A 144179-nucleotide genomic window follows, 5' to 3' on the forward strand; every position below is an offset into this window, starting at 1 on the left:
ATGAGAAGAACAACTAACAACAACTAACTTAATAACTAACCACAGCTCGTTTTTACCTTGTTTGCTTTACATTATCATAAGCTGACTTCTAGAGCTTTCCAACAATATATAATAGTCCATACTTTGCTTCAGATTAGAAGGCCCAAAACTGGTGTCCAACGCCAGCTACCTGCTCCCTTCTAGGCGTCCAGCACCCAAAGAGCAGAGACCAATGTACAAACGCCCAGAGAGAACCCCCAGCTGGCGTTCCACACCAAAAGAGCCTCATAGAACCAAGAGCCTCATAGAACGTGGATCTCATCGAAGCTCATCCCAAACACTCACCAAGTGGGTTTCAGAAGTGAATTTTAGCACTAAATAGACTATTTTACCTTTACTAGTCATTTGTTTAGTATTTAAAGTGTATTTTACAGACCTCTTAGAGAGGATGACGCATACTGTTTAGCCTATTTTTGTTTTACATTGTATTTTCCTTTTAGTATGAGTTTCTAAACCTCCTAGATTAAGGGGAGGAGCCCTGCTGAATCCTATAAATTAATAAAAGTACTACTGTTTCTCTTCGATCCGTGTTTGATTGATTCTAAAAGTAATTCATCTTGGTGAATAGGATGATCTCTAACCAATTAGCTCTGTTCATCACATTAAGATGAACGTGCCTGACAAATGGCTGCGTCTACTTGGGTCAGAATGCATCTTTCACCGGACAAAGACGACCAACAGCTTGAATATACATCTTTCAAATGGTTAATCCACGACTTCGTTGGGGACTTCTCGAGACATCAGTTCAGCCGATTTCCAGGGAGATTAGGGTCTCTGTGGTAGAGGCTAGAACCCAAAGATGCAACATTCTCTGATCCGGAAGATCCGACCTTGTTTGTGGCGTTTTGAGTAGGATCATAAAGGAGAATGGACTGTACGCGCTTTACCTTCAAGTTGAGATGGATCCACACTAAGCCTGGGGTTCAGATTCGGAGGAGTATTGGCAGCTGCTCAAACTAGTGTCAATCACATACAGTCTGCCATTGAAGAAATCACTTACAAGCAAAGAAAGTAGTAGTACCAGAGTTAATTCAGAAAGACAAAGCAATTCCAACTCTCAACTCTATTCCTATCATTTAATCCAATTGGTTTTATCCCTTTCATATATTACTCTTACAACTCTATATATGACATATAATCATTCAAAGTTTATCCAACAACCTTCTGATTCTGCCTAACAAAGACATGCAAGATAACCATAGCTTGCTTTAAACCACAATCCTCGTGGGATCGACCCTGAATTGCTCAGGTATTACTTGGATGACTCAATACACTTACTGGTAGTACCTGTACAGAAGTGTGGGGTTTGCATACACGCACCAATTTCTCTTAATAGAATTCTCCTAATTATGTATTATTCATATTTATGCAACATAAACACCTCAAAATATATAAAAGAAATTCCTAGTAAATAAAATTTCTTTTCTCTTTAGAATCTCAGTACAACATATTATGATGTAACCAAACTAATAAAGAATTTCAAATCTAATGATAAATAGGATTGATATATGGGATATGGCAATGAAAAATTGATAAGTGACCTCGTAAAGATAACATCTTCAACCACATCGTAGAATGCCAAGCAATCTTGTCCAAGCCTAATAGTGTATTTCCCTTTGCTGCCTCATTGTGAGCCTTCAAATCTTCCTGCATCAGAATCACATAACACCTCACAAATCAAAACCGTTAAAATTGGAATTTTATCTTGAAATATCAAGGATTCCCACATTCTTTGGGTGCGAAGAAGCCATGAAAATTAATTCAAAAAAATAACAACAAGCAATTAGCAAAAGTAAAATGAAACAGAGCAGAACACAGCAACATGCTTAAATCGACACAGCAATGTGCTTGAATAGACAGAGTTAAATTTTGAAGGGCAAAGATCCATAAAGTGAAAGCCTCAGGTGGCTAGCGTTTGGCTTATAGAAACTCATAATAAACCCATCAGAATAAACTCAAAAATAGAATAACATCATAATAAACCAAGAATTGAAAGCCATAAACCAAGAACCCAAATTAAATGTTATTACTTGAAATATCTTCATATGAAACTGAGATTTGTTGATCAGAGACAGAAACTGTGACGAAGAGGAGGCGATAAAGACGCAAAAGACCAACAAGGAAGAGACGAAAGGGCGCAACGAGCCTGCAAGGAAGAGACGACGAGACTGGAGTCGGGAATGTCGAGGCTGGAGGTTGAGGATAGAGGCTAGAAAAACTGACAGAAAGTTAAAACTGGGTCAACGAAGATGGGGATTGAGATATAGGATAGATAGTGACTGGAGAAGAAGAGAGGGAGGATAGGGCAGGGAAAAGTGACGAGAATGGTTTTGCAGTTTTGCGAAAATGAGAATTTAATTTGGCGGAATGTAAAAAAAAAAAGAGAAAAGAGTGAAATTAGTGAAGAGTTTTAGAGTAATAAGATTTTAATTTCGGGAGTTTTGTAACTCCTGTTATTTGAGATTAAAATTTGCTGTAAATTAAGAACTAAAAGTACGGAAGCAAAAATCTAGTTCTCTTAACTAATTTGACTGTCGCTAGTTTTTTTTTTTTTTTTGCAGCGGTTTTTGGTAACCACCACAAAATTCTTATTATTATCTATTAGAATTTTTGTAGTAAATTATTTAACAATATTTTTTAATTTAAAAAAAATTATCAAAATATAAAAAATATTATTTTAATTTTAACAATATTTGGATAATCACCATAGCTATCATAACTATAAGTTTCATAAATATTATTTTATAAAAAAATATATTTTTTTTGGATAATTATTAACTATAAAATAGACTCTGAAAATCATTATTTTATAGAAAAAATATTGGTGAGAACCTTCGTACGTAGTGCTTAGGAAATGAGTATATGCTCCACGTATTAATGAATCATCACCGTGCATGAATGTGTTAGGGAATGGATAATGAAATGATAGCTACATACTTTACTTCAGCTCCTACCATCAGTGTTAAAAGTTGCCACACAAATCCTGATTTATTGAACCACAATCGACAGAATCAATTCTGACAATTTTTAACTAATGCCTTTTGTACATATGTTTAATTTGAATTATATATGCCAGTATACTCTATACAGAAATTATTGTTTCTAGAATAATAAATAATCGTATCACAACGATGAAAAGGGATAGTAGAATTATTAGTTCATTGTAGTATATTAATTCTGTGCGATTTGTTTCAATGAGTAATAAGACGACACATTCATTGTATCAGAATTATTTGTTCATTGTACATGAAAAAAGCAAACCAAAAAAAAAAAAGTTTTAAGAAATGGAAAAAATTAAAAAATAAAAATTATAAAAGTATTTTTAGGTACCTAAACATAGGTACAATTTAATTTCTCTTTAAATATAATGAATAAATACGCTTTTTTGTTCTTTTATACGGTGAAGGAGCTCCTTAATTTCTTCTCTAACACAAATCAAAGTGCGATGCATGTGTGTAGTATATTTTTAACAAGAATCTCACTAGAAAGAGAATAAAAAATCTTGATAATGTGTATAATAGACTAATTATTTAATTTAATTAAAATAAATAATAAAAATTTTTTTATAAATTATTTTAAATTAAAAAATTCTTATTTAATTATTTCATATTAAATTTTAAATTTTAAATTTTAAATTTCAAAATTTTTAATTTTAAATTTTAAATTTTTAAAAAATCTAATTAATTATTTTAAAAAAATAACCATCCAAAATTTTAATTTATCAAAATATTTCACTCTAATATTCTCTTCTTTTTCAACCGACGGCCACCCCCACTTTCATCAATGATCATCCCACTCTACCTTTGCTGCTTGACTTGCGACATACCACTCACTTTTAGTAAAATAACCATCCACTTAAGAATAAAAATAATCATCTGCTTACTTAATAAATTGAACATCCAATATATTTTAATTATATATAACTAAACCCAATTCAGTCAAAATAATCATCCACATAAAATTTAAAATAACCATCTGCATACCTAATAAAATGACCATCCTAAAATTGGCCATTAAAATAGAAGAAAAAGCAGATGAATAAATAGAAGAAACAACTATAATCATCTAACAATTTAATTTTTATTAAAAAAAGAAAAAATGTATAATTTAACACATGAATTTTATGATTTGATGTAACCATAAAATAAAAAAATAAAAACAAAAGGAAAAAAAGCTTGAACAGATGAGGAGAAGACAACGATGGTAGGTGTGAAGGGGCCGTAACACCAATGCGACCGTGAGCCGTCCAACGGTCATGCCTTCAACTGGCTGACGAAGGAGGTAGGAGCCAGGCGTACGCAGGGCGCACACACCGTACAGGTTACTGGCGCAGAGACAAGCCGATGCCGAAAGACGAGCGCGTGCAATGGGTGAGCGGTGCAGGACCAGGGCCGACCGAAGCAGCTGCTGCCAGTGGGAAAAGACGCACGCGAAGGAAGTTGGGCGCTGCAGTTCTGATCGGCGCAGATGAAGGCTTCAAGTCACGCGGCGCCGCGACAGTGGATGTTGAGGGCTACAGCGGCTGGTGTCTGTAGCGGCGCGGCAGATGAGAGAGGATGGAGAGAGAGAGGAAGAGGGAGACCTGTTGGAGGTGTTCGTGACTGTTTGAAAACCTTATTTGTTTTGTATTTGAAATTCTTATTTGTTTTGTATTTAAAATTGGAAATAATTTTGTAATTAATTAATTTAATTATCATTTAATGTTAATTTCAAAAATATCCTAATTGTACACATTATACACTAATTACATTGGCTCCTCATATTTTTTTAACAAAAATACTATTTTTACACTAAAATCAGCCATTAAAATCAGTCACGAATGTATTTGTATATAAATATATGTGTGGTTTAATTTATTTTTAATGTGTATTTATATTCTAACATATATTTTATACTGATGACTAATTTTATTTAGTGGCTGATTTTAGTATACACGTAGTATAATCCTATTTTTAATTAAGCTCATTTTTAGTGAAAATTAATAGTAGAAAAATTATACAAAATAACATAATCTTGAAGAGTAATTTTTCGTGCCCTTACGCAAAACGAAGGAGGTATTCGATATGCATTATTACATCCAAATAATTTCACGCCGTATAATTTTGATAAAATACTCTCTTTGATCCTAAATGATTGTCTAATTATCTTACGCATATAGAATAAAAATTATTAGAAATATCCGTTTGTTTTTTTTTTTTGGTTTCCCACGGTATCCCCCAACCCGACAGGTCAAGGACTAATCCGTCGCGGTACTGAGCTCCATTTAAGGGTTTGCCGCTGGCCAATGGGTTGCTGCATGCACAAGGCGGGATTCGAACCCCCGACACTTGCTTAAGCGGACTAGTGAGCTAACCACTAGACCAACCCAACTTGGTTTGAAATATCCGTTTGTTAATAATATATATTGAGCGTACAAAATTACCGTTATTAATTTTCTTATTATTTATTTACTCTGGTTACTTACATTTTCTCTCTTATTCATTTAATATAGGATTATTAATGAACAAATAATTAATATTACTTAATTTTTATAATTTAATCATTATTTATAACAAAATAAAATTTTATAAATTGAACACTTATTTGAGATTCAAAGAAAAAAACCTTTTACTTCTACTTCTAATAAGGTTCATATATGAATAAGTACATATGTTTAAAGTTTATGTAATATATGTTACAATTATTATTTGAATTGATTGATTGAATTCATAAATATGATCTTCTATCTCTACCACCTTTGCTCCTTTTTTTTTTTTGGTTTATCGAAAGTTCTCTGCCACTTTATTCTTGCTAAATTGTCGTGTTGTGTGGAAATCACGTCAATTTTACATGTCATTCAAAAAAGGAATCGTGGTATATCATGTTTACATGAAGAAATTGAAAAGAATTTACTTATATTGAAATCAATCAGTTTGCTTAAAGTTGGCATTTCATTTTACTTTTATTGTATTTCATTTTTTAACCACCGATGAATTATTCATTTATATACCGTTATGAATAATATCAAAATATTTTTTGATATGTACCTACAGAAAATACAAGAACATGTATCTGATAAATATGTCTGCATGACTCATCAAAAACTTATTATATAATTCTTTCCAATTTTCATAGATTTTAACAATTACTCTCTGTTTTACAGAACTTATATACTAATGATCGAGTTTGTATATTTTTATCATTGTAAAGATTGCTTGAACTATGACTTTAAAGTCAAACCAACGATAATTATACCCATTGATGTTTACAAACAAGAATAAGAGCCGTTGCAAGCTTTAAAAATAATTTTTGTGAGCTTTTAACTAAAAGAAAAATAGTAGTATTAATGTTTGATACAATTTTTAAAATTAAATTACAGCTTTTTAAAAAGCTATTTAGAAGTTTATAGAGAAGTTAAAAAAAATGACTTCTCTCGTAATACTATTATTTTTATCATATTTTTATAAAATAAGTACTTTTAGAATTAAAAATACAAATACAAAATAACTTATTTATAAGCTACTTCTAATATATTCATTTATTGTTTAAACTATTTTTTCAAAAGTAGCTTAATTAAAATGTTTACCAGGTTTAAGGACTATTAAATTGCTTGACGAGTTATTCAAACTGTAATTGACTCGAATTTTAACGAATTATTTCAAATTGACTTAATTAGCTATTTTAATTTAGAATAAAATATTATTTTTGGCACTATTATTTGAGTTAAGCCCTAATTTTATTCTTAACATTTTAAACGTCTTAATTTTTATTTTATATGTTTTATTTTATTTTATTTTATTCTTTTGCTCCAAATTATCTTTTTTTTTTCAAAAATGCCTATTTCTCCATTATAAATTTCTTTTAGTAATTGTAATTATATATAATGGTCATAGTGGTCATAGTATTTGAGAATAAAAATAATAAAATAATATAAAAAAGTAAAGAAGCTAAGATATATAATAATAAAAAAAGATATTTTTAAAAGAAAAAATTTAATTATGACAAAAAATTTAAATAAAACGAAATAAATTAAAATATTAAGAATAAAAATAAAATGCTTCAAACGTTAAAAAATAAATTAGAAGTTAATAATCTAAGCGTTTGAAAAATAATACAATACTTTTCTCTTTATTTTAAGGGGCAAGAAATCCTTCAGTTCTGGATACGCATTATTAGTATACACACGGCATGCAACCATTTTAATTAAGGGGACCAAGGCTTCATTATATATGGCGAAAATTAATTTTTTCCATATACTAATTTTCCATATATACACATTGGCAAGGCTTATGAGATCGATGTCATCACACTAATATCCTGAACTGCTGCTTAATATCTATGGTACAATGTAACATGCATATATGGAAGAATTATCCTAGGTACGAAGATTCTGCCATCTAAGTAATGCATGTTGCCTAATCTATTCCTTTAATAGAAGAAAAATATGCCACCGAAAGTACAAAAAATGGGTGTCAGATAAAATTTTTACACAGTATTATTAGTTTTGATAAACGATTCCTTAATGCCTCGTCATGTGGCACCAACATTGATGCATAAATAAATTGATGGTTGTATGAAATTAAAAGAATATAGATTCAACGATTTTTATTTAACTATATTTATTTTTAAAATTTTGATCAAACTTTATTTGTTATTTATCTTTTTTTGTTAAACATTGATTCAAATTATAATACAGAAGTTATTTTTAAGTCCCCTCTTCATTTGCTTTCTTCTTCCTTCTTTAATAACTTTCTTTTACATAAACAACTTTTAATTATATAAAATTTATGTTTCACTAGATTATTTGAATGATAGGATATTTGTGTTTTTAATTTCAACTCTTCCTTAGCTTTTTAGCATTATTAATTTACTTAATTTGTGTAATTACTTAGAATTTTCTTTTATATTTTCTGAAAAAAAATAATCATTTGTACCATAAATTTTGTAAATAATAAAAGTATCCATCAATCAAGAAAACTAATATTATACTCATAAAAGATGGATTTCATACTTCCATAAGACAAAAATATCAAAATTTTAATTTTTGTTGACTTTTTAATAAAATTCCTAAATTACTCCTACATTTTATCTTTAACCTCGACTCTACATCATCTCTTCTTTCTCAAATTCTAAGGTTGAGCTTCGACAGTTCTGGGCAGCCACATAAAACAAGCTGTCTTTGGGCATATACTCAATAATGAAGAACTTCTTCTCCTTACGGTAATGAACAACCAAAAGCCTCAATATATATTCTTATGCTTCATCTCAGCATCAAACACATCTCTTACCATTTGGTTCATATCTCTCACCCTCTTCACCACCGACGACAGCACGTTCGTTATTGCCGCCTTGTACGCCGACCGCAGCCCTCCGTTTCCTAGCACCTCCGTCGATGCCTTCATCAAATCTTGCAGCCCAAACATCCCTTTCTTGTCGTTCACCATTACAAAGTCCCCCATTCCCCCTTCCCCGCGCCCCTTCTCTGTTTGAATCTCGTCTCTTCGCTATCCCCATCCCCACCCCTGCCATCGACTCCTCTTCCTCCGGCATCCTGTAACCATTTGTGCTCGCCACGTGAATGTCCAACATCAAATCGACACTGTTTATTCTCCCCATCAACCTAAATTCATCGTTCTTCCGTCGTGCCTTTACGAACAGAAACATAAGCGCTGCCACTGCCGTCAGAAGCTCTACCTTGAGATTTGGAGAAGAACAGATGGTGTGGAGTTGACGTTAAAGATAAAGGATGGGATAATTTGAGAATTTTATAAAAAAATAACAAAAAATTAAAGTTTGGATAATTTTGTCCCAGAAAACCTATCTCTCATGAATATAACATTAATTTTTTTGTTTGAAAAATACTTTTGTAAGCATTTGCAAAGTTCATGGATACAAATAGTTATTTTTTCTATATTTCAATAAATATGCTAATCTTTTTTTCGCATCTTCACATATCAAGGCTTGATCAGCTGATCCCAACCAATACTTGAATATGAATCCCAACCAATACTTGAATATGAATGGGGTCATTTAATAGAAAGTCTAAAACAATATTTGTTTATCAAAAGATTTTGAGTCTAATAATTAGCATGTTATTTATGTGTAAGCAATTACGTTATTAATGAAAATATGCAATGAACAATGTGTAATTTAGTAATGCTATAGAATTAGCAGATTTTATCATTTTAGACCATCAGTTAGTTAGTATTAATTTTTTTGTATATTAGTCTAAACAAAACCCAAATGTAACATAGCATTAAATGCTAAATGTTGGCTAAAGTTTGTTAGAATATGCTCGTCTTTAAGATTTTTTTTCACAAAAGTTGATAGTGTTATAGAACCTGATATATCTTTTTGCCTTTATATGGTATACGACGAAAAGGGGGCACTGAAGATAATAATAGACATAGATCACATGAAATTACGAGAAAAGACAATCTCAGTAAAAGAAGTTAAGTATAGAAGGCCAATGAAGAAGAAGGAGAGAAGAGGGTATGTCGAAGAAAGAGCACGAAAGGCTGATGAGATTAAGCAGGCTCAACGTGGGGACATAGTAGTTATGCCTGCAGGTGGGGGAGTGACGATAAAGAATACGTCGGATAAGGGCCCAAATGGTAATGGATGGACAAAGAAGGTTGAAGTAACAGTTGCAGAAGAGAATATGGGTTGGCTAGCAAGGAGTTTAGTCAGGGGGATGACCACAACCATAGATTTCAATGCTCTAAAAAGGCAGTTAGTAAGAATCTGCTTCAAGTTGTTCAAGTCCGGGAATTAAGAGCTTATAAGGCACTATTAATTTTTGACACCATGAAGCATGCGGAGGAGTGTTATACCTTCAAAATGAATAGCCTTTTGCAATTTTTTCATACTGTTTGGAGATGAAAATAATCAAAATAAAGTGAGACTAGAAGAGTATGGCTAGAATGCTTCGGAGTGTCGCTGCATGTATGGTCCGCAGAAACGTTCAAAACGATAGGGGGACATTGGGGGGAAGTAGTACAGTGTGATGAAGTGACAGAATCAAATTTATTATTCAGCTCTAGAAAAATTCAAATTGATACTTGTGTGTTTGATGTTATTAGTGAATGGATCCACAAAATAGTTGGTACTAATGAGTTTGATGTTTTGTGAAGGAGGTGAGACGTGAGATATATAGAGCAGAGAACATTATGGTATATGAAAATTTGCAAATGATGAAGGTCAACCATGATGCAAGTGATAGAGAAAGAAAGACGCCGACATCGATGTTTGATCTGGCGAATGAATTGGTGGAGGCAAGGCTAAGGGATCACGGTGAAAATAAGGGTAGAACAATAATTCATGACATGTTTTTGAATGACTGGAATCAGAAGCATTTATTTTCGTTTAAGAAAAAGCTGTAACTGACTTAAATGTATTAAAGGAAATTGATTGAGGCAAGGATTATGGGGATTATGAATTTATTATGGAAGGGGACTCGGAAAGGACTTTGTCACAAGGAAATTTAAATTTGGGTGGAGGGATACATGTGGGTGATATTAGAGCTGAAAGAACATTTTTGGCGGGCCATTGTATTCACAAAGAAAGTGAAAATAAAAGAGATAGGGGTGGCATGGGCAGTTTGGGCCTTCACGGTATTAGGCTAACAATTGACCATAGCCAACATAAATCTTTCGAAGGAAGAATGAGTCTTGAAGGATGGGTTTATGCTGAGGCCGGTCGGACTGGTGCTCCACGGATTGAAGTTGGACCCCCTGATGAAGAAAGGAGCCACGTTAGTTGCTCTTCAAGGGGCAGCTCCTGTGCGTCTTTGGAACTTGCGCAGCCGATGATGACTCATTTACGGGTAGAGGCTAGTAGAGTCTCGAACCAGAATAGTGTCGGCCATGGAAGAGACGACGACGAGCCACTTGCGGGACAGACGGCGGCGGATGCAAGCGGTGTGATACCTGTGCAGCTGAGGAGGATTGCTTCACGAATAGCACCTGGTGGCCCAATCTTGAACAACGTTGGTGATGGAAAACATGTTGCGGGTCAGACTACGGTGGCGACGAGCAATGTGATAGAGATAGAAAAGATGGTAATGGTTGAAGAAGAGTGCCATGGTGAAACTAATGTGCCATTTAATAACAGGAAGAATATGAACTCAAATCCAGTAGAGGCAAGAGGCGAAGAAGGGGAGATAATACGAGAGACAGTGACAACTTACATGGAACAATGTGTCAATGGTAAAGAGTGTGACAATGAGAAGGCTGGATGCAGAACTAACCAAAAGCTTCAAAATGTGATGGATGAGGAAAGGCTGAAGCGGGAGGAATAGATGAAGGAAAATAGGAAGACTTGGGAGCTAGCAGTGGAATTAGGTGTAGTTATACATAGTGAAGGAAAGGATATCATGGCAATACTTCAAGTTTAGAACGAAGAAATTACAAATAGAAGGAGGTTGGCGAAACAAAAAGAAAAAGTGAGAAGAAGCAGGCCTAAGAACTGCAACAAGGTATGTAAAAATATATTTAAATAATTTATAGTTGTTGGAATATTAGGGGGTTAGGAGGTGATAAAAAGATGAGAATGATAAAAGAATTGAAAAAGAATTGTAGTTTGAACATGTTAAGGTTGATAGAAACTAAGCAACAAGTGTTGACTAAATTTGATGTAATACGTATTTGGAGAAATGGTATGGTGGGTTGGGAATATGTAGAATATGTAGGTGCTTCTGGAGGTTTACTATTAATGTGAGATGATACATTGTTTAAAGTAAGTAATTGTTATAAAGGGAAACGTTGGCTGTGTGTGGAGGGATTGATGACAAATAATAATTTTGTTTGTGCGTTTTGCTTGGTGTATGGAGCATAATGGGAGAGCAGACAAACTTGTGATGTGGGAGGAGTTGAGTTATATTGTGAGGTTGTGTCAGGTGCCTTTTTGCTTCATGCGGGACTTCAATGAAATAATGCAAGTGGAGAAAAGGAAAGGAGCAAGTAGGTTACCGGTGTCTGCGAAAGAGTTTAAGTTTTGAGTACAGGATATGTAGTTGATGGACCTCCCTCTTAATGACCATAAGTTCACATGGTTCAGGGGTCGACAGTGTAGCCGCATTGATAGGGTCCTGGTCAGTGTTGATTGAATTGAAGCATTTCCGAATACTCGCCTGAGAGGTAGACCCCGAGTGCTATTGGATCACTGTCCGTTGATTGTGGAAGATACACTGGTGAAGGGAGGCCCAAGACCATTTAGAAGTTTAGATGCATGGTTTACACATGAAGGTTTTCTAAGGATGGTGAAAGAGGAATGGAAAAATTTAAGGGACGATCAATTCACTAGCAAGTTGAAGGCGCTGATGATAACTTTGAGAATATGGCATAGAGACAACTTCGGTGATATGAATAATTGAATAAAGAGGTTTGAGGATGAGATAAAAAAAGATTGATGATATAGTAAGTGTTGGCGCATATGATGATACAATACAGGCTAGACGCAAAGCCTTGGTGAGATGCTGTGAGAAATAGTATATTTGGAAGGAAATTCATTGAAAGTAGATGTCTTGATCTCGGCATGCAAGGGATATGGATAAGAATACTAGATACTTTCATCAAGTAGCCTCGGCTAGAAGGAGGAACAACATAATTGATGTGCTTTTATTGCATGGGAGGTTGGTTTAGAATTAGTCTAGAATAAAGGTTGCGATTAGAGGGTTCTATCAAGATTTGTATTGGCAGAAATATGCTCCATTGATTGGGTTTCGGGAAGGATTAATGATGAAGATAGATGGAGAAGAGGCTACAGCATTGGAAGTAATACCCTCTGCTGAGGAAATTAAAGAGGCTATTTAGGATTGTGAGTCAACAAAAGCTGCAGGTAATGACGGATATAACATGAACTTTATTAAAAAGTGCTGGGATGAGATTGGTCATGAATTCACTGCAGCTGTATTAGGTTTTTTTTTCAAAGTGCCAAATTACCAACAGATGCGAATGTAACTTGGGTGGCGTTAGCTCCAAAGTTTGTGGGTGCCAAGGAGATCAAGAACCTTAGGCCTATTAGCATGGTTGGATGTCTGTACAAGGTGATATCGAAGGTATTGGTCAAAAGAATGAGTTCAGTGATGCCAAGATTAGTGGGAGAGACACAGAGTGCTTTTGTGAAGGGACGGAAAATACATGACGGTGCTCTCATTGCTTGTGAAACAGTTCAGTGGCTGAGGATGAGCAAGAAGAAGGCGGCAATTATAAAGCTAGATTTTTAAAATGCATATAACAGGGTCAGGTGGAGCTTTGTGGATATTGTGTTACAAAAGATGGGTTTCGGTCATAGATGGAAAGCATAGGTGAAGGAATGTGTAAGTATAGCCTCTATGGTGGTTCTGATTAATGGGTCACCATCCAAGTAGTTCAAGATGGAGAGAGGTCTAAGATAAGGATATCCTCTATTTCCATTCTTGTTTGTTCTTGTGGTTGATGGGTTGCATAGGATAGTGGAAGAGGCAGTCAGAAATGGGCGTATATTTTCACTGTTGGTTGGGAGGGATAACATAAAACTGTCACACCTACAGTTTATGGATGACACTATTTTATTTTTCCCACCAAAGACTGAGACAATCTTGAATTATAAGAGGCTCCTACGATGTTTTGAACTCATGTCTGGCCTAAATAGCAACTTTGACAAATCAAATTTGATCTCAGTCAATTGTGAGCAGGAGTGCGTGACGAATATGTGTGGGATATTAGGATGTACGGAAGCGGTTCTACTAGTAAGGTACTTGGAAATCTCCTTAGAAGAAAATCCTTGACTAGTGAAGACATGGAAACCGATTATAGATAAGGTGGAAGAGAAGTACAATCTTTGGAAAGCAAAGGTACTTAACAAAGCTGGAAAGCTAGTTCTTATCAAGTCTGTGCTTAATAGCTTGTCAGTCTACTATCTTAACTTATATAAGATTCCAAAAGGGGTGGCAGAGAAGTTGATTGCGTTGTGGAGTTTTTTATCGAGTAAATAGGATGGAAATAATGGTATTTCTCTTGTAAAATGGGAATTGGTACAAGCGTAAAAAAAGCTAGGGGGTTTGGGAGTGGGGGATACGGTGATTAGGAATACAGCTTCTGTTTAAGTGGTGGTGGCTTTTTCCAAAGGAGGATTGTCCGTTGTGAAAGAAGATTATATGTTCTTGTAATAGTTTAAATCCAAATATAATGTTAGTAAATCAGTCACTACCTTTAAGAGGTGGTCCGTAGAAAGATATCTATCAATTGAATTTTAAAGAGAAACATGTCAAAGACAAGATAATTAGTAGGCTATCTATGGAAATAGGGGACGGAAGGAGAACTCATTTTTGGGAAGATAATTGGTTACAAGGTGGACCATTGAAAGGGAGTTTTCTGAGGCTTTTCACTGTTCCAAACCAGCAAAGATCTTTTATAGGGGATTGTGAGTTTTGGGATGGATTAGAGTGGATATGGAACTTCCCTTAAAGGAGAGACTTGTTTCAATGGGAGTTGGCACTTGTTAACCAACTTCATGAAAGGTTAAGGCTAGTTAAATTATCAACTGGTAGAGAGAAAAAAGTGGTGTGAAAATTTGATAAAAAAATGTACTTTTTCTACTAACTCTTTCGTGCAGGTGTTGCAAACAGAAACTATTTCGGAGGAAGTCACAAGTTACAGTTTTACTAGTTCAATTTGGAGAGGCTTGGTTCCGCCAAGAATTGAGCTCTTTGCATGGTTTGTTTTAATAGGAAGGGTGAATATCAAAGAGAGATTGAGTAGATTAGGCGTCATTCATCAAAGTGATAATACCTTTGTTCTGTGTAAAAAAGATATAGAATTTATTCATCATATGTTCCTTTGCTGTGAGTTTACTTGGCAAGTGTGGTACATGATAACTCCCAATTTTATGGTTTATCTTGTGTTAATTTTGGTGGGTTTCATCAATATTTTTCTCACTTATTCATATAAATTGCATGCTTTTATGATTTCTTCCTAATTATGCTTCATAGTTCAAAACATGTTTCTTTGACCTTAAAAATGCTAAATTTTAATCCTCTCTTATTACTATTCGATGCCGTGATGAGTTTGTTAAGTGATTTCAGGATCTATAGGGCAAGAATGGCTTAGAGGATGGAAAGGAAGCATGCAAAAATAGAAGGAACACGAAAAATAGAAGTTGTGCAAGGCTGGTTCCCACGCGCATGCGTGACCTTCCGCGTACGCGTGACAATTGCGAAATTCATCTGACGCGCACGCGTAACCCATGGGTACACGTGCCTTGTGAAGAGTTCAAACGATGTGCATGCGTGACGTTCAGCATGTGACTCATTTATAGAAAACGTGGCTGACGATTTTTGAGCTGCTCTAGGCCCAACTAACCCATTTCTGATGCTATTGAACCCAAGGATTGGAGGGTGATGAGACAAGTAGTCATAGAATATGTTTTTATCATGTTTTAGGAGAGAATTCTAGAGAGAAAACCTCTCTATTCTCTCTAGAATTTAGGATTTCTTACTTCAATTTCTTTTTTGATTTAGATTTTAATCTTGTTTTAATTTAGTTTTCTTTACTTTTTATTGTTCTAGTACCTTAATTTATCTCACTTCTCTTGTTAATTCTTTTGTGTTGCCAATTTTAGTTTATGAACTATCTTGTTAACTTCAATTCCCTTTTAATGCAATTATATATTTTCATGTCTTTTGATATTTGCTTTAGTTGCTATTATTGATCCCTTGCTTGGGTTGTTATGATTTTTATTAATTCTTGCATTGTATGATTTTTGCCTTTATTGCCTACCATGTGTTTGACAAATTATTTTCATTAATTATGGAGTAGTTTTCTACACTCTTGGCCTAGACTAAGGGAATTGAGTGACCTTGAGTCATTGGGTCTAATTGGATTGGTAATTTGGAAACCCTTGTTGGTCAATTTGATACACATTAACACTAGCCTACTACTAAGTTAATTAGTAGTTAGGTTGGACTTATAGGTTGATGTTGATCAAGCCTATTTGACATACTTCAAGCATAGAAGTGGACTTGATGGGATTGGTTCTTCATAGTTGTCAATATATGATTATTAGACAAGGATAGTGATCTCAATTCCTATGCCTTAGCCAAGAGTTCTTTTGCATCTCATATTTGAAAACCTAAAATTTTAATTACTTATTTCTGGCTTTAGTTAATTTTAGTTGTTTAGTTAGCTCTAGAATAGAATTAGATTTATATATTGTCTTATTAAGTTGCCATTTACTTTCTTGTTATTTACATTTCTTGTCAATTGCTACCTCACCCCCGAAACCCTTCATTGCCAATAATTGAGTACTTGATTGCAATTCCTAGGGAGAACGACCCGGGATTAATACTCCCAGTTATTTTGATTTGTATTGTGACAACCTTTTAAACTTTGATTGAGGGTTAATTATTGGTTTGGACTATACTTGCAACGAAATTCCTTTGAGAAATTCTAAACCGATGATAATTTCTTATATCAGTGCACTTGGTTGATATACTTTGATAGAGCTTGGGCTGTTTTGGGTACGATCAAAGAACTATTTGAGAGTTGGACAGGAGAACCTGACAGAAAAGTTGAGCAGGATAAATGGTTGGTTGGATTCTTTGAAGTAATTTGGAATATTTGGAAGGAACGAAATGCGAGAATATTCAAGAATGAAGAAGGTAGTGTTGAGGACATTAAATTGAGTTTGGTGTTGAGCTACAAAGAGTGGTCTAGTGCTGATCTATGTAGTTGTTGATGGCAATGCTGGAGAAGACAATGGATTAGTAGTTTTGTATTTCTTTTATTTTTACTTTGTTTGCTTGTGTCTTGTTTCTTTGTGTTGCTCCACTTTAGTGTGTTGAGTTGTTCTTTGTTAAAAAAAACTCACCTTCTGTTGTTAGCTTTTAGAATCCCGACTACCCCCAAATCTGAAATCCCTAACCCTTCTCATTCTCCCTCTTTTCAATTTTTGTCTCTGCTGCCAGCTTGTCGCCCACCTTCTAGTCTGCCCCGCATCACTGTTGTGGTGTCGCCGACGTCGTTGGCTCGCTATCTCCTGACCTGCCTTGCTCGCTTGCACGCTTGCTCCTTGTTTCTGCATTCACTTTGTCTCCCGTCAGTTACTGGCTCGTCGCTCCATCATCGTCTCTCGTGGTCTCGCACTCTTGCCGATGGCCCACTCCATCTGTCCATCATCAATTCATCATCTCTGAGTGTCTCGCCACTTCGTCATTATCATCTCTGCTGATCTGCTTCTGCGTCTCTGACTCTCTCGCCTCTCTAGTAAGAATTTAATTTTATCTTATTTAGAAATAAGAATTTGATTTTGATAAAAATTGTGTGAAATTGTAAATTGTGATTTATGTTTGAATAATTGAATAATTATTGTGATTCTGTGAAACTGTGAATTTGATGCTGTTTAAATAATTAGATGACACTAGATGGGGTTCACACTATGGAATTATACTTAGATTAATTTTTTTTATTTCCTTCCGTGATCAATATTCTTAAATATGTTGAGAAAGATGAAAATAATTCAGAACAAAGTGCTAAAGCATGTCATTTATTAAATATTGTTCAATCTGTTGAATTCATTTTCAACTTGTACTTGATGAAAAATATCTTGGGAGTTACTAATAAGTTATCTCAAGCATTACAAATGAATGATCAAGACAATGTATATGTTATGGCGTTGGTTAAAGTGTCTAAGCAACAGTTGCAAAATATAAGAGATGATGGTTGGTCTCTTTTACTTGACGAAGTCTCATTATTTTATGACAAACATAATATTACTGTTCCAAAAATGGATGATATATTTATGTCACAAGGAATATCAAGACGCAAAGTTCAAAAGATCTCAAATTTGCATCATTTTTAAATTGAGATATTCTATCAAGTAGTTGATAGACAACTTCAAGAATTCAATAATCGTTTTACAGAGGTAAATACTAAATTGCTTCTTTGCATAATTTGTCTTAATCCAAGACACTCATTTTTTTCATTTAATAAGGAGAAGTTGATCCAGTTAGCTCAATTCTATCCAGTAGAATTTTCTTCCACTCAACTTTTGGCATTTGATAATGAACTTGAGAACTTCATATTAGATGTGTGTTCTGATGATTAATTCTCGGACTTAAATAAGATTGGTGGTGCTCTTTCTTAGAAATTGATCGAGACTCGAAAAATAGTATTCATCCATGAGTGTTTCCTTTTTGAAGTTAGCTTTAGTTTTGTCCATAGCAACTGCATCAATTAAAAGAACTTTCTCTACTATGAACATCATAAAGAGTCGGCTTCGTAACTCTACGGGAGATGAATTTTTAAATAATTATTTAGTGACATATATAAAAAAATATTTAATTATATTGACAATGAATCTTTTTCAAAATATGAAACCAAAAAAATAAAATTTTAAATTATTATTTTAAATTATTATTTTATTATTTTGATTTGTTGATCAAATCATTTGAAGAGTAATTATATTTTATAATATAATAGTATAATTATAAAAATTATTATTATATTATGTATATTTTGTCTCCAATAAATTTTTTTTAAATTTATCACGAAATCCCCCTTATACTATCTTAATTTGTCCTGAATTTTGATTAGATGTATTTTATTAAATAAAATATTATCTTTGAAAAAAATATTACGCATAAACATAGACAAAATTATTATTATTATTATTATTATTATTATTATTATTATTATATGAACCATTACTCTCGTTGTAATACACAAATTTTGTTTTCTAAGATACACTATTTTTTGTCTTTCCCTTTTATTCTAACTAAACACTTCTATGTCCTTGTCTTTGTAAATAAACGTTGCCTTAATTACCTAAATTTGACTAATTTGAGCATTCTATGATGCTTTTAAGTGACGTATTGGTGCATTCCGCTAGGCATGTACGTGAGATACTTTCACATTGTAAACAAAAGAGGAGATGCTTAGTAATGAAAGTGGGGGAGAGCTTTTAGTTATCCTCAATTAGTGGAAATCAAGCTGGTCTAATTAGAGCACACCTTCGTGTGCTAGCAAATTATTTAGCCAATAAGTCTCACTTTAAATAAAACAAAATGACACGAGCAATTCTTAAGTTAGCTTAGTTTATAGGAAACCATCACATTATTAATAAGTCGCATTTCTACATATATATAAAAAATGCCTTGATTGTTTATTAGTGTACCTCTTGTTCTCAAAATGGTTTTTGCTTCTAAATTATTGTGACAAACTTTATTCAGTTTCCTCCAAAAATGAAAAAAAGCATGTTCATCTTCTACATGTATTCTCAATTTTCCAACGTGTGCCCAGTGCCCACTTCATCAAAACCACTTTAAAATTCATTCCCACCATTTTTTTCAAAATCTTCATGAATCACGAGAACATGTCTGGCCAAGAAGTGATCATAACCAACGGCGGTTCGGTTACTTTTCCGGTGAAACCTTTGCCGTTGTAACATGCCTAAATCCTCAAGTGGAGAGAGAGAAACATAGGATCGTAGTACATTATAGAATGTGCTCAAGAGAATCAGTACCATAAACATCATTCAAATACTTTTTCTTTTATCTTCTTTCTTTTCTCCCTCAAACCACTTATAAATAACGCCATCTTAACTCCATTTCGAACTCACCATCCAACAACATAAACAACAATACTTCTCTCTCTCTCTCTCTCTCTCTCTCTCTCTCTCTCTCTCTCTCTCTCTCTCTCTCTCTCCCCGATTAACGCTCCAAAGAACAAAAATGGTGAAGTTCTCTAAGCAGTTTGAAGGGCAACTCATTCCAGAATGGAAAGAAGTTTTTGTTGATTATCGGCAACTCAAGAAGGACCTAAAAAATATTCAATTCCTTAATAATAACAACAGCAACGACACCAAGAACCAAAATAGTTCTGTGCCTAATTCCATTATTTCATCACTAAGAAACTACTCTCCATTTGGCCATCACCAAAATGGAGAGCACGTACCACCAATTCAAGTAAAAAAAATCTTTCCATTCAAAAGCTTAAAAGAAGTACAATTTGTTCGTTACAGTCGTCATATAATTTTGGATGAATGTTAGAGAAAACCTTAATTTGATTTTCCTTTTTCAGGTCCATAGGAGACTTGGTTCGTCGTACGACACCGAATTGCTAGAGCAATTTGCCGAAACCGGTGTTATTAAGGAATTCTTTGCTTGTTTGGATCAGCAGCTAAACAAGGTGAACAAATTCTATAGAACAAAGGAGAATGAGTTCATGGAGAGAGGGACTTCTTTGAGAAAACAAATGGACATTCTAATTCAGCTCAAATTTGCATTCCAAGATCAACAAGGTTCCATAGATAAAGAGTATCATTCCATCTCATGCACATTTTCCAATGGTAACATAATAGCACTTTTCTTCATTCAAAATCTTGAGAACTCAACATCATTAACATGGAAATTTACGAAGAAATACCATGATTGATATAACATTTTTTGACAACTCAATATCTTTGACACATTCATGCACAGTTATGTGGACTTTTTATTGTGAAATATTTGCCTTTTGATGAATCAATTTTGAATTTATTACAAGATAAACAATATAATTACTTCAAAATTTTACTGAATTTTGTATTCAACACCTCCATCACTAATGAAAATATGTGATTATAAAACACTAATCTGTCCTCTGGCTTTCGCTTCAGAGGAGGACTCTGTTAGGAACAGAGAAGATCCCGAAGAAGAAACAGAGGAAATTAGCACAGATGAGATTCAGTTTTCTGATTCTTATCGCACAGACGAAGTTGGAGAGCCGACGCAGGTGAAGAGAGAAGAAAAACTCAGAACACTCTCCGGCCGTGTTATTGATTACCAAGGGAAGAATCTCAGGATAAACATTCCTTTGACAACTCCATTGCGAACCTTCTCGACCATAACTTACCTTGTCCGGGAAGATTTGATTAACCAGTCAAGGAAATTCAGCATAGGAGCTGGCAAGGTTCATATTAACCAAACAAAGTTGCGCCACTCTGAAAAGATGATCAAACGAGGTTTCATTGAACTCTATAAAGGACTAGAATATCTCAAACTTTACAGGTATAAGATATTTCATTCTTTTCTTCACAAAATCTTAGAAGCATAACAGTTAAACCAGAACATGCACTCATACAGTTTTTTTTCCCATTTTATTGTTTAGGAACTTGAACATGCTTGCATTTATGAAGATTTTGAAGAAGTTTGACAAGGTAAAACGAACTAAAGATTGATGCCAAAAATCAAGTTTCAATTACACATTTGCCAAGTGTTAACACAAAGCAAATTATCAATGTTTCGCAGGTCACTTCAAAGCAAGTTCTTCCGATCTATCTCAAAGTAGTTGAAAGCTCCTATTTCAATAGCTCTGACAAGGTAAATTACAAGCACAAGTTAAAATTTTCGGCTAACTAAAAATATCTAACTTCAACTCTATCAAACTTTGATGAAATCCATGTATCATACGATGTTGTTAAATCATGTTATGGTGTTTGCCACCAGCAAAAGTTTCAGGCTTTCTCCGACAGTCGCAAGTGGCCAATAATAATCCTACAATTCATATCTGCACCATAAAAATTTAGATATGCTTGTCTCTTAGCACTTTCACTAGAGAATTCAACTATGGTGGAGCTAGCTTTGTTTTGCTTATGAGTTTAAGAAAATGACAGGTGATTAAGCTGTCTGATGAAGTAGAGGAACTGTTCGTCAGGAATTTCGCCGGAGATGATCGAAAGAAGGCCACAAAGTACCTCAGGCCGAGCCACCGGCATAAAGAATCTCATTCTGTAACTTTCTTCATTGGTGAGTTAAAACTTTACTTCATTTCAACATTTTTTAAAGATGTTTTCTGTTTTGGTACTCCACTTAGTAGAATAAGACTTTCTCATTGTTGTCGTGGAGGAGTGCTAGGGCCAGCAACTTTTATGTTTTGTAACCATCAATTGGCCATCAATAGTATTTTTAATGGTGTGAGATTACATCTAATAGTGAGAGATCACTTACTTTTCATTTGATGGTTAAGTGCTGGCCACAAAAACACAAAAATTGCTGGCCCCTAAACTTTTCCATCAAGAAAAACAGAATATGGACCCTCAAATCCACTAAGCTGAGAAAATAATTTGATGGATTTATAGTACAGGTCCCATGCTACCTTATATTTTATCCAAAATTCTAAACCATACATAACCGTATCAAGAATGAACCTCAAAAGGCCCCTCACTAACCTATTGAGTAGCACTACAATGTTTCTTTACCTACGAAGCACAAGCACTTTGTTAAACTTTTGTATCAGCGTGACTGACATATTTTGAATATTGACACTCAGCACTCATCACGTGTTTATTAAGTCAACCGTTGTAGTCAGTATTCCCATATATCTCCCCAAAAATTATATTCAAGTTCCCCACTCACTATAATATTTTTTTTGGCAATGGTTCCTCCCCCTTTTTTTTTTGTATTTCCACATTCACAACACTATTTGGTGCAATTGTGCAATTACTGTGCTCAACCTAGCTTCTGAGTTTTGGCTATATGTTTTCTTCTTGTAACACACATATTGATTACATTACAAAGATAACAAAACCATTAGAAATAAGAAGAAACAACCAAACATGACGTTCTATGTTTATTCAATTGAGGAATTTAATGATGAACCCATGCAAAATTGCCTAACTTTTCTAGCAGAAATTATGTAAGAGCTACAGCTAATGTTGCTTTCTAATAAATATGGTGACTTATGGTCTCTCAAATGAAATCAGGACTATTTGGTGGATGCTTCTTGGCACTTTTAACTGGATATGTTGTAATGGCTCATCTTAGTGGCCTATATAAACCACAACAGGATTCACTTTACATGGAAACAGTCTATCCTGTACTTGGGTAAGAAAACCTACTTAGCACATGATATGTTATTTTAAGCTAAAAACTCACGTGCGGTTGTTTTGATGTGAAATTGATAATTAAAAATTAATTAGATTATTTGACATATTTAACTAAATTCTTATCTAATGAGCTTTAATTATCAATTTTGCTTGAAAACAAATGCAGGGGAATTTCCACTTTATGTTAATTGCACCCAAGGTAAAACGTAATTTGAACCTACAACTTTGATTTAGTTCATGTGCGGTTTACTTTCTAAACGTTTAAGTGTGCAATGTGCCGCTTTATCATTATCAAATGGTAAAACCATTAAGGTAGTGTTTGGTGGAGAGACAGATACCGAAAGACTGAGACTGAGAGACAGAGACAAAGAGATAGAGACTGAAATAAGTTTTAGTATTCTGTTTGGTGCTAAATGAGAGACAAAAATTGAAACAAGAATAAAACTCTAATTTAATTTGCACAACGGATAAAATTGGAATTAATTAATTAAAATGAGAATATTTTAGGTATAAAATGTTATTAAAGTTTCAGTCTCTGTTTCTAAAAATATCAGTCCCCTGTGTCCCTACATTTTGGAGGCATTGAAATACTGAAATTTTGGAGACAGAGACAGAAATTTTAGTACCAGTCTCTGAGCCAATAAACATGATACTGTGTCTTAGTCTCTTTGTCTCTGTCCCAATACTGCAAAACAAACGGTACCTTAATGCTTTTACTCATTTATTCTTTCAAAATTATATGTTCTAGTCATACAATTATTCCTTAATCGAGGGTGATTTTGGAAAAAAAAAATTTGCAAATGTTCTTTTTGCACCATTTGATAAATTAAGATATCAAATTACACATTTTATTACGAGTTTAAGAAGTAACTTGTACACTAGTCATAAATTGTGTTTCTTTAAATAGTAGCATACTACTTGTGAACATAAATTGTTAAGTTGCTTTCTTGCGCCTTGTTTGTGCAGCTTGTTTAGCCTTATATTTCTACATTTCTTTCTTTATGGATGCAACATTGTGGCATGGAGAAAGACTCGTATAAACTACAGCTTCATATTCGAACTGGTTCCTACCAAGGAGCTAACGTACAGAGATATATTCTTGGTTTGTACAATGGCTATGACCATTGTAGTTGGGACAATGTTACTTCATTTGACTCTTCTAACAAAAGGCTATTCTTATGCCCAACTTCAACATATTCCAGGGCTTCTTATACTGGTAATTTCAATAAATTATATATCCCATCCTAGTCGATATGAAAAATAACAAAAATCAACAAATAATCTATCAAACTTGTGATGTGCTTTATTCTCAGGTAATGCGATGCTAGAAACTGAAATTTTTGTGAATAGTAAAGATTATTTCGTTTAAAAATTCTCTGGGTGTGTTACTGCTGAGAAGTTAGAACAAATCATATTTTATGTTAGGAAAAGTAGATGGAACTAACTAATAATCAGCCAAGAATGGAACAACATAATTAATTATAATTAGTTTTATTAATTTATAATTTAATTTGTTTGTTAAATTATTGTTGACCACGTTCAAAACATGAGGGAAGATACGTTAGTGTTAGGAGATAATCACGGAACAGATCCTTTTATCATTCATTAGTTGGTTCTATATAATTAATTATGTTTTATTAATGCGTAACACATGAAACATAAAAATCATATCCAAAACCATCCAATTTACAAGAAAAAGAAACATCCGTATGCCTATCAGTAGCAACATCTGATTAGAGTCACCGGTGCTTCTGGTTTACCAGTTGGCTAATTCTTGGCTTATATAGAGTTGGTTCCTAGCATTGTTGTTTGGATTTGGATTCTCTAAAGTTTGAATTTCACTTTAGAGAGTAAAGTGTCTCACCATTAATTTCATAGATGGGACCAAAAATAAATATGAAAGAGAAATTATTCAAGGGTAGAACATCACACTTTACTTTACTCTCTAAAGTGAAATTCAAACTGTAGAGAACCTAAATCCTTGTTGTTTATGTTATCATCCGTTTGTTACATGACACATTATTTATTCGACTTATTTTTATTAAAATAAAATATGTTAAAATTTATGAGAAAAGCAAGTAATAACTAATAATTACCGTCTTAATCTTATTTTAATGAATATGTAGATCTAATAATATGGCATTTTCCGTAATAAATGAATAAGAAACAAAATTATAATTTAATAAAAAATAATAAGAACTTTGTGTCAGCTATAATTTTAAGTTTTAACCCTTTTTTTTTTCTTTTCACTACATGTGCAGGTGTTCTTACTAATGCTACTTTGCCCCTTCAACGTTATTTACCGATCAACCCGTTACCGTTTTCTTTGTACTATAAGAAACATAATTTTTTCACCACTTTACAAGGTAGGTTTCCGTGGTCTTAACTCTTAATTCTAGGGTAAAATATTTTTTTTTCTTGAAATTTAGTAAAAATTTTAAAATTATTTTTAAATTTTATTTTGTTTTAATTTTGTTTCAAAAAATTTTTATTTATACCAAATATACTGAGAACTAATTTTTTAAAAAATTTATGATTAATTCAGCAACACAAATTTTCAAAAACAACATTTAATACAAACAATAGATATTATTATCATACATTATTACTAAATTGATATTAAATTTTTTGAAAATTTAGCTCTCAATAATATATTTGATGTAAATAAAAAAAATTTAGAATAAAATTAAAAAAATAAAATAAAATATTTTAAAATTTTTTGACAAATTTTAAAGACAAAAAAATATAATTTATTAGTCTAATTCTAATATCATATCGTATCATATCATCATCAAGTATCATACACCACACAAAATTTTGGGAAGAGAAAAACAATGTTCAATAATAACTGGCTTCTCTCTTGTCCCTTCAGGTTGCCATGCAAGATTTTTTCGTGGCAGATCAACTTTGTAGTCAGGTATTATTATTATTATTATTATTATTATTATTATTATTATTATTATTATTATTAGATTTAGAAGAAAAAAGAAATCCTTAATGTTTGGAATTTGTTAATTGTTATTTCATTACTTTAACTTTTATAGGTGCCAATGCTGAGGAACCTCGAGTATGTGGCATGTTACTATATAAGTGGGAGTTACAAAACTCTAGACTATGGATACTGCACGAGGGAAAATTACTATAAAGACCTTGCTTATGCAGTGTCGTTTCTACCCTATTATTGGAGGGCTATGCAGGTAAATTACTTAGCTTTCATTCTGCTTTAAGCTTTCTTGAAGAAGCATATTCTCAAATCCACTACTTATCGCCGGTACTTATTGAATACTTGTTTGTAACTTATAATATTTTTAATTAGTAACAATAATATTAATAATAAACAAATAGTTATTTAAATTAAAAAAATAGTTTCCATAAAATATGAAATCGTGTAGTTAAACATTTGATCTGCTCTGAAATGATGAGATGAATACTATCAATCATATTATTAGTATTAGTAAACTTTATACCTCTTTTCTTACAATTTTTTTTTACCTCTTTAGATGCTTTTAATTAAACATTATTTAAATTATGTTGATTTTACAAAAATGTCTTCAAATAATTTTAAAATACTACAAAATTATCTAATATTGAATATGTATTTTTCAAAAAATACTTTAGACATTAAATTTTGATACGATTTTTTACAAGCATGATTATAAAAATGAGATATTATTATTCTTAAAATTTGATAATTTTTTGCTAAGTATAATTTTTTTGTAATTTTTTAAAAGTATTATTAGTTATTGACCAGAAAATCATAAAAAAATATATATACTTAATAAAAAATTACCAAATTTTAAGGATAAAAATATCTCATTTTTTTAATAATCATACTTATAAAAAATTGCATTAAAATCCAATCTCTAAAGTATTCTTTAAAAATATATATTTACTATTGAATATTTTTGTCGCATTTTAAAATTATTTGAGAATATTTTTGTCAATAAAAAATTCGAGTACATTTTTATTAGCAACAAAATTATTTGAATATATTTTTTGTTGATTTAATTTTTATAAAATAAGTGATCTCATAATAATATTTTTTATTTTACACTGACAAATAAATACATCTCTAATGATAGTTATAAGAATCAGATTGAACTGATCAGACTAATAGATAATCAGCCACCACACCGGTCAAATTCATGATAAAAACCAGTTGTTAGTGTATTGGTAAAAAATGAAAAAAAATAGATTAAAAATGATAAACCAATCGAATCAATTTAAGTTTTTTTAGTGATTAACTAGTTTAAAATAATAAAACACGAAATTTTAAAATATATATATATTTTATGTATAAATATATTATTTTATTAATTTAATTTTAATTTTAATTAAATTTCAATTAAGCATTTAAATATTTAAATTTCTAACTCTATAGGTTAGATGATCAGTCAATTTTCACAGTCTTATCCTAACTATTAATTAAGAATATAAAACGGTAATAAATGATCCTTAAACCCATCTTCGTGGCATCATATATATATATATATATATATATATATATATATATATATATATATATATATATATATAAACATTAAGATCCTAATCGTGGCTTTTATAAAAGAACAAGAGTTTAATTAAATATGGTTGCGGTAAAACTGATGTTATACAGTCATGAATTGAATTTGTAGTGTGCTAGAAGATGGTTTGATGAAGGGGAAAGAAGCCACCTAGTGAATCTTGGGAAATATGTGTCAGCAATGTTGGCAGCAGGTGCTAAAGTGGCTTATGAGAAAGATGGGAGTAATAATGTTGGATGGCTATGTGTTGTTGTCATCTTTTCAAGTGCAGCAACAGTGTATCAATTGTATTGGGACTTTGTAAGAGATTGGGGTTTGCTTCAATTCAATTCCAACAATCCATTGCTAAGGAATGAACTAATGCTTCGCAATAAAGCCATTTACTACTTTTCCATGGTATATATATATATGTATACATCATCATCATCAGCCTCCTCCTCCTCTCAAATAAATTTGTTCTGATACATATGATGAATGTTACTAGTAAAAGTGGTTAGAGCACCCATGACCAATATCCACTAACCAAATTGTTATGTGTAAAAAAAAAATAAATAAAAAAACATTAAATCAATCATCAAATCAATTACTGAATATTGTGTATAAATATATTTTATATTTTAACATGTATTTTATACTAACGAGTATTTTTTGATGTAGAGCTAGTTTTATTGATCCACCCAAAAGGTATAACTTAATTGAAACTAGCGAACTAACTATCATATTCTAAGATCTTACCACACATCTAGGTGTTAACGACAAGAAATGCAGATAAAACCATTATGTAATTAAAGAGAGATTCCTAATCTTGATTGGAATAAAAAGAAAAACGAAAATAAAATAGCAGGGGATTATTAAGAAGGCATTAGTGTCAAATCATGTTTTCTTTTTCTTCTTTCTTTTTAATTATTTTTTGCATTGCAAATATACAGGGCTCTCCACTGTTTAAAAGCTCTGATGATGACCATGGCAATTTCTGCAGGGATTAAATGTTATTCTGAGACTGGCATGGTTGCAAACTGTTGTCCATTCAACTTTTCAAGGCGTTGATTCTCGAGTAACAACATTGTTCTTAGCAGCTCTTGAAGTTATTAGACGAGGGATCTGGAATTTCTTCAGGTAAACGAGTTGATTAGTTCCATTTATTTTTTACTTATATGCTCCTTGTTTATATTTGCCATTCACAATAAAATGTTTATTTTCATAAAAATGTTCTAACATTTTTCAAATTGTTCGTCATTTTATTAGAATTTCATTTCATACAAATGCAAAGTTTATACTATATATATCTTTTAGTTTTTTACTCTATAATGTTTACTAACACTTTCTATTGGAATTCATAAAAATAATTACTACATTCTAACAATGAATTAAAGAGGGTATTATAATCTTGGAAGAATGCTTCATAAATAATTTCCCAAACACCTACTCAAATATTCACTTAAAAAGAAAAAAGAGAAGTGCACTTTTTTGTATATTTATTTAGTGCTATATATATATATATATATATATATATATATATATATATATATATATATATATATATATATATATATATATATATATCCGTTTTAATTTTGAGTAAATGTTGAAGAATTTATTTGCTAGTCATTTTCTTATTTACCTACAATATTTTATATTATAAAATTCTAGAACTCCTAATAATTTCCTAAAGAGTAAACCATGAAATATGTCATTGAATTATCAAGTAATTGATGACAAAAGTACCTTCCAAAATTGTTAATAATAAAAATTCTTTTAAAATTTTTTGAAAAGCAAAAAAAATATAAACAAATTAAAATAATTTTTTTATAACTGACGTACAACCTTTTTTTATTTGACAAATTATTTGTGCATTTGATTTAAAATTTTATAAGAATATTTGGACTACTAGCTATTTAAAAATAACATGCAAAAATTCAAACAAAATTTTGATTTTCAGATTTTTTTATTTCATCTTTTAAAATTATTTTTGTCATTAATAAAAAAATGTAAAAAAATATTTAGCATAAAATTATCAAATTTTATAAATAACATTTTTCATTTTTTAATCATAGTTACAAAAGAGGTATACAAATTTAATTTATGTGCAAAGTCCTTTTTAAAATATATATTTAATATTTAAATATTTTTTATATTTTAAAATATTTTTGTCATTAAAAATTTAAAAGATATTTTTGTCAATTGAAAGGGAGAGATTATGTCACATTACATACATATAATTTTCAATCATGAGTAATTTATTTCATGGAAAAGATTTAACATTGTATAATATTTTTTGTTACACAGACTGGAGCATGAGCAGCTAAATAATGCTGGCAAATTTAGAGCAGTGAACATAGTACCACTTCCCTTTCATGAGGTTGATGAAGAAGACTAATAAAACCATTGTTATCTAGATGAATATTTAGAATATTTTTCTTCATTAAATTGATGTATTATTGATCAACTTGATTATTTCATCGGTTGATTTGACTAGATATGATTCCCAATTGTATACACAATCTTTCATTAACAAAAAATAGAAATTATACTACAATAAAAAATAATAATATTTATAACAAAAAAATTATTATAATAAAATGACAAAAGAATTTTTAGAGTTGTTGCAATATGGCCATTATAAAAAGTTTTTATAACAAAAAATAAAATAATTATAATACAAAATAACAGTTTATAATAATAATTTTTAGCATAAAAACTAAAATTTATTACAAAAATGAAGGTTGTGGTAGGTTTAGAGAAGGGGGGTTGAATCTATGCCTTCCTTTTTAGTTGCTGTTATAACCTTTTTAAATCAACACTTTCAATTATAATTCTATTTGTACTTAGTAGTGAAAATTTATGAGACAATTTATTTTTGTCTCATGAATATCATAAAACAGAATACAGCAGAGAAGAGAAAAGCTAACACTAGCATATATCCTGGTTCGGTTGCCTTGTGCTATGCAACCTACGTCTAGTCTCCTCCACAACAATGGAGGAATTTTCATTATAGTTTAAAGTATTACATACACCAATTTCACATTCAAGTGCTAACCTAACTTGACATTGGCTATGCTAACACCTAACTATTCACTCTTAGTGCTAACCCAATTAAGAAAAGGATACCTAACAGGTACAAGATACAAGACACTTAACCAACCTAAAGAAATCAGAAAATAACTATAGGCTTTTCTCTCAAGTGTATCACTCAGCCTTTTCCCTCTCATGGCTTTTACTTGAGCTTTCTCACAATACCTTTTCTCACAAGAAATTACAGAAAGATAAACATAGAAAAACACATTACAATCAGTAAAACATAAAGGAGATTGACTTCATCAACAGCCTTTGTGCTATGCGAAAACCAGATTAGCGAGCCTCTGATTTAGTTCTTCATACTGGCGGAATGCACCTTTGATTAGGTTACACTGTCCAGTTAGTTGAACTTTCTCAAAGAACACTTCTCAGAACAAAACCTCAATACTCTGGTTATCTCTCCTTGGTTTCTGAATGAACACCAAACTTCTTTTATCTCCTTGCATGTTGTTTGGTTCTTCTTCCAAAATTAACATTTTGAGCCTTGAGCTTCACCAACCCACAGATTCACTTTTTCTCATTAAACCTTAGAGTGAAAACTTTGCTTTTGACTCCTTCATCTTGGTCGAAAGCCATAAAGTAGCAACTACAAAAGTCTTCTAGTGGTCAACTTAATCTGAACCCTTGAAAATTAACTTGGTCCCCAAGACATGTTTGAGACCATGGATATACAGCAGAGAGAAACAGAAACCCTTTTTTCCATATAGCTCAAAACGGAGATACAGAGGGTTGAAGACGAAGAGAAGAAAGTGTGTTGCATGTAAGAGGAAATGAATTACCTTGAACTTTCTGATCTTTTCTTGATATAGTTGATTAGACCTCATCATTCTTTGCTTAACTTTCTTTTTCCTTCTTCTTTCATGACTAACTTAGGGACTAAGCTCTCTTTCTTACTTTTTCTAAGTTCAGTGATTTGACTGGGACAGAGATGAAAAGAACGTTGCTTTTGTGAGCAAGTTAGAGGGATTTGGTGAAATCAAATCAGGCTTGGATCGGATAACTTCTTTTTGTACGTTTTTTATTTTTTTCAGCCTTGTTTTCTTATGGGCTTCGTTTACATTATTGACCCATCAGCCTTGTTTTATTTCTCATTCCATTTGGGCTGTAATTCACATTTTGGCCTGCAATATTTTATAAATAATTAGTAATATATAATTATAATTAATCAACACTAATTATTTATTTTACCCAAAAAAATATTTGTCATCACTAATTAATTTAGTTAATTTCTTAACTCAACAAAAAATTATAACAATTTTTTATCTAAAAAATATTTTTTTGTAAAATATAATTTTTTTGCCATAAAATTTTGTAACAAAATATAACTTAATTTTATAATATTTTTTATTCTTTTAATTACAAAAATACAACATTCATTTTTGTCATTTTGTTACAAAAATACAACATTTATTTTAATTAAAATATGTCACATGACACTCTCTGATTAAAATTGGAATAAAATATTTTTTTTCTAAAATTAATAAACTTTTTTCTTCCATTCTCTTATCTATTTATCCCCCCTTTCTAATTCTCTCTACTCTTCCCACTCTATATATAACTTATAATTTATATTTTATATCAATTATTTAATAAACCAAAATGTGTTACGAGATATATTCTTTCATTATAATAAAAATAAAATTTTTTTCTCCAAAATTAACACACACTCTCTCTCCTTCTTTATCTTTCTTTTTTAAATAAATTTCTATTTTTATAAAGAATACATTAAATTTATAATTAAATATAATTAAAAAATATCTCATAATATTATTCATATAAATATATTATTATTATATACATAATTTTTTAATTTTTTTATTTAGTTTTAATTTTACACTATTTATATTTTTAATTTATACTTTTAATTTTTTTTAAATATTTATTATATATAATTTTAAGAGAATAAATATTGTGATTAATAATTAAAATTAAGATTCAATTATTTCAAAAAACAATTAAGTAAATTTTATAAGTATCAATATAAATTTTTTTATCCTAATATCTAATTTTATTTTTATATATAAAGAGAAAAAAATATATTTTTTAATAAAATATAAAAATTAATTATTTTTATTTGAACAACAGAGAATTAATCAAATACAAAAAATATAAATATTAAATTCTTTCAAATTTTAAATAATAAATATTAAAATTAATTTTTTAATAAAAAATTAAATTCTTTCACATAAAAATAATAACTAAAAAAATTATTATTTAATTTTTTTATCTACAAAAATCCTAATTTTCTTAGTCGAAAAGAACTTTTGTCTTATACAGACCTTTTTTATAAAAGTATTTTGGTTATATAAATTTTTCTGTTATAATCTATAATACTAAAATAAAACTGACATAATTTTAAAATATTTATCTTCTTATAATATTATTACGGATAAAAATACTAAAATATATATATTCGGACCAATTTATTTCAAGTGCGAAATTTTAGGATGAACTTGAGCATTTTACTCTCAACAAGAGTGTTAACATTATACTTTTCAGGTGCCGCTTTAATACTAAGCTACCCTTTGTTGTTTACAATTATTTTTCGAATTGATTTATAAATTAGTGTTAGTTATATATGGTGCAGATTCACAGGTGAATGCCCTTAGCCATAAGGATTCCTTCATTTATTTTGGGCACCATGGTATTTCAGTTACCAATGGCCGCAAGCACACATTATACCATCCCTCTGTTCCTTCCCTCTCTGTCTTCCTCTACGCACAAAGTTACGGGACCTATTAATTCTCTATGCTTCAGCCTTCCATTTTCAGCTTCGAAGTTCAAGACTCCTTCTATCGGAGCCACCAGGTTAGTTGCCAATTCAAATATCCTGTCTATTATGGTTTTCATATTATTATTAGTATTTCTTAATTTTCTTGATTTGTCCCAATGTTTGTCAATTTGCATTTCTATGGATGATTTCAGAGTGTAAGAGAAGACTTTTGCTTTCAGGTCAAAAATACTTCTGTCACCAAGGCTTGCAGGTCGGGTATGCATGGTCAATGGGTTGTTGGGTGATGATTATTTTAGTTCTATGGAGCCCGAATCAAACAATTCAGAAGAGGTTAATGTCTTTTTCTTTTCTTTTCTTGTGAACTTGTGTTATTTCAGGAAATGAAAGGAAAAAAAAAGGTCATTACAAGTAATATTGCATATTGGATTTCGTACTTAGGCTTTCTAGCTTTTCATGGCTCTAAGCTTGGCATAGAAAATTAAATGTTATTAACAAATGGGAGGTTTCTCCGGTTCCGTTATGAAATTCAAGGATACTGATTTAACAGAATTAATACCAATTACTTGTAAGGCCACATATGGTCTTCTTCCCTGATGTGTGTTATGCGTGAGGCAAATTCACATACCTTTTACATTGCCTGATGGCTGTGTTTTTATGGAACGATTTGTTTAGCATCTTTGATGAATGTTAGGTGTGTCCTGCAACACTAGAAGAATTTCTATTGACTAGATTTGTTGGATTTGCCGATTTGGTAGTAGAAAAGAGGAAAATATCTGTGGCACTATGCAGTTTTTGCCATTATTTGGTTGGAGCATTAACATACTTTCTATGCAAATTTCTGACAAGCATGTTTTATAGAGGACTTTCTCTGTTTTGTTTTGGTTTTGTATAGGGGAACCCTTCTTCTCATCTTAATGAATCTCTTTCATTTATATAAATATATTACATGTTATTCATTTAGAATTTAAAAAGTATTAATTTTTGTTTGTTCATTGCTGATGTAGAGTTGAAGCTGTCTTTATTATTTTCATTCAAGAACTTCTTTCAAAACCTGTTTCTGACCTTTATTGTTATTCTCAAATATTGATGTGTATGCATTCTAATCAGTTTCTCTTTTGTCCTACTCTGCTTTTGTGCTTTTTGAATGAATTAATACAATGTTTTTTGTGGCTTAGTTATTGTTATCGAATGGCTACCAGTTCTGTATGTGGCTTCATATCGTGAAGAATGACATTTAGTTTCTTCTTTTATGATATCCTCATAGCAAAGTTGCCGTTTGATAAATTTCTTTGATCTGGATCACATAAATCAATTAAGTACCCTTCCTAGATGCCACCAGGTGAGAGGCTCATACGCTGGACTGCCCTTATATATATTAAGTATGTGCTGCTGTATGCAGGGTGCTAGTATTGACTCAAATCTTCCAAGAAGAAGTTTGCTTGTACAATTTACATGCAATTTGTGTGGTGAAAGAACAGAGAGGCTTGTTAACAGATTAGCTTATGAAAGGGGTTCTGTTTTTGTTCAGGTACCTATTTATATCTTACGTCTTTTTGTTAATGTATATGTAGAAAGTTTTATGTTTCGAAATATTGTTTGAAAGCGGTTAGCACGGATTCTTTTTAAGAGAAAATGCCACTACCCATTCTCCGACCCTCTATTCATTCATGTTCTTGGTAAAGCAGAATAATGATGTGAAACAAAGCGTATCAGATATAAATTGAAGGATTAGAGACCACTGGTTAAATAAGACACATGATTCAGCTCTAACATAGTTCATACACTTTGCTCAAAGTGGAGTAGTACTTTTTTACGTAACTAAGGAAAGTAGAGAACTACACCTTAAAAACTAGCGGTTAAAGGAGAAGAACCACACTTTTTAAATTCAACAGCAAACATCCCATGCTACACGATGTGGGATTTTGGGTACCCCATAATACCTGAGTTGCTAACAATGCTCTGGTTTTTGAAAGGCCAACCTCCATGTCAGCTTCACTCTATCAACACTGACCTTGCCAATTGGCTATTGGTTATCAATATATGATATTTACCTTAATCTTAGTCTATAGGTAACCTGAATCTGATACCATTCTTTAAGCATCTAAGGAAAGTGGGGAACTACAACTTTAAAGCTAGCTATTAAGGAGGAAGAGCCAATCTTCTTAAAATACAACAAACGTCCCATGTTATTCGATGTGGGACTTTGGGTGCCCAAAATACCCAAGTCTCTAAATGCTTCGGGTTTCATATGCAACAAAAAGATATCTTTAAAATTTAAGGTTAAATTTTGCTGCAATACCATTAGACTAGCTATGTTATCTAGGATGGAGTGTTAGACAGTTGAGGGTGAGCAAGCATGAATATAGGAATAGTGTGGCTGAGATGAGGATATTTCAATGGATGAGTGGCCATACTCGAATGAAGAAAACATGAGAGAAAGTTAGAGTGGTGCCTATTGTTGAAAGATGGTAGAATCTCACTTTAAGGTAGTTTGGACATGTTGAGAAACAACTAGCAGAGCATCTGGTTAGAAAGGTAGATCTAAGAGGTCTCTGAATGAGGTGATCATGGGAGATCTAAGAATAAATTGGCTCACTTCTAACATTATTCATGATAGGGTGCGATGATGTTCTTTGAATATATATCCAACTCTATGTAGTGTGATAGAAACTAGTTTAGTTTACAAGAGGAGAGGTAAGTAGTCTATTTGCTGGTTTAGTTGTTTTCGTTCCTAATTGCTGTTAATTGGCTCTGTTTGCTCCTTTTGAGCTGCACTAACTGGCATAAGGGCAATAGTCTTAGTCCTAGCTTCTGCCTATAAATAGTAGTTGATTGGTTAGTTTTAGTTTGTGTGAAAATTCTGTTAGATCAGTTAGAATAGGAGAGGAAGAACTCCCTCCATAGTTGGTAGTTCCAACATTGTATTCCAAAAAAGGATTGTGATTTGCAATCCCTAGTTCATTAATAAAGCCTGCCAATTCTGTTACTATCTGAACCTATCATAGTGGGATGTGTATTGATATTGTCACAACTCAAATGATTACTACAACACTGACTTAGCATGTTCTACTATTCAATGCCCACGTATCTTAGATAATCTAAACATTCTGCTCTCGTTCTCATAGTAAACCTGTTCTCTTTAATTTTTTATTTTTTTTATGCTCAGAGATAGAGAGGACTATATTTAGTTCATATAGTAGTAAACATGATTTGTTAAGAACCTTATACCATTGTCTGATTTGTGTAGCAGATTAATTATTGTTGTATAGTTCATATGATACCACTTAGCCACTTACTTTATTTTATTATAATTGAAATATGTTTACTTCCATAACATGATTATCATATTCTCTTTCTTTTTCCTTCTGCTCTTTGGAGCTGACTGCTTGATCTCTTGCAACATGATAATCCGTTTATGAAGCAAATATTTCGTTTTTCCATATATTTGCATTAGGTTCAGTATTTTGAACTTTTTGGGGCTAGAAAAGAGCATTTTTGGAGATCTTTAATTTTCATTGACATTTACCTTTGGCAACTTGTACCTGATTAAGAACAAAAGGAAAAGGAACATTTAGCAAGGTCAAAAAAGTTACAATAATTTGAATTGAAATTAATTGCACATTACATATCTAATAATAAAAAAATATTAATGTTATTCTATACAATAAAGTTTATGGGTAGTATTCCTTAACAAGAGTATAAATGTTAAAAAATGTGTTAAATTAGCAATGACATTGAAAATCTTTTAAATTAATCAATAATAAAGATAATTATTTATTTCAATCTATTGTTCGAAAATGAAATTTATATTTGAATGCATGAACTTATTTTAAAATAATATATGTTTTGTTTAGATTGTAAGAAAATAATTCTTTCATATAATAACTTAGTAATAATCTGTTTATATTCTTTCGACTAAATAGTATTTCCACAATCAGAAGTTTCAATATTATATTTTCAATATAAGTGAAAGAGGGACACTTTCCATCGGCCTTTCACTAGTTGCCACTTGCCAAATCTGTTCTCCAATTTAAGCATATTGATGTGAGCCATATCTGCAAAATAATTGAAGAGGGACATAGTTTTTCTTTCAAGAAAAGAAAATAAATTTCCTGTCCCAGCCATCTACCGTTTCTGACATGAGTTTGTTGATCATCACATATCCGAAAAGTAACTGCTGGCATTCAGCATATTAGCACGTTTCAAAAAGTTTTGTAATGGCTAGAATATTGTGTGCATTTATCATTGAACTGCATCTATGCTGATGATCTTGTGACTAGTCTTCAGGTTCCACGTGTTTTTTTTTTCTTTAACCTTCTTGATGATGACCATTTGATTGTGCATTTTATCATCATGGTCATATTTGTATCAGTATATTGTTATTGTTATTTTCGCGTGCATACTTACTCTATGGGAAGTAACTGGAACTACATGTTATTAGTGTGCAGGCTGTCTTCGGCATCATAAGTTAGTTGACAATCTCGGACTTATCACGGAGTACGACTTTCGGGAGGAAACAAACATAGAGTCAGAAGTCGATCAAATTTAATGTGCAACTCGGGTGAACATTTTTATGTAATATTTCCAGATTGCTTCCATAATCCAAAAATTTCACATTCGTTAATATTTCTGAATACATATCACCATAAAGAATTTAATAGGAAAAAATATATATCAGAGGTACAAATTTCCATTATTCAGATCTATGCACATAAAATGATTTTATATTTTGCAAACAAAATAACTGATTCGAGTGAATCCATGGTCACAACGAGGCTGCTATGAGCTGAAGCCTGTCATAGCTAGCAAGATGATGGCAATTCCAGCCGTTGCCCATATATTTCTCCCATGCTGATAGTTTGATGGTGATCCATTCTGCGAAGTTAAAAAGGGAAAAAGAAATTTGTTAGAAAATTGTTTGAGCCATATATTTCATTCTTGATCTGTGTTTCTATTATATTATTCATAACTGTAATTTATGGTTTGCTGGCAAAAGACATTACCAAATTCAGACCCGGTGCTGGTGCTGGTGCTGTATCCGAATCTGCTGTGGAATCCGGTGGTGCTGGGGGACTCTTGTTGACAATTGTTGGTGCTGGAGCTGGTGCATGATGTTTTTTGTGCTTGCGCCTGTGCCTTCGTTTCTTGTGCTTGGCAGGTGCTGGTGTTGGTGGTTCTATTACAGGAGTTGGTGCTAGTGCTGGTGGGGGAGAAACAGGTGCGGGTGCTGGTGCTCTCTGTAGTGGCGTAGGTGCAGTGGCTGGTGGTGCTTGGACTGGTGTTGGGGATATTGTTGGTGGTGGCAATGGTGGTGGTGTCGCAACAGGCGGCGGCAGCAACGGTGGTGGTGTGGTTGGAGCTGAGACAGGTGAAGCTTTTGGTGGTTGTGGTGGTGGCACCTTTGGGCTCGAAACAGGTGCAACCTTGGGGGCTGGTGATGTCACAGGAGCAGGTTTTGGAGCCACATTTGCTGGAGGCTTGCTAGCCACTGGTGGTTTGCTTATGGTTGGAGGGGAAGCTGCCACTACAGGTGCCGTAGCTGCTTTTGGCATCGATGCTGCAGGTGGCGGCTTTGAGGGCGCTGTTGCCGGAGCTTGTGCGTTAATTGTTACTAGCTGGAAGCAGAGGCTTGCTAAAGCCACTGTCCAGAACGTTGAAGCCATGTTTTATGATTTGTGATTTGGTGTGGACTAAGTGAGAAGTTGCTTGCTATTTAAGGGCCATGGTGATGCCTTGAAAAAAGTTGAGAAAGTATTGCGTGTATGTATGATCTGTGTGGAAGGAGTAATGTAGCCTTCAAGTGATTGCGACATCACACTAATCATCTTACAAGCAAAGTTGACGATTATAGGTTCAATTGGTTTTCCTCGAATCGGATGTCTTATATCTGAAGTTTAGTTCAAATGTTCTTCATATTATGACCTAAGTAGTTTATTTACTTGAGAATGCTCTATCTAGTATTTTTAAGCACACTTAAGTTGATATTTACTAGAGGTGTTATCGGTTCGGTTTGGTTCGATTTTAGACCAAAAACCAACCGAACTGATACAATTTTTATAGAGTATCAACCAATTGGTTTGCTGTCTGTGCAACAATCGAACCGAATCGAAAGCGGTTTGGTTCGATCGGTTTTTTCGGTTTTTAAATAGTTAGAAAATTAATCTCAAGTAAAATGATGTTTAAAACAATCAATAAACTGAAATAACATTACATTACATTCAAATTCAACACAATTTTAACTTATTCCAACAACTAAACATAAAACAAACACATTTGTTAAGTCTAAAATTTCCATTTCAATGCATTACTAAGCCACTTGGTTCGGTTTGATTTCTGCCGAGCTAACCGAATCGATCGGTTTAATTTGGAAAAAAACCAAAAAACCGATTTTTTCGGTTTTCTATTCGGTTGTAAATTTCGACTCGATTTTGTGGTAAATTTCAATTTGGTTCAGTAACTTATACCCCTAATATTTACTAGAATAGAGTAAGGTGGGTGAGGGAAAAAAATGATTGGTAAAGTTTATTGAATTATCCTCCGGAAAATTTAATACAAATGCGCATTATTTTTATTTGGTTTCTCATAGTATTTTCTAACTTGACATGTCAAAGACTAATTTGTCGCGGACCAAAGCTTCGTTTAAGAGTTTGTCGTTGGCTAATGGATTGTCGTATATACAAGGCAGAATTCAAACCTTGACACTTGTTTAAACAGAAGAGTGAACTAAATATACGACAAAAGATATTATGTTATTTTTAATCGGGTGTTCTGCTCATGACTACTTTATTATTAAATCTTTGTTGAACGAGATAAATAAGAGAGATGAATAAAAGTTGAACAATTGGGGTGGCTATAATTGCACAAAACATCACTCAGTATAACTGGGTAACTGACCCTAGGTTTAATATTTGGCGCAGACATGATTTTGCCTACAATTTACATCATACATTCGTATTATGAGCGATGTGTAAGTATGAGGTCGTTCTCACTTTCTGTTGATATCTGATGGTCCAACATAAAAAGCGATTGTGATGTTTTAGCTGCAGTGTAATCGTTGTACATACTCCAGATTTCTCTTTCTTGTAAATGATCACAAAGACAGATAGGGTCTACTATATCATATAAGTATTGTCATAATTCCAAACGAAACAATCAAAGAATAACTTTGTAACAAAGGTTGCCAACAGTATTTTTGTTAACTTCTGGAATTACTGTCGTTGACAGCATAACCGATTGAATATGATCTAGAAGTGGGAAATAGAAATGGAATATTGTACTCTTCACTATGACTACTCTCATCATGTTTGAAAATTTTTATTTAGAAAGCTCATTTAAAACATGAGGGAAAATTATGTGCTAATAGGTCATTTACAAACAGAATACGTGGAAGATGTCATGTAACTTGTTGAGGAACTTGGCGTGGTGATGCCGGTGAGTAAGTGAGAGGCGAGAAGGCTCCTTTGGCGATTCGTCTTTCTTCTGTTTCCTCCTCAGCTGAAAGAATTGCTGCATTACGTCTGCGCACTCATTTTCCAAGATGCCTCGTCGTATCGTAATCTTCGGATGAAATGGATGAACTGGAGCAGGCGGCATATCTCTGGAATCTGAGCTTTCTCCTCCCTCGGGGAAAAGCCTGCAAAAAAGTTCAGTCATTTTTATTTATTTGTTTGGCCTTTCATAAATCATCTATAGAATCTCTGATGCACTGAATAAGCGAATACAAGTAACTTTCCATGACTCAATTCCCACCAGGAAAATTAGTCACTTCAAAAAGATGGTATAATGGTTTTTTTTTTTCCAGATGCAAGTTATGTCAGTTTTAAATATAGAAGTTTCTTCCTAAACCATGCAAAACACAAACCAAATTGTAGGCCTCTATTAATGGATCTCATAGAACAGTACAAATGGAATTTGGTATCCAAACATTCCTCTTTATAAAAAAAAGGGCAGCCTGGCAGTGCACAAGCATTCCGCATTAACACAGGGTCCGGGAAAAAGTCGCACCAAAGAGTGTAATATCCTTAGCCTAATTACATCAGTAACTGTTTCCACGGCTTGAACCTGTAATCTTCAGGTCACATGGAGACAACTCAACTGTTGGTCCAAAGCTCCCCTTCCCAAATATTTCTCTTTATTTGGCCATATTATATAGTTCAAACTTTAGACAACTCAAATGCAATTGGTATGATTTATGTTTCAGGGTATAAATATTACTATTCTTTTTCTTTCCTGATATTGTTATGGTGAATTATATGATAAAGATGTAAGTTTACAGATCTTTCTTTTTATGGGATGAAAGAGAAATTGAAAAAGGTAGGACCCACATTTTGAATAATAATAAAATAATAAAAAATAACTATAAAAGGAATTTATTTTCTCTCTCTATATCACTCAATCTGTATAGTAGAGTGCCCCTATTGTTATTACTATAACGGAAGTTAGGTGCACATTTTTTTCCTCACTAAAATGCCGTTCTTTGCATATATTCATACCTTTTTTACTTGAACCTATGACCTTTTAATTAGAGTATAAATACTTATCATTTAAACTAGTTTCACATTTGTTATTATTATACACATTTGATAAATAAAGAAGTAGACAAATAGACACGTTGGTATCTATTTAATATTTTAGTAGTATGAATTCCCTCATTTTCTTTCAACAGTTTATTAATGCACAACCAAAATCAATTTCACCAAGCTACCCCAAAGACAATAAACCAGTTTTTGTCATGAAAAAGATGTACATAAGACTCAACTCCCCTTGCCACCCAATAACTATACACCATACATGCATGTCAGCTGCATACCTGATCCAGCTTCCATCAGCTCCAAGAAGCTTATTGGGAGCTCCCCACACAACAGTATCTACTCTTGCCTGAAGAATGGCACCAGCACACATTGGACAGGGCTCAAGCGTAACATAAAGTGTAGTTCCCTGAAAGTGAGAAAAATTTGTCGCCAACAAATGAGACATGAAACTAATTCTTGCATCACATAAGTAATAATAGATGTCAATGATTCCTCAAGACAGACCAAATTACCATATGATCCTTGAAACGAAGTTAGCTAATAACACATCATTTACTTTTCCTCCATTCCAAACCACCTTTATCAAGTACTGCTAAAGGTAATTTGAACTTATGATATTCATGTTTTTATAGAAGCACATTTTGAGAATGTTGTTATAACAAGGGTTTTAACACTATAAATTGAAAGATAAAATTAGAGAGAAACATACATAATCTATTTCTTATCTTAACCCATTTCAATAGTTATTATTTATGACTAATCCGTCCTTGAATATGTTATCATAATAGACAATCTACACCGGATTTATTTTGTTATCCAATATTATAAACATGTTCAGGTTATTGCATGATCAGAACCATCTTAGCAAAAGTGAAGAAAGTTACCTTTTTGTGCTACCAAATTATAGTCTACAAACTATAAAGCAAATGTACTCGATATATATAACATAGCAACAAGAAATTGTCATGTAAAAATACTAAGATTGGTCAATCTTGTAATAGTTGATGACAAAGGTGTTAAGAGACTTAGGTAGTATAGGATTTCCAAAGTCCCACATCAGTAGGATGCTCAATGTTGTATTTAAGGGGAGTAATTCTTCCCCCTTAACAAATAGTTTTTAAGGTGCGTAATCCCCAACTCCTCTAGGTACTTAACAACGATATCGGAGCCAGGTTGTCAGTGGTACAAAGAGGGCTATCTCTAGAGGATTCTGGTCAGCAAGAGACCAAATGAAGTACTATAGAGTGCATCCATCACGTCTCCAGTGACACTGGATTGTTAGACTTGAGTATTAAGGTGTGGTTCACTTTCCTTAGGTGCTCACAAAAAGATCAAAAGATGTTATTGAGGAACCAATTCAGAGAAAAGCAAAAAACAAAGAAAGTGTGTATTATTTGGGTAATAAGAATACAATGGTGTAGGTATATTTGGGAGGTCTCTTGCTCTCCTAATTCCCGACTTCCTATTTTGCAACTGATGCAATGTGCAGCTCCTGCAAAGCAAATGAAGGGAAGCTCAAAGTGCCAACGCTTACTCTCAGCCTCTCTAATAAGTAGGTGGGCTTTCATTCCTAATACACTTGAACATCTACTAAAGATGCTTTGTTGAATAATGGAAGAATTATTTTAGATTCCCAAATGATGAAAAATGGAAGGATCATGTTCTTTCAATCTTGTATAGTGCAGAAAAAACTTGTTTGTAGAACTACTGGTTCCGCGCACGCGCGCGCGGGTGGGGGAAGGGAGAATAAAAATGGTTTGATCATGCCGTGAATTATATCTCCTAAATGTTTGAGGTTTGAGCTGTTAAGTAGAACTATAGAACCAAATGATAGTTTTGTGTCCAATGTGCTCCTGTTGAAATTCTAGATCGCTTTAGTTATCACACCATGTCATGAACCATATCTTCTAAAAGTTTAAGTTGTTAGGTAGAAGCATGATATTGTACATAATGGTAAAGTCTAATATAATCAAAGTTTATTTTATGGATGATGTTAAGCTACATATAAATGTCTAAAATTAGGTATGATAATGGTGTGTTAATCTCACATTGGCTAGACATATGATCAAAGTACTCCATAATAACTTGGGAAATCATTCTCTCTTGAACAAGCTTTAAGGTTTGAACTAAGGTCAAATTTTATCCCAACTCTACAGTTTAGACATGTGGATGGTGTTCAGTTTAGGCATTGTGAACATAGACTGGTTTGGTTAGTGACACACTAAGCATAGTCCAAACTATGTTCTCTACCAAGAAGCATCCAGAGGAAGACAACGATTCTTAAACCAAACTGTTTACCCATGACAGTACCCATTAAGTAATAAGGTGTGCTTGAAGATTGTACTATACAATGCTTGAACCTAACTATTGTCTATACTAGAGATATTGTCACCATGAAGGCAGAATTTCTATGACATCAGTGAACACATGATCATGGTTCAGTTTGCTTGGCATTTTGGTGGTATGTTACAATAATTAATTGACATTCATATGTTATACTATAATAGTAGATTAGATCCTATTAAAGAGAATAAGACAAATAACAGATTAGATAGCAAGTATTTGGATGTTAAAAGTGTCATGAATGTTGTGTAAATCTTAGGTCAGCTGCTATTCATGTCTGGGGAAAAAAGGATGGTCTAATTCACTTCAACTATGAAAGTATAAAGACACTACTGTCGTATCTTAAGACAGCCACCTGGACTTAAAAGTAAATCAATGAGGTAGCGTTTGTTTTGGAAGACAAGACACAAAGACATAGACACGGATATAAATGTTCACTGTTAGGTTATTAAGACACAAAATTGAGAGACACGGTTACACATGAGTACCCATAAAATACATGTAATTCGTGTCTCTTCAAAAAGGCAAGACACAAATTTTTTACTTAAGACACAAATGAAATTATATTTTCACACTATTTTACCCTTGCCTCATTTTTCTCTTTTCTTTTCCACACACTTTCCTCCTCCAAGAACAAAGACTCCCTTCTCTCTTCTTCTTCATCTTTGTTATTGTTCACCTTTATCCTCTAAGAACAAGCTCTCTCTCTCTCTCCCTCCTTCCGTCCCTTCCCCTCTCTTTGAGTTGGATACACTATCACAACTGTGGGCATGAAGAAGGTTGTTTGCAGCCACCACCATCTTGCGAAATTCCTATGTTATCTACTTCATCTCTTCGTTCTTCTTTCATCTGATTTGTAAATCTGCTTCATTTTTTTTGGTTCTTTTCTCTTCTATTGTGTAGATCTGTTTCTTTTCTATTCATTTTTTATTTTATTTTAATTTTATTTTTTTCCATGTATTATATATGTAAGTTAATTATAGTTTGATTAAGTGTGCATAAGGTGTTGTATATATATTAACTGACACGTTACTGAAGTAGACTACATTTTTGCAATTCGTAATTTTATTTCTCTTCTCTTTTTCTCTCTCTCCTTTCTTCAAGCTTCTTGACACAAACCCTAACAATAAATGTATATGTAAAATTTTGTTTTGTTGTTTGAATTTGCATTGGATTATGAAAATGGAATTATAAATTAGTTTTGATTCTGCAATTTTTTTCTTTTGCTGGAAATAAGAATCAGGTTGATGGAAGATGAAAGAATAGAGATGAAATTAATGCATTTTTTAAGGGTAAAATAGACTTTAAAATAATGTGTGTTCGGTCCATTATAATTGCCAAACACAATTCATTTTAACCGAGTCTTTGTGTATGTGTTCTTGTCTCAGTATTCATGTCTTTGTAACGGAGCCTGAACTAACAAATATCAAACTTTGGCAGTAAATAAAACAATTTAAACTAAAACAAGGAGAACATACTGATAGTCTCCATGTCCGAAGAAGATTTGAAGCTTCTCGTATACAAATCATCTCTGCATGTGCAGTGGAGTCCCGTAACTCTTCAACCCTGAAACAGATTATTTGATATTGATTATGAACAACTTAATGCAAAACAGCTAAAGAGATTGAAATATCATTGTAGATCATGATACTCACAAGTTGCATCCCCGAGCAATAATTTTTCCTTGCTGCACAAGAACAGCACCAACGGGGACTTCCCAAATATCTGCGGCCTTCTTGGCTTCTAGAAGTGCTTCCTTCATGAACATTTCATCCATCCTTCGCTGCTCACGTTCAAGTTGATAGGCTTCCTCCCAGTCATCAAACCTATCTCTTAAGACTTGCCCGGTCCTCTGAAACTTTCTTTGTTTCAATTCTCCATCCTTTTCCCCTGAAGCAGACAATTCAGACTGCACTGAAGGAACTGGTTCCTTGATTGGCAACACTGACCGAGTTCGAGACAAGTCAAGCACACCAATATTTACAATTGGGCTTGCAACAGGAGGCCCTCTGGCAGGCAATGATGCACTTGGAAAGTCCACACTTTTAATGCCCGAAGTACTAATTTTTAAATCTTTTCTATCTCTGGTCCATTCAATATTTTCCTCTCCTGAAGCATACGGGATGGTTACAGACCCACTTTCTTCAGTATTTGAAGATGATCTAACTTTAACATGTTTTCCTTTATTCTTAATTCTTTTAGTGTCAGACGTCTCTTCACTTTGTGTATAATTTTTACCCGGTTTTAACTTGTCAATTGTCATGACTTCTGGTGGTTGCACACTTGTTTCTTTTATTAAACTACTTTCATAGTTTTCCTGTTGCTCCTTCTCAGATACCCATGTTTCACTATCAGATGATCTAATCTCAACACATTTTCCTTTGTCCTTAATTCTTCTAGTGTCAGACATCTCCCCTTCGAATTGGGTATCATTTTTACCCTGTTTTAACTTGTCAATTGTAATGGCTTCTGGTGATATCACACTCGCTTCTTTTATAGCACTACTTTTATGCCTTTCCGCATGCTCCTGCCCAGAAAACCATATTTCACTATCAGACTTGTTTGGTGAGTTTCTCTCATCTGATCTTTCAGCTGAAGTAGAAGCAGCATGTGAAACCCAACGTAATTTTACAACGTCAGCAATCATACTCCACAGGGACCTGCCGGTTCTACGGACAATTGTTTTTGACGTTTCATTGCCAACCTCCGATTCTTCAGCTCTTTGACTTTGCTCAACAGAAGATTTTGTTTCATCCCACATCTCATCAGAAGGTCCTTTGGACTCTCGAATCCCAGAGAAATGGCTAGAATCATGCTTCTTAGACTGAGAATCATATTCAGTATGTTGCCTGTTTGAATTGTAGATCTGGTTCCCCTCATCTTCAACAGCTAACTTTGTTCTAGTACCTTCCACCTCTGATGTGGCTGAAGTGGCAACTTCATGTCTAGCTCTCTGAACAAATTCAGCAACAAACTGATTGGATGATTTCTCTAAGCAATCAACTGAACGAAGAGAATCTTCTGGAGCCATGATGGTATACGGTTCACTGTAAGACTGATTACTTCCATCTCTAGAATATTGTAGCAAAACAGGACTTTTATCAGAATGATCAGATGTATCAGATGAGCCACTTTCTGAAGTTTCGACAATAATTTCTGGGCTAGCGACTCGAGAAGTTATTTGAGCACGTGCTGAGCCTCCACCTGTTGACTCTTGGGATGAGGAAGCAATCAACATCGTTGCAGACTTTCTTTCATGATCATCTGTTAATGTGACATGTGTTCCAGATTCAGAAACAAAACTCCTTGATCCCCGGATGTTGGATTCCTCTCTTGAGGAAGTTTTATCTGACATTGTTACTTTCCGAGTTGTTTTGTCCTCCCTGCTTAATTCAAAATTTACAACTGTTTCATCTGTTTGGCAAGAACTTTCTGTAGTTTTGGCAACTGACTTCAATGTGCTTTTAGGGATGTGCTTCACCTTCTCAGAGGTTCTTTGAGAGCTTGAAAGTTGCTTTTCATCTGTGTTCTTTATTTTAGTTCTAGCATTTATGATAGAAGTATCTTCAATATTACTCTGATGATCGTGTGACACTTCAGAAATATGTTGAGATTTTCTCATATCTTTAATCTCAGTCTTTTCCTCTCTCTTTAGAAGTCTCTTCTCTCCTTTTTGGTGTTGATGCTCCTCCATTCCCTGAACAGAACTCGAAACTGAAAACCTTTGTGCTCCAAGATTCTTCATGGATGTCCTTTGAATGTCTTCAACTTTTGAAGTTTCAATATATTTATGTGAACTTCTATTTATAACATCCTTTCCTGTGGTAGAAGTAGAACCAGAAAATTTTTTCTGTTCATCACTCGTTTCGTGTGAGCATGTTTCTAGTATCTCAAGGTTCCCATGTCTGCTACTGGAAAACTTCTTTGAATTCAAGGTTTTCTTTCCAACAATTTTTTTATGTTCATCTCTTGTTTCCTTTAACTGTGCATCAGATAGATCAAGTTCCTCATGCCTGCCAGTAAATGCCTGTTTTGAAACCAAGGTTGTTTCAAATTCATCGACACCAGAATCTTGCACACCTGTGTATTGATGCCTTTTGTTTCTTGCTTGAATAAATGCATTCTGACGCTTGAGAAAAGACGAATCATCTTCCTTACTATTGACTTGCTTATGTGAAAGAGACGCTTTACCATAACTACTAGGTTCATGTGATCTAAATCCTTCTGAATGCACATCTTGCTGTTCTCTTGTGGATTTTATTTCCTGCACTGTTACCTCGGCCAGCTTCTTTTCAGACTTCTTCCTTAGGCTAGAATCAATGTCAGCACCAAATGCAGTTTTTTCATGCTTTGAAAAGTCCTGCAGCCTCACCAGATCATCTCTTTGTTTGTTGAATTCTTCCTTCACTTGTCCCTTCACATAATTTGCTTCATCATTCTCATATCCTGATGAACATTCTTCCAAACCATGTTTATCCTGAACATCGATGTCACTCCCGAGATCTCCTGATGAAACTGTGTAATAAGATGAACAACTAGAAACATCTTTTCTCGACCTATGGCCTTCACTTCTGGCCAAGGCTACATTTCCTCTGCTAGATTTTTCATTCTCTCTTCTCAAGTCAATAGCAGATGTCTCGCGTTGCTTCAAGATCCCTTTTGTCTTTGTTTCTACTTTCTTACCCAAATTCAAATTTCTCTGCCTACTCACACTCTTTATGTTCTTCTCTGCTTCATTTCTTCTGGATGTGGAGACATTCTTCCTTTTAACATCAATAGTATCCTTATCTGATTGCTCACTCAATAAGCTGAGAACTGCTTCGGCATCATCAGAACCAAATGAATGGTAACTTTCCCTCCCTTTTCGCGAGTCTCCTGCACAGACACATTCTCCCTCTATTCTCCTTCTACTTCTATTGCAAACAGTTTCTTCATTCACATAACATCTTTTGTGTAGACCATAAGCTGGTAGACGGGGAAAAAACTGTTCTCTACCCAAAATAAATCTTCTAGCCGACAGATGAAGGAGAGTGGACTGCCTCAACCCATTTAGAAGACTAGGCTTTATTGGTACCCTATAATTGGAGAGTGCACAACAACCACAACAGCGACAACATGATGAACAGTGTGATGGAGTTCTGTCAAATCTTTCATAGCAGATGTTTGAGTAGCTATTGAAAGATAATGAGAATGACTCCCTACCCCTGACAGCATATATTGTAGAGCTAAAATATGTGTTGTGCATAGTTACATTTGCCTTCCCAGAAAGGATGGGAGAGGGTACCGTAAGCTGATGAATTGAGCAAGCTCTTTTATTCACAACTGAGCTATTCAAGTAGAGAAAGTATCAGACCACAGCCAGAAATGCTCATATAAGGTGGACCGAGCAAGCTACAAAAGCAATCGTAATAAGCTGTCACCTGTAATCTGCTAGGAGTCAATGTAGAAGCCCAAAGCGTTTAAGCTCGCTGAGTAAATCACCTTCAAAATACATCTGATCCACACTCTGCTTTGCTTATATTCTACTACATCCCATAACACTGAATAAAAAATATAAATAAATCTTAATGTGTTAAATCATACCAATAAAGAACTCATTATTTTGTCAATTATAACTTATATACAGTCTATATAATAATATGCCTAAGATAAGGATGCCAACGGTGTCAAAAGGACGCATATGAATTAAACTCGGGAAAAAAAAAAAAAAAAAACCTGACAGTAGTTGCAATCTTTGTGTTAATAAACAGTCATCAACGCAGAAATATCATTTTTTTCACTTGAAATCAAGAATAATAATTTAATTTTATTCTTAAACGAAACAAAGAATTGCCCTATGCTCACACAGTTTTCACCAAGCCAGAGTACAAGGATTCAATTTCTATACAAACTTGACTAATTGCAATAAAACAACGAAAATGCATGAAAACTGATGATAAAGAGGGTTATGTGTACCTAACTAAGAAAGAGCGCGTGCCTTTTGAAGAGAGAGATTTCGAAAGCGAAAAGCAAGTGAGACCCTCAACCGTAATGGGTACTATACACCATAGCTACGATCTGCATGTGTACTGGAAGAACAGTAAGCTTGGTTGAATGCAAAATTAAAGCGTGATAAACGAAAGAAATAGGATGAGAAATGTGAGATTGGGGAAAACAGAGAGAGAGAGAGAGAGAGAGAGAGAGAGAGAGAGAGAGAAAGAAAGGAAGAGGGTGGTGAATAGTCTCAGCTGGGGTTTGATTTGCCTTGTTTGTTTGTGGCAAAAGCACACAACACAGTTCAGCCAGAGTGTATAGACGTATATTATTTGGCAAAATATTTGATTATATACTTTATGTACAGTTTTGAATATGTTTACATCTAATTTAAGATATCATCGGCATGTTTAATTGTTTATTAAAACAAGGAGTAAAGTAACTTTTTTTATTAAAATTTATTCTAAATATTAAGGATTAAAATAATATTTTATTTTTAAAATAATTTTTTATATTAATACTAGTAAAATAAAATTTTTTTATTACATTTAAGTAAGACTCATGCGACATACGAAAAGATAAATTAGTTATATTATATAACTAGTGTTAAACCCGTGTGATGCACGGGCTTATATTTAAATTTGATAAATTAAATTAAAAATAATATTTTATAATCATATATTTTTTAAATTTAGTATAACACTATCATCATCGTTATATAATAAACGTGTTAAATATGTTATTTTATCTTTATTCAAAGTAAAATATGAATAGAAGAGTTCGAAGTTTATAATATTCTTGAACCATAAGGAGGGAGATAAAAAAAATAAGAACATATATAACTATAATAATAGCATGTTAATTTTACCCTAAATTTTATATCAAAAAGCTAATAAAAATTTATCAACAACCTAATATCTTACTAACTTCATTAGAAAATCATTGGATGTTGTGCTCCTTGTTACACATTTCATTTCAAATTTGAAAAAAGAGTTATAGATAAATTAGTTATATCTATAGTAAAGATTTGTACAAAAGTATAAATCATAACATGCTATTAAAATGAAAATAATATTATTCTTACCTAAATATTATTAAAAACCTCTTTGAACACGACATTTGTTGTTGATGACTTTGGATTTCCGTCTTCGTTTAGAATTAAAACCCTGAGGCCACTGCGACTCTTAACTCTTGACAAAGCAACATAAAGTTGTCTATGGATGAACATTGATTTTGGCAAATAAAGCCGTACATGTGATAATGATTGATCCTGACTCATGTTAATGGTCATTGCAAATCATACTGTTAATGAAAATTGTCTCCGTTGGAACTTAAATGGCAATCCTGAATCTGAAGGGATCAAGTTCATTCTTGGAATGTACACTTTATCTCCAATATTTCTACCGGTCACTACCGTCGCTCCAATTACGTTGCTGCCAAGTTTGTTAACTATTAATCTTGTCCCGTTGCATAAACCTGAAGTCTGGTCTATGTTTCGCAGTAGCATTACAGCCACTCCTGGCTTCAAAGTCAACTTGTGATTGAGTAGTCCCGAACATTTGATGTCATTTAGAAACTTTGGTGTGAACCACTCTTGTTACATCTTCATTCTCATCAGCTTGACATGTTGTATCAGAGCTCAAATACTCCTTTTCCATCCCTGGAAAGATTGTCAAGACAAAATCGTTTACCTTCTCGACACTCTTAAGTGTGGGTGTAAGAATTGCTCTACTCTAAAAATACCTGTAATCTGACATGTTTTGCAACAAATTTGGATATGCAAAGTCTACCAAATGAGAGAGAGGATCATCAGTAGTTGTAATCAATAGATCATTTGGAATTTCAACTTCTGATTCATCACCAACAACAGAGATAATATTTCCATTTCCAACATCAAGTATCCAATTAGCAAATATCTTCATTTCACCTTCATCTTGATCCAAAGAAGACATTAGAAGCCTCATATTCGTATGCAGTTTCAGAACCTTACAAAATGACCACAGCTGGGATGAGTTAATAGCGGATGCTAATATATCGTGTCTACTTCCTTTCGGAATCACTGGAAGTATCTGTCTGAAATTACCTCCTAGAACAACAATCTTACCACCAAATGGTTTATGTGTCTTATGTTGATCGGTAACTGACATAAGATTCCTGAGCGTCCGATCAGGTGCTTCAAAACGGCAGTTGTACCTTCCCTCGCATACAACATATTGAGAACTCAAAATTGGATCCTGTTTTGGACTTCTCTAATCTCTCCTCGTACCATATCATGGCGTCGCAATGCCGACAAAAAATTCTGGGTCATCAATATCTATCACATCTAATAATCACCAAGATAATAAATTGTTTTAGTTATATCTGCAACAAATAATTTATATAAAAATATACCTTTCTTTCACCATGTTAAGTATAAAAATAATATTTATAAAAGATTACCGAAGAATGCAATTTATGGATTAAAAAGATGAGATCATATAATACAATTTCATTGTGCCAATCTCAAGATTTAAGTTTTACAATAAATCAATGTTCAAATACAAAAATTATAATATATAACCATATCTTAGTTTGAATTTTAAAACTTGAACACTAAACGATAATTTTTTGTTTATAAAAAGCATAACAATAGTAAATAATAAAGTGCTGATATTGCTACCTCTTAAATTACCTGTATTCTCAGCTACATCAAATATGGCTGGGTATTAAATTTGCACAGAATCATCTAAAATAGTCGTATTTTCAGTAATATTCTCAACTTCTTGAAATTTTTTTGAAAGATTTGTAGTCAATTCCTTCAAAAATGTTTCTCTTTGTATCAGGTGTCTTTTTTTTCAGCTATGCACACTTTTTCTAATTCTTTAGTATCTAAATTTGAATTAAATGTACTTGCTCCTGTAATCATTAGAGATAATACATCAAGTATTTTATATTATAAAAAAAGAAAAATGAATATATGTTAAATGTTTGAATCAGCTGAATTATGAATATATATTATGAAGGTAGTATTAAAGATAAAAAAAGTAAAATTTTAGTTTTGTGATAATTACAATTTATCATGTTTATCTTACCATGTCTCTTTTGAAATAGCATAGTCTTCATATTCAGTCTTACATCCCTTTGCAATCTAATTCGATTTGTGTACTCCAATGAATCTATAATAATTATTTAGCATATACCAATGATTATTTTTAATAGACCAATTAAAAAGTTAAATGTTTGGTCTTTAAATAATAAAAACATATTAACATAGTAACTGGTAGATATTATTTGATGTTTGTTGAAGATGTTGTTGACTTGTCTGATGACATAGACTATCATATGCTTCATGTGTGATACCTGAATTACTAATATCACTAATATTAGAACATCATTTTTTTATCTACAGAGTGTAGATTAGTAATTGGAGACCTTGATCAATATGGTGTTGGGTTATTACCTAATAAGATAACTCGAGATATTAGTTTTGAACATATTTTCTGTTAAAGTTTATAATTGAATAAATAGTAGGAAAATCAAAATACATAAAGTGCATGTACATTCCCATAAGCAAGTTCTAAAAAAAATCATACAAAAATAAAAATCTGTATTAATGCTATTTGTAATGTTCGACAACACCGATTGAAAATACACACCATTAGAACTATCACTCGAATTTCCTGTAATTTTTTCATAAACAAATTTAGTAACATATTACGAAGACAATGTAAATTAATAATTTATTACTTGTCAATAGCTAAATAATATATAAAAAATATTGTATTTTATAGGCTTTCATTCGACCAAAATACTCATGACATGTTAGTTATTTTGTATACCCAATAAAAATTAAATATATAGAACTGACATACTTAAAAATACCAAATAAAAAAATATATTATTCTAACCTAAAAACAAAAATGATAAAATAATTAATTTATTTTTTTATATGAAATCTACCTTGAATTGTGCTTTGCTTTGTATTTTCTTTGTCTTTTAATATCAATCTTCTCTTCAATATAATCTTACTTCTCTTTGGACTTCTTGTATCTTTCAATATATACCTAAAAATATCAAATAAATAAATTTTTTAACCAATTAAAAATGTATATACATTATACATAATACATTTTTATTATCAAATTTTTTATATTATTAAAAAAATAAAGTAGTACACATATGACAGCGTCTGTTTTTGGTATATATGTCCATCAAAATATAGACACAGGAGGAGTACACAGGAGTACATGTATGTTGTTTGTTTACTGAGACAAAAATATGAAAGACATAGTCGTACACAAATACCCATTAAAAACATGTATTTTGTGTCTCTCTAAAATGCGAAAACACTAATTTTTTTACAATTTTTTCTCATGTCTAACTTACCAAATAGAACATGAAATTAATGCCTTCTTATGTCTATGTAAAATTGCACAGATTTTATTTTCGATGGCTGCTTTAATTTCTTTTTTATTCTCATTTATTTAGTTACGTAAACATATTTTACAGAAAATAATATATATATTTTTTACAAAAGTATCTTTTTTCAAATAAATATAAGTTTAATCTCACGATCAATAAATTCAACTTATAGTTAAAGAGATTGAAAATGAAAAACTTATAAGTAAAAGGAGAGAAAAAGATAAAAGTACCTCTATTGTTATAATCTAAAAAATAACAATGTAAACGAAGTAAATAGAAAAAAAATTATAAATGTGACAAATAAAAAAAATTTAAATTTAAAAATCAAAACGGCTAAGAAGCCACTTAATTAGGAATTAGTATTAGAGTTTTAAATTTCAAATTTTTAAATAGAATTTTCTAATTAGCTAGTGTAAATTTAAAATTTTTAAATAAACTTTTTTTAATTAAACGTTTGTTATTCATTAAGAATATAGGAATTTGTTAATTTAAAAATAATTTTTATTAGTTTCGTCATAAATAGTATCAATCCTATTATTTATCGATAAAAATAAATAAAATTAAATGCAATCTAAAAATTAATAACCTTATAAATTACGTAAATTTAGAAAAAATACTTAAAAAGAGAGAAAAAGATGAAAGTATTTCTACTGTGGAGAGACAATCTAAAAAGATAATAATAAAAATTTATAAATGTGGCAAGTAAAAAAATTTAAATTTAAAAATTGAAATGGTTAAAAACTTATTTAATTAGAAATTAGTATTAGAAATTCAAATTTAAAATTTTTAAAATAGAATTTTCTAATTAGCTAGTATAAATTTTAAATTTTTAAATAAAATTTTCTAATCAAACGTCCGTTGTCCATTAGGAATATAGAAATTTGTTAATTTAAAAATAATTTTTATAGTTTTATCATAAACAATATTAACTTTATTATACTTTTTCTAAAATTTAAACAGTATTACATTTTTTTAAATAGTATAAATAATTTCACATCTTAATAAGACTGATAATTCTATTTATTTTATTATAATCCTTTGTAATTAGTATAGTAACTTATAAATTATATAAATTTTTAAAAAATATTCTCAAACCCAATTGCTTACGTAAAAATTCAAAAAAAAGTATATTTGAATTTAAATTTAAAATTATAAACATAATACTTTAATTAAAAATTATAATTAGATTTTTTTAAATAAGTACACAATTAAAATTAATAACTAACTTAATTGTATCAACAATAATTCAAAGAAAAAATTTATAACTTTATGACATTAAATATTAAATTAAAAATTATCAGAATATCAACGGTGAGAATCAAATTAAAAATAAAATCACAAGTAATAACCAAATAACTTCAATTTATATTTAAAAAAATTCTAAATTCCAAACATAAAAATCGAAAAGAACCAAAAGAAAAATAATAACTCAAGAAAAGACAATGTTTCCACCAAAACAAACATATGTTTGGCATTATTCTATTAGATAGACTCTAAAAGAGATTCCAAAACATGTGCATCCAAATTCTCAAGTTTCTTTCTTAATCTTGATCTTCTTGCAAGTTGAAGTATCTCCTTCCACCTTCGAATCTTCCGACTCCGAGGATAGTCACTTAGTTGGTGTAATAGCACTTTCCAACAATTCAGATTCATCATTGGCCGCAACTTCAATGGAGAATTCAAGCAACAAATTCTGTACAAAAAACCATGTTAAATTAAAGACTTCTTTCTAACCTTTGATTTTATCTCACTAATATTTTTTTTAATAAAATTAAGATCTAATTTTGAGAGAACAAACAAAAAAAATATTTTTTGAACAAATACCTTAGTACCTTCTACTTTCTCCCCTTCAATGATTGAGGATGCCTTTGAAATTAGAAACAAAGCACCCGTGTAGTCAATATCCTAAAATTATAATTAATTATTTTTTATAAATTAGATACTACTAATGACCAAGAAAGCAAAAAATAAATTAATTTTTAATAGAAGTACACTTATATATACTCACAATTTGAATAGGGTGAGCCTCTTTGAATTTATTTATGAGATCCACATTATTAGTCATCTTCTTAACTTTATAAGAAGGTGAAAAATATGAAATATCATATATTTGAACTTCAATAATGAAGAGAAAGATCTTATCAATTAGGTTGAGTAAAAGTGTAGGTGTATCTGATAGATCTCCTTTCTACAGGATATTACATAATATATTAATAATAAATAATATAAAAAGTACCAATAAAAATATCTTCACTAATGCTTTTAGAAATAAATATTGGTTAGATCTTACCAATAGGAGTGGATCAAGTATCTCTACACAGCTCTCTTCCAAAACTTGTTTTGCCTCATTGTCAAAGACTACATAACATCCACAGTTAGAATCATCAATGACACCAACCTTTATTCGATACCTGCTTAAAAAAGAAAATAACATAAGAAAAAGTTAAATATAGACTTATTTAATATCTAATCCAATGTACATAGACTTTAATTTAAATAAATAAATAAATAACCTTGGAGTCATGGATAAAAGGATATTAGTAGAAAACTCGCGTCTTCATCGAGTCAAACCATCTCAATTGAGTATGGCAATGGAGAATTTCCGTAACTTGATAGTGTACATAACCATATCACTCGTATACGTACACACAAATTGTCGATTGTAGGATTGATGTTAGCAATTTTGTGAATATCAGCCAGTAGAATAAGTAGGGAGATTTTGGATATATGTAAAGAAAGGGATTGATGTACTTTAAATTGTGGTGCTTTACATCTCTCAGAACTTATCCTTTTATAGTTGCATCATAACTAAATTTTTTAAAATTTGGTTGACTTTAATTTAAAATTTAAAAAACAACAAACTAAGTTAAACAACCCAAATTTAAAATTTAAAAATAACAACTTAAATAAATAATAATTTAAAAATTCTAAACTAACGTAAATATTTATTTATTGTAATATTAGTATGTAACAACCGAAGAATAATTAACGTAAATTTTTTTAAAACTCTAAATTTCTTTAAAAGAATTTATGTAGCTACAATTTAAAAAAAATCAACAAAATTTTAAAAAATTATGCTAAAAAGAATTAACAGATTTTTAAAAAATAGTGTTAAAATATAAAAAAGAACAATCTAAATAAAATTTAAAAAATAACAACTTAAATAAAATAATTTAAAATTTAAAAAATAACAACCTAAGTAAAATAATCCAAACAAATAAAACAATTTAAAATTTTAAAAATAACAACCTAAGTAAAACAACCCAAACTTAAAATTTGAAAATAACAACCTGAGCAAATAATAATTTATAATTTATAAATATAAATCTAAAAATTTCTAGTAACGACACGTAAGCAAATAAACTCCCAGACTCAACGTATGAGCGCCACGTCAGCAAATGAGCTCCCATTTGTATTACTATAAAGATATCAAAAATATTTAAAAAGTTTGCATTTTTAATTTATATTAGCTAGTATTTTTAATTTGTAGTGTAATATCATACTTTTAACTAAAGTTGTGAGAACTGAATTGATCAATGAATTGGTAAGACAGTTAGTTTACTATTTTAATGGTCTAACCGAAATTCAATTAGTTTAATTAAATATTAAATAAAATTATTAAAAATTTAATATATAATTTTAAATATTTAAATTAAATAATTTTTAACCTAATAAAATTCAAAATTTTAGAATTTTATATAATATATTGTCCACAATTTATCAATAAAAGTTCATAAACAAATTCAAACATCAAAGTTTATAACTAAAATAGATTAAAACACACAGAAATGACAAACATAATGTTTTACTACAAAAAAAAAAACATTGACAAACAAATTTTCAACTAAACAAAAGCATTAATCATCAAAAATCATCATCATCATTAAGTGTTTCAATATATCTATCATTAATAGAGTTTCCAAAGTCATGTCTTTCAGAAATACCACCAAAAAAGTTATATTCGAAGACTCAATTATAGCATTAGGCATACCCACATCAACTTTTATATCTCTTCCATCTAATAAAATAGAATAAAAAGTCAATAAGAACCTAAAGTTAACACTTAACAACATATATTTTTATTGAATGAAACAAATTTTGCTATTTCATTCATTATTAGGATATAAAGGCATAACATTATCAGTGTATATTAAATTTTCAATGCCTTCCATGTCTCCATTAATAAACTTAGAATCATTTTCATCTGCCATTACTCAACAATCTACCGTGTCAATGCTTTGAATGTCAATTGGATTATAATTCCTCTTCTTTTGAAGGCAACTAAATTGAAGGCACATATTATAGGTTACGTAAACAATGTCACTTAGCCTTTGATGCTCTAATCGATTTCTCCTCCTTTAATGGATTTATTCAAAAAAGTTCTAGTTCCTCTCACATTGAGATAAAGATGTTTGATGAAGAAGATGAATTATCATTTTTTATAAATTTGGAGCACTTCCACCATGCAACTTCCACCATTTACCTACATAGATATAAAAATCAAATATTATTTATTACTCAATATTTAAAACACCTTCAAATTGAATTGAACTGAGAAATAAAATAACTTACTAGGTTCGAGTCTCTTTGTCACTCTCAAAGCACTTTCCTTCCCAGAACTTTCTTTACGATCTCGATACAATTGTATTTCTTGCATTACAGTAGCTGAATCATCACAAAGTGTTTTAACATCAAGCAAATCTAAAAAAGACCTCAAAATATTTATCTTCTCAACAAAATTCTCACTATAGAAAAAAGTTAAATTTAAAAAGTAAGCCACTCCATGGAGATCACGCTTCAAATGCTTATCCTACTGCATTTTCAAGATACTTATGTAAGACGTATAAGAAACTTTTTCGATTTCTAAATATTGTCTTTATAGCATTTTTGGCTCGTTTGCATGCCTTCATATACATATCACAAAGAGAGTTTCTCATTAGCATCAACATCCTAAACAACTTAATAAGAAGACCAATAATTTTCACAGTAATAACACAATCCTCCCAAAATTTACTATCCAATACAATTGAGCTAACAATCTTTTCATTAGCACTTTTTGCTAATTTATGAGAAGTGAAAAATTTATCCACCATCAACGCTTGTAAATTTTCCTTGTGATTGTATATACTTTTTAAAGTAATGAAAACATTTTTTTTTCTAATTTTTTCTTTTTCTAAGCCAAGACAAAAAGATCATAAGATTGTAAATACACATAATCACTTTTGATGCACAGGAGGCAAGGTCAGCTATGTGAGGAATACTTATTATATCTTTTAAACTAAGATTGATACAATGGGCAATGATAAATCACAATTTTATGGTTTATCTTGTATTGAAATAAGTAGATTTTATCAACTTATCTCATATTTATTCACTAAAATAGCATGATTTTGTGAGTTCTTCCCAAATTATGTTTAAGAGTGAAAACATACTATTTAGACCCTTAATTTGTCTAATTTAATTTACTTTAATTCTATTTGATGTCTTGATGTGTTTGTTAAGTGATCTCAGACTTAGAAGGAAAAGATTGGATTGAAGAAGTGAAGAAAAAGCATGCAAAGTGAAGAATTCATGAAGAAATGAAATTTTAGAGCAATTCATGGTCTTACAGGTACGCATGCTTTGGGATTTCAACATGTCACGCGTACGCATGTCTCATGCGTATGCACGACGTGAAGCACATGATTCATTTAAGAAAAACATGGCTAGCGATTTCTAGACCTCCTCAAGTCCAAATCCAACTCATTTCTGAAGTTATTTCAAGCCAAATTCAAGAAGGAATAAGGGTAGAGTAATTAGGTTTAGTTTGGATCATGTTTTAGGTTATATTCTAAAGAGAGAAGCTCTATCCTCTCTCTAGAATTAGGGTAGATTTAGTTAATTCCTCTTAGATTTAGATTTTGATGCTTGTTTTGATTTAATTTTCTTTATCTTCTCTTATTGAATTGCCTTAATTCTCTTAGTTTTACTTGTTATTTCTTTTATTTTGTCACTTTTAGTTTTATGAAACATCTTATTACTTCCAATTTCTATTAATGCAATTTGATATTTTTATATTTATTGATATTTAATTGAGTTGTTATTATTGATATCTTGCATTTGGTAGCTTTAGATTTTATTATTATTGTAATTTTACCATGCTTTCATTTTATGCCTTCCAAGTATTTGTAGAAATACTACTTTGAGCTTTAGAGTAGATTTCTGCACTCTTAGCTTGGAATTGAATAATGAAAGTGATCTTAATATCTTTGATGTTCGATATTGATTGGTGATTGAAAGTTGTTAATTGTTCTTGTTTTCATTAACGAGTAAGACCTATAGATTAAGACTGACTATACCTATTTGACTTTCTCTCTATGTTAGAGATGACTGAATGGGATTAACTCTAAATAATCACCATATACGTGGTCAATGACTTGAAAAGGAAGCTTTGATTCTCAATTCTTGCCAGGAGTGTCTTTTAGTATTTATACTTCTTTAGTTGTTAGTTTTACTTTCTTGTCATTTAGTTTCTCGCCTCTTTATCCGCAAACCTCCCATTTTAGACTCATAACCGGTAACACGCATACCTCACTGCAATTCCTTTGAGAGACGACCCAATGTTTAAATACTCTCAGTTTTTATTGGTTAGTATTGTGATAAACAAAATTAAACTTTGATTGTGAGAGTTATTTATCGGTTTAGACTATACTATCAACGCGATTATCTTGTGAAATTCCGAACCGACATTAATTCTCCCATTAAATATTTGGCGCCGTTGCTGGGGAATTTTAATGTGTGCTTGTTATTGATTATTGTATATATGTTAATATTGTGAGTAGTTTCTTTTTGTTTCTTTGCTAGTTTTTGTTAGTTTAGGAGTTTATTTCTTTATTTTTTTTAATAGTTTTTGTTTTGTTATTTTTTATTTCCACTATGAATTCTTATCATTTTGACTTTGAATTTGGTTATAACTATGTTGCAGGAAATGCGAATTTCAATGATGGTAGGCGCTATGGGATTGGAAATCAATTGAGAGAGGAATTGCATTCTTTTGAACAGACTTCTTGGTATCCATAACAATTTTCTCCGTTCGACAATGATAATAATTCACCCCATAATGCACACCAATATAAATCAACTCCTTAACATTGTTCTCAACCTTACTCACAAGCCTCATCTTACCAACCACCTTCCCATAACCCATATCTACCAATCCATTAACCTTATATACCTCACCCTTGTGACTATTATGAACGAAGACCTATAGAACCACCCCCATTCCAATACCAATACTTCCAAGAACCAGGAATTCCATATACACCACTTCACTATACTCATCAATATGAACCACCTTTCAATTATGAAACCTTTCTCCCAAATGCAATAAGGCAATTCTTTTATAGAAGTTTCATGCAAATCGAGCTGTATTATTTTTTTTCATTTTCTCTAATATTATAGGAAAACTCTCAAGATTTGTAGAAAAAGGATTGAATCTAGGGCCATTTTTGGTGCTTTTTAACTTAAACATCAAAATAGATTTAAAACTTAGTTGATTCGGTGTCTACAAAAATGATTATGTAGAAGACATTTTATTTTTGTCTCAAAACCTGAATTAAAAGACAAAGTAGAAAAGAAGAGCTTGCACCATCATATATCTTGGTTTAGTCATTTACTGTAATATAACTTTTTCACTACAATAATAATAAAATTTTTACTATAATTTCAGAGAAATTACATTTACCAATTCTTTAGAATTCTTCCTAATCCTATTAAAAAACATACAAGCTTCTAATTAAATTTGTCACTGCTAAACTAACTTAGTTTAGTCTTCAACATTTCTTCTAACTTAACAAAAATTTTTTTGAACTCATGACATAAAACATCAAAATACATTAAAAGAGTGTGACATATTAAGAACTTTTTCTTTAAGTTAAATTCTGTTTATTTTTCTCTCTATAGCTTTTACATATTCCCATATTTACCTTTTTTCTAGTTAATTAATATATAAATTAAATGAACTATTATTTGAATATTTTATTTATATTCTTTATTTTTTATTTTTTCATAGGCGATTTTATTAAAAATGTCAAGACAATGTCTTATAAACTAAAAATATAAACGGAAAGTATAAAGTATATTTTGAAGTATTGGTTGTTTAAAAAAATGTGCATATATTTCCTTATAAATTTGAGATTTTTGTTTATTGTATTAGATCTTTTTCTTGCTTAAAATCAAATACTTTATATATATATATATATATTTATTTTATACCGTTATTAAGCATTTATATAAATAATAAAAAATATACAAACTAACTTATTTTATATGAGTTAAATATGTCTATAAATGTTTATTTTAAAAATATTTTAAACATAAATAATAATTAATGATTTCTTAATTAAACTAGTTTATATTATTGTTATTATTATGCACAATCGTGCAGTACATCTAATAGTCAAACACAAAAGTCAGATGAAAATCACTATAGAATTAGTCTTGGTTGAAGGGCAAACTCATAGTGCCTTTGATTTCTTAAACTATTTTATATTTTTTCTTTTTTTTAAGCCAATGTTTTATTTTTTTTTTCTGTTAACAACACATGGTTAGGCTCATAATACAAAATTAGTGCATTTTCTATCTTTTCTTTGGTTTATGAATTAGTTGTGAAGTTTCTAAAAGAGAGACACCTTGTTACCCTTAACAAGCTCCATAGTTTTTCTGCAAAACAAAGAGAGAGAGAAAGAGAAAGAGAGAAAAAATAGAACAAACACGAAGAAGGAAAGAAAATACATAACTCTTTTTTTTCTCTCTTTCCAAAAGAAAATCTCGATCTTCATTTGTCCTCTCTTCGTGTTTCTTCCCATTTTTCATTTCTTCTTCATCATTTCCCTTTTCTCACGAAATTTCATTTCTTTTCAAAAATTTAAAAAGAAATTCCTTTTGGACGAATTCCAGTTTGTTCCCTCATTATTGCACCGTGGTTTCTGGGAAAATAGCGTATGCTTGAATTGGTGACGTCGAAAACAAAAAAGATACAATGCGCAAATCTCTTGGAAGGTCAAAATGCAAGATCCAATCCAATTCTTTGCTCAACCCTTTGGCCTTCTTCGAATCCTTCCTATTATTGTTCTTCATGCACGTGTGAAACAGAATTGATCAAATGCCATAAATTTTCAGGCTTATTTTGTGCCAGCCTCTATGAGGGAGTTGAAGATATAACACAAAGGGGAAATAGTTTCCAATTCGGGTTGTGAATAACAACCATAATATTAGTTTGACTCCTCCCTTTTTTCTGCATATAGAAAGAAAAAACAAGACATTGAAACAAAAATGAGGAAGGGTACTAGAAAATTAAGAAATCTACGTCTGAGCAAGATCTACACTTTCGCATGTGGTAAGAAATCATTACTGAATGAAGAACATTCTCGAATTGGAAGTCCTGGCTTTTCAAGGGTGGTTGTGTTGAATGAGGCTTCAGAGAGCTCTGAGAATGCTTCTGGGAACAACAATAACAACCAGCAGTATGCAGATAATGTTGTGAGATCCACAAAGTATACTGTTGCAAATTTCTTACCCAAGTCACTATTTGAGCAGTTTAGGAGAGTGGCAAACTTCTTTTTCTTGGTCACTGGTGTATTGTCCTTTACCAAGCTTGCGCCTTATACAGCTGTCAGTGCCATTCTGCCCTTGATTGTTGTCATTACTGCAACAATGGTCAAAGAAGGTATTGAAGATATGCGTCGCAAAAAGCAGGTACTCCATTCATAAACAGTTATTTAAAGCTAAATGTTCGATTTATTACTTTAATACTTAATTTAAATTCAATTTGAATCTTACATTATTTTTGTTAACACATAAAATTAATTATCAAATTAGTCATTATCTATTTGTATATAAATATATATATTATTTAATTTTTTAATATATATTTATACTGATAATTGATTTAATAGTCAATTTTTTGTATACATATAATATAATTATTTTCTTAATTTTTCTATCAAGACAGTCACATAAATGATAATTTTTTATTAGATTTCTATAAAAATTGATAGTACTATTTTTCTAAAATAAGATCGGTTTTATTTCATCAATCAATTTCAACGTAAATTTTAATTCTGAAGTCACTAATTTGTTGTAAGTGTAAAAAATAACACACCAAAGCATTCCATTATAGTACCTCCTTTTATCTTTTTTATTTTTAGTTGGAAGGAAGTGATTTCATAAATGAGTCTTGCATTGGTGTTATAAAAGAAATTTATTATGTGATAGTAGATAACTTTCCTAGTCGGAATATGAGCATTGCAGGATATTGAGGTGAACAATAGAATAGTGGAAGTGCATAAAGGGGATGGAGTTTTTGAATGTACTGAGTGGAAGAACCTAAAGGTGGGTGACATAGTTAAGGTTGAAAAGGATGAGTTCTTCCCTGCAGACCTACTACTTCTTTCATCAAGTTATGAGGATGCAGTTTGTTATGTTGAGACCATGAACTTAGATGGAGAAACAAACTTGAAGTTGAAACAAGGCTTGGAAGTAACTTGCTCCTTAACAGAAGACAACTTGAGTGATTTCAGAGCTTCAATCAAATGTGAAGACCCCAATGCAAACTTGTATACATTTGTTGGAAGCATTGAGTTTAAGGAGCAAGTTTATGCACTTTCTCCCCAGCAGCTTCTCCTAAGAGATTCTAAACTGCGCAACACGGACTACATATTTGGAGCTGTCATCTTCACCGGTCATGACACAAAGGTTATCCAAAACTCGGTTTCTCCACCTTCCAAGAGAAGCAAGATCGAGAGGAAGATGGATCGGGTTATCTATTTCATGTTCTTAATCTTGTTCCTAATGGCACTTGTTGGATCAGTTTTCTTTGGCATTGAAACTAAACAGGACTTGAACAATAATGTGATGAAAAGATGGTATCTAAGGCCAGATGATTCTACAATTTTCTTTGATCCGAAAAGAGCACCTGCTGCTGCTTTCTTCCATTGTTTAACAGCCTTAATGTTATACAGCTTCTTTATTCCGATCTCATTGTATGTATCCATCGAAGTTGTTAAGGTCCTTCAGAGCATTTTCATAAACCAAGATATCCTAATGTATCATGAAGAAACAGACAAGCCAGCTCATGCCATTACTTCCAACTTGAATGAGGAACTTGGCCAAGTTCACACAATTCTTTCTGATAAAACTGGAACTCTCACTTGCAATTCAATGGAGTTCATCAAATGTTCTATTGCCGGAGTCGCTTATGGTCGTGGAGTCACAGAGGTGGAGAAGGCCATGAACAGAAGAAATGGATTGGAATTTGATGACTTAAGAAACTCTCCTGATAGAAAGGCACCAATCAAAGGTTTTAATTTTACAGATGAAAGGATCATGGATGGAAATTGGGTTAATGAGCCTCATGCAAATGTTATCCGGAATTTCTTTCGATTATTGGCAATTTGTCATACAGCTATACCAGAAATTAATGAAGACACAGGAAATATCTCTTATGAAGCTGAATCTCCAGATGAAGCAGCATTCGTCATTGCGGCCAAAGAACTTGGCTTTGAATTCTACAAAAGGACTCAGACTAGTTTATCAATCTTTGAGTTGGATCCTGTTTCTCAAGAAAAAGTTAAAAGGCAAGCTTTTTTGTTTTTATATTATTTGTTTCTTTGTATGTTTGCCAATCAACTTTTAAGGTGAATTCTTGTTGGAAACCCACATGAATTACATATTAACCATTTGGAAAAGTATGAGGAACCAATGGAATTGTACAATGGAAGTTTAGGGAGTATTAGAGATATAACCATTAGTGTTACATTTTTTCTCATCAGCTGAAGTTTTTGGAATGAGTGGTATCATGACATGGTATTAGAGTTCTAGATTTAAAAAGTCAAGAGTTCGATTCTTGGACTACAAGGAGTGCGATTGTGTCAATAACGAAGAAATTAAAGATGTTTGTTGATCTTTTTGTTTTATTTTTTTTTACATATGTTTCGTCTTGTTGTCTTTTTTTTCAAAAAAAATTACTGATATGATAGGTAAATTGTACCAATGATGTACATTTTTAGATTAAAAATTATTGACTAAATTTTCTTTGATGACATCTAACTTCTAGTTTATGCATTGGCATAAATGGTGGAAAAAGTTGTCCCTATGGTTTTGGATAAGAAAATTTTGTAATCTAACACTTTTTAAGCTTCTTTGTTGATTTTCTATTAGCCTATTATTATTTTGTTGTCTTTCAATTTAAGGAATTCACTTATAAAGAAAATACATTTACAATGTTATATTCCAAATTTTGTTATTGTTTATAGCTACTGCTTTTGGAATTTTCAATTTTCAAGTTAAGATTGATTAATACACCATATATGTACTAACTAATCATATTTTACAGGACATACATGCTTCTCCATGTTTTAGAATTCAATAGCACAAGAAAGCGAATGTCAGTCATAGTAAAAGATGAAAAGGGAAGAATTTTGCTACTTTGTAAAGGTGCTGACAGGTTTGTGATATTTTTTAAAAATAAAAGTAATTTAAAGATACAATAATATAAAATTATATTTTTGTTCATTTATTATGCTAAAACATATTTACTTTTGCTTGAAAAACAATAAATTTTTGAATCACTTAATGGGTTCAAAGTTCAAACACACACTATATACATTTCATATTCGATATTTGCAAACTTTGCTTACGTCATTTTTATTTTCCTTGGAAGTGTCATGTTTGAAAGACTTGCAAACAATGGAAGAAAGTTTGAAGAGAAAATCTTGGAACATGTACATGAGTATGCCGATGCAGGTTTGAGGACATTGATACTAGCGTTCCGCGAGCTTGATGAAGAAGAATACAAGGAGTTTCAAGATAAATTTACCGAAGCAAAAAATTCAGTTTCAGCAGATCGAGAAACAATGATTGAGGAAGTATCAGATAACATCGAGAGGAATATGATTCTACTTGGTGCCACTGCAATAGAGGACAAGCTCCAACACGGGGTACGTTATCCCGCTAGGGAGACAATAGACTATTTGTACGACTATTGAGTTACAAAATGAACATCCCATACTATTTAAAATAATCATCCGAGTACTAAGATAATAAACATCTTCCCAAAAGATTAAACTAATTTTAAGATTCACCAAAGATCGAACTCTTGACCTTTCGGATCTAAAGTGTGATGAAAAAAGATAACACTAATGGTTATATCTCTAATACTCGTTAAATCTCCATTATACACATTGTACAAGTATTCCATTGGCTCCTCGTACTTTTCCAAAAAATTTACGGCGCAGAGTCAAAAATTTAAGATAAGTAAAATAAAAAAAATGATTAATATTGTCCCAAAAAAATGAATTTCCTAGCATTACTCGTATTGATCATATGAAATAGGACTTCTGATGCTTCTCATGTTTTGCTAGGTTCCGAATTGCATTGACAAGCTTTCTCAAGCAGGAATTAAAATCTGGGTTTTGACAGGGGATAAAATGGAGACTGCCATCAATATTGGGTATGACATTTTGGTTATGTAGTTTTTACTTTTTATAGTGGCTTCAGGATGAAAATTATTTTTCAAGATGTTTAACTACAACGTACACTACTACAGTTTTGCTTGTAGTTTACTTAGAGAAGGAATGACGCAAATCATAATTCATTTGGATACTCCAGAAATTCGATCACTAGAGAAGGTTGGAGATAAGAGAGAAATTTTCAAGGTAAAAATAAATTCCAGCCTTAATTTTATGTTCTTTTACCCTAAATTTTATGTGCTAACCCATCAACTCATGCATTTTGACCCAATCCAACTAGAAAATATGGGTCGGTTCAAACTCGAAAAAATAGCATCCCATGATTTTGGTAGACAGGTACAGCCTAGTAGTAAAAGCAATACAAATATCTAACAAGAGCAATAAGTAATAATTTCAATAAGGCAGCAATTATTATCAAGTAAATATATTAAATAAAACAATAATAAAAATACACCAAAATTTTTAATGTGACAGATAAAAATAATACTAAAAAAATATCTTTGTTATAATTAAATATAGAATACAAGATGAGAATATTTCATAAAACACGAATTATACATATAACAACAACAAAAACACTAAAATTTACAAATAGAAAGTTAGAAAATGAAAATATCTAAAATTTAGAATTATTTTGTGACAACAAATTTTATTTTTATAGACTCATATCAATGATCCAACTATTCAAAATGAAGAACCAAATAATCAGTCTAAATTTTAGTCCAATCTAATGGTAAATAAACAAAAAAAATTGTTGTTAAAAAATGACAGTCTGCAAAAAAACAGATATAATATTTTCACTCTTCTCTCGTTCTATAGTTGTTCTCTCTCACTCACAATAATCTCCCAAAAACTTAATTAGAGAATTGCAAGTTGGTGCAAAGAAAAAATTTCAAAATTTTTATTTGGGCGAGAAGAGAAATCAGCTCAATTGATTTGTAGGTGGATTTAATCATATATAACCTATGCCACCCACTAATAATCTAATCTTAAAATAAAGAAAACAATATACATATATTTTGTTAGTTGATGGTAAAAAAAAAAAAGAATATTATAATATTTCATTTTAAAAAAGATGAAAAGGACTAATACTGTTGTAAATATTGGACTTTGTCATTGATCAAGTACGCATAATTTCTATATATACCTTCTTATAGTTACACACACATATATATAAAATTCTTTTAAGGTTGAAAGAATTAAGGTTGAAAGGTTCAAAGAAAAAAAAAATGACAAAAAGAAAACTTACCCAACCCAACCCACATACGTCCCTACATATAATGATATGGTCCACTTATTTACTTTCAATATATTCTTTAATATGCTCCTTTATTTATCTTTTTTATTTTTCATGTCTTTCTTCTCACGTTATAAATCATCTTTGTTGCTCGTGTTTTATGGAATTCACTAGAATTCAAATGTCTTGATGAAACTATATATAAAGCTATGATAATTTTGTTCCAACTTATATTATATCATAGGCTTCAAGAAAAAGTATTCAGCGTCAACTATCACAAGGTGCTCAACAAATTGCAGCTGCTTGTGGAACCCCTGAGCAAGCATTTGCTCTAATTATTGATGGCAAATCACTTACTTATGCTTTAGAGGATGATATGAAGGACTTGCTTCTGGATTTAGCAACTAAATGTGCATCTGTTATTTGTTGTCGCTCATCGCCAAAACAGAAAGCATTGGTATGTTTTGGTCTATTGGGTTTCTTCTCCATTTAGCATCATCTCTTTTTTATTCTCCTCCTTATGATAAGAATTTTAAGAGTAATATTCCAAGTCAGAACCTAAAGAATTTTTAGTTAAGCACTTATTATTCAACAATTTTTAACGGCCAATTGGTCTCCAAACTTTTATTTTGTTATACAAATTAGTTCTCATATTATATTTTGCCTTTTTAAAAGGACTGATTATATTTAAAAATGTTAAAAATTCTTAAAAACTATTTTGGTGATTAGTTTGTTGATGATCACATTATCCGACTAAAATTCGTTAGGAAGTGATTTAGAATATTACCCTCATTCTAATTATATTGTTAAAAAGGCTGGCTTAAAATAATTTTTTCTTGGTTATTCTCTTAAAGGTGACCAGACTTGTAAAATCTAGAACCGGTAAAACTACGTTAGCTATTGGAGATGGAGCTAATGATGTCGGGATGCTTCAAGAAGCGGACATAGGGATTGGAATCAGTGGTGTTGAAGGAATGCAGGTTATTCACAAAAAAAAAAGGATAAATTGTTCTCGTTTGCTCTTTTCGTTTGTCTTTGCTTCCATTTCCTTTGTTTTTATTGCATGTTGTTATTTGTATCTTCTTTCTTACAGGCTGTTATGTCCAGTGATGTTGCAATTGCACAGTTTTGTTATTTGGAACGACTACTTCTTGTGCATGGACATTGGTGTTACCGGAGAATCTCATCAATGGTATAGGCAACAATAAATTATATTAGGAAAAGTATATTTTTTTCTTAACATTTTGGGGTGATTTCAATTTTCTTCCAAACATTTTCTTTTTCTATTCTTATCTCTTAGCATCTTCAATGCAGTTTAATTTTCAAATCATTTTAAAAACTAAAAAGTAATATAAAAGTAATTATATATGTTATTAATGTTAGGAACAAAAATAAAACCAAAATAACGATTAGGACAAAGTCGAAATCACCCCTAAAAGGTTACCTTTACTTTTAATTGGTATATTAACTTGCTCATTCTTCTTATTACAGATATGTTATTTCTTTTACAAGAATATCACATTTGGCTTCACTTTATTCTTGTTTGAGGTCCATGCGTCGTTTTCTGGAGAACCTGCATATAATGATTGGTTTTTGTCTCTCTATAATGTCTTTTTTTCGTCACTTCCAGTCATTGCCCTTGGGGTCTTTGACCAGGATGTATCAGCCCGGTTTTGTTTGAGGGTAAGCTTATTGTTCAAATATTTTATTAAGGTTTTCATGTTTCTAATAATGTTTTTCAAATGAAAATTCAATAGCCCTATTTTAGTTGACAGAATAGCAAAGATAGAGAGTATATATAAAGAAGCTAGAAAAAAAAAAAAAAACTTGCAATAATTCGTACATGATTAGGCCCTTTTTGACATATTGATTGATGAGTAAATTTCTTTTTTGATTTTTAACCGTTTGTCTGTAAAGACAAAATGCTTTTTCACAATTCAAAAATTTTAATCAGTTTTTAATTATTCAAGTAATTAGTTTAAGAAGCTTTTAATACATCAGCAAATTACTATTTATAAAAACTATTTAGACCAATTACTTGAATGGTTGAAAATTAATTAAAAATTTTTAAATGTAGAGAGAGGTTTTGTCTTTTAGACAAATGATTAAAAATTGAAAAAGACATTTAATGCGTGTTTTAGCGTCATTATTTTGATAAAAAAATATTTTTTTAATGAAAAAAATATCTTTTTTTATTTTTTAATGTGTTTGGCAAATTTCTAATAGTAAAAATAAAAACACTACAAAAATAAAAATAAAAAAAACATCTTTGTTGAGAAGCTGTAATTTACATCTTTTTTTAAAAGATATTTTTTTTCTTAAAAAAATATTTTTTATGTAATAAATAAACAAAAAGTATTTCTATATTGTTATACCCAAACATAATTGATAAATAAAAAGATCTTTTTGCATGAGAACCCAAACATAAAATTATTTATACTTTTTCATAAGATTTTTTAAAAAAAAGATAACTCGAAAAAACTTAGAAATTCACCCAAACAAGCTCTTGGTTGCTTTTTAACTCTCATGGTGGCTTTTGGATATTATCTTGATATTAACATAAGAGAAATATGATATGGTTCGTGTTGGACACTTTACACACTAGCCTTAAAAAGTCTTGAGTAATCTTTCACTCTTGATCAAGTTTGTGGGATTTGAATTAGGCTTATTCAGTTTTGGTATCCAGAGAGCCCATTATAAAGGGAAATAAATAGAACCCTTTCCATGTTGATCACTTGTATCTTACGATGTAAATAAATCCTCATGCTTATATAAAGTAAAATTCACTAATCATTGTTATTTTTTTATTGATGTGGCAGTTTCCTATGTTGTATCGAGAAGGTGTAGAAAACATCCTCTTTAGCTGGCGTCGAATACTTAGTTGGATGCTTAATGGATTTATTAGCTCCATAATAATTTTCTTCTTCTGCACAAAAGCTATGGAGATTCAAGCCTTTGATGAAGGAGGAAGAACTGCAGGAAGAGATATACTAGGAGCAACAATGTACACTTGTGTGGTTTGGGTAGTAAACCTGCAAATGGCACTTGCTGTAAATTACTTCACCCTGATTCAACATGTTTTAATATGGGGCTCCATTGTTATCTGGTATATCTTCCTCCTTACCTATGGAGCAATGGCCTCATCGTTTTCTGGAAACGCTTACCATGTCTTTGTTGAAACTCTGGCTCCGACTCCATGCTATTGGCTGTTGATATTTTTTGTGGTAATCACAACACTTGTACCATACTTCACTTTCTCAGCACTACAGATGCGATTCTTTCCCATGTATCATGAAATAGTGCAGTGGTTGAGGCACAAAGGAAAGACGAATGATCCCGAGTTTTGCGCTATGGTGCGGCAAAGTTCATTGAGGCCCACAACTGTTGGATCAACGGCACGCAGAGCGGCCAAGACTAACAGCCTTAGAGGCAGCTTCACTGACCATAGATGATATCTATATTTTTGACTATTCTTTTTTCCATATTCAAAAAAGGAAATGTAGTTTTGTGTATAGAAAGTTGAAAATATATTTGTTGTGCATATCATTTTTGAATTGCTTACTCACTACAAGGGAATGTTGCTTGTATATCCACTTTCATGGTAAGCGCATAATGCACAAAACCTTTTTTCATTTTGGGGAATTGTTTTTTTGTGAATTGGGGGAGTTGAAGTTTGATTGCAGAATGGAGAATAAACTATCTATTTGTTTTATTTGTTAATTTGTCTTCATCACGGAGTACGTATTATTTCAAATGGTTCTGCTAACATTTTTAACTTAATAGAATTTCTGTACCCTCATATCACAATTTCATTCCTAACTTAGAGTCATCAAACAACACTAAATTTTTCTCCATCTTTTTCTCTAGGCATTACTTTCCTGCAAAAAGTAGAGAAAATTTAATTGGTTCCTTCTTTTGAGTAATGAAGAGAACAAAGTTCTGAAAATGGATCGATTATCGAACAGTTTTAGTGATTGATTTATTGGTCCAATCGGTTCAATCGTAATTCAACCGAAATAATCGTTTTATAATAAAATAATAAATAAAATATAAATAAACACACTAAAATTAACAAAAACTAACTATATTTAACTAAGATTAACAAAAAGTTTCAAATATAATTTCAATAAGATCAACACAATAATTAACGTGCTTTAACAAAAAATTAACAGTTTTCAAACCAATTTTAACAAGTTCAGCATAATGCTTAACAGAAAAAAAAAAGCATTGAATGAGCACTATTAACCCTCCAATTGCTTAATAACATCCTTCCCTCCACATTCATTTTGTATGCAAAAATAGTTTTAACATGGAAAGCTTCATTGCAAGAGTGCGAGAATTCAAGTCGGTGTGCAGGTCCTCAGACAACAAATCAATACAAACATTCGAAAAAAAGAAAGACAACACAGCGACAACACAATAAAAAATCAAAGGAATAATTAAAACACAGCAACAACACAACACCTATAAGAGCATTTAAAACAAAAAAAAAATATCTAAGAATCACTATTGCTGGGAATAGTAACTTGAACGTGTATGCTCAAAGAATCAAAGGCTGAGTTTCATTGAAAAGGTGAAAAACACCCAAATGAAGGAAACTTTAATCACAACTTAAACCAAACTTCACAATCCCTTTAAATTGAAGCAGCAAGCAACTTGAGAGCTAAAGCAAGGTTAAGTAGTGAACTAAATCAATGTAATTTTAACAAAGATTAACCGAACTAAATCAACTAATTATTTAATAATTTAATCCAAAACAAGAAAACCATATAATATAGCACATGAGTAGAGCTAATCAATGATTCAAATTTTAATCAGGGTAGCACTAACAGAATCTAAAAAAAAATTAATGTTCTAGCTGAATCTCAAAAAAATTATTGAATCAATGTTCTGAACAAAGATAAAAAAAAAAAGAATGAAAATTAAAAAAAATGAAACAATTGCCTTCGTGAGCTTAAGGAAGATGCATCAATTGTTGAATGAGGAAGAAGCGCGGAGCCGCAAACGACCAGACGAAGACACTATGGAATCTGAGCGCAACGAAGGCGGCGCTGAGTGAGACCCTTGCAGCAGTAGGGAAGTAGACTAGGGTTTGTGTTTTGGGGGTGAGAGGCTGTATACCTGTATCTGAATGAGGAGGAGGAGAAGTGGAGAACTTGCGCCGCACTGCTCGAGGGGAAGGAGAAAGGGGAAAGATTCTAATCAAGTATAGAGTAGAGTCAAAATAAAGTTCGTCGTCTTTTAGACGAACTCCAACTCATGGAGCACCAAGACCTGTATCTGAAAAATAAAGGATATATATACAGAATGAGAACCACCAACTCATGGGTTTCCAGTACCATAAAAGTGCCAACACAGATACAATATAAGGTAATAGGAAACTCACTAAGTAATTTTAAACTTCATACATTAACATTGCCATCCTAGGTTCTCACTAATCTGTAATCAGGCAATTCTCCTAGGGAATGCTAGTCTAAGTCACTTTTATTCAAGTTTTCACAATCATTCCTCTCAAGGTTTTTCACCATACTCCATACTCCAAATAGAACAGCCCTCAGCGTCAACCAACACCAACATGAGGGACCTCTCAAAATGCAAACACAAGCAAAGCAAGCAAATGATATACAAGTAGATTCAAGCAAGACATTTAGCATATAGACATGTAATTATGCACAATTAATCAACCCAAGACAAGAATAGTAAGCCCAAATAATTCAATCATATACAAATGATGTATGCTTGCACTATGGCCGATAATATCATCTATCAGTTATATAGTCAAACTCGACATGTCCGGTAGTGAACCCTGGATAGGAACACTACAACACGGAGCAAGTGGGACCAAACTGTAACCCTTGCATCTTACCCGCGTAACCCGAAGCAAGAGGAACAACCTCAATCCTTGCCTCTTACCCAGGCGGTGTTACAATTCTCAACTCAGAGCAAGTGTGACTAAACTCAAACCCTTGTATCTTACCCGGTGTCTCGAACCTTTACCCGGAGCAAGTGAACGACACCATTATATCTTACCCGGTGTCTTAACTTTTATCCAGAGTAAGTGGACAACGCCACTGCATCTTACCTAGTGTCTCAAACCTTTACCTGCAGTAAGTGGACAATGCCACTGCATCGTACTCGGTGGTATTTCTTAATCAGATTCAATATCGTTTTCAAATCCATTCTTAATATCATTCCACTTCATTCAAAAATCATAATTAAAATAAATCCTCGTCATCCTTCATTCTCATAATCAACCTCATCATTCTCATTATCACACTCATCCTCATCACACCTCTCATTTCATTTAATCCATCTCTCCTCAGTTCACTTTCTTGACTCATTAGGTATTATTTCTGACTCCTCTACCCTCCATTACACAGGCTCTAGACTCATAACAGGGTTTATAAAGGGTTAGAAGGCTCGAAGAATGGTTAAAAATATAAAAATATATATTTTTTCAAAACTGGGTGGTCATGCGTACACATGCCTTCCACGTACGCATAAGTCCAACTTTTGACAATGTTGCGTACACGGACTATAGTCGCGTACGCGAGTACCCAGATAGAAGCATTGGCTTGCATACACAAGCCACTTCTGTGTACGCACAAATCCAAAATTTTTCAAAGTCGAATACGCATGCCATGTCCGCATACGCATGCATATTAGAATCCAGAAAAAAATGATATGTTGCAAAAATGCGGTTTTTTTATCACAACTTTAAAAGAGTATAACTTTTTCGTTAAGAATTATTTTTCAACCATTCTTGAACATTGGAAAGATCGATAAATAAACTTCCATAAAAATCTATTTTCATTAAGTTTTCAACTTTGAGGACCGAGTTACGACCCGCCGAAGTTGGCCAAAAATCCGTTTTTGTCCAAAAACAGAATTCACCAATTTTTTCAAAGATTCACAAGCCATATCAATTTCTACTCAATATAATGCCTCCCAACCATCCCAATTCACTCATTTGATATCAACCACGTTCACGCCTACTTAAATTACATATTACAACTCTAAATCATCATTTTCACATCTCCAATCCTCAATTCCTATATTCTAACAATTTGTTACCAAATTTCACATGCTCAATCACATAATTACCATTTCATGCTCATGCATCAACATTCAATACATTCACCAACTTACCAAACTTACCTTTCACAGCCTCCAACCCAAATTCACGGCATTTGACCCAACATTCACTAATTCAATCGACTCAATATTTCAATAATTCATTAATTCATAATTTTAATCATCAATTCATGTCACATTCTCATAACTCATAACACCCAATCACCAAATAAAAATCAAATCCAACACTTCATAAATGATCACATCTTAATTCCATCCAATCACACAATTCAATCTTATTCCTAGAGACACCTAGCCTAGGACTTTATGTCACATTACCTAACCTAGAGTGGTGAGATTTTGTCACTCTCCAAACGAAAAATTGGAGAGATGCAATAGACTCTGAAAGTTAGAGACTGAATTCTAGCGCGATTTTGGGATCGAGGAAGAAAAAGAAATGGGTTGTCTCAGAATGTAACTGCGGTACTCATGCCATTCTGTTCATGTCAGGAACAGAGTTAAATTTGGCCAGGCTGTTCTTTGGTTGCCCATACTTTAAGGTAGTTTATATTTTTTCTCATTCATCTAGATTTCGATTGAAGGTTTAAAATGTTTTCTCCTATCTTGCAGACTTCAGCACCTCATTGCAAGTATTTTGCATGGCTTGATGAGTATGTTTCGTCGTTTAATGAGGATGCTAGCAAGAATCTTTATTTTGGTGGGTTGAAGCAGAAGGAGGTTCATTTTGAAGGCTATTCTCATGGTGTTCATGACAAAGCAGAGGAGTTTGAGAAAAGATTGGCTGGATTGGAAGTTAAGTTATACAAATCTAGAGTGAATAAGATTCAAAGCAGGTGCAATGATGTTGGATGTATTGTTATAGCATTTGTTGCAGGACTAGTTATTGCAAACATCCTAAGGGCTTCTGAGTAGGAAGGAGCAGTAGTTCCATGATTTATATCCAGTCTTACCTTCATCTTCAGATGCCACTGGACTATTAAATGCCTCACTCTCATATTCATAAGGCTTCTCATAGTCAGAATCGAATTCTTCCTATCTTGATCATTGTTAGAATTCTTAGCATCTTTTAGACCATCCACACTTTCTTTTTTCCTTACTACCACCACCAATAACCCCATTGTTTTTGTTCTTATCAAGCCCATCCCTGAGAATATGTCTTCTTCTTACTTAAAAGTACTTCTTAAAAGCCCTTCTCTTTGTAATTTTTGTCTTAGGTGACTTAACTTTGTTATTTGTACCATTAGGCCCAACCGTATTCTCATCTGTTAGGCCAATCCTGTCAACTCTTTTTGGACCTTGAGCATTCTTCTTCTTAGGTGAAACCTTCTTTCTTATCTTCTTGAGTTTATTTCTCTCTATCTCACTATCTTCACTACTATAACAATCTTCAAACCCAGGAGGAGGAGGCTTGTAGGCCTCATCCTCTACACTCTCATATCCATCATCTGAAGATGAGGATGATGACTTAAAGAAAACAACTTCAACCCTCACCCTATTATCAACAATCTCAGGAACACTCACTGGATGATCAAAGTATAAGTAAAACTCATTAGTCTCCTTATTTCTCCACATGTTATCTCTTATTTTATTTATCTTAACATCACCTTTGATAAGATGTGGCCCAGTTTTCATATCAGGTGTAGTAATGTCAAGCCAATACATCCCTTTATACTCTCCATATCCCAACTCCTTAAATAAAGTCCGTAAATCAAAGAAATTAAGATAATGTAAATCTATCGGCGATACCTATGCACATTCCCAATAACGTAACACAGTATTCTTTTCGAGTTTCTCTTAAAAGAACTCCATAGTTAAACACATGGACTACCATATAATCATCCATCTGTTATAACAATAATAATTATACAGAAAAATAAGTTACGAAAAAATCTAATTATGAAAATCATTTTTGTCAAATTAGCATAATTATTCAAAGTTCATATCAATCATACATAGTTCAACTCAGTGATGTAATAATAAAGAATAATTAAAAAAAATTCATACCAACCCTTCAGTTAAACCCAACCTTGTGCAAAACTATGAATAGTAACTAAAGAACAAAATAACAAATACAATGTGCAACCCTCAAATCCTGGAGAAAAGAAAATTCTTTCCAAATAATCCATGTTCCTAATATCCAAGAAAACAAATACAATAGTACAAATTCACCACATTTTTTAATATCCTAAATCCATTCTTACTTCTGTAGCTACCACCTTCAACTTCGGTTGACGTTGTCACAGAATCTGTTATTGACGCCGTCAATTCTCTTTCCTCGCACTTTATTAGCAGTACTGTTAGAGGTCCACTCAACAACACCACCACGTGCACCATCATAGATTTGCCTTTTGGAGGAAAAAGAGGAAAAGAATCTAGGGCTTCCTGTAAATACAAGTTAGGTATTGGGGGGTTATATGGGAAGAAACTCAACGAACCGATTTCCTAGTTAGAAAACAGTAGCGTTTTGGATTTTATAATTTTGATGAATCAGTCCCTATCCATTTTTGACTTGTCACTGTGGCATTTAACAGACAATCTATTGACACATTATCGTCGTTAAATGACACGTAAGTAAATTTCGTTAATTTTTTACACTGGAAATGACGGAATGATCGTCATATTTCATGGCTACCAAAAGCAAGGATCGGTTGGTACCACTTTTTTCGATAAAAATCAACTTGTCCTTCAAAAAAATGAACATGAACCAATTTGAAACTTTATTCATAATTTTTTTTAATGTATAAATCCCTCTTTTCTTCTGACCTTACGTAAAATAGGGTTTTAATTTTTTTTTTCGTTGGAAATGCTCTTGGCCTATAATAAGGAAGAGGTAATCTAAAATGCTAGCATCGAAAAAAACTTTCTAAATAAAATCACGTGACGTACATTGCCTTTTAGCATTAAGGTATGTTTCTATATAATATTCTGGGTATCTTCCAACCCGACAGGTTAAAGACTAATCCGTCGCAGATTTGAGCTCTATTTAAGAGTCTGTCGCGGGCCAATAGGTTACTGTATGCACAAAGCGGAATTCGAACCCCCCGACACTTGTTTAAGCAGACGTGAGCTGATTACTCGACCAACCCAAGTTGGTTAATTTTAGAACTAATTTGATGTCTGATAAAAAGTTCCCAAAAAACCGATTTGGGTATCACTTTTCCAACAACGTGTGGTGTCCTTTCAAAGCTTTTCTTCATGAATTTTGGTTTTTATTAGCTAACTTATTTTTACGTTCTATTTTTGCTTCCTCTATTAGCATCGTGGTTTTCATCCAAATCCAATCTGCCCGTCTTTTATACAAATAATTAATCCAATAACGTTAGGGGAACAAAAAAATAAATTAAAACTTATTTTATTTAATATTTATTAATTATTATAATAATTAATTAATATTAAATAAAAAAATTCTAACTATTTTTAGTTAATATTTTTTTATTACCATTTTTTATTACTATTTCTAAATGACATCGAGAGTGAAATTAAAATTATAAAAAAGCCGTAAATTAATCATTAGTGCAAATAGTTTAACATGTAAAGAAAAAAACCCACCAAGCGCACCCAAAAGAAATCAAGATCAAAAGAAAATTAGATTAAAGGATTCTATTATCCTTAATCTAAAACTAGGTAATGGTAAAACTTTTGAAGCAAAAATGATTTATATAATTAATAAGCTGAAATTTTTACAGAACTATGTCGCCATTCAATTTCAAAAGATTATTCTTAATTAATATGTAGGGTATAATTCTTTAAATTGGATTCGTCTTCATTTCGATATTCAAATTGTAATTATATTTTAGATGAACATAATATTACAGTAATTATGAATGAGCAAACAACAGAAAAAAAAAAAAAAGAAAGAAAGAAAGAAAGAAAAATGTAAGACATAAAATGTTACACCCAGAAAAATATATGTACAAGTTTCATTCACAACTAGTCGCAATCTTTTAACATGACGATTAAATCCACCATTGTTTTCCATTGCATCATATATACACAATATTCCTAATTTTGTTTTGTCTTCAACATTTGTCTTTCATCGTCTTAATTTGTTGAACAATGTAATGACATATATGTTCACATAAATCAAACCTTGTACATTATTCATACCTAATTCTTGAATGAATTTCCTTGAATATTAACACGCAAAAAAATTAGAAGCTGACTTTGCCATGATTCCTGCAAACTCATTGAAACTAATAACACCGTCACCATTGCTATCAGCTTCAGCCATCATATCGGAAAGCTCAGGGTAAGTTAACGGATGGCCCATTTTCGCCATGGTGCTGGCAAGTTCTGCGGCGGTAATGTAGCCATTTCCGTCTTTATCAAATGATCGAAACAACTCGGTGAGTTGTTCTTGATTGATTAGGACATGCTCATTCAAATCAGGTAATAAGGCATGAACAAGCTCATCAAATTCTATATATCCATTGCCATTGTTGTCCATGTTGGTAAGTAAGGCATGGAGTTGATCGCCGGTGGGTTTGATGCCGAGAGATCGAAGGAGGGCGGCGAGCTCTAGGTGGGTGAGGCTTCCATCGGAGTCGGTGTCAAAGCGATTGAAGATGTCATGCAGCTGATTGATCTGCTCGGAACGGAGGTTGGCCATCGAAAAGGGACGGATGTGGTTGTGGTTGTGGTTGTGGTGGTAGAAGATGAGAGCAAGAGAGAGGTTTTGAGTTTTGACCTAAAATGGTAAATGGCTATTTAGTTGGAACCTTTTTGCTTTTATTTGATGATGAAGAATGTGAGGTTCTTGTGTCATCTCATTTCGTTGCGGGATTGGTTAGTTACATTGTTTTATAACAGGCACAGCCTTGAATTGTTAATTATAAACTATATTTGAGTGAATTCAATTTATATATATATCAATTCCGTTACGTTACCAACATTTCTAGCAACTTCTGTCTATTCTTATTTATAATTATATTTAATGAAAATATTTTTGTGAATATGTCTAATAAAAATATTATTTTTATAATATATCTTTTAGATATATTTTTTTATATATGTATTTAAAATAAAATAATTAATTATTATTAACAATAAGTTGACAAAAAATATGTTAGTATCCTATATTTTTTTAATATAAAACTAATGGAATCTTCCAATGTAGTAGAACCCTATGCGTTTTACAGAATATTAATTAACCATCATTATAACCGAGTTGAGAACTACTGATGAGTACTATAATTAGTAGAAAACTTCTCATTGCAATAAGCAAGTAATACCTCGACATTGGCTAATATTTTGTTTTGGGTATAATAAAAGCAGATAGCATTGTTTTTCCCTAATAAACATCTATATCTATATATAGTTTAGCTAGATAGTTCGTTAAAAATTTCAACGAGATTAGATAAGTTTACAACTTAATTAATTAGTGTTTAATTAAGTGATAGAGTATAGTCTTTTTAAAAAAAAAAAATAACAAAAGAAAAACAATCTTTTATGTATTTGGCCATAAAGCGATTGCACCAAACTTGCTACGCATGCTTGGAAGTTGGAATGGTAAATTAGCAAAGACTAATTATCCATTCATTCTACTCAATATGAAACTCACCACTAACTTCTTGAGCCTACTTGTTTATATTTTTTCTATGGAAAAATTACCAAAAATATCTATAAAATTTATAAACGCTGACAAAAGTATTTATAAATTAAGAAAATTAACATTATATTCATGAAAAATAAATTTTGAACAATAAAAGTATTCAAACTTTAATTTTTTGTTAATTTTTAATCTACTTATGATTATTTGCTGAAATAAATTTCAAATTGGATGAATAATGAATTTGTTAGTTTTTTACGTTTGATAGCTGTTTTAATTTCTGGTTTTGCTAGAGTGAATTGAAATTGGATTAATGAATTTAAAAATTTTTATGTTTTAAGTATTTTTTCGTATTTGATTGATTTAGTTTGGGTATGGGTTGTAAACTTATGACTGAACCGGTTAAAGTCCGATCCTCTACCACTACCATTGATTTTAGTCTAGTCTCGTGTAGAAGTAGTTTCGAATTTTATGACAAAGATTTTAAAGATGCATGTTGAATTATGAAATGTTGAAAAAATGAGTTGGGGTTGAGAGTGGGGTAGTTTGAAAATTTTATTTAAAAATCAGTAAAAAATTAAAATTTTGATACTTTTAACATACAAAATCCATCTTTCATAGGTATATCGTTAATTTTTTTAGTTTTTAAGTACTTATATCAACTTTCGTAAACTTCATGAATATTTTTTGTAGTTTTTTCTATTTTCTATATATAATGTCCTATCCCTGAATTTTGAGCTTTATTCCATCTTTCATTCTTTTCCATATCGAAATGCTCATTTTTAAAATATACTTCACTATTTGTTCTACACAGCTTAGATAATAGAAGATAGTAACTACTATTGAAAGGAAAATGTAAGGAGAGAAATTATTTGATGAAATATTTGTGACAAAGTTAATCACATAGCAACCATAATAATACCATACAACAAACACACCCTTCTTTATTCAGCTCTTTTATATCATATCTATGTCTTAGCGTTGATTTAGATTGGCTCTTTTGAGTACATTTTTTTTATTAAAGTATTTTTATTTAATTTTAAATTTATTTAGGTATATTTTTTAAAAAATTATTTTTATTAAAAAATTGTTTTTTTAAACTAATAGTATTTTGCTTTTAAAAAGTAAAAGCTAAAGATTTATTTAATATTTAAATTTTTTTTAAAAAAATTTATCTAAATATAAAATAGTTGTTGTCTGTTAAATAAAGATATATTTTTTAAAAAAATAAATATTTTTTTAAAATTCAATTTAAACTAATTCTTATTTGAGTAAAAAAGTATTTTTTATAAAAAATAAAATACTTTTATTAGGTTTTAAATATGTTTAGATGCATTTTTAAAAAAAATAACTTTGTTAAAAAAAATAAATTATTTATTTTTTATAAAAACTAATAATACATTACTTTTAAAAAAATAAAAATAAAAAATATTTTTAATATTTAAAAACTCTTTTTAGAATTTAGGGTCAACTTTCTTGTCTATCCATACTTAATTCCATCCAAGATGATGGACAATCATGGATAGAATACAGATGGAGCTTCTGCCAAGTTTGAATTAAAATAGAAAAATCCAAACAATTTCAAAGAACTGTGCACTAATTGAATCCAGTCTTTCCTTGATGAATATAAATGTCAAAGTGTTCGCAACAAATCCATTAAAACACATAATCCCTTTAACATCCTACTGATGTGAATTTTACAAACTACAAAATATATTAATAAGTGCAACGGATTATATCAAGTAATAACTCACGATGAGTGAGTATCGATTCACGAAAATTAACAGATTAAGTAAGTAAAATTAATCTATTAATCTAGTCAGGCAATCAAATTAGGGTTTTGAAAGGCTTTATGCATAAACAGAAATTAAACGAAAGAAAACAGTGAGTGTGAGAAATAATATGAATTAAAGAGTTAAGATTTCGGAGATGTTGAAACTTTCGGACTAATATTTTTCACTTTTCACCTTGATCATGCAAAAATACTTTTATGACAAACCATTAGTAATCAAATCCCAATCCCTTGGTGATTTAATTTCTCTTCAACATAATTAATTGCTAATCCCTTAGTTAATTACTTAAAAAAAGAGTTGAAGAACGTTCACTGATTTATAAAGCCACACAATTCATACGAATCTCTCCTAGTTGATTTTATGTCACTTATCAATCCAATTTCAAAACTTAAGAATTATGAGAATCAATTTTCAATCTTAATTCAATTAATCAACTTTTTCAAGAAATTAAAATAATTCAAATCAGAGAAGAATTATTTCCCAATACATTCAAACCCTTTAAGATAAAGAATAAAAACCTATTCTTGAAAAGAAATAAATTCATTAATCAAAGATGTAAAAAGCTAAAATAAACATTAATCCATAAAATCAACAAATCTCCTAACCTTAATTGAAGAGAGTTAGAAACTCATGTTCTTCCTTGAAATCCTTGAAAAATAAAGCTGCCGAAGTAGCCAAGAGCCTCCTCCGAAGAGTCTCCCTCTGCCTTAAATACTAACCCTAATTTCAATTAAAACAGAATCAAAACTAAAATAGAATCAAATATATCTAATTAATAATTACCTCTAGCATAACTTCTAATATTTATCTCCTTGTAATACTCAATTAATGCTGAGATAATGGAATTTGAATTGAGTCTTGAATTGATGAAGAAGTGGACATTTGGTAACTTGAATTGAGGCCCTAAGAGGTGTAGAAAATCTCACGTAGCACATGAAATGTATTGCGCACCAAGTGAAGCAATCTTTTGGCCTAGAATGCATTCTGTTGGGGTCACGTACAACGTGAAATAGGCTACACTGTACGTGAGTCAATTTTCTTTAATTATGGGCTTCCCTTGCTTCTTCACATTATATATGGTGAATTTCATGTTATACATGAAAACCAACTTGTGCATATGCACATTCGCTTGTTGTGCATACGCACACATACATGCATACGCACAGTTGCTGCGTCTTACATGAAATTGCCCATGTACTACGTGAAATAGTGAATAATATGTGCGTGTGCGTACGCACAAGTGTGTCCGTACGCACAGATCCCTTTTCTTCTTTTCACGTTTCACGTCTTTCACCTTCTCCTTCCAGTGAGTTTTCTGTCATTCATAAAAAGCATTCTGCTTGTCATTGTTTGTCATAGAGAGCTTTCTGTTTATTTCTCTCCATCCTCCTTTCTGTTCTGTTTCTTTCTGTTTTTCTTTTAAAACTTCCTATAATTAATGAAATTCAACTAATCAAAGTAATGTTCATTCTAACCCTAAATTCTTATTAAATCAATTCAAATCAAGAAGGAAAAATACTAAAGATGCGGACGCATCACCTACCACACAGAAAAGCGCATCGCTCGCGCGAACGGAAACTTAAGTACGAAGAAGAGTAAGGAAATATATAAATAATAAGAGCAAAAAGTCAAAAGGTACATAATATCAAGCTCCAGCCTCGACCTGCGAAAAGAAGGCCGGCCGGAGAATATGTACATACATACATGTATCTAAGTATATCCCAAAATATCCCAACATACATAAAGTAATCGTATATATAGTTCTCCAAAAGGCCTCTAAGAGGACTAAAAATAAGTTATATATACATAGGAAAGTCTATAAACATAAATACATAATCGACAACCCAAAATATAACAGCCTAACTTTGCTTGCCATCATAGGAACCTTCAGACGCCTAGCGAGGAGCCTCTCGACCTGAATTTGAAAACGACAACATATGTATGGAATGAGAACTAAAAGTTCTCAACATGGTAATGTTACCCATATAAATAATATATAAGGTCCCGGGAAAGCTAGAGGCGATTCTAGATCTCCGACACTCATATCTAGAACTTAAAGTTATAAATTAAACCAGAAATCAAGTAAACTATCCAAGGTACTCATGTTCTAATCCAATATTTAACTTAACACTTCGATCTCACTTTCCTCCAACTCTCGAAACACTAGTGGAACTACCCTCGTCACTCCTCCGCCAAACGAGGGATCTCTCAATCGCATAGACATACGATACAGACAAAGAAAATACAGATAGAGTGCAAATACAGTAGGTAGAACGTATAGCAATTAGACATAGTAATTCAAATAGGCAAACCCAAGTAATGCAAACTCAAACAAAATGTTGGCAAAAAAAACACTGAAAATTAACACATACTTTTGTGCAAGCTTGTCATTTGTTTTCTTCAATCTTGGTTTTGTTATTTCTTGCATTCCTTCACTTCTGACAATACATACAAAATATTCTATTAATATATAAAATTTTGATGAATAAACAAAATATAGCATTACGATGATAGTTTCTAAATCTTACTCATCATCAAATTCAGTTTCTTTTTGGGAAGATGAATCCACAATACCACGCTTCCTCTTTTTGGAATCCATATTGAAAAAGCAAACAATCATTAGGCAAATAAATACAATAAAATTGACACAATACACTGAAAACTAACACATACTTTTTTGCAGGCTTATCATTTTTTCTTCAATCTTCTTTTTGTTATTTCCTCCATTTCTTCACTTCTAACAATACATGCAAAAAATTCTGTTTATAAAGAAAATTTTAATATATATATATATATATATATATATATATATATATATATATATATATATATATATATACAATGATAGCTTCCGAATCTTACTCATCATCAAATTCAGTCTCCATTTGGGAAGATGAATCTTCAATAATGCGCTTCCTTTATTTGGATTCCATCCAGAAAAAGTACAAACACACAAGGTAAATAAAGTGAATAAATATTTACAAAAGATATCGAAAAATAATACTTACTTCTTTGCCATTCTCTCAGATTGTTTTTTGCTCTTCGGTGTCTCCTGTGAGTTATGTTCAAAATTAAACTCATACTCAGAAATATTTTCACTTTTCGAAGATGAGTGCGATATAACAGTCTTTTTCTTCTGTGGCTTCTTTTGTTCCTTCTTTTTTTCCCTTCTTTTTGTCTTTTGATTGGTCTCTCAGCTGTGTTCTTCTCACGATGCCCTAAAATAGGAAAAATATTAGTTAGCATAAAATATTTAAAAAAAATACATCGAAAATAAAGAAAAATTTTTTGTCGAGTTGCCATTTTATCTTTCATCTCAGCTTCTATTCTTTCAACTAGCTTCTCCCTAATCCAATGTTGAACCCACGATGGTCCAAAAATTGTATCCACCGACTTATTCTTGTTTGTAGATTCATGAAAATATACCATCATCAGAGCAAAGAGGCAACCATGGACTGCAAATTTTTTTTCCAATTTGTGCCCTCTGATGCTCTTGATGAGAAAGTTGAGCACATGAGCATCCCAATTTCATTGTCGTATTGTGTCCACATGAAGAATGGGTGGCATGTGAACCAGAAAAATTTTGTTTATTGTGTCAGTAATAAGAAGCACTTCTAAATGAAGAGGATTAATATCCTCTTGAATTTCAGCTGATTTTCCTGCCCATCCGCACTCATGTCCATTCTAGAGTTTTTCAATTGTGACAAAGTCCAGCCTTTGAAGTTTTCAATAAGTTCCTTTTGCTCCTCATTGATTCTTTTATTTTTAATTTTATTTGGATAGTGCTCCTCTACAATAGTAGCAAAAATATTTCAATAACACGGAAATAATTTAAAAAATACTGAAATTTGATTTACAGAATAGATTACAAAATGAATTTTTACCAGATGCATTCAAGCCAAGGGCATCTTCTATTTTTCACGGGTGATATCGATTACACGATAACGCGTATGCAGTGTGTTATTGAACAAATTAAATGAATATGCCAATTCTTTCAAGAGCTTATGCGGCACATTTAAGGTAGGGATATGCGTCATAGCACCAAATCCCAATTCTTTGATAATAGCTTTTTTCTCGTTGCTCATGTTGTAGAATATATCATGAATGGATTTTGTGAAGCATCTCAAATCATGAGTTTTCTATAAATAAATAAGAATTATGTTACATAACTATATTTATACAAAAAAAATTGAGTTTTAACATATATATGATTACATAATATTTGGGTCCTTCCTTTTCTGCAATGTTCCTGTCAGTAACTTTTTCATTGTCATTTTTTCTATAAGGAATAAAAACTTAGGTTAATAGGTAACAACAGTACCAAGTACACCTTAATTCAAATGAAATATACCAAAATACAAAACAAATACATCGCTATTATCTCTTGATTGCATCACACCGTGTCAGTTCAAAAACATATTCAAGTCAATCAAACATGCACAAAATAATACCAGAAGCACTACAATAATTTTCTATGGGCTAGTTACAACAAATGCATGAATAAAATTCCTCAAAAATGGACAAAAAACATATGCAAATCACTCAAACATGCAAAAAAATAACAAAAGCACTACAACAACATTCTGTTGCCTAGTTACAACAAAAAAAGATAACAGCACCAAGTACACCTCAATTCACATGAAATACACCGAAATATAACTCAAATACACCATTATTATTTCTTGATTGCCTCCCCCAATGTCAGTTCAAAAACTCATGCAACTCAATCAAACATATACAAAATGACACCAGAAACACTACAACAAAATTTTATAGGCTTGTTACAACAAATACATGAACAAATCCCTCAAAATAAATAAAAACACATGCAGCTCAATAAAACATGCACAAAATGACACCATAAGCACTATAACAAGATTCTGTTGTCTAGTTACAACAAAAAAAGGACCACAACACCAAGTACACCTCAATTCACATGAAATACACTAAAGTTGTTGTTACTGATTATTACACATAAACCCAGTTCGAAACATACAGACACTCAAGCATGCACAAAACACATTCAAATCCCTCAAACACCTGCAAATATATGTTAAACTATACTAAAAATACTACGTAACATTTTTACACCGACCTAACACAATTATCATCAAATGAATAGTATAATGACCACAATAATATATACTTTAACGCAAGCATATAAAATGAATCTACTAAATAAACAGAAATATAACTATCTAGTGTTTTGCGATAAAAAGTGAGAAGGAAAAAAGTACAAAATTGAATAATTAGTGAACAATATCTTTAATAATAATTCATCTTTTATTTTGGTGTTTCTTTGTGAAGATTTCAAACGTAACTTTAAGAAATTCTTGAGTTTTTGGGACGATTTTAAGAAATTTTTGAGAGATTTTGAATGACATTTAAATTTTGATCATTGTAGTTTTGATCGAAAAAGAAAAAATATTTTTTATATTAATATTTGTGGTACTGAATAGATGTAGGAGCACACATAGTCACATATACATGCTCTTTAATTTTAAGTTAGTTTTTATATGCTCTTTAATTTTAAGTTAGTTTTTATTGGATTTGAGTGAAGTTAGTTTCCAAAAGAATTGGTAGGTGTAGCATACCTGGTCAAAATATAAGAGGCTTTCGGTGGTTTACCCTTTGGATTAAAATTGAATTTTATACAAAGTTTTAAAGCTCTGCTATTGCACTTATAAGGATTCAGAAAAACAGCAAACAACAGTGTTTTTATAAAATCCATAATAATTTCAATTCTAATTCATTGCCTCTAAATTTTGGTGATATCAAACTCAACACCCCTAAGTTTCAGAATCCACAAATTTCAAGTTCATATCACTTCATTTGATTAATTAATTGTCAATTGGAAGTGGCGTCCTATTTTCATAAATCAGTTCAGAATTTCCAACAAGCAATCCAGTTTCCAAGTGACTTAATTACGTCTACAAAATAGATATAGACATGAAATTTGTACTCACTTAAAATAGACTGATAGATCTCATAAATCCTTTTGAAAGCAACTCAAAATTCCAAATAAATAAAAAATTACAGTTGCTGAAAGTTGGTACTACAGAACTAGAAAATCAGGAAATTCTGCAGCAACCACTAAACTTTAAAAATTCATATCTTCCAAACCACTTGGCCAAATTCTCTGAAATTTTTTTGGAGTAATTTTGACTTCTTCAAATTTGATAGAAAAATAATTTGGATAAAAAATCACGTCTAAACTACTACTACTCCCGGTTTTTATTTTAAGTTGTTGTCCAAAATTCTGCAGAATTTCTGCAGCAGAGGTACTTAAGTTTGTATACACTAACTTGCTTCCCTAAAACCCTAACCATTATACATCATTGATCCTAATTTGTTTAGGTCATCTCTTCTTGTTTCATATAGATTACAGCTCCAAGAGCTTCAATTCCATATATTCCAAAAATTTACACCATCGGTACCATATCATTACACCTTCACAATATCGAACTTTGCACTATACTCAACAACAATTACTCAACAAATTCATGATACACTAGCAGAATTGTAGCAAGCTATTGCAACATTAAATTTATGACTCCTCTACAAAATTCCAGTAGCAATTACCACACATTCATATAGAATCATCATCAACAATAAAATCACAACTGTCAGCTACACATATCTCTAATCTAATCACCTAACCCCTTACCTCTTTTGATGCTCAAGAACACAATTCTTGCTCTCTTGTTTTCTTGAATCAGGAACCCTAACATACAAAACAATCAGAATTTTTTTATGGATTCATGGCCATTTAGCCGAGCTAGAGAATGGGTAAGAGAAGGGTTCTCACCCTTGTAGGTGGCAGTTCTTGGGAAATTCAGTTACTCTAGCAAGAAATGGAGCACAATAAAAGTTGAATTTTTGGATTGGGGAAAAAGAAGAAAGAACAAAGGTTACTGGGTCTTACTCAACAAGAAGAACACTAAGGAAATCATAAAGGAAAAGGGGTAGGGTTCCTTCTTTGGCTTCGGGTAGCAACTCCCTTGATGGCCCTTCTCTTTCTTCTTGATGGTGATGTACGCAGATGATGATGATCCCGTTGACGTTTTCCTCCTCCTCTTCCTCGAGCAATCGCCACTTTTTCTTCCTTTTTCTTCTCTTTGTGTGGTTTCCAGAGGAATTGAAAGGCTCGACTCTGCTATATATATGTATAGAAGGTGGAGAAGGATGAGCTGGTGCTGCATTGATTTCACGAAGTGGTGACCATGATTTCCTCTGAAACACGTTTGGTTGTGAGAGGAGAAGGGAAGATGGATTTAATGAGAGATCCTAGGGTTTGGTTTAATTAAGGAAGCATGGTTTGGTTGAACCGGAAGAAGAGAAATAAAACCGTGACTTTAAAATGAAAGAAAAATCGGTTTGATTATGAAATGGTGGAGTTTGTTTGGTACGATTTTTAACTTAGGATACGCTTTTATCTTTCACAGAATATCTATTATTTTCATTTACCAAACCTAAATCCGCCTTATTAATTTATGATGAGGTGATTCTCAAATATTTATTGAATTTCTCATCACAGAATTTTTGAGAATAACTCTTTAGAGAATTAGGGTGTTATAACTTTCAACTAGTAAAAGGCATAACTTACCTTGAGAGTTTCTTACGATGGCAGAGCAAATTTTAATTTTATATCCAAGTTACATTAGATTGTTGATCATTCTTTAGATTATTGAAAACTTATTGCAGAATAAACTACTATTTGGCCATCAAAAGATTCAATTTTTGACCAAACATTCTTTGAAGAAAAAAATGACATTTTCACCCTTTAAAGATGATTTCAATTTGATAAAATGCACCAATTATAGTAATACATACTCGGGAAAGAATTCTTGACATTAGATTTTGACGTAATTTTTTGCAAGTTTGCTTAAAAAAAATGAAAAAGGGGTTTAGAGATCGAATTTTTTCTCAAGATTTTGTATCTATCTTTTAAATAATTTTCTAAATGTTACCAAGAAAAATTTGGATCAAATGCATGAATTGTTTGCAATTTATAATAAAAGATGGTAGATTTTGTGAAATTGAGAAATTTTTTGGAGGGTCAAAATATCATTTCTTATTTTAAAGGACTATTTTGTCAAAAATTTAATCTTTTGAGGACAAAGATGATAGTTACATACAAATTTTGAGACTAACAAAGCAATGGAGTTTCTGCATTTTGTTTCAACTTTTACAGTTTTAATTTTATTCGCTGATTTCAATGTATAGTACTTAGTATACAGTTTCTATGTTTTAATTTGATGATAGAAATGCTGTTGGTATAAATAAGGATGGATTTTCAGTTTTTCATTTTATGGTTCTAGCTGTTCAAGTTTATTTATATTGTGTTTTACTTTTTTACAAGTAAAACAATCTTTCTGTTAATAAAATTTGGATGTTTATGTATAATTGAAATCAACTTTCACGGCAATAGCGATACTTAATATATAATATTGTTAGAAACAAGAGACTCAAAGAGTAATTTAAAAAGTGTATTATTGAGTTGTAATCAAGTTGTTTATTTAAATTGTATGGAATGATACAATATAGAAGGATATTTATAGGAGCTAAGAGAATCGTAATAATAAAAATGTAATATTCTATAATAAATATTCAAATATACTAATTGATCATAATTGATCCTAATTATATTCTAACATTTCCCATCAAACTCAAGTGACAACTTGAGTTTGAAACTTATTTAAAACAACGAAACAAAGAGAAAAAACTGCATAAACTGATAAATAAAACGGGTGCGAACTGCCGGAAGGAAGCGTAGATGGAACTGCCGTTAATTTGAAGGAAGCGCAGACGGAACTGCCGCTTGTCTGAAGGAAGTGCAAACGGAACTGCCGCAAAGAAACGCATACGGAACTGCCACAAGGAAACATAGACAAAACGCAGACGAAACTGTCACGAAAAAATGCAAACGGAACTGCCACGAGAGAACAAACGAAACTGTCACGAGAGAACGCAGATGGAACTGCCATGAGAGAACGCAGGCGAAACTGCCACAAGAGAACACAGATGAAACTACCGAAAGAGAGCAAAAACTATATGATTTCTTCATGAGAATAGGAAAACAGCGAATGACATTGTTGTTTGATCATTCGACTCGAAAAGACACAAGACGGAGAGAATATGCTAGTCGGTGAGGTGAAAAAGCATCAAAGAAATGACAAAAGGTAAAGAAAAATGACATAGAAAAAAATGCAAAAACTACGGTAATTCTACCGCAAGGAAAACAACCTATCATCTTCAAGGAGGATACCATGGCTCTGATATTATGTTAGAAACAAGAGACTGAGAGAGTAATCTGAAAAGTGTATTATTGAATTGTAATCAAGTTGTCTATTCAAGTTATATGAAATGATATAATATAGAAAGATATTTATAGGGGCTAAGAGAATCGTAATAATAAAAACGTAATATTCTATAATAAATATTTAGATATACTAATTGATCCTAATTGATCATAACTATATTCTAACAAATATGTTGTAGAATGAGAACAAATATTCTTCACATATTTAAAAGTTTGCTAATAATTTTATAATTAATCTTATTGTTTAACCTGTTTCTTAGACATTACTCTTAAATAATTATATCTGTTTGCTCTTCATATTTTATTTTATTTTGGAGATGATTAATCTTTAAGATGTAGATATATTCACATTTGCTGAAATTCTTGTTTTAGGACATATACTTGATGTTTAATTCAATTTCTGCTGCTGAAGGAACTTACCACCACTCTACCACTAGAGCTGGGTATATGAGCTATGATATGTGGATCCATTTGCCGCTACACCTCACTCCTTGACTCCCAGCATATGTCTACAGTCTACCGCAATGTTTTGAAAACCGCACCAGGGGTCGGTCGGACCGGTTCAATTGCGAACCGATAACATTAATAATCCGGTCAAACATGTAAAACCAGTAAATAACTGTTGAACTAGACGAGAACTGGTCAATCAGATCGAACCGGAATCCGGCCGGTTTACACAAAAGAAAGCTCCTTCGTTTCTTTCTCCCTTTCTCCCTTTCCTTCTTTCAGTCAGAGAAATCACACAAACCCAACCACTGTAAGCCTACACCACCGCCGCAAGGAGTGGCATACTGCCGCCATCCGTCGCACTCAAAGTTCGCCATCCGTCATCTAGCTTCCCTCGTGCTACAAGTCTTCAACCCCTGTTCGCTGTCACCGATCGCGGCTGCTTCCTCGAGCTCGGCGTCCGTCGTCTTTGTCTGCTCAGCCGCGCTTCCGTCGCCGTTTGTTTGCCGTTCACGTTCGCGTCTTCGTTCAAGTTCTTCGCCGTTCGCGTTCACTCGCTGTTCACCGTTCGAGTTCGCGTTCGTCTGGAAGCCACGTTGCTCTGCTTCAAACTCTGCGACCAACCCGCGCGCTCCACCCAGCCGTCGAACAGCTCTCTTTTGTCGCCGCCATGAGTTCCCTATACCCGCCGTTCCCTATACTCACACACCACCAATACTCTGCTTCAAACTCTGCAACTTCTGATTTCTATTACAATAAGTAATTATTTGATTTGGTAGTGGTTTGGATTTTTTCATAGACTGAATTAAAGTTACAAACTTACAATTGTTATGTTCTCTTCTCTGTCACATTGAAATCAAGCTTTGAAATCTCTTATTTCGTTTTAATTTCACCGCACTCACCATGTTTGATGAAATGCTTTAACCATATTTCTGGTTGGTTTTATAATTTCTAGCTTTTAGAAACTTAGTAAGTTGATTGCATGTGAAATTAGAATAATTGGATCATAGTAATTAGGAAATTTTAGCTGCACAAATAGCATCTTTGCAGAAAACATATTAGCATGATTATTCCACTTGCATTAGTGTTCTTCTGGTAAATTTTAACTGTTATTGTGAACTTGTTAATTTTCTACTTGTTCTTGTGTTGTTGTTCTGTTGTTCTTCTGTTACTTCTAATTTTTTTTTTTTGTTTTAGTTGTGATTTTCTGTTCTTGAACTTGCTAAGTTGATAATTTGCTAAATTGTTGGGCTGCTGTTGTTTTAATTTGCCAAATTGTTAGGTTGCTGTGACTTATTTTGTTGGATTTTCTATATAGGTCTTATTCTTGTTTATTTGCTAAATTGTTGTTGTGTATTTATTGTTTATTTGCTGGATATTGTTGATCATTGTCTTTGAGATATTTATTGTTTATTTGCTGGTATTGGTGATCATTGTCTTTGAGATTATTTACTATGCAGGTTTAGTGTCATGAGAAACTGTGTTTCTGTGTGTTATGAGCATTTGGTGAAGCCTGTATTGTACCTATTCAAAGCTTAGTTTTACCAAATGGTCTTTAAAGCAACTCATCTAAAATGCTACTGTACAAACCCAAGTCTATTGTCTCTTAAAGCCTGTATGCACCTTCATTTGGTGAAGCCTTTCCAGCACTTTCACTACCAACTTTGTTATTAATAATGTTATCAAATTTATTTATCCGACTACTATGTTTATTTTTCAGTTGGATTTATGATAATTCATTTGATATTCTTCTTATTCTTGTCAGATATTTCTTTTAAAATTTTCTGTACTGATGAGGAATTGTACTTGCTTGGTATCATGCTTTCATCTGGCAATTTTGCATTTAATATAAAAAAAGGAAAATCCTAAAAGAGGTAATTCACCACTCCATTGGAAAAACCTCATACTACCCTATACCCTCAACTTAATACTTGCATATTTATAATTTATTTATTATTCTATTCTAAAACAGTTTTTTCAGTTGATGTGGTTGAACCGGTTGGACGAATGAACCATTAAATCAGTGACTAAAGGGTTTGATGAGCGGTCTAGTTTTCAGAACCTTGGTCTACCGACCAAAGGCCTCCTTCAAGTGACACTATTTCACCAATGTGGAGCCACCTGCCGTTTTCACTCAAAACGTGTCATTTTCAGCTCTCTTTCCGTTGCTTCCTCACTCGCTGTATCCACGAGAACATTTATGACCCGCCATTTTCACCCTCCAGGAAGCCACATCATAAAGTAAATGAGAAAAACAAGAAGCAAAAGAAAACAAAGAACAACAATGATCCTGATAAAATTGCTGCCCCGAAACTTCCCCTAAAATCAGAGCTTCCATTTGATTTCAGATACTCTTACTCAGAAACCAACTCTTCCGTGACACCCATCAGCTTCCGCGAATCACCGAAGTTCTCTCCGTTTGGACCTGGCCGGCTTGACCGGAAATGGACTGGGACGTGCGCACCAGTTCAGGAGGAAGTGAACCGGACAAGGCTAGAAGAGGAGCGGAACCGGGTCCTTGGAGAACCGCTCACGGAGGATGAGGTGGCGGAGCTCGTGGAACGATACCGTCACAGTGACTGTGCAAGGCAAATCAATTTGGGTAATCTCTTTGCAATCTCTCTTGTTATTGTTATTGTTATTGTTATTGTTATTGTTATTGCTATTGTTATTGTTATGGTTATGGTTATGGTTATGGTTATGGTTATGGTTATGGTTATAGATAAATCAAATAATACAAAAGAAAAGAACCAGTAGTAGTGGTGGTAAGAGAAGTGGTTTGTCTACATGAGGTGATAGTTCAAATTTCAATATTGTTAATGTAAGGCTCTATTGATGAACTAGGGATTGCAAATCACAACCCCTTATTGGAATACACGGTTGGAACTACCAACTGTGGAGGGAGTTCTTCCTCTCCAGTTTTAACAGTTTTAACAGAAAATTCACAAAACTAAAACTAACTAATCAACTAGCTAGGACTATGACTACTGCCCTTATGCCTGCTAGTGCAGCTCAAAGGGAACAAACAGATTGCGAATTAACAGCAATTAGGAACCAAAACAACTAAAACCAGCAAGTAGACTACTTGCCTCTCCTCTTGTGAACTAAACCAAACCTGTTTCTATCAGTAAGCAAAACTGCCAAAACATGTATATATGTTAAATTACTTTATGTGATTTTCTTTCCTGGCTTTAGTGGCTTCAATTCTAACACAATTGTTCTGTATGCATGTCTGTATTATTTTATGCTTATCTGCAATGCTAGTGTAAATGCTTAAGGATCGAGAAGCGCCAAATACTGCAATTTTGCAGTTTCTTTTCGTTTTTGTTTCAACTGGATCTTTCTTTATAGTAAATTTTTGTACCAGGTTATCATATAGTATAATAGTATAATTATATAAGTGAATTTCAAAATCATTAGTGTAAGATTGTCAATTTAAACTAGATGCATTTTTAAACTGATGCACCAAAAGAAATGCATCTTCAATTAACTCATCTACTAAATACAATAACAAAGGCTTGCCCCACTAGATAGGGTTAGCTGCATGGAGCACAAAATGTCATTGCACCTTGTTGTGAATCGTGTCTAAACTCAGTCCATTCATGCTGAAGTCTCTTTGGGCTAATGTATGATGAATACTTACCAGTTACCACCTTTAATTGGAAGTAGATAATGTTGTATATGTTGTTGTGGTAGGGAAGGGAGGAGTCACACACAACATGCTGGATGACATCCATAATCACTGGAAGAAAGCGGAAGCTGTCAGAATCAAGTGCTTGGGTGTGCCAACTCTTGACATGGACAAAATTTGTTTCCACCTCGAGGTCCCCATTCTTGCTGTCTAATTTGCAGTTTGATGTTCATTCATAATTTGTGTACTATTGCTGTATTTACAGGACAAGTCTGGTGGAAAAGTCATCTACCGAAACATCAATATTTTGTTGTTGTATAGAGGTCGAAATTATGATCCCAAGAACCACCCTGTTATTCCTCTCATGCTGTGGAAGCCCTATGCACCAATATATCCAAGGCTTGTGATGAGTGTCATTGAGGGTTTGACGTATGAAAGAACGAAGGAAATGAGAAAGAAGGGGTTGGACTTAGACCCCCTGATGAAACTCAGTAAGTGAACTCTGGTGTTGAAGACTCTGTATTTGGTTATGTTTTCATATTATTCTTGGGAAGATAGCATAAGTGATTTAGTTTGAATTAGTTTTATTGTGAAGTGATTAAGTTTGATAGTTCGTCTAAAAGTGATTATGATAGATAGTAAAAAGATTTTACTTCTTTTAAAGTCAATTCTAGAGGCAAGAATTGATGATCGTTCATGAAAATCAAACATCATCTCAAATTGATTTTGGGCCTGTAGAATTGATTCCAATTTCTAAAGCATCTCATTCGAAATAGAAATACATGCTAAACTAATGGCTACTATTTAGTCCTTGCCTGTTTGAAGAAGTTGCTGATCATAACGTGTTATGATTTTCAAATTTTTATGTTCAGCTAGAAATGGTGTATATGTGAATGTAGTGGAGAGAGTGAGAGAAGCTTTCAAGACTCAGGAGGTTGTGAGACTGGACTGCAGGCATGTTGGAATGAGTGACTGCAAAAAGATTGGAGTTAAGCTAAGGGTATGTCAAAATCCATTGTTTGCATCGTGTAGCTGAAAATCAGATCGTACATGAGTATGTGCGTGAAGTCATTTAACCATGTTGCTATTGTAGGATTTGGTGCCGTGTGTCCCAATCTTGTTCAAGGATGAACAGATAATCCTCTGGAGAGGAAAAACAGACCAAGAACCTGCTTTTCAGGACCACGATGTAGTGTCTGCAGTGTAATCTGTAAATATTGACAGGATTATAAGCTGTTGCCATTTTTACTCTATGGAGACACCCATGTTCGGGGCAACATGGCAAAAGTTGAAACGGTGCTCTCATGAAGAAAGGAATACACATGAACGAATAGACTCTATTATTTATGCATTGATCTACTATGAAACTAGCAAAATGTAGTGGGATGAGTTTTGTTTTTCCGGCAATTAGTTGTCAACTTGTCATGTACATGCTTTGTTGATGTATTATATGTACTCATTCTTATCTTGTAAACTGAGTCAACACACATTAGTTCACCATTAGATAAGGTGTTCCACTAATCTCATGAGGGGTTCTTAAGAGTGTCGAATAATAAGTCAGTCTATGTTGGCTCAATTTATGTAGTATGAATAGTTGAATACATATAATTTTCTTCACAATTTAGGGGAAAGTCTAGCAAAATGCTTTGAATGCTTATTGCCACTGAAGAAAGATTTTCCATTTTCTTCCGTTTGTTATTTGTTTTACAACTCATGAAGGATTAAGTCATTATGGGAGAGTCTATGTACTACTATCTATTATATTAGTAATATATTAAAACAGAATTAAAATGGTCTTTAGAGGCATTATTAGCCGTCTAAATTTCTACTATTATATCATGTCAGTTTAAATGACAAATTCACACAATTTAAATATAACTTATTGTCCTCTCTTATTGTTAATAACCTAATTTTTTTTCTTTTTCTTTTCTGCTTTTTTGTTTTTCCTCTTAGTTGTTCACCAAAAAAAAAATATCTTATATAATTAAATTGCCTTTTAATCTTTTTATCTTTAATTAAAATACTTCTCAATTTTTTACTTTTTTTCCCTCATGTATTCTCATTATTTATTAATTTTTATATTTATTTTCAAATATAATTAAAAACAAAATTAAAAAATTGTTACTATTTATAATTTATTATGTAATGAATTGGTATTATTGGCATTAATAAGGGTAATCAAATTTTACAATCTTTTATATGTTTTGATAATTTAAGAATTGTAATATTTGTTTTAAATGTAATTAAGAATAACAAAATTATATATTAAGTAATGAAAGATTACAACGGTAACTATAATAGTCATTTTAACAGTCACGAATAACAAAAAAATATCATAAATATGTGCACACTTTTATATATATATATATAGTTCTGAAATATCCATTTACATTCATAGTATAACTATTTTAAAGAAATTGAGTTTTTATTTTTGTGATCTTATTGTATTTTATTCTTCTCTCCAAAAAAAATAAAATAAAATGCTTATAGCTTGATCATGTGTAATTCATATGTAGTCGAAGATTTTTTTAATATCCATGACCATCACCAAAATTTACTATGCAAAATTGCCAGCATGCCTCCAAGAATTGCTCATGAGCATTGGTAAGTTCAATATTTATGTTCTTTAGCTCATTTAGCTTTTCCCACAATTTATATTTTAAATATTATTCAATTTGGCAAATATTAATTTTCAGAATCGCAACTGCTCAATTAATATCCTCCCAATATCAAGAAGCAAGGTATAGACGAAAATAATTACTAAATTTCAAGAGAAATCCAACTTTCTATTAGAGTCCAGGTTGGTGTCACTTTTTTATAATGTTGATTTTTTTTATAACTATAAAAATTAGCCGATATCTATCATTTTGCATACACTAAGTTATTTATAATTTTTCTTGCTCAAATTAGTTACTTAATTTTTAATTAACCTATATTTTTATATAACTTAACGTGGCTCCATCTACACAAAGATACTATCTTAAAATATACAACTCTAATCATGAATTGTTCTTAATATTTTAAAGTAGATTGAATGAAAATAATGTAATTAACCTATTTTATTTTTATTAAAATAAAATGACTCCAACATACAAAAATAAAAAATACAATAATATAATAAGAATATTCTTTTGTGGTGAAAAAATTAATTTTAAATCGTTTAACAAAATTTTTTTTTTGGATATAACTATTTACTATAATTTTAATAATATAAATAGTTTCATAGTTTAAAAAAAAACAGACACACACATGCACGTCAAAATATTATATATACTACGTACCTTCATCATAAAATACTACTAAAGGATTCGAAAACCAAAATACCCGTATAGAAAAGCAAAATCACCACACACACAAATAATAGAAAAAAGAACTACATTCACAACAGTACCAACAAAAAAAAACCATATCCATAATAATAAAAACAGAAAACAATAATCCACAAAATAGATAATAAATACATTTAAAAAAAGCTAAACATAATATTTTATAAAATTTAATTTGTTATTTCTACATTTGTTATCTTAAGTTGTTGCCAATATTTTTTATAAAAAAAAAAAGAACAATGCTTTAATTTTACTAAATATGATTAATATTAGAAGTGTCTGGTATATAGAAGTGTAATGCTTTTACCTATATATTATATTTAGTAACAATTATTTTTTCTATGATTATGTATTTTATCTTGACTATAGGCCAGGAGACATCTGTTGGGGAATACTGAGAGAATTAAAACAGGGACTCATGAGGTGCAAATCCCATTAAAATAAATGATAAGAAAATAAAGAAAACACACTTTACAAAAGGTAACCAACCAAAAAATGTAAAGAAAGAGTATTATTGTAGCCAATATATATATATATATATATATATATATATATATATATATATATATATATATATATATATATATATATATATATATATATATATATATATAAAACAAAGAGAAGAAAACAAAAAAAAATATTGTTGTGGATACTAGAATGTGAGATGTTTATTTTTTTTAGCAAATTGATATAGTGCTCCAAATAGTGCAGTGTTTTGGGAGTATCAGTATACCAAGCAATACAAACCTTTTTTTTTTCTTTTGAAAATAATGTCATGATTTGTTTAAATCTCAGATTTGTCATTATTATCAAACTATTCACATACATCATTCAACTATTAGTGTTACAGAAAAAAAAAATTCTAGATCTATCAAGAAGGTCTGTACTTTATATTCTTACTTTTTTAAGAAGAAAAAAATATCAGTATCTACATCAATTTATAAGTATACTTAAGTGTTAGGCTATTTCTTCTTTCTGTAATCATTTGTACACAGCAATTCAATTTTAATTTGCACCTAACTTTCTTACAACTTAAGCCAAAAATAACCACATTTGTTGCCACCCAAAAATTACTACAATCAGATTTAAATCCGTGGGTTGCACATAACTATATTTTATCTTAATATACATGTAAATGATATTAATTTTATAATTTAATATTATGCTACCCTTCATATATTTTTTTATTAATTAATATTTAAAAAAAATATGTTTGAAAACTATCCTGAACATTTTTTAATTTTTGATAGATTTTATTCTTAAATATATTATTATTATGATGGTATCTTTCTACTTAGTAGTTTAATATCTTTCAATTTTTTATTAGATTTTTTTACTATAAAATTATCTTTTACAAATGTAATAGTGTAAAAGGTTGTTGAGTTTAGAAAACTAACCCATGTTTAAAGTGATGACTAAATATTATTGGGATAATAATCAAATTGGTTGGACGATATATTTTGTTTAGTGTGCAAAATTATTTTTATCGTACAAGCTCATATACACACACTCAAACCCGATACCAAGTCCACCTTATCAAACCATTCACTCGTTATGACCAAAAAAAAAATCATTCGCTCCGACTTTAATCCAAAGTTTGAACGGCTGAACCATATGAAAAAAAAAGAAAAACACATCGGCCCAATATCCATAATAAGCCCAATCATTGGTCCAACATCCAAATCCATTCATCTCATTATCTTGGCATCATCACATAAAATTCATTTCAATTGAATTCTTTCTCACATCCATCGAACCAGCAATTCTCTCTTCTCTCTCTTCTCTTTAACATAACAACATCTCTGAAGCAAGAAGAAAGAAAAAAAATTTTCTAGAGCTAGGGTACAATTAAGAATAAAAAATTTGTTTCCATTCTCAAGTAAGAAAAGCAAGAAAACGGACTACAATAAGAGGGAAGATCTCGACCTAACAGAGAATCACAAAAATGATATTTCTCCATTTGTGCTTCATTAAGAAGCGTTGAAGAAAATAATTGGGCTACAAGCACCAAACTAAAAACTATGAAGAAATTGAAACTAATGGTGCTCTGCTGTGAATCTACAGTAAAAAAAAAAAAATAAAGTTGGGGTCAAAGCAAAGATAAATGGCTCAGAGTCAAGAAACTTGAAGAAAAAGGATGAAAGAGAAATGTAAGCTTGCATGTATCTGCTTCGGCTTTCTCCTACCTCTAAGAACGCCGCTGCCAATTCTGATTGTTGGAGAAGAAAACAAACCATGTTGAAGATGCCTCAAACCGTGGAAGCTTCACTCCTCTATAACATGGATGAATGGTCAATGATTGAAGCAAGAGAAAAAGAGCAATGATTTTGGTTCTCATAGCTCCCTGAACTGTTCTTGTTCTTCTTCTTCATAGTTTTCATTTTGTAGTTCTTTTTCTCAGTTTAGTTTGTCTGAGCCCCATTTGAAAAAGACAAATATAGTGATGTTTGTAAGAAAAAGCCAATGAGTGAAAAAAAGCAGAGAGCTAGACTTGGAGAAAAAGTCTAAGTTATTTCAGAAATCCTTTATTAGTATTTCTGTTTTGTGTCATGATCCTGAGGAGATTTCCTTACAAGTTGGGTTAGTACTTTGCAGTTGAAAGCTAAGGTAAGTCCTAGTCAAGTTCAGGTTAGGTTAGAATCTAGACTTGTCCCAGATTGGATTGGGTAGATCCTAGGGAGAATTAGTATTTGTAATCTGTTGAAAAGATAGTGAAATTCTATCATTATTGTGATGGAGACTAGATGTAGGCTACATTGCACTGAGTAACCGAACCAGGATACTTTTATGTGTCACTCTCTACTCTCTTCTCTTTTACTGATTTTTCTAAATTGGAGACAAAAATAAAGTATCTCCAAGTTTCTCTACTCAACAACATTTTATTATTACTATTTTCTCAAGAAACTCTATTCTGGCTCCTGCCGTGTTAGGAGACAAAATAAAAGTATCTCCTGTATTTCCTTAACAGAAAGCAAAATTACAAGAAAAGTCAAAAGAAGGCCTAGATTCAACCTCCTCTTCTCTTAACCACTGATTACCATCAATTGGTATCAGAGCTTGGTCTCATAGAGATCAAGTTTTGCAGCTTGGAGAAAAGATCTTGATGGCTAGCAACGGTGGTTCAAACCTAGTAGCTTACACACTGACAGAAGGACAGTCTAACAACAGACCTTCATTCTTCAATAGAAAAAAACTACAACTACTGAAAAGAAAGAATAAAAATCTTTGTTCAGTTAGTGGACTACACTTGTGAAAGATAATCATGAATAGTCTCCAAATCCCTACCAAAATTGGCGCTGATGGAATTGTATCTTCCAAAACCGAAGCCGAATGGAATGAAGATGACAAGAAGAAGGTGGAACTCAATGCCAAAGCTGTCAACATGCTAAATTGTGCAATTAGCTTCGAAGAATACTGAACAACTTTAAGATGCAAAATAGCAAAGGAGATATGGGATAAGCTCCAAGTCACACATAAAGGAACTATTCAAGTCAAGCAAACCAAGATCGACATGTTCTGTAAAGAATACGAGATGTTTTCTATGAAGGAATAAGAATCCATTGATGACATGTTTAAAAGATTCTCCATCATTGTCAACGGCTTAGATGCTCTGGGAATTACATACTCTGAATATGTGCTAGTGAGAAAGGTCCTAGGAAGTCTAACAAAATAGTGGGAAATTAAGGCGACTGTCATATATGAGAGCAGTACCATTAGTCAAATGATTTATGATGAGTTGAAAGGAAAATTACTTGCTTATGAAATCACTCACTTAAAAAATGACACAAAAAAGAAAGGAGTTGCTCTCAAATAATGTGCTAAGTCATTGGATGATAAATCCATTTATAGTTTTTCAGATGACGAGTTTGTATTTTTTACTAGAAAACTAAAAAAATTATGAAACTAAGAGGAAGAAGTAAGGGAAGCAGCACAAATGGACCAAAGAAGCACTTAAGCAAGGTCATTTGTCACAACTATAAGGAAGCATGACACTACAAGTATGACTGTTCAAAGTGGAAGAAAGAAGACAAGTCCCGAAAAGACAAGAAGAAAGGACTTATGGCCGACCAAAACCAACCTGATGAGTTTTGCCTAGCATCCAAGAAGAAGGATGACATGTGGTACTTGGATAGTAGATGCTCTAGGCATATGACCGAAAAGAGAACTATGATTCTGGAAGTGAAATTTGCACTTCAACCGAATGAGTATCCGGAAATCCAGTTCCAAATTCAGAAGCGAGGTGGCAATTTCTGTGCAATCTACACACTGAAGTCGGACAATTGATGATTCAGGAATTTATGGCAACCTTTGGGTCACCTACAAGGATGTCACTGGAGTCAATGAGAAGAACCACCAAAGCTTTGTGAGAGGAGGTGGAGGTAGAGGACATCATTACACAGCAAATCTATAGCATTGCCTCCAACTCCTCTTTACATGCCAACTTGAGTTTTTCACATCTCATCTACTGTCTTTGTAAGGCTACTAGGGTGAAGGTGGATAATGATTTCCCTATTCCAATTGAGAGGCCTATCACTAAGAAGACTATGGAATATGTTAGGAAATACCAGAGGATCCACAGAGGAAAGCAAGCTGAAGAGGAGGCTTAGCAGGAGCCTCCCTTGCCTCAAGGAACTATTTTCCACCTTAGGAGTGCTGGCAGCATCTCGCATCCTCTCTTGAGCAGATGAGGATGACAAAGATAGCTGCTGGGAGCAGCTTGCTTCCACCCTCGATCAGATGAGGGCAGTATAAGACAGTCAAAGCACTCTTCTCTATCAGTCCGATCCATGAACACCCCTAATTTTGGTAAGCTCTTTGTCAAGATGGCTTGTGCTTGAATTCATCCTTGAACTTCCACCAATATTTGGACTTCAAGTGATTGACAGAATTTCCAATCAAGTGTACCAAACCTTGATGAAGTTCCACACAAGTTAAGAGCTCCCAAAATTGATCCTCATCTTGTAATCCAAGACCCCAAACTTTTTTTTCACACCAGTCTTTTGATTGATTCTTGTGATTCCACTCGGGTGAGCTCACTTCAAAATTCTCATATAGACACCAAAGTACCTTCCTAGACCCAATCAATTGAGCAGTACGCCAACCTTTGTACTTAAACCTTGAAGATTCAACCTTAATAAGCCTAGAATTACGTTTCCAACCACTACACAACTCTCTCTTACTCTTTAATCCACAAAGGGCCCGAAGTTGACCATCCGTCTCTAGCAAACCATATTCAAGTGGGATAATAAAGTTTAGGGACAAGAGTTTTACCCACTCAAATGTTAAGATGAATGATGGTAACTTAGGAAGAGAGGTCTCTAATAACGTTAACAATGTGATCTTCACTCTCTTTTATTCCTTTTGAATAACCTCCATCTCTTGACAAACTTCCTTAATTTTCACTTATTTGTCAACTTCTTCCAACTCTTCTTCATTACTTAAGTTATGTCTTGCAAGTTATGCATGGTCCTCCTCGGCATCAATATCAATTAAACCCAAAGGAAGAAGGCTCAATAAGATCACCAATGTCACTAGTTGGTGCAGAATCATCCTCAATGACGGGGCTTGCTTCTTGCCCAACTTCTCTAATTCTTCAACCACTTTTTTAATTTCAATGTATTCAACCTTCTCTATTTGTTGCAACTCATACTTCAACTCATCTTTTTTCTCTTGAGGCTCCAAGATTTCCTCCATACCACGTCGTTCACTTGAAGTGGATTCTTCGCATTTCATTTGTGGAAATACTTGAATTGTTACAAGAGCTCATTGAGGTCAAGTGGTTTAAAGCATCATCTAGGGTAGCCATGATGGTTTCTTACCTCTTTTGAGATTCCTCTTGCTTTTTGAGAAGCATGATTGCGGTGAGTCGGTCCATCACTTCTTTGAGACGATCCCTTAACTCTTATTCCTCTGGACTAACATAATTAGGATTGTTTTGTTCTTGGATCGATGGATGTGGATATTCTTTCATAGAGGGTTGTGGTGTAAAAGATGGTTGATAGTATTGGGAGTAGCCATCATATATGGGAGGTGATTCATTTTAGTAAAAATATTGAGGTGGTGTATATGAAGGTGATGGTTCAAGAGGGTTTGTAGGAGTAATGATGTTGGAGTGGTGGAGGTTCAATGGGTGCTCGTTCATAATGGTCACAAGGGTATTGGTAAGGAGGATATGGATTTGGATTTTAAGAAAGTGTTTTGTGGTGGTGGAGTGTGAATTGATAGTATGGTGGTTGAGAAAATTGTTGAGGATGGAGGTCTTGGGGATATAGTGATTGAGGTTCATAATCATAGCAAGGACCACTATATCTATTGGATGGATATGCACCATAAGGAGGATTATGATCATAGTGGGGGAGGGAAGATGAGGAGATTGCCATAAAGATTGTCTATATGCATGTGACTCCTCTCTTAAGTGATAATTTTTTTTTTGGTGAAAACCGACATTGAGATTGTCATTTCCTACAACATTTTCACAACCATACACAAAGCCAAAAGGATGATAATTCATAAGGAAGAGAGAAATCAAAACAAAAAATATCAAAAAGTAAAAAAAAAACTCCTAACTACTAGCAAAAACCAAGAAATAACCAAAAAACAAGTTATTCACAATATTCACAATAGCCAATAATATAACACCATCTCAGTTCTTTGGTAACGGCACCAAAAACTTGACAAAGAGCTAGATGTCAGTTTAGAATTTTCACAAAAGAATCGCATTGCAAGTATAGTCCATACTAATAAATAACTCTCAATCAAAGTTTAAAAGGTTGTTATAATACAAATCAAAATAACCGGGAGTAGAATCCTAGGTCATTCTTCTTAAGAATTGCAATCGAGTGCTCAATTATTGGCTATGAGAGAAATCAGAGAGTTTGGATTGCAATTAACAAGAATTTAAATGACAAAAAATTAGAGAATCAAGTAATAACTAAATATCAAAACAATTAAACTAAAACATTTAAGGAAATTAGCTAAGAAAGATCTTGGCAAGGGTTAATGGTTAAAGATCACTATCCTTGTCACTAACCACAACATGATAATTATAAAGAGCAATCCTACTTCGTTATCTCCAACATCGAAAGAAAGTCAAATGGGCTTAATTAATCATAATCCATAAGTTCTAATAAACTTACTAATTAAATTAGCAAAAAAATTAGTGTCAATGAAAATAAGATTAATTAAAATCTCCAAATTATCAATCAACTTAGACATCAGTGACTTAAGGTTACCCAAGTTATTAACCCAAGTCAAGAATGCAAAAATCTACTCTAAAACTAATCCAAATATTTTATCAAACACCTAGAGCGTATAAGCATAAAGTATCATAAATTACAAGAATTAGTAAAATCTATGGCTACCAAATGCAAGAAACTAATAACAATAACTCAAACAAGCATGAAGAAAACATAAGACATCAAATTGTATTAAAAGAATATCGAATTTAACAAGAGCGTTCATAAACTAAAAGTGGTAAAAACGAGAAATTAATAAAAGTAGGAAAATTAAGACACCAGAATAAAAAATATAAAGAAAACTACACTAGAACACGATCAAAATCTACTTCTCTCTCTAGAATTGGCCTAAAACATAATGTAAAATTAAAACAACACTACTTGGTTCATTCTCTTTCAATCCGTGGTTCAATAGCATCAGAAATGAGTTGGATTGGGACTAAAATAGATTGAGCCCAATTGCGAGTCACATACTTCTCTAATGAGGTACGTTTTTGGTGTCCCGCGTACACGAGATATGGCTGTGTACGCGGACGCTCAACGTCAACTATAGACATATGCATATCATTTTGAAACCCTGGATGTTAGCTTTCTAATGCCACTGGAACTGCCTCATTCGGAACTCTATTGCTCGAGTTATGATCACTTTAGTACAAAGAGGTCAAGATTGACAGTTTACAATCCTTCACTTTTTCATGAATTCTCCACTTTTGCATGCTTTTTTTCATCCTTCCAAACCATCCTTGCCTTCTAAAACTTAAATAATTTAAACAAACATATCAAGGTATCAAATGAAATAAAGATGGATTAAATTTGACAATTTAAAGGCATAAAAAGTGTGTTTTTCACAATCAAGCACAATTAAGAGAAATTCATAAAAGTATACTATTTCAATGAATAAATACAAGATAAGTTGATAAATTTCATTTTTTTTCCAACCAAAATTCATTATAAAATATAAATTTATCATTATGCCATCACGCTATTAACAAAAAATGAGTCAGGCCTAAACTTAATGTACTTTTAACAAACACTTAATTCGTGCCATTGAAATTTCAGTAACGATTTTGGTGGATAAAATGGCTTAATTCTAAGGGATTGATTTGTCTATGAAAATATTTTTTATTTTTGTTTTTTATTTTTAATTTTTAAAAATGATTTTCATTTTCAACATTTCACATATAAGGAAACAATAATTGATTTGTAAAAAGGGGATTCATTTCTAAAAGTTAAAAATAATAAAAATATGTTTGGTTGGTCTATTTTTAAAATGTATTTTTCAATGTTTTAGAGGATAAAATTATATTTTTATTAAATGTATGATTTTAGTTATTTAATTTTTTATTAAGTTAACAATTTATTTGTATATAATATCAAATATTAAATAAATTACTATCTTAAACTAATACTTAAAGTATCATTTTTATTCCCAACGTTTGAGATAAGTCTTATGTGTGTCCCTAACGTTTAAATTATCCTATTTGTATTTTTAACGTTTGTAAAAGTGGTTCAATGTTATCCTGCCGTCAATTACACATCATGAGCTTTAGTTGGAGTTCTGAAAAATCTCTTTTTGAAATTAGAATACAAATATCTGGGACAAAATCAATTATCCACTCTAAATAATAGCTCATAAAAAATTGAAACTAATCCCTACAACATTCACATAATTCACTTTTTTATGGATATAATTGAACCTGAACACAAATAGTGGGTATCATATTAAAATTGAACACATCCAAGCGAGACATAATTGAGAATGAATATATTCAAGTGAGAAAAATTGAAAAATCCAATCTGATTTGTTAGTATAATTAATAGTAGAATAACATTGAATCATTTTTATAAACGTTAGAGATATAAATAAATAGAATAATTTAAACATTAGAGACATAAATAAGACTTACCCAAAATACTAGAAATAAAAACGACACTTTAATCTAAAATAATTAATTATATATATATATATATATATATTAAAAATAAGATTAGCCAAAAAATTAGTAGTTAATCTGTTATTCCCTGTAATTCTTTTGATTCAATTAGTAGGTATTTAGTACTAAACAAAAAAATTTAATAAATACAGTTATCCAATTCTAAATTTTTTATCCAATTCTAAATTTTAGAACTAAATTGATCATATTTTTTTTGGTTTTTTTTTTTTTATTGTTTCTAGCACTATATTTGGCTATTTTAGTTCAACTTAGAAGATCTCATCTTATTTATACTTATATTAGATAATTATGTTATTTTTTATTGAAGTTAATTAATAAAATTTTATTTTAAAAAGTTGACCATATTAAAATTTTTATCTTCACTTTTTTAAAAGGATATTTATGTAAGTTGGTTAAAAAATAAAAGACCTAACAACAATATTTGATGACAAAGAACGGAGGAATTGGCATACCAAAAAATTAATGATAAAAAAAGGAGGAAAAAAAAAATCAGCGGGTAAAATTAATAATAGAAAAGAGAAGAAAAAAAAAAATCAATGCATAAACAAAAAATTAAAGAAATTCAAATGGTAAACTTAAAACTAAAAATTCCGTATTTTAAAATAAAAATGTTTTCAAAGATAATAACTACAAATTCCAAAAATAAAAAGATATATTTTTAATTTTTGTTTTACTTTTTCTAAAAATATATTTAATTAAAATATTTTTAAAATGTTCAAATAATTATATTTTCATGTTTTATTTTTAGAGTAATGCTACGTGTACACTAAAATCAGTGATTAAAATTAGTCATCAGTATAAAATATATGTTGAAATATAAATACACAGTGACAGATCCAGAAAATTTTAATAGTAGAGGAAATATATATAATATGATAATAATTTTTATAATAAAAATATTACATTTACATAAAAAATTAGCTATCAAATTATTTACTATATATTTGTGTATAAATACATATATTATTTAATTTATTTTTGATGTGTATTTTGTATTTCAAAATTTGTATTTTAAAATTTATTCTATACAAGTGATTATTTTCTGTATACATAGCATAATTGTTGTTATAATTATATTTTGTTATTGTAATATATGATTAAATTTTAAAATATCTAATTATAAATTAAATTACTAAAATATTAATTTAAAAAATAATATATAATTTAAATTTAATTTTTTATATTTCATATTTTGAAACCTTGATAATATAATCAAAATATCTTTTTTTTTCGTATACGCCGTTAAACAATTATTTAAAACTCAACTTTCATATAATTAGCTTTTGATGATATTAATAGTTAAAAAAGTTCATTCAATTAGTGTAGTTATTATGAAAAAAATTAAAGCTAATTTCAAAAGGAAAAACACAAATAGATAGATAATATTTTTTGAAGTCTATTTTTAAGAAAGAACTCACATCTTAATAAATTTAAAAATTGATCATTATAATAGACATATACTATGAAATTCTCAAATTAATTATCAAGTATCTAAAGTTGAATAAAAAATTATTTTGGGAACAAATTTAATAATTTAGTGGGACAAATAAATATTATTATTATATACTACTCAATAAAATTTTAAATTGTAGTGGGACACTTGTCTCACACCAATAGGAAGAGATTCGTCCCTGTAAATACATATTAAAAATAAATTAAATTACATATATTTATACATAAATACATGAATGACTGATTTGAGTGGTTGATTTTAATGTATAAATAATATGTTTGTTATGTTTAAAATAAAAACACTTAAAACAATCTACACCTGATTTGTAAATGAATTATAGTTCAAATGATAAAATTTTCCCATATTCATCTAAGAAGTTTCCCATATTCATCTAAGAGGTTGCGAGTTCGAATCTTCCTACCGATGGTTAAAAAAAAAAAGGAAATCTACACCTATTTTGTGTCTGTCCGGTTGTGGCGTTGTCCCATGCTTATAAACAAATAAAGGCTTAAACCTCCATTCACCATTTGAACGCCGCACTCAAGACTACCTTCTAACTTGGAAGTTCTACCTCTTACTCCTCTCGAACAAGAGTGACAAAAAGCAAGAAAAAAAATAGGTTACGCAGCAGTGAAAGAAGGAACTCTCTTTCTGTTTGGTGAATGGCTAACGTTGTGGATCACGATCAGCAATGGCTGCTCAACTGCTTGTCCGCCACACTCGACCCAAACCACGAGGTCCGCACTTTTGCCGAAGCTTCCCTCAATCAAGCCTCTCTCCAACCAGGTTTTCCTCTCTTTCCTCTGCGTATTCAACTTGTTCATCTGAAAATCTATCTTTAAAGGTGCGTAAATTGCGTTCAACTCTGTTGCATACTGCACATTGCCAGAAATATTTCACCTCTTTCCTGCTCCCAAAACCAACAAACCTAGTCAATAGAAATAAACACACTTACACACCCTAGACTTGCCGAAGACACCATACTGACCATAGAACAATGCAGGGGCGAATGTAAGACTGTTTCTGAGCTTTCCCCACACATCACACCCATGTCATTGGACATAGCTTTATGTGGTTATTGAACCTGCTAGTTATCATTAGCGTTAATTCTTTTAAGCACAAGTATCTAAGTAAAGGATTTGACTTTAGAGGGAGCTTCCAACTTCTGGATGGGTTTATCCAGGTAGAAAGAGGTTGTATATAAGGAATGAGTTAGAATCTGGAAATAAAGTCTACAACTAAACATGCCAATATCTCAACTCTGAAGTGACTATAAACTTTTATTAGGGGTAGAAGACAGAGGATATTCATAATTAAGCAGACCTGAAGGAGTGACTAACTCAGAGGATCGTGAGTTTATTGTTTGAATTTACCAAAGCTTCTACTCACTATGTTCAAAAGTTTTGGACATATGTAGAAGAAGCAAAGATTGTGTGGCTGTTCACAGTTTTTGCAGTGTTATGGTGTATTTGGTTGGAAATACTATGTTTAGGGTTTTTGGTTTATTATTATTATTATGATGATGACGATGCTTGCTTTTTTTTGGTGCTCAGCACATGGTCTGTTAGTTAATGGTGATCTGAGTGTTGAGTACAAGTGGGGTTGGCAAAATGCCTCTAGTCATGGCTCTAGTACTGGAATCATCAGGCATGTTAACAACAATAAGATTTATATTAGTGAAAGAGTGAAAAAATTTGAGAGAGAAGCAAACATGATCTATTTCACTTGTGTTCACTACCCAGGCACCAGAACTTTTTCTTGTTAATTGAGAGGGATACAGCAAGGAGAGAACCTTGTGTGGTTTTTAGATTTTTGAGCTTGATGGAGTGGAGATCTGATTGATTGTTGGATTGGTTGGGTGGACTGTTGTAGGAGTGACATCAGTGCATTCCTTTAGTCATTGGTTAGGCTACAATATAGACTCTCACTGTCTTTAACACTAGCATTGGGTGAGTCGCTGGATTCATCATTCTCGTTAGTGAACATTGTTGATAGTCCTAGTCTCTGTCTTTTGCACGTGGAGGAAGGCCATGTTTCTTGTAACATGTGTCTACTATGTGCCCCGTTCTTCTACAATAGGAACAATGTTTGGTGCTATGGTCTCGAACTTGGCCTCTACCTCTACCTACCATGTCCCATCTTCCCCTGCTTCTGCTCCTAATGCTATTTGTTCCTTGAGTTGCGACATATAAAATCTTGGAGTCTATCAGTTAATGGATTGATTTGGTGTTCTTGCTGGGTGAGCATAGCAAATATTGTATCAATTTCAGGGAGGGGTTTTAGTCACCAAATTGATCATTGAGGCCTTGAAGGAATCTTGTTGTATAGTCTTCATTTCTATAGGTTCTCATCAATCCTAATCCACAATTGCATATGTTGGAGCAACTAGTTCACGGGGCAATTGGTCTGAAATTATGAATTTCTTCCCAAAGTCCCTTCACCTTTGTGAAATAGAATGTTATACTGAGGTCACCTTGTCTTGCATTGTACAACTTTTCATACAATTCTGAAACATGATAATGATCTCCCTGATAATAGTATAATACCTCCTCAAATCACTCCATAAATTTGATGCATCATTCCTTGAAATTATCCTTTGTGATGTCTTAAGAAAGGGACAAGTTAATCCATAACATATATTTTGCAGCGATCCCAGGCATTAAACTGTGGGTCGGATATGTCAGGTTTGGGGAGGGAGCCATCAATGAAAGGAATATTGTTTTTAGAGTTCAAGACTAACCAAATTGAATCAGGCCAGGTGGTATAATTATGAGAATTGAAACAAAACAATATCAGAGGATTACCGGGACTTTTGACTAAATGTAGAAAATAGGAACTATTTGGTTCAGAAGTGGGATGCACTGTGAATTGATTCCGTTGAGTTTGGAGATGAGGAAATTGAAGAAGCAATTGAGAGTGTTGAGATCCACATTTTGAGTACCGATGTTACCAAAATCAGTTTGCTGCACATCCATTGAAGATCAGAATAGAGCACAAACCTCAATTGAAATAGGAATCAAGAATCATGAGCTAAATCTTGAAAGGTTGGATCAATGAATCTTAGGATAGAGTAGATTAAGAACTTCTTTAGAACTCGCTGATTGGAACTGTTACCCGAACCAGATTTGAAATTCTGTAGGATAAAGTAGTTCTCATCAGACTCTTTTGTGTGAGTTTAAGAGAAGGGGAAGAAGCAAGAGATGAGGGGAAGGGACGCCATTGCAATTGGTCATGAATCAAACCTAGGGATGATACCATGTGAAGAGTGGAAGAGAGGAGATATGAGGTGAGAGGAAAAGGGAGAGAGCTTGCAGCTAATGGAGAAGGAGAAAGAAGTGAATTGGTGTAAATGGCAAGAAAACTGAATCTATTAGCAAACCTGCTATTTATGGCAAACTATTACAAAATATCTTAACCAACTAACGATCATCTAAAAATATCTTAACCACTAACTGTCCACCATCTATACATAAACTAACCACTAACTATCTATTTACTTTACACCTCAATTTAGAAGGAAGTAGACTAGAAGATTCAGGTAAGAGTTTGTATTTGGTGGAGACTTTTTGTTGCGAGAGCATCTTCCACCGACAGAAAATGAGTTGGATGCACAGCTGTTTGGTAAACAAGGTTGTAGAGCCTGTTGCTCTTGATGGTGGCGTGTTCTTGATGGCACCGGAGGAGGAAGTTTCGGTCGTGTAGCTTCAAGGACAGTGTAGGTAGCATTCTCGGTGGCGCTTCAGAGATAGGAAGTGGCAGAGCTGATTGCTCCGAGTAGGAATGGATCAGAGTTTCCATTGAAGTTATGCAATGAAAGCCCTTGATACCATAACAGAAGCTGGAATGAAGAGAGAATAGAGAGAAAGGGGAGAGAAGATATTTTCTGAATTTGTTGCTTTGAGTTACTAAATTTCGGTTAGCTTATATAGTATTGTAGAGGAGGGTTGTTGAACAAGCTCATCAAGGGTATATTAGGTATTTAACCTGTAAGTTAGATATCCTAATCTACCTAGGAGTTCTGGCGGGTAGAGTCAGTTTCTTAAGTCCTGCCTCTTCTAATGTAATTCAAGAGTTTTGTAGCTTAATCTATTATGTGAGGATGTCTAACCTTGTTGTGCACATTGTCTTATCTTTCAATAAATTTCTTTTCTATTAAAAGAACATGATGCTGGGGATAGATATTAGTAAGGTTTCTGTCTTAATAAGTGGGAATGGATAATAAATTTGGGCTAATACTCTTTTATACATTGAGGACCTGTGGTCCACTGTGCTGTTTGTACCTTGATCATAATATTTCTTCTTTCATTAAAAGAGGTTGTGAAAATAATTTACGGTGTCTAGAACAATTTCTTTCTTTATTGAATTACTGTGTTATCTCTTAATTGGGTTGGAAGAATATGGATATATAATTAGGATATGGATCAAATGTAAAATGAGGGAGCTTTATAAATGAGGAATCGTTTATTTTCTGCTCAAAGTAATTTATTCTCTTTTAACTGCTAGTGATGTTTTTCTTATAATTCATATAACTTTTGGCATGTCTTTCTAGTTCTTCATGGACTGATAGTGATTGGAGCAATGCCTGTGGTCATACTAACTTTCATGCTAAGTGCACATAATTTTCTCATTAGTTTTAGGGCAATGAGAATTGGTTCAGTTCTTCTTATATTTCAACTTCTAGCTTGGATATTACTGTATTTTAATGGTAAATTGCTATGTTGTCTCAATATGGTGTGTGTTGCATTAATTGAAATTGTCAATCTGAATGGCCGTGTAGGATTTGGCAGTGCATTAACAAAAGTTGCTGCAAATAAGGAATTTGCCATGGGATTGCGTCAGATATCCTTCTTAGTTATCCCGTAATTTTTATTTTCAATTTTCATTTGGAGTTGAAATATTTTCCTGAATCTTTTCTTGTTTTGTGATAAGTTTTTATATCAACTGCTGAAAGTAACATTCATTATGCTACTTTTCATCATTGGTGGCTGTTTTCCTTGTTTTGAAAATTTGAATCTTTCCAATGATTTAAGTAATCAGGACATTCTTTCCTCATGTCAGTTAAATAGTCAACTGTTTCAAAAGAAACGAAAACAATCTTATGAAATTTGATTACTTAACATTCCTATACTTAGCTGCAGTTCTTCTTAAGCAGTTTGTTAAAAAGCATTGGTATGAGGGTGAGGACGCTTTTGAACCTCCTGTTGTTCCTGACGATGAGAAGGTAAATATATTCTCATTTCCAAAATTATTAAGCTTACTATAAATGGTTGTATGTACTGATATTGTTTCCACTTAGTCGAAAAGACTTGGTTGTTGTTTTCTAAAGATTTTTTGGAATTAAGATTTAGGGTTTATTCATCTGTTGAAGGCCATTTAATGAAATTTTCTACAACTATGCTTGCTTCTCATGCTAGCTACATCATGTTTCATCATCAGGAAATTGTACGCAGAATACTTCTGTTAGCATTGGATGACGGTCATAGGAAAATCTGCACAGCTATTGGTATGGCTGTGGCATCCATTGCAGTGTATGACTGGCCGGAATCATGGCCAGACTTGTTACCAGTTCTGTTAAATTTGATTAACAATCAAACCAACTTAAATGGAGGTATGCATTTTTGTATAACTTGGTGATTCTGGCATTTTATGTGTGTGAACAACTTTTGCGTCAGATGAAACGGGATCTATTTTCTTGTAGAGACAACATTAGATTAAAAGATCACTTTTTTGTTTTGCCCTTTGGTTTTCTTAGCATGTTGTTACTAGGCTTGGATCATTGGTCACCCAGTTCATATACCAATGAAATATGGCATGATGCAGCTTACTAGTTGATTTTCTTTCAATTTCACTTTTTTCTTGTACTGTAAATAAATTTATGATACCTGTTTGTTTTTTCTTTTGTTATTTTTGGGGGATTTGTTGTTGATTTTGGTGTTACTATGTTTGTGGAATCACTATGTTAATACACTTGCTTTTATCTCCTCACGTAATTTTACTTTAGTGCATGGAGCTATGAGATGCTTGGCTCTTCTTTGTGCGGACTTGGATGATAAAATGGTTCCAACACTAATACCTGCCATGTTCCCAAGTTTGATGACAGTTGTCTCCTCTCCCCAGGTGATTTTCTTAAGTTGCTCTTTGGTGGATTGTTCATTTCAAAATTGATACATGTGACTAATGTTTTGTGCCACTCTCTTAAGATGATACTGGGTACGATGGAAATTTCAAACTGAAAATAATAGAGGATGTCTTTTTTTTTTCTTTGCATGGTGTATAGTGTTGATCAATGTCTATCCTCAAGAGAGCAAGAATTGAACCTAAGGATTGAAGCCACATATACTTGTTTCACCTTCACAAAATTTATTATTATTTTTCTACCAATTCAATATGATATCAAATGGAACTATCCTCCATGATGTTTACCAACTCATTGCTATTTTCTTTAGGGAAAAAAGGAATTTCTTGTTGAGTATGCTTTGAAAAATTTTCATGCCATCAAAGATCACGAGCTTTACATGAAATAGAGGTCTAATTTCTAATCCTATCCCATAAAACTTGCTTATTTGAAAATCTTTCAGTGAAGGTGGGTGCCCTTCAACCAAATACTCCAACTGCTGACATGGATTCCACTAAATCTTTCCTACACCTACAACTAGTAAACCTAATCAAGTTGAAATTGACATAAGGTTGTAGGGCAGATCAAACACTCACCAAAGATGACGACAAATAAAGTATTACATAAAGAGTCAGCCATAAGCCACTGCAAGGAAAATTTATTCTAAGTTTTCCCTGCACATAACACACAAAAGAAAATAGCTTTTTGTGGCCTTGCAAAATTTCATTGATATTATTTTGTTGTGCATAGTTGTTCGAATAAAGGATCTGGTCGTGACAGATATTGCTTCTAATGGTGTTTTTCATGAGAGGACTAAACATATTGGTGTATATGATCTATATACTCAAGCTTGATGGGGAGTGTTGAAAGTCAGCATGTAGTTGCTTGTTAGTAGCTTAGCATTTATTAATGTAGTTGGTTGATAGTAGTTTAGCATTTGTGATAGTAGTGATAGATATCTTTATATATACCTCTCTTTGGACGAAATGAAAATGCAATGAGTTCTTTCTTCTATTTTCTCTACATTAACAATAACTTCTAATCTAGGAAAAGAGGGGAGCATATTGGAATGAAATTGACAGGTCTGGTTATAGATAATGGTCCTTTCTGCCTACTGGCATCTTGCACTATTGCATATTAGCTTTGTCAGCTGTAAAAAAATTCATTTTTATTTTATTAGTGCGATTTCCTTTTTTTTTTTATCAAAGATAGGAAGACTTGAACCCGCGACCTCTTAAGTGAGTATGGGGAGACTATGCCGTTTGAGTTGAAATATTTTTACTAATCTAATCTTGTTGATAATTCATTTTCATACTTACCCATGATCAATGAATTCTTGACAAAATAAAATAATATAGAATGGAAATGAGCATTTTTCTGTAAGCTGAGCATATTGTATATCTGATTTTGCATTTAGATATATGACATGTACATAAGAAGCAAGGCTCTTTCAATTGTGTATTCTTGCACCTCCGTGTTGGGGACAATGGCTGGTGTATATAAGGTATTTCTTTCAGCTAAGTGACTGAATGATTCTTGTGCATTGTTGGATTAGTGTATTTTTCTTTTAATTATTAATATATCAACATGTTCTGCTCAGACAGAAACAAGTTCTCTGATTCTTCCTATGATTAAACCATGGATGCAACAATTCTCTTCTATTCTAGAAATTCCAGTCCAACCTGAAAATCCAGATGATTGGAGTGTCAGAATGGAGGTTTGTCTGGTTCTTTCAAAAGTCCTGTTCGTAATTTTTCTTTTTAGTTTTGTAATTAATAATGTGATAATGAATTTCCCTTGTTCAAGGTTGTGAAATGCTTGAATCAGTTTGTCCAATATTTTTCGAGCCTAATCAAAAGCGAATTTGAGGGTATGTTCTTCTGCTTATTAGTATGCCGAGCCTTTTATTGGTGGTCCTGTAATATTTGTTCTACATCATGCTGGTCTTGTAGTTGTACTGGGACCGTTGTGGAATACATTTATCTCCACTTTGAGAGTATATGAGCAGGCATCGATTGAAGGAGCAGAAGATTCATATGACGGAAGATATGATTCTGACGGCTCAGAGAAAAGCCTTGATTCTTTTGTTATCCAGGTGATGATAAAACAGATAGTTGTTATGTTTATTGTATGATTTTATGATATCAGAATGGACATTCCACTATTGGAGATATTTTTCATGTCAGTCAACTAACTAATTGATTTCCCCTATTATAGGTGGTTTCTTCAATTTCCTTTCCAGTTACTTTATTTTTACGTGTGTCTCTTATTATTGAGTAAATGGGGAACTAGAATCCTATTAAAGATATCCTTGGTTAATCAATCCAAATTTCAGATATCTATTGTTCAGCACCATTTTTGAATTTCTTAATGGCGAAACAATGTGTTTGGATATTTTCTAAAGAGAATATCAAAATTCAAGTGATTTTATCGAGGGGTTTTGGCTATTAAAAATGAGGAATTTTAATTCCCCCAAAAGAGGATTTTCTCTCTCTACCTCACTTCAAAATGCATTTATATGCATTAATTAACACTTAAACTGATAAATGATAAAATCAACTATATATTTTATTAATGAAGATAATCTAACTATCTTTTCCAAAACAAAGCATTTTAAAAATACAACTAATATAATTACTTCAACCAAACAAAAAATTTTAAAATTGAAGGGAGTTTAATTACAGAATTTAAATTCCTTTATATTTGAAATACAATGAAATTTAAGAATATTCTATCCAAACACACCCTAAATTTAATTATCAAAGTCAGTCAAAACAGATTCTGCAGAAGATATTGAAGTTCCTGAAATGACAATGATATTGTTCTGTGTTATCAAATGTAGTGGTTTGATCAACTTATTAGCAGAGAGGGCCGCCTATAGTTTTTGATTTTTATCTTTCCTTAGTTCTTGTAAATGTTTTGCTGAATAATTGGAAAGGATTAAATGTTGTAGTGCTTGGATGTCAAGTAATCAACTGGTTGATTTGAACTGGTTCAGTCAGGTCTACATAGTTTTATATGCTTTTGTTTCCTTGATTTCTCATCATAACTTCTTAACTATATTTTTGGTTCTTAACTTTTATACAGCTGTTTGAACTTCTATTGACCATTGTGGGTAATTCAAGACTAAGCCAGGTTTGGTTTGCAACATTATAAAATGTTATTTTCTGATAATTTTCTCTATTGTGAAGGGTTTTATTTAGTTTTGTTTTTGTTAAATGTGTTTTTCTTTTCTGTAGCTGGTTCTAGCGAATGCCAGAGAATTGGTCTTCCACACTATTGCTTTTCTTCAGATGACTGAACAACAGGTATTACATTTTGAGTCTTTGCATTACTCCTAGTTCATATGCTTTTCTTCCGCTATCTTGCTGGTTGATCCCATGCAATGCCAATGACTTTTTAGTACCTATTTCACTGTAGAAGGATGGATGGAAGTCTAATATTTGTGTCTTTTTTTACCACATGTGCAAGTTGCAACTACATACATCTTATGGTTTGCATATTTATGCATTTTTGTGTCATATATATGAAAGGGAAAGATCGATGAGAATCTTCTAGTTAGTTTTATCATGCTCAGTGTGTGTTGCGCACCAAGGGGTTTTGGATTTATATGTTGGAACTGATGAACTGTTGAGTGTTAGAGAAGGGGAGAAAAGACATAAGAATTCTGTGTGTTGAGTTACACAGGGGAGCAAAGTTTATATAGCTTGAAAAAGGGGTTCTGTACGTAATTACAGGATATACATAATTAACTACCGTGAGATTGGATTAGAAGTGATGTGCAAAGCCCCCTGGTTGTCACATGTAAGTGTCATTGGTTTGATTGTCCAAAATTGGATTTCTGCAAGTTGTTTCAGCCACAAAAGCTCACAGGAGGTTAATGCCATGGGCCAATATTCTGCTTCAGCACTAGATCTTGCAACCACAATATTCTGGTATATGAAAAATGGGTCGCTCGGTGCATGAGGTCCTATGGTTATGAACTCTAGTCTCTAAAGAATGATAAGATATATGCATCCTTACTTGCCACTAAATCACCGGTGGAGTGTTTCCTCAATTAGGAAGAGTGTTCATTTTGCTACAAAGCAGGACCTATATTTGCACACTACAACAACAAAGTTTTATCCCACTAGATGGGGTTAGCTATATGGATTCAGCGACACCAGAGTGGTCTGTTATAAAGCATATGTGTCTAGCCCATTTATACTTGAGTTTCTTTTAATGATTCCTTGGATCTCTCTACCTCTAGCTACAAGGCTATCGAACAAGCCTCATATTTCCTCCTAAAACTTGACTGAGTTATCAATAAATTTCTCTCAACTGATATTGATTGAATGAAATAATAAGAATACACTGGAGCAATTATGGATTGTTGGTTTGAGATAGGACATATATTTGGTTTAATTCCTTGACAGATTAAAAATTATGGGTGTATAGTGGCACCATTGGTTCAACCTCTGTCTTTTCCAAGTTTTCTGGATTTGCATCTTGACTAATAAAAATTAAAAATAATTACACTTAGGATTTGTTCTATCACTTTCTAGGTTCATACGTGGACAACAGATGCCAACCAGTTCATTGCTGATGAAGAGGATGCTACTTACAGCTGTCGCATCTCTGGTCAGGAACTCCTTAAAACTTTGTTATTTTATGTTCTTTGAATCTGGTCTTATATTTCAATGATTGACCCCATATGTTTGATCAGTTATGTTCATCATACTTAGTGATTGATGCATAGGAACCCCGGGGTGGGGAGAATTTTATGTAAGTCCCAATAGTTATTAAATGAGGGAAATAGAAAGGTGTGCGAGCTCTTAATGTGCCTAACAAACTGATGAGATGGAAGAGAGGGAATAGAGAGTGGCAATCCTGTGTGATTTTGTAAGGAGATATTATTTTCAAGGGAGTAGGATGGAGGGGGATATACAAGAATTTCGAATTGGAACTTGTTAGGACCAATAATTAGTTAGGAGTTATTGACTCAAAATAAACAGAAAAAATGATTCGTAGGAGACCAGGAGTGGCTGATAATTTGTGACATATTACTTAGCGATTGTTGGAGCTCTTGCACTTCCACAAATTAGTGTTATTCCACATGGGTTTGGGGTTACCATTGATCCTACAGCAACATTAAAATTACTTTCATTTCCTGGTACCAGTTCTAACAACTAACAAGGCTTAGGAGAAAATCAAGCCTCTTTTTGTCTGTTTTTAAATTCCTCCTTGTATTCACTGATATTTCTTAATACGGTTCTACATTCAGAAATACAAGCTCGTTCTCCTTCATATTTTCTATGTGGATACCAGGATCCTATCAATATGATTAGAGAGTATTCAATAGCTTATTCGTCAACTCATTTCTGGATTATTTCCATTAATTGTTTCTATTATTCTGAATCTGATTCACATTTTATCCAATAAAGAATTGAGTGAACAGTAATTTCTTTACATTCTCTCCTTTTTTTTCAAAATCACCGAGCCACTCTTCTTAGTGGAGTGCCTGAACTTCTCTCTTACCACTATGGACAGAGCAACCATAGGCTGACCTCTGGAGGGTGAGATTGCATTGGCCGTCAGTCCGGTTGCCTGAGCCACGTCTCCCCAAATTTCGTCACGGGCCTCCACGTGCACTGTCGTCTTCTGGACCTTTTTTGATGGTTTAGATCATTTGAAGTGTCTGAATATTATATATATTCAAATGTATAGGAAATTATCTCTTTATAGAGGAATTACAGAAATAAAAATAACTAGAAAATGAAAAAAAAACTAGCATAAAATAAGGACAGATTTCTAATCATAAAATTCCTAAAAATAAGCTAAACTAAAACTGGGGAAAGGATATTATAATTAATTCTATTTACAGAAAAGATTCATGAAATAAATTAGGAATCTGATTTTGATTTAATCTAGTTAACACTCCCCCTCAAGCTGGCTTGAAGATATTCTTCATTGACAGCTTGCTTATTATGTTATCAAAGGTCTTCTTAGGTAATCTTTTAGTTAGAACATCTGCCAATTGTTCCGTGATCGGAACATATGGGATACAAACTACTCTCTCAATCTTTTCCTTTATAAAATGCTTGTCAACTTCAACATGTTTAGTTCTATCATACAGAACTAGATTATGGGCAATAGAAATTGCAGATTTGTTATCACAATACAACCTTATTGGTGGAGAAATGGGAACCTTTAGTTCTTGTAGGATTTTCTCTACCCATAGTGCTTCACATATTCCATGAGCCGCTGCTCTAAACTTAGATTCTGCACTACTTCGTGCCACAATACTCTGTTTTTTATTCTTCCAACTAACCAGGTTTCCTCCAACAAAAGTGCAATACCCAGATGTTGACCTTCTATCCATGATATTCCCAGCCCAATTTGCATCTGTATAGGCTTCTACTTGAAGATGTCCATAGTTTTTGTAGAGTAACCCTTTCCCAGGTGACCCCTTCAAGTACCTTAGGATTCTAAAGACAACATCCATGTGAATGCATAAACTGGCTTACCATGGTCACAGTAAAGGTTATATCTGGGCGTGTATGGGATAAATAGATTAGCCTCCCCCCACTAAATGCTGATATCTCTCTTTGTCCATTACATTTTCTGGCTCAGCTGGCTTCAATTTTAAGTTAGGCTCTATAGGTGTTTCAGCAGCTTTACAACCAAGTAACCAAGTAATCTCGTCTCTTTTAAAAGATCTAGGATGTACTTTTGTTGGTTCATAAAAATGCTTTTCTTAGACTTTTCAAATTCAATTCCAAGGAAGTATTTTAATGAGCCAAGTTCTTTGATTTCAAAAGCTTTGGCAAGCTTTTCTTTCAAGTCTTTTAGCTCCAAGCTATCATCACCTGTCAGAATAATGTCATCCACATATACAATTAAGATAGCAGTTTTATTAACTGTTGAATGGTTATAGAAAAGTGTACGATCAACTTGGCTTTCAGTATAACCAAGTCCCTTCACCACCATTCCAAGTCGTTCAAACCAAGCTCTTGGAATTGTTTCAATCCATAGAGAGATTTTTTTAGTTTGCACACTTTATTCCTCTTTAGTTCAGCCTTCAAATCCAGGTGGAAGTTTCATGAACACCTCTTCCTCTAGCTCCTCATTCAGGAAAGCATTTTTTACATCCAATTGATGTAAAGGCCAATTGTAATTCGCAGGAAGAGATAAGAGAATCCGCATAGAGTTGAGTTTAGCAACTGGAGCAAAGGTCTCTCGATAATCTACTCCATAGGTTTGTGTAAATCCCCTAGCTACTAACCTAGCCTTATACCTCTCTACGCTTCCATTAGCATTGCACTTGATGTTGAAAACCCACCTGCAGCCAACCAATTTTGTATTCTGTGACAAATTTACAATCTCCCAAGTTTCATTCTTCTTGAGTGCATGCCACTCTTCCATCACTGCTAATTTCCAATTGGGATCATCTAGTGCTACCTCTATATTCCTAGGCTCAAACAGATTTGTAATTTTAGAAGTAAAAGCTCGATGTTTTTGAGAGAGATTTCGGTAAGAGACAATTGGAAATAGGATGGTTGGTGCTGGTTTTCAGTACCTTTTTGGTGTAGGTTCTGGTTTCTTTCCTAAGGACTATTGGCAAATTATTATTAGAAGTAGCAATATCAGATTTACCTAGAAGATCCTCAGGTACTACAGTTGGGCTGTCTTCTGGGTTTTCAGATTGGGTTGGTACAGAGATGATGGGCTGGTCTCTATTCTTTTTGGGATATTTTCGAACATAACATCAAAGCTCCTTTTCTGATTGTGGTATTTCTTTTTTTGTTTGTGTTCCAACTAATTCTGGTACAATTTTAGAATTGATTTTCATATCTTTTTTGGCAATTTTTTTAAGAATTTGTTTGATCAGTGAAAGTTGTATCCTCAATATGTAAGATAGGAGTGGGTAAAGGTTCATGCAAAAAATTTTCTTCACTTAGACTCTCCCCTGGAAGAAATTTTTTTTGAAAAAATGTTTCATGTTCCAAAAAAGTAACATCCATGATTACATGACATTTTTTTGTGTGTGGATTAAAACATTTATAACCCTTTTGACTTAGGGAATAGCCAATAAAAATGCATTTTTCTGTCCTTGGATCAAGTTTACTTCAGGGTGAAGGTGTATGTAAAAATATAGTACAACCAAATACTTTTAAAGGTAAATCAGAATGCAACCTACATGCTGAAAAATTCTTTTCGAAAGTATTTAACGGTGTGCAGTAATTTAACACACGCATAGGCATTCGATTTATGAGATAGGCTGCTGTTAGGACATCATCTCTCCATAAATACTTTGGAACATTACCCTCAAACATAATGGCACGTGCTACTTCAAGATGTTTATTCTTCCTTGCAGTAATGCCATTTTGTTGGGGTGTATTGGGGCATGTAGATTGATGTTGAATACCTATTTTTTAAAGAAATTCACCAAGATTTTTGTTAAAGAATTTAGTACCATTATCACTTTTTAATATTAAAATTTGTGTCAAATTGAGTTTCTACCATTTTTGAAAAATACTGAAAAATTTTAGAAGCTTCGGATTTTTCATGCATGAGATAGATCCAATATAGTCGTGTGTGGTCATCGATAAAAGTCACAAACCATTTCTTTCCAAATTGAGTTGTTATTTTCGATGGACCCCATACATCACTATGAATCAACGGGAAAGGTTTAAATGCATGATAAGGTTGAGAGTAATAAAGACTCTATGGTTCTTTGCACGAATACAACTTTCACATTAAGTAAGGAAGAATCAATATTCTTAAACAAATTTGGAAACAAATGTTTGAGATATGAAAAATTAGGGTGTCCTAGTCTATTGTGTCAGAGCATTATTTGGTCCTTTATAGGCATAGAACTTATACCACTAAGTCCTTGAGCTACTTTATCTTCTGAAATATCCTCAAAATGATAGAGCCTGTCCATCATCTTAGCATTGCCAATCATCTTTCCTGAGGTCCGGTCTTGAAAAATACCATGAGTGTCAAAGAATGTCACAGTACAATTGGAATCCTTGCATATTTTACTAATAGAGAGAAGATTACAAGAAAGCTTTGGTACATGTAGGACATTTCTTAGGTTAATGTTTATGGACAATTGTACCTTTTCTAGCAATGGATGAAAAACTACCATCAGCAACTCTAATTTTCTCATTTTCAAAAGGAGAATAAGTTTTAAATAAAAGAGAGAGGCTGGTCATATGGTCAGATGCACGTGAATCGACAATCCATGATGCATTCAAGTTTGAAGTACAGTTAAGGGACATAGGAATACTAAAATTACCTGTTTGAGCCAAAGAACCACTAGGAGTACTAGATACAGAACTGAAATTTAACAGCCTTATGAGTTGATCAACCTGTTCCTTACTCAAGGATGATTTTTCAGCCTCATGAGCAGTTGGAGTAGAACGTATTTTGGGACCAAGTTTGCTGCCTTTAACATGTGCTGGTTTTCCATGAATCTTCCGGCAGGTTTCTCGGGTGTGACGAGGTTTATTGCAATGGTCACACCAAAGATTGGAGGGATGCTTCTGATTTAATGAACTTTTAAGTGCAGCAGGTGCCACTAAGAGTGCATTAGACTCCAAAGAAGTCTGTTCAGTCTTGCCTTTTCCCATCATCATAGCTCTACGAGTTTCCTCTCTTCTAACTTCAGCAAAAACTTCTCCAATTGAGGGTAGGATTGCTCTTCCAATAATTCTGCCATGAACTTCATCTAGCTCCACATTGAAGCCTGCAAGAATTGAAATATCCTCCCTTCTTCCACTGTTTGTTGGTGGTATTTGGCATCAGCGGCTGAAATCCACTTGTAGTTATTGAAGTGGTCAAGGTCCTGCCACACCCGCTTCAATGTGGGAAAATATTTGGTGACATTGTCACTCCCTTGTTGAATTTCTCTAGCTTTTAGAGTAAGTTCATAAATCTGGGATTTATTCCCAAAATTAGAGTACATCTCCTTGACATTATCCCACAATTCTTTGGCAGTGGTATAGTACATATAGTTATTACCGATATCCTCCTCCATTGAGTTCACCATCCATGTCATCACCATGGAATTTCCAGTATCCCACACATTATATTGTGTGTCAGTGACGTTAGGCTGGCTTCGCTCACCGGTGAGATATCCAATCTTCCATCCTCCACGAATGTACATCTGAATTGATTGATACCACCTAAGGTAGTTTGACCCATTGAGTCGAAATATGGTGATCTGAACTGAATGGGAGTCACCACTAACTAGTACCTGTTGCTTAGATTTTAAATTTGATGGAGTAGGAGTGGTGTTCTCCTTTTGTTCATGATTAATGACTGAGGAACTGTCAGCCATATCTATAAATCAGAGGCACGGTGCAGAGATTTTGCTCTGATACCAACTTGAAGTGTCTGAATATTATATATATTCAAATGTACAGGAAATCATCTCTTTATAGAGGAATTACAGAAATAGAAATAACTAGAAGATGGGAAAAATACTAGCCTAAAATAAGGAAAGATTTCTAATAATAAAATCTCTAAAAATAAGCTAAACTAAAATTGAAAAGGATATTATAATTAATTCTATTTACAGAAAAGATTCATGAAATAAATTAAAAATTTGATTTTGATTTTGATTTGATCTAGTCAACAAGATCTATCCCACATCCATCAAGGAAAGACAACTCTCCTAGAAAGACCTTTTGAGGAAGATGAAATTAGCTAGTTATTTGGTGTATGGACAAAGACAAGACATTTGGTTCAGATGGTTTAACTGCAACATTTTTTTATGGCTGCTGGGGTATCTTTAAAGATCTTCTCAAGGTGTTTGAAGAACTTCATAGGAATGGAAAGATTGGTGTTAACATTACTTCTACTTTCATCACTCTGATTCCTAAGATAGACAAGTCAGTTAGAGTAAAAGATTCCAGAACTATAACGCTAGTCACTGGTTTGTATAAGATCATCAAAAAGGTCTTTTCAATCCTCGTGTGAAGTTTTGTGGGACAACCATTTTGAAAAGTCAACGTGCTTTTGTAGCAGGAAGGTAGATTTTGGATGTAGCTTTGATTGCTAACGAGGTGGTCTCTGGTATGAAAAAGTGAGTGAGTGTTTAGTGTTCAAATTAGATTTTGAGTAAGTTTATGATAGGATCAAATGGGGTTTTTGGATAAGGTGTTAAAGGAAAAGGATTTTGGATTTTCTACCTTGCTACAAGTACTTTCTCAGCTTAGTCATGGTTAATGATGAGCCAAAGTCGTGGTTCCATGGTGAGAGGAGTTTGAGGCAAGGTGACTATCTATTTTCCTTATTCAATTTAGCGGTTAACTTCACTTATGTTACACTTGCGGTACATAGCCAGTCCTAAACTTGGATAAACAAGGAGGGTTGTGTTAGGCCTTCGCCAACATAAAAACTTAGTCGAATTTTCATGATATGGATCAAAAACATTATTACGCTAAAGTTAGGTTGTTGCCTGGAAGCAACGCGCTGTATGGCTCGCGTACAATGTCAAATGAGAAAAACCTGCTACATCGGTGTCCTGATGTAGTGTTAAATGAGTAAGAGTTCCCGTGTTAATGTGAACGGATGAGGGTAAATAAACTAGTTCACAAAGAAAAAGGTAAAGGTAAAGGTCGGAGCGACAGAAGGTTGAGATTTGGGACATGGAACATAGACACTCTAACAAGAAAATCCATGGAGGTGGTGGATACTATGACAAGGAGAAATATTAACATCATGTGCCTACAAGAAACAAAATGGATCAGCGCGAAGGCAAGAGAGTTCTCTGAGTTTAAACTTTGGTATATAGGAACGGTAAAGGATAGGAATGGAGTAGGTATTATCGCGAATAAGCAGTGGAAGAAGGACGTAGTGGATATCAAGAGGGTGTGTGATTGGATCATCTCTATCAAACTTGTGGAAGGATGTATTTTTCATGTGATTAACGTTTAGGCACCGCAAGTGGATTTGGACGAGCAATACAAGATGATGTTTTGGGAGGATCTAGAGGTTTTCTTAGGAAGAGATTTAAGTGGCCATGTTGGAAGAGAAGTAATTGGGTATGGAAGTATTCGCAGAAACCATGGTTTCGGGGTGGCCAATATCGAGGGTAAGACTATGTTGGACTTTTCCTCAAACTTTGACCTTCTCATCGTAAATATATGTTTTAAAAAGAGAGATGAATATCTTATGACCTATAGGAGTAGTATGACAAACTCTCAAATCGACTTGTTGTTGAGGAGAGTCGACCGAAAATTTTACATTAATTGTAAAATTATTATGGGAGAGATTTTAACAAGACAACATAGGATGCTCGTCATGGATTTTCGCGTTAAGTAAAAGTTGAGGAAAAAATATCATACGAAGAACCCAAGGACGAGGTGGTGGCGGATGAAAGATGAGAAACAAAGACGCTTCCTAAGATAGATAGGAAAAGAGGTAAAGTGGGAAGGGAATGGAAGTGCAGAGAAGATGTGGAGGGAGATGGTAGAAGTTATTAGAAGAATAGTAAAAGAAAGTTTTGGTGAAGTTAGAGGGATATGACCAAGAGACAAGAAATCCTGGTGGTAAAATGCGAGTGTACAAGAAAAGATAAAGACAAAAAGAGAGTGCTTTAAAGAATAGTTTTTGTGCCGCAATGCAGATAATTGGAAAATATATAAGGCGGCTAAGAAAGACAAAAGTGACTGTAAGTGAAGTAAGAACTAGAGCATATGAGAGTCTCTACCAGTATTTAGGCACGAAGGAAGGAGGAAAATGTATATATAGAATCGCAAAGAGCCGTGAAAGAAGAACGAGAGATTTGGATCAAGTTAAGTGCATAAAGGATAAAGATGGAGAAGTTTTAGCTCAAGATGAAAAGATTAATGAAAGGTAGAAGAACTACTTCTAGAAGTTATTTAATAAAGGACAGAAGACTCTTCCGAGCATTGGTTGGTCATGCACGAGGGAAGAAGATTAAAATTTCGACTATTATTAAAGGAATCGAGAATTCGAGGCCAAAGAGGCTCTAACGCGGATGAAAAATGGTAGGTAGTAAGACCTGATAATATTTCGATTGGTGTTTGGAAGGAGCTAGGAGAAAAGGGCATCAGTTGGTTAACCAAGCTTTTTAATGATATTTTAAGGTCAAAGAAAATGTCAGATGAGTGGAAAAAGAGCACATTGGTATCTATCTACAAGAATAAGGGAGATATACAGAGTTGCGAAAATTATAGAAGGATCAAGCTCATGAGTCATACCATGAAGTTATGGAAAATAATGATAGAACGGAGGCTGAGCTAAGAAACACAAGTAACAGAGAACTAATTTGACTTAATGCTAGGCAGATCCACCACTAAAGTTACATACCTGTTAAGAATGATGATGAAGAGGTATCATAATAATAAAAAGGATCTACATATGATATTTATTGATTTGGAAAAAGCGTACGATAGGACTCCAAGGGAAGTCTTATGGAAGATTTTGGAAAGGAAGAGAGCAAGGATCACATATTTGTGCAATTAAAGACATGTATGATGGGCTACAACTAGTGTGAAGACTCAAGTAGGTGTGACAGAAGAATTTTCTATTGGTATAGGATTACATCAGGGATCATTCTTAAGTCTATACCTTTTTACATTAATCTTAGAAGTACTCACAAAGCATATCTAAGAGCTTGTGCCATGATGCATGTTTTTTTCCGATAATATTGTCTTTATTGGTGAGTCAAAGAAAGACTTAAATAAAAAGTTGAATTTATTGAGAGAAGTTTTAGAAGTGTATGGTCTGCACATAAACCGTAGTAAGATAGAGTATATGGAATGTAAGTTCGGCCGCCGAAAGAAAAATTCTAATATAGAGGTGAAGATTGGAGAAAATATCGTACGAAAAGTTAAAAGTATCTTGGGTGCATCATATAAGATAATGGGGAGATTGAACAAGGATCCAAGCAGGTTGGTCAAAATGGTAGAGTGCGTCTGGTTTTATATGTGACAAAAAAATGCCTTTAAAATTTAAAGATAAATTCTATCGCACTGCTATCACACCGGCTATGCTTTATGGTATAGAGTGTTAGGCGGTCAAAGGGGAGCACGAACATAAGTTAAGTGTGATAGAGATGAAGATGTTGAGATGGATGAGTGATTATACGTGATTGGATAAAATAAAGAACGAAGATATAAGAGAGTTAGAGTAGCACCTACTGTAGAAATGATGGTAGAATCGCGTCTCAGGTGGTTTGAACGTGAGAAGAAGACCGACAAAGCACCCAGTCAAGAGGATGGATGAGATAGAAGATGGACAAGTGGTGAAAAACAGATGAAGGCCTAAGAAGACCATCCATAAGGTGGTCAAACAAGATCTACATGTAAACGGTCTCTCTGTAGACATGATACATGATAAAGTTAAATGACGTCTTTAAATCCATGTAGTTGACCCTATCTAGTGGAACAAGGCTTTGTTGCTGTTGTTGTATTCAATTTAGTGGTTGCTGTATATAATTAGTTGATCATTAGAGCAGGGAGGAGGGGGCTTGTTAAGAGTAGGATCCATAGGGAGTGCAATTTCTCATTTTCAGTTTGCGGATGATACCATTGTTTTCTTGGAAAAATGATAAGGAGAGCTTCTCTAATGCGCTCTCCATCTTTAATGTTTTCCAGCTAGCCTCTGGTTTAACAATCGATATGGTTAAAAATGGCTTAGTGGGGATTAATATTGACCCAACTCATCTCTTTGACATAGCATCTTTGGCTGGATGTCAAATTCTAAAATGGCCTCTTGTTTATTTGGGTGTTCCTTTAGGTGGGAGCCTTACTTGAACCTTTTTCTGGGATCCTATTGTGAAGAAGATTTCTAAGTATCAAGTTTGGAAAAGGAGCGTATTTCTTACTAGGAGGAAGGATCACTTCTATTCGGTTCCGCTTATCAAGTATCTCTCTTTATTTCCTATCATTGTTTCTTATACCGAAGGAAGTGCCTAAAACCATTGAGAAAATAATGCGGAACTTCTTTTGGTCTGGTGCTATGGATTTCACATTGGATCATTTGGTGAGTTGGGAGATTTTCTGTCTACCAAATAAACAAGGAGGACTGAGTTTTTCATAATATTGTATTAAAAAGAAAAAATTAGCTTGGCAACAAAATGGCAATGACTTTTTCCTGTAGAACCACATTCTCTTTGGCATAAGGTTATTCGAAACAAGTATGACTTGAACAGAAATTGATGGGATTCAAATCTTGCTTCACATGCTGCTCGTTCTAGCCCTTGGAAATTTATTTCTAGTGGTTATGTTACTGTCATACCTTTGCTTTCTTCAAAAGTAGGGGATGGATCTTGCTTTCTTTTAGGGGAAGATCATTGGCTAGGCGATGCTCCTTTTAACTTGTCTTTTCCATTTTACATAACGTTCCTGTTAGGGATTTCTATTCAATACAGGGGGGTCTTCCTATTCTTGGAATTTTCACTCTTTTAGAGATCTTAGTGATAGAGAGTCCATGGAGTTGGGAAATCTTTTAGGTCTGCTTGAAAATGCCCCTTTTAGGAAATCATTTATCTTCCTTGTTTCATGAGATTTATTTGAATGTTGGTTCTTTCAGGTGTGCTTTTATTGGATGAGATAATAAGTTCTTTTGGTGCTGAAGGATATCTGGCCATCGAAGATGCTGCAAAACGGTGGTTCACCGAGTCGCAAACAAGAAAAATGTCTGGGACTGCAAGCTGGTGGAGGGTATAGATAAAATTTTGGTTTCCTTTGTTCTTTGAATAATCTATAGTATGTCTGAGAGAGAATATAGTTGTGAAATTTGAATAACCTACAGTATTTAGAATATTCCGAGTCTCAAACAAGAAAAATGTCTGGCATTGCAAGCTGGTGGGGGGTATAGATAAAAATTTGGTTTTCCTGGGTCTTTGAATAATCTATTATGTTTGATAGAGAATATAATTTGTGAGATTGGATTTGTCTTCTGACATTTGTTACTTTAGAATATTGCTAGCTCTGAATTCCTTTTTTATTCTTTGATTTTCAGTCTGCAACTCTTTCCTTGCTTTGAGTTCTATTCATCTCGTTGAAAGCTTGAAAGATTTATTCTGTTATTCTTAGCCATTTTATGCATCCTCATGGTTATTGAAAAGGCTGAGCCATTTGCAATGTTTATGATATGGCATACTGATTTTGCTTATTTGTGAATCATTTGTAGAGATATTCAGGTTGTTACGTCTCACTTTTGATTATAATTTCTAATTCCTAACCATGGCACAACAAATTTTCTTTTGGCAGTTAAGAGAAGCTACGCTCTTTGCCTTATCATCTCTTTCAGAACAACTGCTTGAGACAGAGGTCTTGGAATTTTGAATTCAATTGTTAATTCTTTTTCCAGTGACGTATTATTTTGCTTTGCAATTTGAAATTTTTTTTTTTTCATATGTTTCTTTCAGGAGACAGGGTTTGAATCAGCAAGCTTGAAACACCTGATTGAACAGCTTGTCAGTGATGACTCTCAAGCAGGTCGCATCCCGACTGTTCCCGCACCTCTTTAATGCTTCCATTTTGTTTCAGTTACTGCCATGGATTCAATTATTAATGTCTTATTTGTCCATCATTTCTTGCAGGTCCTCTTGAATACCCTTTCTTGTATGCTCGCATTTTTACTGCAGTTGCTAAATTTTCCCCTGTGGTAACCTATTCTGTCATTATCTCTATCTAGCTCCTCTCTTTCTGTCATATTTCTGATTGTACTTGTCATTTTACAGCTAAGCAGTGGTACACTAGAGCACTTTCTTTACATGGCAATGAAGGCACTTTCAATGGATTTGTGAGCACAGTCAACTTGTGTTAGTTTGTATTTGTCATATACTTTCTTCTAACATTGTGTTTGACAGGCCTCCACCTGTAAAAGTAGGTGCTTGCCGAGCACTTTCCCAGCTCCTCCCTGAAGCAAATAAAGAAACTATTCAACCTCAGTTGTTGGATTTATTTTCATCCCTCACCGATCTTCTTATTCAAGTATTATACAATATAAATCATTTTGCCTTTCATTTTGTATTATTTTTGCTTGCAATAGTTATGTTCATATGATTTCCAGGCATCAGATGAAACCTTGCATATGGTACTTGAAACATTACTTGCAGTAGTTAAGACAGGTTAGTGTATATTGCTTTTTGATATTTCAATAATAAATATCCAGTCCTCCTTCTGGACTGGTTTCTCCTTTTGTACCCGCATCTCTGAGTGCAACGCATATCTGACATCTTTGTGTGTGCTGTTTATCTTGGCGTTTCAATTCATTTATATTTATGCTGATATTTTTACTTATAGCTCATGAATCTCCGGAACTGGTTGAAAGCATTATTTCTCCTGTGATCCTCAATGTTTGGGCATTGCATGTTTCGGATCCTTTTATCAGTATTGATGCCCTTGAAGTTATTGAGGTAATAATTTGTCTTTCCCCCAAATTTTGTTTCTGAAAAATACTCTCTGTTTAGTGTTTAGTTCCTTTGTTGTTTAAATTAATCTTTTTTAACTCACTACCTGGAATTCTAAGAGAGACAAAACCCCCCTTAGCCCTTTTGACTTATATTGAATGCTGCATGATCCAATCCCATATTGATATGGGTTATAGGAATTGGCAACAGCTAAATAATCTATTTGCAATTCCAGTTACAGAAGTATGGATGGGTATCATCCTAAAGCAAGTGACATGTTAACAATATCAACTAACATCTGAAGACTTACCCTCAATTTAGTGCATAAGCATTCGTCAAGCTTAGTATATATATATAATCCAAGGGCCCTAAAGAGAAATGATTAGGGAGCTTTGCTTTATTCATAGTTTCTTCTGCAGTTTGATTGGTCAGAGAATTGAGAAACTTGTGTGTGTGTTTTGGAGAGAAAAAAAGGGGAGGGGGGTTTGGCATCCAAGAATATGACATTTGCAGCTAAGTGACATTGTAAAATTTTCTCTTACAATCTACTTCATGATGGTTTGCATCCAAGTGGTTGGCAAATACAGTTTCTGACGCTAGTAGTCTTTGGGTATTCAATTTTGCATAATGCTTGATTTTCAACGATTATGCTTGATCAAGATGTTAATAAAATTGAGTCTTCTACTCCTTTGCTTGATTCTGTTCATCTCTGTCTTTTTAGGTAATCATAAATTTTAGTTCAGTTTTGAAATCCAAAGCTACAGCAAAAGGTTGAAGCTTTTGTTTGGACTGCTATTCTTACTCAAATTAAGGCAAATGATGTTCGTAGAACTCACAAAACTCAAAACAGAACATATATATATAAACATGTAGTATTAACTATTAAGCACATCGGAAAATGATAGAGTAAAATCAGCTCAGGAAAGAGAGAACTATGAAAATCAACAAAACAAGGAGTCACTTGAGCACTATAGCTGCTAGGTTTCACTTAGGCCTATTAAAATCCATAACTAACCACGAAAGTAATAAAGCAAATAATAGCAACTCAGCAAGTGAGAGAAAGAATATATTGCTCTTAGGTGCTTTGTCTTACATGAGAGGAATACTAGCATCTATTTATAACAACAGTAAATCCTTGATACTACTAAGGAAATAATGATAAATGCAATGCTAATCCTAAGAGATCATATTTGATACTCTTTGATATGATATGATTGTATCCTGATTTCTGACAAGGCCTGACTTACTTCAATCCTATTTCCCCCTTTATATCCAGTACTTCACACACCTTGATTCTATTACCATAGCTAGTGTTTGGTTTACAGAGGAACAGAGTCAGACAAACAGGCAGAGACAATAGAGGCAGACATAAAACATTTGTCAATGTTATCTTGTGTTATGTACTCCATATATGGTTTCAGGTAAATAAGTAGAAAGTAAAGTCTTGAAACTAACTCTGTCAGCTTGGCACAGTAGTGATGTATGGCCATTTTCTTAGAGGAAAGAGAGAGAGAGTTGCACCAATATTATCCTTGTCAGACAGCCACTTGATAAGTTGTTCGCGGTGGCAGTTTGACAACCAGCTTTGATGCTCTGATAGGGCAATGAGGTGAATAATTTTTTGTCCCTAGGACACACTCCCTCTGTCCCTGTCTCTCATTTTCTCACTCCAAAAGTCCAAACATTTCAAAGCTTTTGACCGTGTTTCTATGTGCCTGTCCCTCAAAAATTCGGACTCCTCTTCCAAATCACTCACTTCTGACATCTCTTACCAATATTCAGGAATAAATGTAGGCCAATAATGCTTGGCTCAGTCCCTTTTGTTCTGATCACATGCACTTCAAAAAATTGTAGGCCTTTTACTGCTGTCGTCAAATGTGTATTACCTGTGGTTTAGATTTTGATTGCTGGCTCATCGAATTTGGGATTGCCTATAGTGAGATCACTTTGGTATATGCTTTTGGTGCTTTAAATAACTATGGGTTCGCTTAGTAGATTTATTTAATTTTCTCCTTAGATCTCGTAAAGATGCAAAGATCTTGTGGCTGCGCTTAGATTATGCTGGGAGTTGGAAGAAGGGTACTAAAACATAACTTTTGTTTTTTCCACTTACGACCTTTAAAAGATATTTGAATATAAATGTTTTGCTTGATCTGAGATCTGAAATTATTAATCATTTGGTTCGTTATGCTCCATCGATGGTTTAGCTGCTAGATTTCTATCTGCACACTTCATTTTTTTTTCCAGGCAGTCAAGGGTGTTCCTGGATGTATCCATCCTTTGGTTTCCAGAATTTTGCCGTATATTGGACCAATTTTGAATAAAGTATGACTACTTAAATTTATTTTTTATTTCTATAGACAGTTATTTCTGATCCACTTTTTTGAACTTTCTGATAGCCCTGATGCACTTCTTAAAATTTTCTGTTAGCCCCAAGAGCAGGCTGATGGGTTGGTAGCTGGGTCCTTAGATCTGCTAACAATGCTGTTGAAGGCAAGTCAACTTGCACTGTAGCCAATTTCTTTTACTTCTGTTAAATTCATTAACTAACTTAGATGTTTAAGCTTGTATTTTGGTTTTCTCTTTTTCTAATGTCAGCTTGTCATAGCTTTGTGCAGAATGCACCCAATGATGTTGTCAAAGCAATATATGATGTCTGTTTTAGTGCCATTATCAGAATAATCCTTCAAAGTGATGACCACAGTGAAATTCAGGTCAACTTTTTCAGATACACATAAATATCCAACAATTTCATTACTGTACTTGAAATTACTTTCAATTGTAACACAGAATTGAATGTTTGCATGTGCAGAATGCTACGGAATGTTTGTCTGCTTTTATATCTGGGGGAAGAGAACAAGTTCTTGTTTGGGGGGATTTTGGATCAACTATGAGAAGTTTACTTGATATAGCTTCAAGGTAGTCATGGTTATTTTACATGTCTTGGTAGATAAAAATCTACAATTAGTGCGCATTGCATTCTGAGGACTAGAATACATTTTCTAGGCCCCCACAAAATTTTTCATGGAGTTCAAGGAAAAATTCACATTCAGATTGATTGACGGAAACTTGTTATAATAATTAAAATTTCTTTGTGCTGTTCAGTTTTCATGTCAAACCTTGCTGCAGGACATGAAAAAAAAGCAAATGGGTGACTTCTAGCTCTACATATATTTATTCAGTTATTCCAGTTATGTCGTTATTGATTTTTATTTTATGAAATTATCCCCGTTACATTTTGAGGCTGGAAATAAGTGGAAGCTTCAACTTTTGTGGTAATTGCTGAATGGTTGTAGTGACCAAAACGCAAGACAGCATACATTCTTTCTATTTTTTATTTTTGATTTATTTATTTATTTTTCATGTTGAATCCACATGATAACTACAAGTTGTAAATTTGTTATTTTCTTTGTTTTTCTGTTTTGTGCATGGTCTATTTGTTTGTCTGTGTGTGTTTACATTTAATGTTTCAGATTTTTCACTCTATATCTTGTAAATTTGTAACAGACTACTGGATCCCAATTTGGAAAGCTCGGGATCTCTTTTTGTTGGAAGTTACATTCTTCAACTTATATTGCATTTACCGTCACATATGGCAGCACATATACGAGATTTGGTTGCTGCTATTGTTAGACGTATGCAATCTGCCCAAATTTCCAGCTTGAGAAGCTCACTGCTAGTAGTTTTTGCAAGACTGGTAATATATGCAAACTTATATATTAAGTTTGATTAATTCTTTTGTTGGTGTTTACCTGGGAGGGATATCTGGTTAGTAGCATATAGAAGTGGAAACACTAATAGAACCTGAATGCCTTGATTTCTTAGATTCCATCATTTTTAAAAATATCTTTAGTAGATTCCTCTTGTGTATGGTTGCATTAAAATATTAAAATATGGATGGAAAGAAATACAAGCTGTGACAAATTTGACCTAACCTACTTGTGGGTTAAGTTTGAAATTTGTAAGTCTATAATATTTGGTAGCTAATTAAACTCTTTTAGTATTTAGTTAAATATTCAGTTTTAATAATATGCAGGTTCATATGAGTGTTCCTAATGTTGGACAATTTATTGATTTGCTGATCTCTATTCCTGCTGAAGGTCATGATAACTCCTTTGCTTACGTAATGTTAGAATGGACTAAGCAGCAAGGTGAACATCCTTATGCCCTTCATATTGTGAAATCCTTCTGTCGTTACTTTTTGGAAACAAAAGTATTTTAAAGTCGGAAGGAAAGTCCTGCAAATTTTCTGGGAATTGTTTTAGGCGTAGAAATAGAAATATAGTATATACGTTGTCCGAAAATTGTTTGTTGATGGATAATAGAATTGCATAGAATAGCAAGTTAAAATACACACCATATGCATTGGCACAGACATATCTGAATGTTGGAAATTTTAGTTCTTTTTTCGCGAGAGTCAATGGGGGGTTTTTAATAGAGACTCAAACATTAGAATGATTAACAGCAAATGGTTAACATGCATATAGACAAGATCTAACAAATTTAATTGTATGGCATGTGATGGCAGGTGAGATACAAGGGGCCTATCAAATAAAAATTACTACAACTGCCCTGGCCTTGTTGATAGCTAGTAGGCACAATGAATTGGCAAGAGTACACGTACAAGGCCATCTAATTAAGGTATTACAATATTATATTGATTCAATATATTCGTTTAAACATCCTTTTCGAAGTGGCTGCTGAGTAGTTGAGCTTATTTGCTTTTCAAAGTCTGATGTGGGAATAACGACAAGATCAAAAGCTAAATCAGCTCCAGATCAATGGGTAATGTTGCCACTTCCTACAAAGGTAACTCCATTTTATTATATATAGAACCTTAAATTGCATATGATATTATTTAATCACAAAGGCTACTTGTTGTAGCATGCTGTGTACTGGCAAATGGGTAAACCATGTGAACTCATCGCACTGTGTAAGAAACCCCGAACATAGGGTCTAGAGGAAGTAGTATGATTGTATTATTCGCACAGATGAGTCTAGGTCTTAGCTCACAATTGAAGAGAAAATAGAACAACATACGCAACGAGCAAGAGAAACAGCACACTATAGCAGCCCTACTCTCACATGCCAACTCCCAAAATTTTCCTCCTCCCTCTTTCCTCTATCCTTTATATCCCTCTTTCTCCTAACAGGAAATACAGATGCATTATGCGCACACCCACGTGCTAGCATGGCATTTCCTGTTTTCTCAGTTTCTGCCCAAGTTAGTTAGAAATTGAGGATTCACTCAATTTCCCAACTCTCTGATTCTGCTTAAATCCAAAACTATCCCTGAAGCTTTTGTGCCTATATACCTGCATCCCTTTGGGGTATTTATCCTTAAAGCTAACACACTGTCAAGTGGTCTCATTTTTGTTGTTTATCATTGCGACACTCGTGGCTGTTTCATCCAGAGACATCAACTGCCAATGATTTCATATCAAATCAGTATGGAGAATATTATTGAAGTAAAAAATCATATTCAAAACTTTGTTTTTCATGGGCAAAGCACACTTCACTCCATCATATGTATTGATGATTAATTTGTTTTACTTACGTATTTATTTACATATTTAAGTGTTCAAATATCAAATTTATTGAACTTGTATTTAAATACATTAAAAGATTTATGCATTATAATTATATGAAATATCAGTGTATACAAACCCACAATCCAATTTTTGTTCAATCAAAAGCTTTGAAGCTCTCTTAACTAAGTTAATGTTGTAATGGACTCTATCTGATTTTTCTTCCACCAATTTGCAGATAGTAGGTTTGTTGGCAGATGCATTAAGTGAAATACAAGAACAAACTTTGGCCGGAGATGAAGAGGTAAAATTTCCACATGGATGTCTGTACTAAGTTTGTCTGTATCTTATGATGCATACTAATTAAAACTTTTCATTTCTCATATGAGAAACAAGGAATAGAACTGTTAATTCCGGAAAGCCACTCAAATGAGGCAGTTTAATGCAAATTGCTGTTTGCAATTTATACACTGATTATTGGAACACTGCAGATTTATACGAAATTCCTTTGTAGCTTGTACTCAGGTTGATAAGCACAAATTACTTTTAACTGTTTAGAAACTGAAGGACCGATTGGGAAATCCTATTGCATTATTTCTATAGAGAGATTACTCTTGATAAAGTACTTGATGTCTTGTTGCTTACATTAAACTCTAAACTCTAAATCATCTAATGCAAGATTTCTACCTCCATATTTAAAAAGGGCAATGGAAACTTGTTTCTTCATCTCTCTTTATAAATGTTTATTCAGGATAGCGACTGGGAAGAAGTTCAAGCTGATACCAATGAAAAGGATAGAGAGTTTCTTCAATCAGTCTCTATATCTGCATCCGGAAGACACAATGATGAACATCTTGAAGCAATGGCAAAAGTGTTTAATGAGGTTTGTTGAGCTATGGTTTATGCTACTATCAAGGTCAATTTTTTGATCATATGTTTATTACTGTTATATTCTGAACTTCCTTCAAAATGTTAAGGATCAAGAGGACCAATATGAAGATGACCTATTAAGCGTCACCGATCCGCTTAACCAGGTCTGTGCTGGGAGTTTATACGTTTCATTTCAACGTAATGCACAAAAAATTACTTATTGAATTTTCAATAATATTACTTGTTATTGACAGATAAATCTGGCCAATTACCTTGTGGATTTCTTTGTCAACTTTTCTCAGTCAGACAGACAGCTCTTAGATCACATTTGCAAGGTTATCTGCCATTTTGAAATTATTTTCTACTGATTGAACTTTCTTGTATATGGATGAATATAACTTAACCTTTATTTTGTGTTATTTGCTCCACAGAGCTTGAATCAGTCTCAACGAAATGCAATTCAAATGGTACTGCAAAGATGAGCACATTTGGGATGAAGTGCAATTAGGATAACTCTAAATGATGGTGAGAAATCGAAAAGGCATTTTTCTTTTTCTTTTGTTTTTGGCAAGGGTTGGGGAATCTGTTTGGGGTTTCTACGGATGATTTCTTCTTCTGTTCCCCGTTGTCTCTCCCTTGTATCGTTTCATTCAATGTGTTGTATGTTATGGGTTTCAGTTTTGGGATTGACTCCACGTTCGTTGTCTAACTTGAAAATTTATGCGTATCAATACGGTAACGTTTGTGTGCAATTTATTAACGAGGGAAATAGAAGAAACAAGTGGTGTATAAGAATGTAGCACGGACATTCTCTTTTTTAGACAAAATTGACCAAATTTTATTTTTAGAAAAATGTAAGACTTGCAAATGGTTTATACATTTGAACTAACTTTATTTTGGAAATATTTAAACCGTTATCTAAAAGATGAATGAAAAAAGTTGTAACAAACTACAATCTTTAAAAAAAAAAATTATTTGAGTAGAAATAAAATTGCCAAAAGCTTTCCTTGTAAAAAATCACAATACTAATATGGATAAAATTATTTTTTTTTTGTATTTGTACATGCAAAAACATTATGTTAAGATTTTATTTCGTCTTTTTAAGAATTTATCTCGTATCTATTCATTTTTGCTAAACTGGTATTTTTTGAAAATATTTTTATCATTTTTTTAGATGTTTAGTTGAGACCACAAACGTAAAATAACGTTCAAAGACTCAACAAAACAACCAAAATGAGCCATCAAAATAACAACAAAACAGCATCCAACCTCATAAGAAGCATTCGAACCTCAATAACCGACACACTCAAACTCAACCAGAACAGCACCCTACCTGACCAAACAAAACAAAAACCATAAGACCAAAATAGAAGCAAAAAATACAAACAAATCTTACCTGACCAAACAAAACAAAAACCATAAGACCAAAATAGAAGCAAAAAATACAAACAAATCTTGATTCGTGGGCTGTAAATGGATATTTGCTTGAATTGTCCTGTTCCATTTTACAATGGAGAACATTCAGGTTTGGCAGAAAAAGATTTTTTTTTGTCAGATGGATTAGACAGCCTGTAATCCTAGACATTATTCATATTTTACACACTCACATAACACATTTACACACACTACATGAGTTCATTTAAGAGTTCATTTTTCTTTTTATACGACTTGAACCCGGGTGCAGCTTCTTGTGAGGCAGCAGATTCTGCCACTAGCTCCAAGCCTCGGCTGCGGCAGAAAAATATTTAATCAGTTAGGGCTCTAATATCATATGGTCTTTGAACCAATATCACCATCAAAATTATCAATACAAACACAATTAGCACTAAAGACTGGACAACCAATTTTTAACTTCGGACATCTTCTTCCAACCTCCCAAGTCTCTAATCAAAGTTTATCTTCTCTTCATGATTGTCTCTAAAAGATTCTGGTTTTTCAACTGATTCATCCTATCCAGTATCTGCCCACACAAAAAGGCCACACCATCTCTTCTCAATTCTCTGTAATCAAGCGAAGATATAACTTGCTCAAATCCCAGGGAAGAACAATAATAACAACACAAGTAATAATGTTAACTCACATTATAATTAGGACAACCAAAAAATGATTTGTTTGAATTTGAATTTATCTCAGGCTACCTGAGAACCAAACGACAACCACAACCACGCTATTTTGGCACCTGTGAGTTTTTGCTCCTATTTCGCATTCTTGTCCAATACTCACTAGATGGTGACTGGAGAGAGCTTCCGGCTGCAGTGCTTCTACCACCCATCATTGATATAAAGAAGAAGGAAAATGAGAAAAAAAAAAAAAAGAGGAAGACGAAGAAGAAAGTAACTTTCACAAGATTTGGGAAGTTAGGGTTAAATAGAAATGGAGGAATCAAATTGAGTCTAAATTGTAATTTTGCCGGATAAGTTAGTCGTTGCACATTTTAGTGTGACAAAATAATGTCACGTCAATATTACGATAGTTGAGTCATCACTGAACTTAAGGACTATAACTGTAAAATTGGGATTTCGATAACTAAATTAGATAATTACATAAATCTAAAAGATCACTATAAAATTTACTCTTGATTTTACTAAAACATGTTTGGGTCAAGGTAGATCAAAACAAGTTTGATGCACGTACCATCTGATTAATGGATCAACCGGGACTAAAATTTGGATGATTAGTTTTTTAAAATTAAAAATATAGTTGTTTTGTTGATTTTTAGTAAATTGAAGGTGGTTCGATATCTAGTAATTTGGGAGTGAAACTTACTCCTTTTTGTGAGTACTAATTTTCTAAAAGTGCATCAAAAGACCTTTCAATTAAACAAAATAAAAAAAATCTGAAAGACAATCAAAGCAATTTCGAAAATAAATTGACTAAAACTGAAATAAATTGCATTGAATTTAAACAAAAATAGTAAAATGGCGTCGATCAAATCAAAGGACTTTTGAACTTGAAAATAAAGTACTGAAACGTAAAATTAAACAAAGAAATTAAATGTTTTCCTTGAAAAGTAAATTTGCAAAAGAATTAAAGATGACAGAAAATATAAATAAAAATGTAAAAACAATGGAAGGAACTCTACAGAAAAGAAACTCGAGGCAAACTCAAAAAGTCTCTGGAATGTGAGTATGCTTGAGTATTTTTCTGAAAAGATTTTAACATTTATTTCTTCGAGTCTTCTCATATTTATTTGGGTATGTCTAAAACGAGCACAATAATTATGTGCTTATTGGATACGCCACATTTATATAGACCATTAGATTTGATTAGATGAAAATCAAAGGCTAATA

General features: G+C 32.5%; 9 protein-coding genes and 1 long non-coding RNA gene across 32 annotated transcripts; 5 read left to right on the top strand and 5 right to left on the bottom strand.

The window, feature by feature from the left end:
- Nucleotides 1-1339: 1339 nt before the first annotated feature.
- Nucleotides 1340-2465, bottom strand: LOC140184766 (uncharacterized). Its single transcript, XR_011882424.1, has 2 exons — nucleotides 2070-2465; nucleotides 1340-1686 (listed from the first exon to the last, which is right to left on the bottom strand). It is a non-coding gene; the product is annotated as an uncharacterized lncRNA (long non-coding RNA).
- Nucleotides 2466-19163: 16698 nt separating this feature from the next.
- LOC112802705 (phosphate transporter PHO1 homolog 1) lies at nucleotides 19164-29966 on the top strand. 3 transcript variants are annotated; one of them, XR_011882425.1, is made up of 14 exons: nucleotides 19164-19960; nucleotides 20076-20343; nucleotides 20653-21043; nucleotides 21144-21192; nucleotides 21284-21355; nucleotides 21649-21781; nucleotides 22738-22858; nucleotides 23827-24076; nucleotides 25122-25226; nucleotides 25733-25777; nucleotides 25905-26057; nucleotides 27498-27782; nucleotides 28316-28502; nucleotides 29673-29966. XR_011882425.1 is itself a non-coding variant. In XM_025846035.2 (14 exons), the coding sequence occupies exons 1-14, from the start codon at nucleotides 19727-19729 to the stop codon at nucleotides 29761-29763; spliced, it is 2334 nt and encodes a 777-aa protein (XP_025701820.1). In that variant the 5' UTR covers nucleotides 19164-19726; the 3' UTR covers nucleotides 29764-29966. The 3 variants fall into 3 exon arrangements, 2 of the variants coding, with proteins under 2 accessions (XP_025701820.1, XP_072093928.1); XM_025846035.2 differs by having other exon boundaries at nucleotides 28366-28502; XM_072237827.1 differs by having other exon boundaries at nucleotides 19623-19960; nucleotides 20076-20295; nucleotides 28366-28502.
- Nucleotides 29967-32891: 2925 nt separating this feature from the next.
- Nucleotides 32892-39108, top strand: LOC112802708 (uncharacterized). Of its 4 annotated transcripts, XM_025846038.3 has the most exons (6): nucleotides 32896-32960; nucleotides 33049-33269; nucleotides 33414-33525; nucleotides 34595-34723; nucleotides 37637-37770; nucleotides 38192-39108. In XM_025846038.3, exons 2-5 carry the CDS (start codon nucleotides 33061-33063, stop codon nucleotides 37742-37744), a joined length of 558 nt encoding a protein of 185 aa, XP_025701823.1. In that variant the 5' UTR covers nucleotides 32896-32960; nucleotides 33049-33060; the 3' UTR covers nucleotides 37745-37770; nucleotides 38192-39108. The 4 variants fall into 4 exon arrangements, with proteins under 4 accessions (XP_025701822.1, XP_025701823.1, XP_072093929.1 ...); XM_025846037.3 differs by lacking the exon at nucleotides 38192-39108 and having other exon boundaries at nucleotides 32892-32960; nucleotides 37637-37891; XM_072237828.1 differs by lacking the exon at nucleotides 32896-32960 and having other exon boundaries at nucleotides 32982-33269.
- LOC112802707 (uncharacterized) lies at nucleotides 37740-38858 on the bottom strand. Its single transcript, XM_025846036.3, has 2 exons — nucleotides 38199-38858; nucleotides 37740-38070 (listed from the first exon to the last, which is right to left on the bottom strand). The coding sequence occupies exons 1-2, from the start codon at nucleotides 38856-38858 to the stop codon at nucleotides 37975-37977; spliced, it is 756 nt and encodes a 251-aa protein (XP_025701821.1). The 3' UTR covers nucleotides 37740-37974.
- Nucleotides 39109-40282: 1174 nt separating the features above from the next.
- Nucleotides 40283-50376, bottom strand: LOC112803983 (uncharacterized). 7 transcript variants are annotated; one of them, XM_072237833.1, is made up of 6 exons: nucleotides 50047-50376; nucleotides 49490-49609; nucleotides 45725-49391; nucleotides 45548-45635; nucleotides 42005-42132; nucleotides 40283-40828 (listed from the first exon to the last, which is right to left on the bottom strand). In XM_072237833.1, the coding sequence occupies exons 3-6, from the start codon at nucleotides 49312-49314 to the stop codon at nucleotides 40564-40566; spliced, it is 4071 nt and encodes a 1356-aa protein (XP_072093934.1). In that variant the 5' UTR covers nucleotides 49315-49391; nucleotides 49490-49609; nucleotides 50047-50376; the 3' UTR covers nucleotides 40283-40563. The 7 variants fall into 7 exon arrangements, with proteins under 7 accessions (XP_072093934.1, XP_072093931.1, XP_029154401.1 ...); XM_072237830.1 differs by having other exon boundaries at nucleotides 45725-49396; nucleotides 50030-50369; XM_029298568.2 differs by having other exon boundaries at nucleotides 50025-50367.
- Nucleotides 50377-63093: 12717 nt separating this feature from the next.
- Nucleotides 63094-72908, top strand: LOC112802709 (putative phospholipid-transporting ATPase 9). Its single transcript, XM_025846040.3, has 11 exons — nucleotides 63094-64178; nucleotides 64734-66058; nucleotides 66817-66927; nucleotides 67144-67420; nucleotides 67844-67932; nucleotides 68029-68137; nucleotides 69433-69645; nucleotides 70043-70168; nucleotides 70282-70380; nucleotides 70680-70871; nucleotides 72008-72908. Exons 1-11 carry the CDS (start codon nucleotides 63756-63758, stop codon nucleotides 72638-72640), a joined length of 3597 nt encoding a protein of 1198 aa, XP_025701825.1. The 5' UTR covers nucleotides 63094-63755; the 3' UTR covers nucleotides 72641-72908.
- Nucleotides 72909-80085: 7177 nt separating this feature from the next.
- LOC112799854 (probable calcium-binding protein CML15) lies at nucleotides 80086-81079 on the bottom strand. The gene has a single exon (XM_025841855.3). The coding sequence runs from the start codon at nucleotides 80890-80892 to the stop codon at nucleotides 80419-80421; it is 474 nt and encodes a 157-aa protein (XP_025697640.1). The 5' UTR covers nucleotides 80893-81079; the 3' UTR covers nucleotides 80086-80418.
- A 6629-nt stretch (nucleotides 81080-87708) lies between these two features.
- LOC112802710 (uncharacterized) lies at nucleotides 87709-93770 on the bottom strand. Its single transcript, XM_072196116.1, has 7 exons — nucleotides 93695-93770; nucleotides 92595-92629; nucleotides 92373-92495; nucleotides 90550-90911; nucleotides 90433-90468; nucleotides 90292-90348; nucleotides 87709-87903 (listed from the first exon to the last, which is right to left on the bottom strand). Exons 1-7 carry the CDS (start codon nucleotides 93768-93770, stop codon nucleotides 87786-87788), a joined length of 807 nt encoding a protein of 268 aa, XP_072052217.1. The 3' UTR covers nucleotides 87709-87785.
- LOC112802711 (CRS2-associated factor 2, mitochondrial) lies at nucleotides 93649-98648 on the top strand. 12 transcript variants are annotated; one of them, XM_025846045.3, is made up of 8 exons: nucleotides 93657-94152; nucleotides 95159-95267; nucleotides 95366-95634; nucleotides 95742-95995; nucleotides 97090-97217; nucleotides 97290-97515; nucleotides 97897-98024; nucleotides 98118-98648. In XM_025846045.3, the coding sequence occupies exons 3-8, from the start codon at nucleotides 95594-95596 to the stop codon at nucleotides 98229-98231; spliced, it is 891 nt and encodes a 296-aa protein (XP_025701830.1). In that variant the 5' UTR covers nucleotides 93657-94152; nucleotides 95159-95267; nucleotides 95366-95593; the 3' UTR covers nucleotides 98232-98648. The 12 variants fall into 12 exon arrangements, with proteins under 12 accessions (XP_025701827.1, XP_025701828.1, XP_072093935.1 ...); XM_025846042.3 differs by having other exon boundaries at nucleotides 93649-94152; nucleotides 95366-95995; XM_072237840.1 differs by lacking the exon at nucleotides 95159-95267.
- A 12834-nt stretch (nucleotides 98649-111482) lies between these two features.
- On the top strand, nucleotides 111483-141716 carry LOC112802712 (uncharacterized). Its single transcript, XM_025846047.3, has 33 exons — nucleotides 111483-111782; nucleotides 115774-115835; nucleotides 116125-116217; nucleotides 116433-116604; nucleotides 116998-117113; nucleotides 118529-118615; nucleotides 118712-118828; nucleotides 118918-118981; nucleotides 119064-119206; nucleotides 120199-120246; nucleotides 120351-120419; nucleotides 121656-121731; nucleotides 132664-132794; nucleotides 133347-133406; nucleotides 133505-133574; nucleotides 133679-133743; nucleotides 133820-133881; nucleotides 133949-134072; nucleotides 134152-134209; nucleotides 134385-134497; nucleotides 136739-136816; nucleotides 136922-136984; nucleotides 137110-137205; nucleotides 137304-137410; nucleotides 137999-138188; nucleotides 138528-138642; nucleotides 139020-139132; nucleotides 139223-139300; nucleotides 140258-140323; nucleotides 140771-140902; nucleotides 140997-141053; nucleotides 141144-141224; nucleotides 141321-141716. The coding sequence occupies exons 1-33, from the start codon at nucleotides 111659-111661 to the stop codon at nucleotides 141369-141371; spliced, it is 3081 nt and encodes a 1026-aa protein (XP_025701832.1). The 5' UTR covers nucleotides 111483-111658; the 3' UTR covers nucleotides 141372-141716.
- The last annotated feature ends 2463 nt before the right edge of the window (nucleotides 141717-144179 follow it).

This window comes from Arachis hypogaea, chromosome 5 (assembly GCF_003086295.3).
Source record: "Arachis hypogaea cultivar Tifrunner chromosome 5, arahy.Tifrunner.gnm2.J5K5, whole genome shotgun sequence".
In the NCBI taxonomy this organism is placed as follows: Eukaryota; Viridiplantae; Streptophyta; class Magnoliopsida; order Fabales; family Fabaceae; genus Arachis; species Arachis hypogaea.

Coding starts and splice junctions, on each gene's coding strand:
- LOC112802705 (XM_025846035.2), top strand. CDS start 19,727: ATGGTGAAGTTCTCTAAGCAGTTTGAAGGGCAACTCATTCCAGAATGG. Junction 25,778..25,904: donor CAGATCAACTTTGTAGTCAG/GTATTATTATTA, acceptor TAACTTTTATAG/GTGCCAATGCTGAGGAACCT. Junction 27,783..28,365: donor CCATTTACTACTTTTCCATG/GTATATATATAT, acceptor CAATTTCTGCAG/GGATTAAATGTTATTCTGAG.
- LOC112802708 (XM_025846037.3), top strand. CDS start 33,061: ATGCCCTTAGCCATAAGGATTCCTTCATTTATTTTGGGCACCATGGTA. Junction 33,526..34,594: donor AATCAAACAATTCAGAAGAG/GTTAATGTCTTT, acceptor TGCTGTATGCAG/GGTGCTAGTATTGACTCAAA. Junction 34,724..37,636: donor GGGGTTCTGTTTTTGTTCAG/GTACCTATTTAT, acceptor ACATGTTATTAG/TGTGCAGGCTGTCTTCGGCA.
- LOC112802707 (XM_025846036.3), bottom strand. CDS start 38,858: ATGGCTTCAACGTTCTGGACAGTGGCTTTAGCAAGCCTCTGCTTCCAG. Junction 38,071..38,198: donor CAGCACCGGGTCTGAATTTG/GTAATGTCTTTT, acceptor TTAACTTCGCAG/AATGGATCACCATCAAACTA.
- LOC112803983 (XM_072237833.1), bottom strand. CDS start 49,314: ATGCACAACACATATTTTAGCTCTACAATATATGCTGTCAGGGGTAGG. Junction 45,636..45,724: donor ATTGCTCGGGGATGCAACTT/GTGAGTATCATG, acceptor AATCTGTTTCAG/GGTTGAAGAGTTACGGGACT. Junction 42,133..45,547: donor TTCGGACATGGAGACTATCA/GTATGTTCTCCT, acceptor TCTCACTTTCAG/GGAACTACACTTTATGTTAC.
- LOC112802709 (XM_025846040.3), top strand. CDS start 63,756: ATGAGGAAGGGTACTAGAAAATTAAGAAATCTACGTCTGAGCAAGATC. Junction 67,933..68,028: donor GAGACTGCCATCAATATTGG/GTATGACATTTT, acceptor ACACTACTACAG/TTTTGCTTGTAGTTTACTTA. Junction 68,138..69,432: donor ATAAGAGAGAAATTTTCAAG/GTAAAAATAAAT, acceptor ATTATATCATAG/GCTTCAAGAAAAAGTATTCA.
- LOC112799854 (XM_025841855.3), bottom strand. CDS start 80,892: ATGGCCAACCTCCGTTCCGAGCAGATCAATCAGCTGCATGACATCTTC.
- LOC112802710 (XM_072196116.1), bottom strand. CDS start 93,770: ATGGCGAACTTTGAGTGCGACGGATGGCGGCAGTATGCCACTCCTTGC. Junction 92,630..93,694: donor TGTAGGCTTACAGTGGTTGG/GTTTGTGTGATT, acceptor CTCTTGTGGCAG/TTTCGCCTGCGTTCTCTCAT. Junction 90,912..92,372: donor CCTTCCGGCAGTTCGCACCC/GTTTTATTTATC, acceptor ACCAAACCCTAG/GATCTCTCATTAAATCCATC.
- LOC112802711 (XM_025846042.3), top strand. CDS start 95,503: ATGTGGAGCCACCTGCCGTTTTCACTCAAAACGTGTCATTTTCAGCTC. Junction 95,996..97,089: donor TGCAAGGCAAATCAATTTGG/GTAATCTCTTTG, acceptor TTGTTGTGGTAG/GGAAGGGAGGAGTCACACAC. Junction 97,218..97,289: donor AAATTTGTTTCCACCTCGAG/GTCCCCATTCTT, acceptor CTGTATTTACAG/GACAAGTCTGGTGGAAAAGT.
- LOC112802712 (XM_025846047.3), top strand. CDS start 111,659: ATGGCTAACGTTGTGGATCACGATCAGCAATGGCTGCTCAACTGCTTG. Junction 116,218..116,432: donor TTGTTCCTGACGATGAGAAG/GTAAATATATTC, acceptor TTTCATCATCAG/GAAATTGTACGCAGAATACT. Junction 121,732..132,663: donor TTACAGCTGTCGCATCTCTG/GTCAGGAACTCC, acceptor TGGTTCTTTCAG/GTGTGCTTTTATTGGATGAG.